Genomic DNA, 144,179 nt, shown 5'->3' with positions numbered 1-144,179 from the left:
GTCATACTCCCTTTTCTCTAACTTTTGGGAGTGAAGCAGTCCTCCCCGTGGAGATAAAGGTTCTCTCGCATAGAGTCCAATCTTACGACCAAGATCGAAACCACGAGCTCCTGTGCCATTCCCTCGACCTAGTTGATGAAAGGCGAGAAGATTTGCAACTCCAGCTCGCCCATTATCAGCAGAAAATCACCCGCTACTTCAACACCAAGGTCAAAAAACGCGCCTTTAGCGTGGGCGACTTAATCCTGAGGAGAGTTTTCCTCGCCGGAAAAGATCCCAAAGATGGAGTTTTGGGACCGAACTGGGAAGGACCATACCAGGTCATCGAAGTCATCAAGGAAGGAACTTACAAGTTAGCTCGACTTGATGGAGGGGCGGTCCCGCAGACTTGGAACGCCATCCACTTAAAGAAATATTATCAATGATCCACTTGTAAGGCCTGGAAGGCCACTTTTTATGTATCAATGAAAATCAGCTTTTTACGCATATTTGCAAGTGTAATCTTAAAGTAACCACGAAAGACCCTTTCCCAGTTACTTGGGGGGCATATGGTACCTGGATATAATCAGGTCTCCTTAACGACTTAGATGTTGATTCTTATCGATTGATCGTTGTTTTCTTAAAAATGTGAGATATTGATAAGGGTTAACGCTAACTAAGTCCTATCCTAGTTTTAACCGGGTCACAAAACTTAGAAGTTGATTTAAATTTATTGATCGTTGTTCTTCTTAAAGAGCTCGAGATATGGATAAGAGCTAACACGAACTAAGTTTTCAAATTAAGTTCCTAGTTCTAACCGGGTCATAAAACTTAGAAGTTGATTTAAATCTATTGATCGTTGTTCTTCTTAAAGATCTCGAGATATGGATAAGAGTTAACACGAAATAAGTTTTCAAATTAAGTTCCTGGTTCTAACCGGGTCATAAAACTTAGAAGTTGATTTAAATCTATTGATCGTTGTTCTTCTTAAAGAGCTCGAGACATAGATAAAAGTTAACACGAACTAAGTTTTCAAATTAAGTTCCTGGTTCTAACCGGGTCATAAAACTTAGAAGTTGATTTAAATCTATTGATCGTTGTTCTTCTTAAAGAGCTCGAAATATGGATAAGAGTTAACACGAACTAAGTTTTCAAATTAAGTTCCTGGTTCTAACCGGGTCATAAAACTTAGAAGTTGATTTAAATCTATTGATCGTTGTTCTTCCTAAAGAGCTCGAAATATGGGTTAAAGTTAACGCGAACTAGGTTTTTTAATAAATTATAACCGAAATGCTTAAAGGCGTAAATTAAAAACGTCAAAGCAAATTGTCTCGAGGTGAAAACACCTGCAAAGGTTACAAAAAAAAAAAAATACTTGAAAATATTCAAAGGCAACAGAGAAAAATGCCCTAAGCTCCACCAGACGGCCCCCGGGAAGTCGCTGTCTCACCCTGCTCCGCCGCGCCAGAGGCTTCCCCAGTCTCCGAAGGCGGTGCCTCTTTCTCAAGGCGAGCTTGGAACTTCACCAGCAAGCGCGCCCAAAGGCTCGGTGACATGAAGGAGAAGTCAGCCTCCGGATTGTAAGCCCAGCAGTGATAGAACAGATCTTGCATGGACTGCTCCGAAGTGGTCCGTTCGGCCTCCAGGGCGGCCTGGATCTCAGTCTTCGCAGCCTCGAGGTCTGTCCGTGAAGTGGCAAGGGAGGCCTCGAGCTCTTGGACCTTTGAGAGGGTTTTCTCCAGCTCGGCCTTCGCGGTCGCCAAGGCATCTTCAGTCGCCTTAGCCTCCTGAAGGGAGGCCTGGTGCTCGGCCCTCATGTCCTCGAGCTGAGTTTTGGCCCTGATGATGCTCTGGTGAAGAGCGACGACGCCCTGTGAGAAATGAAAGATAAATTGCCTTAGGAAAAATAGGGCAGAGTGTAAGGGTAAAAGCTTTAAAAAGAAAACAGGGCTACTTACCGTTAGGGTCATGCCCATTGAAGACTCCATTACCCCAACCGGGCTCATTGTCTCAATGGACCAAAGTTCCTTCTCGGTGAACTTATAAATATGGTTGACGGCGTAGTTTTCCGACTCGTACACCGTTCCCCGGAAGGCCTCTGGGATCTTCTCCAGGTCCTGGGGATTAACTGGGATGCGTACGTCGGAGGCCACCACAGTGGGAGTCCCGAGCTCCGTTCCCGCGTCCTGAGTGGCGGCTGGAGCTCGCGGAGGTGGTGGAGGCATTTGGCCTGCTCCTGCAGCAGGAAAAATTGCTCCTGTGTCCTGGGCTGCCGGGGTTTTCTCCTTCTCCTTTGCCAGAGACTTGGTGGAAGCCCCAGCGGCGCTCTTGGACCCCCGGAGCCTTTTCAGTCTTGGCCCGGCTGAGGGGTTTCCCCCGAAGACTGCGCCTCTCAAGCTATCCTCGGGCTGAGACATCCCTTCTGTCAAAAAAAAAACATGGTTAGTACAAGTTAGAAACCATACAGACAAGGACAAAGGGTTATATATAAAAAAAAATATGCAGATACTAAGGGAGTCCTACCCCCCGAGCTGGAGGAACCTAGGACGATTACTTCCCGAACTGGCGCAAGTTATGGGTCTGGTTCTGACTCAGGGCTAGATTCTCCTACAAACTGCCTAAGCCTCGGAGCTAAGGTACCCCTCTGGAGTGATGGCCATGTGCGGAGGTTGGTCCCATATTCCTCGAATAGGATCGACCTAAATGCTAGGGTGTTATCTACTACTACAGTACCCCTAGGTCGGCTCTCTTGGTGATCCAGCACGAGCCGATCGACACAATGGAGCAGGAGTGTGTTCAGGTCTGGATCGCTTCGGTGACGATGGACGAGCTGCCTAGGATTGAACCTAGCCAGCCGGGGGTCTGCGGTGGCCCTATCTAAATTCCTAAACAAGTAAGGGTTACCTTGGCCAGAAGGACCCGCGGCTGCTCCTGATTGGATCCTCTCCTCGCCCATCCCCTGGGCGACCTCCAAGGTCCTCTTCCTGTTCCTCATGAGCAGAACTTCGTCGCCCTCGTCCTCCTCATCCTATTCTCTCGCGACCTCCTCTACGATGATAGGTCTGGTGTCACGAGCTGGGGGCAGCCCCCGGGGCCTCTTTAGGTTCAGGGTCTGATTTGGAAAAATCAGCTTCCAGAACACCATCGTCTCGTCCGTCACGAGCACGCGATAATCCTTCTCACTGGGGGGCAAGCTCGCCAGCGTTTCATATTGAGCCCCGAGGGTCACAGATTTCTCTGTCCTCGCGAAAATGGCTGCAAGATTAGTCTGAGTTAAAATGGGGTACGGAGGAGCTAAAATGACACCTAAAGTACGATCTGAGGTCGGGGAAAACTTACGAGGACGATTGAAGTAGTGGTTCTCGCAGTTCCGGAACCCAGTTGACATGAAGAACTGGTCCTTAAAGTCATTGGGGTGGCTGGGCAGCTCGATGACCGACGCCGTATTGGGAAACCGGGTTAAATAGTAGAACCCGTCGCCTCGCCCCCACTGGTCCGGGCTGGCTTTGACGCAGAAGAAATATAAAATGTCTACAGGAGTGGGGACCTCCCACTCGTGCTTCTGGAACAAATACCTCAACCCTGCCAGCAGACGGTAGGAGTTGGGGGGGAGCTGAAATGGGGCCAACCCCACATAGTTAAGGAAATCAGCAAAATACTGATCCAGTGGAAGGAAGGCCCCTGCCTTAAAATGTTCACCGCTCCAGGCCGCGAACGACTCGTCGAGCGGCGCACAGCTCCACTCTCCTTCTGAAGCAGGTCGGGCCACTACGGATGCTTTCCCCAGGGCGATGTTGTGGGAAAGGAAGATTTTGTTAATCTTCGTTTGGTCGGTGATCTTTGAGACGATCCTCTCTGCCTCAAAGAATGCGTCAGGAGCCACCTCGACCTCCTTCTCCACCGCCGGCCCGAAGCGGGGGATCGGGGAGCTAGGCATCGCCGCCTTTCCTCTGTCCTGCTGGGAGGCCGAGCTGCTGACGTTCTTTTGTGGAGGATTCTTCTTGGGAGCCATCTGGTCGCCTAACGAACAAAAGAAAACATTTCAGAAAAGGCGACCCAAGCATGAGGAAAAGGCAATTATTATTTGCACGAGCTGAGGTAAGCCCAGCCCGTGGAGAGTGGGAACACGCGGTTCGATGAACACGCGCCTGTGCTCCCAACCGATCCCCGATTACTCAGGATTCATGTGTCAGGAGGGTCAGGATAGAATTTTCCTTGGGGGGAAAGTTTCAGTAGGCAGAAAATTGCAAAACCGCTTGTGAGACGTGTTCCCTAAGCTACCCGGTTTTGCATCCAAAATTCCCAAAACTGTAACGCCCTACTTCCTTAGAGCCGTTACTAAGTGAGTTTTTAAGACAAAACAGTGTGCAATGGACTCGCTAACCGAGGTTTTGAAACAAAAGTGTGACTAATTAAAAGTTAAGGCTGTAATCTTTGAAAATGGGTCATTTCATTAAAACTTCTATTATTAAACATTTGGGATCCCAAAATAAGGTTTGAAAACTATTTACATCTTGAAATAAGTTTACAGTCGATAAGTCATAAAATCGTAGATTATTACAGCCATTTTCAAATAAACCCCCAACCAAAGCAGTCGGGCAGGCCAAACATGTACACGTCGCTTCACGCTCTCCGTACTCATGGTTGGTTGACTCAGTCATTGCCCTTACCTGCAACACAGAGCACCCGTGAGCCGAAGCCCAGCAAGAAAACTCATGCAGAACATAACATATGCAATGTATACAGTTTTATCATAACAGATAATCCACAAATAAATAAGTCAACCATTTAGACTAAGCAAACACATGTATCCACCGGGCCCCGCCCTGATTATAGCATAACACATGAATCCACCGGGCCCCGCCCTGATTATAGCATAACACATGAATCCACCGGGCCCCGCCCTGATTATAGCATCCCATGTGCTAGGTGTTACTTTCGGCCCACGGCCGCCCCGGCTTACGCCGTACTCGGCCCTTGCCGCTCATTTCATCATAATCACACACATCATAATTCATTTAAGGTTTAAACATTTGCACATAATACAATCTGGGGCCATGCCCTAACCTCGGGTGTTATAGTTTTCTTACCTTTCCAATCAATAGCTTAGATCACCTGACTCCTTGAGCACGATCCCACCCGAGCCTTAGCGCACACCTAGGCACAAACATAGGTCAAAGTCAACACCGAACCCCAAGTCCGAATACCTAGCCTCGGGACCAATCCCGAGCCCCCGGGAAGTCCCAAATCCCCAAAACAAAGTGGCGGAAACAAGCCCCGAACCCTAGGTCAAAATCCATCATCAAAACTCAAAAATTCCCCTCTGTGAACAGTGCAGCGCTACAGCGCTCTAAAGAGGGCGCTGTAGCGCTACAAGCAGAATGCACCCCCCCAGAAACAGGGACTAGCGCTACAGCGCCCACTGACTAGCGCTGTAGCGCTAGTTGCAGCCCAGAAATCCCAAAATCGCATTTCTGCGATTTCTTTCACCCAATCTCAAACCAAACTTCCCCAAATCTTTACCAAACTCAAAAATCAATCTTATGATCACTCTCCATTCATCCCAAGCATCCCAAATCCTCAAATCCCAAGAACATTTATCCCAAATCTCAAAATCTACCATGAACAACCCTAAACCAGAAATTTATGCAAACCACAAAGATAGAGTCTTAGAAATCATACCATTGCTACAAATTTCGACCTTGATTCAACCCTAGGCCTCCTTAGCTTGCTCTCCCTCAAAGCTTGCCCAGAAATCCCTAAAATTCCCATTAACTCAGCTCAAAACACAGCTCAAACCATCAAAACCCTTAAAACCGAAAATCTCTAACACTTACCTCAAACATTGATGTGTTCTTGCCAAATCTTCAAGTCTAACCCAAGATCCTTGATGCTCAGCCTATCCTTTCTCTCCACTAAGCTTTGCCCCAAGAAATTTGAAGAGAAGAGGTGCTAGAACCCCAAACCGATCCCTTCAAAACCCATCTGTTTTTCTCTCTTTCTTTCTTTCTTTTCCTTCCTTTCTTTTCAGCCTATACCCTTTTCTACAAAACCCACTAAGTGTATAAAACCTCACTTAACCTATCTCAAAGCCAAATGACCAAAACGCCCTCCCTATAAATTCTAAATCCTTTTGTTCAAGTAGGGCCATTTTAGTCATTCACCCAATTCCCGCTAATCCTCAAGTGTCTCTAATATTTTCCCGTTGCTTCCCAATACCTGATAAATCACCAAATAATTATCCCCCATCATCAAAATAAATCTCAATCTATTTCTCTGAATTCCTGTTCATACCCCCAGGCTCGCCCCGAGCTGGGTATAAATTCCTGTCAACACTTTCCGCTAGCCTGCTCACTGGGATCGCCTCGAGTCACAAAGCACAGACACATCCACATACCACTGTGGCCTCAACAATCAACACATATCAATACAGTTACGCCCAATCATGGCCAAATTACAATTATGCCCTTCTAACACGATCCGAGCCTACATGCACACTAACTTACATAGTCATGCATCTCAGATAAACAAATAGTCATATAACATGCTTTAAATCATAACCATGCATTTAAATAATTGAAATCACACATAATCCCATCATGCCCTCCTGGCACGCTAATCAAGGCCCTTAAGCCTTATTAGCGAATTTGGGTCGTTACAAAAACTCCTACCCATAAATTTTCTCCAGAAAAAGCACCCTGAAACCCATACTCTAAAGCGATTTCCTACAACAAATATACCCTAACTTAAAAAGGATGTCACCCCCCGTATCCACAAAACCCAGTAAATCCTTGCATGCGGCTACAGTAAAAACTTTTACCTAAGCTACAGTGACATTCTCAAAACACACAGGGTCAAGAAACTTACAGTATGTGGCTGGGAGGTGGACGAAGGTGTTGCGTTGGTAAGAATTTCTTTGGTGTAGTAACTTCCAAAGCTTCGGAGAAATCCGTGCGCCTAAGCTTCTTGAACGCTGAAAGTGGCAGTAACAGAGTCGAGGGTTTCGTTCTTCTGAAATAAAGAGAGAAGAAGAAGAGGAATTTGAAGCTTGAAAATTTTTGAATGAAAGGGTGGCCCGTCGTAGGGTGGCCACCCCTTTTTATATGCATAAAGGATCACGTATGTATGGCCGTTGGATGACCCTGATGAGGGATCCGAGGCCCTCCACTCGAAATACGAAACGACAGCTGGGCATAGGCTAGGCCATTAAATGCGGTTCTCGTAAGACGTACCGTCACCACCCACGATGTTCCACGTATCAGGCACCTGCGTAAAAAGTGGAATACGAAGAGTTCATGGGGAAGTCTAAAAGCCCCTACTGTGGTCTTATATACGACGTGGTATACCACGAGCAGGAGCTTGGGGGGGCAGATGTACGCCCTGATTTTACCACGGGCTAATTAGCAAGCCGAGCTGCAGACTAATCGTGATTATCTCATGGATTCCCCTAAGACCGGAGCTTCTGTCGTTAGTTCGAGGAAGCCCCAAGGGCTCGCCTCCATTGTCCAAGACTGGAGGAGGCCCCCTGAAGGCCAACGGTCGAGTCCAGTGTGCAGCTCGTGATACGAGCTAGGTATGGAGCTATGACTCTTTGAGAAGTCAACACACGCAAGGTAAACGTGCATATATCAGGCATCACGTGTCTGATATCCCCCTGACTTCTCGGACACGCAGCAGGAACGTGCGTGTTCAGACACCCACGATTGGGTTGGGCCGTGTGGCCCATTACTTCCTTACCTATGATTTGACCACACTTATGTGTCAGGTTTAGGAATTAATCATGAATGCCACAGAATTGATACGACAAGTAAGAAGGTCACAGGATGACCTCCCTACCAACTTCCAGGTGCCTTCTCCTATAAATATGGAGACCCTGGGAGTTGATAGGGGTTGGGAAAAAAAAATAACCTCTTGTAAGAAATACTCTGTAACCAAATACTCAGTATAGATCAATAATATTGACTAGTGGAGTAGAAGGATTTTAACCTTCGAACCACTTAAAAAACGTGTCTTGAGTCACCTCTTTCATCCTCTAAGATCATATATCTGTTTCGGTTCTATATTTGGCACTAATCCCTTTCTCTTCTTCTCTTAATTACCTGTTGGCGAAGAACCGCGTCAACAGGTTGATTCTTGAAGGATGCAATATTTGTCAAGGGTGGAGAGTACATTATATCATGAGGTCCAAAGATAACCTAGGTAATAAGGTGGTTAAGCCTAAAATTTTTAACTTTGACATTATAGATTTTAAACATGCTAAATGTCTCATACTTACTTTTAAGCAAGTACACATATGTGAATCTAGAACAATCATCAATGAAGGTAATAAAATACCTATATCCACCTCTAGTAATTATTACATTCAATTCACATTAATCACTATGTATCAAATCTAACAAGTTAGGTTTCCTTTCAATCTTGGAAAAAGTTTCTTTACCATCTTAAACTTTCCACATAATTCATAATTGTCATGCTCAGCATCATTGCATATAATTAAACCACATTTGATAAATCTTTTAATTGTACTATATCCTATATTGGCAAGTCTATTATTCCACAGTGTAATAGAATCAAAGCCAAGTATATAACATTGGTAACTGGTTTACCATGTGCGCAGGGGAAAGCATGGGGTGTTGGACCCAGAGATTTCAAAAAAATTTATTTAAAAAAACTTTAAATAATCGAATCCATTAACATGCAATACATTAATCATAGACAAATAAAAGATGAGGATTTACCAGTTGAAGAACTATTAAGAATCCTTGCTATCTTTTTGTATCTCCAACTAACATCCAATGCAAAGCAGTTCTTCAAAATACTCAGACCAATATCTTCTGAGATGTATCTCTACACCTCAAGATGTGTGTGAGCATGTAGAGTAATGGTAAGGAAAATTTTTTGATTCACAAGATATTCTCAACTCATGATATCTTGGAATATTAGGTTTGAGATAGTTTTTCAGGGATAGAGAAAATACTATGATCACTTTTCTTTCTGTCAAAAAGTCTTATGTTAAAAAATTATTTCCATCTGATAAATTTATCATATAATTAATTAAAAATTTTAAATTCAAAATATAAATCAATTATTAAATAATTAAATAAATAAAAGAAATATCCAAGACCTATTTTGGACTCTGTTACACGCCAGTAGTTGGTGTGTAACACATCCCTGCTTTTAGGAATTTGTTCCAACCATTTTCTTTTAATTATTATTTAAGAATTATTTATTCAAAAATATATAAACCTGATAACTTATTTATCAGATTAATTAAAGAATAAATATCATTTTGAATTAAAATACAATTTGAATTATCAAAAATATATTTTTCACTTTATTTAAATAAATAAAGCTAATTAGTTCAATCCAATGACTCAACCCAGCATGGCATAACAAATGTCAGGTCTTGTACACAACATGGCGTACATTAGACTGCTTACTGCAAATGCGTAGGGATAGTGTCTCATATCCTCTTCTTCTTGAGGTGTTTTAGGACCTGCTCTTTAGAAATGATAATTCCATGACTAGTTGGTGTTGGGTTTTATGCCCTTATAAAACCATGTCGGACATGTAGCACAATTTCATATTATCAATAAAAGTAGTAGAAATCATTTAGTTTGACAACTGTGTTGCTTGCTTGTTTTATTACATGATTATTGAAAGAATACAAACATTTATAAAATCCCAAACATATGGATAGTTACAATTATAGTGACTAGGTCACAGTAGATTATAGTTGTAATTATATGTTCAAAAGAACGAGTCCTAATATTAGATCAGTGCATTGGATTTTCACTGATTAGGAAATCTATGATATGATCTACTTACACATTCAGGGTGTGATGTCTTGTCCAAGGCTTCGGCCAAGTAGATAAGATCGGATGTATTTAGTTACAACGAACTAGGACTGATATTGATTATTGATTGATAAATAAGTATCGATGTTATCAAATCTAATCAATGTCACAACGTTGACCATATATTAAGTCGATCTTAATTTTGAGTGATAATATTCTGCTAATTATATTATTTAAATCTTTTGACTTGTTCATTACCAGCTTACCCTACGGTCTAGCACATACTTACATCTTGGAGATTTATTAGTGTAATTGAGTGGGAGTATTATTCATAGATACGAAATCTATAACTTATGTATGAGAAGTGAAAAGATGATTTCCTTAATTGCTTTGTTCAAAAGGTTAAATGATTGAGATCTCATTTCTGTGATTAAGTTCACGGAAATATCATTTATAAGGAACTTAGTGGGAGTTAAGGATAAAATATTGGATAGCCAAGACTGCTACACTGTGTACTTATAGAGGTGCAAGACTTGCTAATCAAGTCATTATTTTAAAAACGTGTCACTAATCATGCAAGAGCTAGGGTTAAAAAGGTTTTGGTCTCAAAAGACTCATTTCATATATTTAAACTATTATAAAAATGGGATCCCATAAGAAAACAGAGTTAAAATAAGTTTACAGTCTCCCAAAAGTACATGAGTAATCACTAGCCATATTAAGGCAAAACAGACAGTTTCCAGGTCTCGCGTCCCTGCCTAAACCTCAACCGTGGCGGCCGGGCATCTGGCTATGTACATTCTGCTCGCTGAGCTCTCCAATCAAAGCTGGTCTAACTTGCCCTTGCCTTTACCTGCACCACGTAGCACCCATGAGCCAAGGCCCAGCAAGAAAACATCTTATACAACTCAATCAATGATAACAGACAATTAACTCATTAAGCATGTATTTCCCATCAGACAAACCACAAAAGATACATTCAGATTCAAGATATAATCAATCACATATTACACCCATATCACATAATATCCAGGGCCAACGACTTAGGTCGCACCCTCAGTTTAACCCACTGACTCTGGCCCGCTTAAACCGAGCTCAGTGCATAATAAGCTATCCTCGGCTACCAGTGGCCGAGCCGCGCCTTGTGCGCTAGTGAAACCCTTGGCACACTTAGGCCATTGGTTCACTAAATGGCTTGCATGGCATAATACCATCTTTTCAAGCATTTACAATAGGGAGCCCTTAGTCCCATCACATATATTCAACCAGGTGCAGTTTTCTTACCTTTAGTCTGTACAGTTATTGAATTGCGAGCAACGCCCCTCAAGCACGATCTGTTCCCGAGCCTAAGCCTTTATCACCTAGTCACAACCAAAGTATAGGGTTCCATTAATACTCAGATATAGGTTTCCGGTTACAAAACTAACTCCCGGGAATTCGAATTCCACCAAGCACGGTGGTGAAACCAATCCCGAGCACACTAGACCACTTTCCCGTGCCTAAAACCCTCAAAAACTCATGTGGGCAACCAAGGGCTGCGGCCCTTGAAGCTTAGCCGCGGCCCTAGCCTCAAAATAGAACCAAGCCCATGCTGAACAAGACACGCGCCGCGGCCCTTGCTTTGGGCGTCGCGGCGCCCTCCCATAGTCGAGCCTCCTTGGCCCTATTTCATCCTAGGGCCGCAGCGCTCTAGAACAGAGCCGCGGACCTTCCCTTCGTGCCCAGAAAACCCATCATTTTAAAGCCCAAAACCTCAACCAAAACCACCCCTAAGCTTCCTACTTCAACACCCAACATTTCCCCAACTCATGCTACACAATTTCAACAGAAATTCAGCTCAATAAACCATAGAAGATTCACCTCCAATCCTTGAGACTCTAAGAACACAAACACCCTGTTATAACCAGTCAAAACTCAAACTCAGATCATCAAACAAAGTTTACCTTCTTGATTGAACTCTTCCCTTAGCCAAAACCCAGTTGATTCCAAGGATTTCTCCAGCTCAATTCCACCCTAATCATCAATTGAGCAATACCCTCAATAATCCAGCTGAAGCTTAAGGTTGAATTTCAGGAAAACAAATGGATTAAACCCTTACCTTAGTCTTGATTCAGTCCTGGTTAATTCACTGAGCTAAGCCTCAAGATTACTCTTGAATCCCTCTAAACTTACAAAAATTCTTCAGCTCCAATCCCCAATCCCCTTGAGTGCTTCTAGTTAGTTCCCTTTGTTTTTTCTTAAGAGTGAGAGTAACCAGCTGAGTAGAATTTAGGTCGGTTTATTTTTTCCTAAAGGCTTCCTAACCTTTGTCTTACTTGTTAAGCTAATCCCAAAGCTCGGGGTGCCGGAATCGTCCCCGAGGCCAAAACGGTAAAATCCCCCAATATTCCCGCCTAGACATCCTAACCTCAAATATATCTCCATATATTTATTTTCATGACCCGATAGTCCAAATCGCTACCCACTATCTAAAAATACCCCCGACTTATCCAAAGTCATATCTTAAGCCCCGTTGTGACTTTTCCCGCTATCTGACCCTAGGATCGTCTTGAGTCGTGCCCTACAAACCTACCACATAATAATGTGGTTCTCACATATAACACATATTTATACATATCACATTACCACATAATATCATCAATTATCATATAAACATTACTAAACATATAATTACTCATTTAAATCACAATTATTCCATTAATGCCCTCCTAGCACACTAATCAAGGCCCTTAAGCCTTATTAGCGATTTTGGGTCGTTACAGATTGTGTCATCAAATCTCAGATTCCATGATCTCGAAGCTTCTTTGAGTCCATAAATGGACCTAAGAATCTTGCAAACTTTTTTCTCTTGAAATTTTACTATGAACCCTTCTGGTTGAGACATATAAATGGTTTCATCAAGATAGCCATTTAGAAAAGTTGTCTTAACATCCATTTGCCATATCTCTTAATCCATGAAAGCAGCTATGGACAAGAGTATGCTAATGGATTGAAGCACAACTATAGGAGAAAAAGCTTCTTCATAATCTACTCCTTTTCTTTGTGTGTAACCCTTGGCTACAAGCCTAGCTTTGAAAGTTTCCACTTTCCCATCTGCTCTGCTTTTTCTCTTGAATATCCATCTGCAACCAAAAGGTTTAATATTTTTAGGAAGATCTTCAAGAGTCCAAGCAGAATTGGAATACATCAATTCCATTTCCAAGTTCATGGCATCTTGCCATTTTTCTTTGTCAGAATCTTCCATTGCATCTCTGTATGTCAATGGATCATCTTTGTTTGTGTCAGACACAAGCATCTAAACTTCATGTTCATAGCGACTTTCCTGCCTAACAACCCTCCCACTACGACGAAGCTCTCTATTGTTCTGAATAGAACTTGTGGTTTCCTCTTGCCATTGTTCATTGGAAACATTTGGTGATATTATTACTTGATCTGATACTATCTCCTCCAATACAACCCTACTCCGAGGATTGTGATTGTTAATATATTCTTATTCAAGAAAAGTAGCATTTGTTGATACAAATATTTTGTTTTCTTTGGACTATAACATAGACCACCTGTAGTCTCTTTGGAATATCCCATAAACATGCACAGTTCAGTGTGAGATTTCAGTGTTCCAGTCTTTCCTTTCAGTACGTGTGCTAAACACTCCCAAATACAAAAATGGTGTAAACAAGGTTTAGCACCATTCCATAATTCCAATGTTTTCTTTTTGATAGACTTGGAAGGAACAAAATTCAATATTTACATTGCACATTGAATGGCATAGCCCCAGAATGAAAAAGGCAATGATGAATAACTCATCACTGATCTAACCATGTCTAATAACGTCATGTTCCTTCTTTCAGAAACAACATTATGTTGTGGCATTCCTGGTGCGGTGACTTGGGATTGAATTCCATGCTCACGCAAGTGGTCCTCAAATTCATAATGTAGGTACTCTCCTCCTCAATCAAATCGAAGAACTTTCAGTGAATCGCCTAATTTCTTTTCAGCTTTAGCATGGAATTCTTTAAACTTTCCAAAAGTTTCAGATTTCTTTCACATCAAATATAGGTAACCATATAAAGAATAATCATCAATGAAGGTGATGAAATACTCAAACACTCCTCTAGCTTGCATATTAAGTGGTCCACACACATCAGTGTGTACGATTTGGAGTGGTTCTATGGCTCTCGAACCCTTTGCAAAGAAAGGTCTTTTGGTCAACTTGCCTTCCAGACAGGATTCACATACTGGAAGAGAACGAACAGTTGATTCTCTTAAAGGTCCCTCCTTTGGTAGTCTATTAATTCTATCCAAACCAATATGCCCCAATCTCAAATTCCATAGATATGTTTCATTGTCGCAATCAGTTTTTAGACATTTAATAGATCTTGGGTTTGCAACTTTAAACATTTCAGAGGTGTATGTAGATTGCTCTTTTGTCTTAAGTTTATACACCCCTTCTTTGGATTTTGCATGACATATTTCAATACCAAATCTTGAGATAATAATCAAATTATTATAATTAAAAGAAATATTGAAACCTTGTTCATGCAACATAGAAACTGAAATTAAGTTCCTAGTAAATCTTGGAATAAAATAAACATGTCTAAAACAAGAAATTTATTTTTATCAAATTCAAGACGGGCTGTTCAAACTGCTTTGACAGAGACGACCTGACCACTGCCAACCCTCATAGTCACCTCCTCATCGGCAAGTTCCCTCGAAGAACTAAGAATCTGTAAAGAAAAGCAAACATTGTTAGTGGCACCAGAATCAACAATCAATGATGATGTATCATATTCCACTAAATAGGCTTCTAAAACAAATAAATCATATTTACCCTTTTTCTTTTCTTTTAGGTCTGAGAGATACTAAGGACAGTTTCTCTTCCAATGAACCTCAACTCCACAATGAAAGCATGTCCCTTTGGGTTACTTTTTCTTGGAAGTTTTGTTATATTTGTTCTCCTTGGCTTTGGATGGATTTTTAGGCTTCCTTTTCCTGTTTGTCATTTTCCTTGTCATTGGATTTCTTTCCCTTCTTATTTTTCCCTATTGAAGAGGAAGGTTTAGAATCAAGTACATTTACTTCTCCTACTTTTGAATCACTCTTATAGAGTGATTCAAAAGTCTGCAACTCATTTAACAGCTGGCTCATATTATACTCCAACTTGTTCATAACATAGTTGGTAGTAAATGTGGAAAAAGTTGGAGTGAGTGATTCAAGTATCAAACTAACTTGAGTTATGTCATCAATGGTTGCTCCATGAACTTCTTCATCATGCATTGTGTTGATCATGTTTAGAACATGTTCTCTGACAGAAACTCCTTTCTTCATTTTCATGTTCATGTAGGTTCTAGTAGCCTCATGTCTGCATTTATCGGACTTCTGTCCAAACATGGCTTGAAGAGACTCCCATATCTCATATGCAGTCTCCATGTCTTCGTGCTTTTTTCTGAGTACATCACTCATACAAGAAAGCATGTAACACTTAGCCTTGTTATTGGATAAAATCCAACCATCATATTTCTCCCTAGAATTTTTGGGAGCAGTGGCAGCAGGGACCTCAGAACATTCCTGTAACGACCCAAAATCACTAATAAGGCTTAAAGGCCTTGATTAGTGTGCCAGGAGGGCAGGTTGGGATTTATGTGTGATTTTAATGAGTTAAATGCATGGTTATGATTTAAAGCATGTTATATGACTAATTGAACATTCGAGATGCATGACTACGTGGTTAGTATGCATGTTAGGTGAAATAAATATGCATGTGGACCCCGTTTGCATGATAGGGGTAAATTGGTAATTTTAGCCCGCTGAGCGCATATATGTGATAATTGTATTCTGTGAATTGTACCACGTGAGTGTGGTGCTATTATTGTGATGCACGTGCCGAGACGGTCCTAGAGAGCAAATTAACTTAAAAGTCACAACGGGATTTCTATACCCGGCTCGGGAGGAGCCTAGGGGTACCTTGGGAATTCTATGGTTAAGTTGAGATGTAGCGGGTAATGGTTATTGGTGATTGAGTAACCTGGGTAACCATTAGTTACTGCTGTGAGTAACAAGTTTAGTTGGAAATGGTAGAATTGAAATATTAGTGAAAGGATTAGAGTGCCCTTGAGGACTTAGTTGGGAAAGGATTATTTGGAGGGGTAGCATGGTCATTTGGCAAGGGGTTTAGACAATTTTCAGCTGGGATTATAGGGTACACGGTTTGGGCATTTGGGTTATTTGATGGCTTTGCTAAAAAAAATAAAGAGAAGGAAAGTTAGGGCAATGAGAAGAAGAAGAGGAGAAAAAGGGGCTGAAGTGGGAGTTTAGGAGGAGATCAAGGAGGCTTTTGGGTGAATTCTCTACTTAAGGTAAGGATTTTATGCATATTTAAGAGTTGTTTCTATTTTGATTTGTGAAATTTAAAGCTTGAGTTAAGTTTTTAAAGTTTTAGTTTGTAGTTGCTGATTTTGCAATCTAAGGGTGGATTGTTGGGTATGTTTGTGTTTTGAGCTTGAATCTAGAGTTTTTGGGTTGTTAGATGGTTTATTTGATGTTTTAAATTGATCTTGGGGTTTAAGTATTTGTTTGGGATGATTTGGAGAGGTTTTAGTTCGGGAAAAACGCAAGAGAAAACCCAGAAATCTGGGTTCGCGAAGGAGCGCCACGGCCCTGTTCTTGGGCGCCGCGGCGCGAGGTTGATTCCAGGAAGGGTGAGGCTTCTGACTTGCTGGGCGCCGCGGCCCTCTAGGGCAGCGCCGCGGCGCTAGGCTATTTTCAGAATGGGAAATTTCGCAATTTTGAGCCTTTGCTTCGGGGGTTCGGGGGATGTTTCCAATGGATTGTTTTAGGAATTTGGGAGTCCCGAAAGTACGGGATTGGTCCCGAGGAATGATTTTGGGTTGGTTAGTATTAAAAGTCTTATATGTGTGTTGTGACTAGGATTTCGAGGAGGCTCGTGCTAGAGGACCGTGCTTGTGGCCTTGGTGCATCGGAAAGCTCGGAATACAGGTAAGAAAACTATAACACCCGTAGGATGGGGCATGGGCCCATAGTGTGATTGCGGGGCACGGCCCTATATTGCATGTTTCATGATGAGATGATTGCAGGGCACGGCCCTATATTGCATTACATGTTAGGGTGCAGATTTAAATGAATTGATATGTGTTTTAATGTTATTTTGAGATATACTATATGTGTGATTATAGTGAAATGAACGGCTATGGCCGAGGGCGGCAAGGCTGAGAACGGCAGCGGGGCCGGAAGTAACACTTAGCACATGGGATGCTTATGGTCAGGGTAGGACCCAGGGGATACGTGTGATATCCCTACGGTGAGGACCAAGACCCCAGGCTTCGGTAAGGCTTCTGGGGCGGCATGGCCGTGTTTGCTTAGTCTAATGGTTGACTTGTTTATCTGTGGATTATCTGATATGATAAACTGTATAAATTGCATATGTTATGTTCTGTATGAGTTTTCTTGCTGGGCTTCGGCTCACGGGTGCTCTGTGTTGCAGGTAAGGGCAATGACTGAGTCAACCAACCATGAGTACGGAGAGCGTGAAGCGACGCGTACATGTTTGGCCTGCCCGACTGCTTTGGTTGGGGGTTTATTCAAGAAATGGCTGTAATAATCTATGATTTTATAACTGATCAATTGTAAACTTATTTCAAGATGTAAATAGTTTTCAAACCTGATTTTGGGATCCCAAATGTTTAATACTAGAAGTTTTTAATGAAACGACGCATTTTCAAAGATTACAGCCTTAACTTTTAATTAGTCACACTTTTGTTTCAAAACCTCGGTTAGCGAGTTCATTGCACACTGTTTTGTCTTAAAACTCACTTAGTAACGGCTCTAAGGAAGTAGGGCGTTACAATTCCTCAATATAGACAAACGTGTGGTTCTCACAGATCAAAACAACGTTCATATTTGATTTCTACTTAATAAAATTATCACCAGTAAGTTTCTCATTTGCAAGTAAAGGAGTAATAAGGTTTGAATTCATCATTGCTGAAATAAATTAATAATATCACAAAATGAGTTTAGCATATATTATGAATATCAACAAGTTTTTGGAATAGTAAATATGATGCATGAATGCAACAAATTTAAATAACATTGAAAAAAAATTATTACTAATTCCCCGATAAATTAGTTTAAAAACTAATGGACCAACCTTAGGGTAGGTCAGACTAATCTTAAATTAATTTTGAGAAACTTCTCAAATTCATAAGTGAAAACTTAAAATCAACTGTTTTCTCTTTTGACTTATGAATTACCACTAGTTTGGTCAAGATTAACTAGTCTGCTCGAAAGCCTAGTTATGTTTTGTGAGTGCAACCCATTATTTTATATTAATGACTTAACTCAAGAGTGTGTCTTAGGGTCAGTCAAACTTGAAATACATTATCAATCCTATTCTATATAGAAGTTAACCTTGAATAATAACACAATCAGAAACCTTCCTTAGGGGACGCAGACAAAGCCTTCTCGAGGCTCATTCCATGAAGCATCGGTGTTAACTAATAATGGAGACCGTATGAGTTATTGTTATTACATCTTCTCCCACTCACTATTTTAGAATATGTGTTTTCTCAAAACATCCTATGCCTTTTAATTAATTAAATTTCCTTAACAAATGATATTCTAATAATTACTAATATCATTAAGCATTTAAATCATTATACAATATTTAATCATCTTCCTAAATAGACCCTTAAACTATCTAGTCAACAAATGCTCTAATTATTAAGAATATCTTTTGTCTATCTAATAAAATTAATTATGAAACAGGTCTTGAAATTAACACTTAAAATCAATTTACCGCTTTGTTCTAGATTAATCTACATTAATTATATGATTCATTTAATGCACATAATCAAATAGGACATTCCTAATTCAAACATTTTTCTACTCGTTATGAGATCTATACTTGAATTAGAAATATTGTGTGGGTAATATGAATGGCATGTTATAATGCATGACAATGTTATTAAACATTTTAAAACAATAAATAATTAAATGGATGAGAGTCGGGTATTTTGGGTATTTCTAGAAAAAATTACAACATTTGCAATAATTTACAAAATAAATAAAAATAAAACTAAGGCATCATGTAGAATCTCCATCTTCATCTTTTGGTCCTTCTATTATTTTTATGTCATCTAGCCCATTTTTGAATTATAAATGACTTCAATAATTTTAAACAATCTTTTAAAATATTGAACTTGGCTAATAAAAGTCTAATAGGTCATTTAGGTCCATTTTGATCTTGGGCCACTTAATTCAAAATTTAATTAGAATTTTAAAATTTTAATTAACAATTTGGGCCAAGCCCACAAATTCAAGGAAAGCAATAATCACTCTAGGGCTCGGGTAAGGAACTAAGTGAATTTTAGTTTTACAATTTTAGAGCTCTGCTTGGTGGGGCGGCTCAAAAAGCCACCAGCCACCAAGCTGCAAAGGCAAAGTGCGGCAAGGATGCGACTGGCATGTAGGAGAAAAGGCACAAGGGAGTGAGAGCTAGGACGCAGGGGCTCTTGACCCAGGGCGCAGTAAGGCTCAGGGAGCCAGGTGCGAAGGGGCACTAGAGCAAGGGCGTAGGGTCTTGGGAGCCAAGAGTGATAAGGATCGGATAGCCAGACGCGCAGGGGCACTACTTGATGCGGCAGGGGCGCTAGTGCGCCTGGTGCACCTTATGCGTCTGGGCAGCAGGCACGCAGGGGTGCCTGGTGCGCAAGTTTCGAGAAGGAACCTAGGGGCTCGTGGCTGGATTTACACTTTTGCAAATAATTTTAAATGCAGAAAATAAAATTACAGAAAATCCTAATGCCCCATATGGCTTGCAATTTTGTAGATCTAGAAAAATAAGAACAATTCCTAAACCCTAGACACCATGTAATTAACGACTCTTAAGAACATACATTCATCAAAATAAACATCCATAGATTCATCACATATCACAATAATATAAGAGTGCATATTATACCCACACCGTAATTAATGCATGCAGAGATTAATGACTGCTCTGGTACAAATTGTTGGTAACTTGTTTACCATGGGCCCAGAGATTTCAAACAAATTTATTTAAACAAACTTTAAATAATCAGATCCATTAACATGCAATACATTAATCATAGAGAAATAAAAGATGAGGATTTACCAGCTGAAGAACTATCAAGAATATTTGCTTTCTTTTTATATCTCCAACGAACATCCAATCCAAACAGTTCTTCAAAATACTCGGTCTAAGATCTTCCAAGATGTATATCTACACCTTAAGACATGTATGGGCACGTAGAATAATGGTAGGGAAAAATTTCTTATTCACAAGATATTCTCAACACATGAGTTCTTGGATACAGAAAATAATATGATCTCTTTCCTTTCTGTCAAAAGTCTTATATGAAAAACTATTTCTATCTAATAAATTTATAAAAGAATTAATTAAATTTTTGAAATTCAAAATACAAATTCAAATTATAAATCATTTATTAAATAATTAAATAAATAAAATAATTATTCAAGACCTATTCTGGGACTCTATTACATGTCAACTACAGTGCATGCACTGTAGTTGGCGTGTAAGATTTCCCTATTTTCAGGGATGTTCTCCAACTATTTTCTTTTAATTATTATATAATAATTATTTATTCAAAAATATTTAAACATGATAACTTATTTATCAGATTAATTAAATAATAAATATCATTTCAAATTAAAATCCAATTTGAATTATCATAAATAACTTTTTCACTTTATTTAAATAAATAATGCTAATTAATTCAAAATTAATTATCTTAATTATTTAAATGCTATTTTTAAAAAAATTAACTTTAATTAAAAAATAATTTTGAAAATTAATATATTAATTAATTAATTTGTCTCAATTACATATTTGACCTTGAAGAACAAATTTCTTCCAAATATGTCATTTTCTAGATTTTTCCCAATTTCAACTCTTACCTTAAATAGTGTTGATAGAGCCATCTCAGGGACCTATGGACCTATAATTTAATGCTCCAATAAATTTAGATTATTAATTAAAAATCTTTAATATAATAACCTTAATTAATTAATCTCAATATTATTCCACTAAATATATGGGATTGCACTCTTGTAATTATAGACATTTATTTATTGAGTACTTTTAAAACATAAAAATGTCCATCGATTTAATCACTACATACAATTCAATCCTCTATTAATGGTTCATGATTAAAGTAGGAATTAATTGTCGTTTAACCTCTTTAATTATATCTTGTTTCCTTAAGTTCCATTAACTTTACTAGTGAAGGTTAATTCATAAACTGATTTATGAATTTGAGCTCAATAACCTTTCAGTTCCAAAAGCCAACCCTTAAGAGAATTATTATTCAATTCCTCTCAGAAAGGTATAGATTCCATATCTGTATATTGTGTCACCAGCCATTTACATCAATGAGTTCCCAAAACAAAAGTTTTCAGCATGATCATTATGACAATCCATAACGAGTAAATCAAAGAACTCATATGACATAAATAGGAGTTCATAATAACTTTAGGATTAAGATCAATTTGTATATGATCACTTATTTACATGTTTAATTAATACTAATAAAGTAAATGATATTATTAAGTATTAATAACATATCGGTTCCTCTTCATGTATAACCACTATATACAAAGTACCTTCACTAAGATGTCTTGCTACATCAGTAATCCAGATCTAGATTACATGTATTTATAATAATAGTAAACCATACTTGTAGTATTTAATCCAAAGATTCCACATATCTTTGTTTTACTGCGAACTGTTTAAATTCGTTCCCTACAATCTTACTCCTCTCGTACCAATACAAGATTGTAGTCGCAACAACGAATTTGAGAATTTTCTGACATTCATATAATATTATTCTAATAATAATAATAATAAACAAACAATATATGCACAAAAAGCATTTCAATTATTTATTTCATAAAACATTGTTCAAAACATATGCTTTAAAGGGCACTAATCCCAACATATAATAGGAATAAGAGCATGCATTATTATTAAAACAATTGTCTTTTGTACACAATTTAATAATCACATCACAAACATACCATTTTCCCCACAATGTAATTCTTCTTGGATAGAATTAGCTTGTCGGACTCAAACACTGCTTTGATGCCTAGTTTGCTCAACAAATGCCCACTCACAAGATTCCTACTCATATTCGAAACATACAACACATTGGTCAGTAGAACCTTCTTTCCAGATGTAAAGTAAAGATCAACATTCCACTTGCCTAACACCTTGGATCTATGCTAATTTCCCATTTGGATCTCATGGCCATCTTTTGATTCTTCAAAGGTTTTGAAGAGCTCTTTATCATAAGTTACATGAATGGTTGCCCAAATATTATACTACCATGCTTCCACTTTCCCTTGGATGGCATTCACCTTACTCAAGGTAGAACCCAACTCCCTTTCAGTTGTGTTTACCTTGGATCCATGGTTATAGGGCTTTCGATACTTGCACTCCCTAGCAATGTGGCCACTCTTGCCAAAAACAAAGCAAAGGCCTCTCACACCCTTGAATTTCTTGGGGTCTTATGCCCTAATTAAAACCCAATTTATTTGTAATCTCATTTTATTATCAATAAAATAATATATATCATTTTTTTGACTTGGTCAATCACTTTGCTCACATGTTTTATATTCATGATTATTTGTTTAATATAAACTTCTAATAAATCCCAAGCATATAGCTAATCATATTTATAGTGACATAATCACATTGGAATATAAATATGATTATATGTTCAAAATAAGTTAGTCCTAAGATTAGTCAGTGCACAGGATTTACACTGACTTGCCAATCTACGATATGATCTACATACACATTGTAGTGTTATGTTCTTTCCAGAACATTAGTAAACTAGATAAGATCAGATGTATTTGTTACATCAGACTTGACCGATATTGAAAGTAGATAGGATAAGTAAACATACCGTTATTATCTATTCTAGTCATATCATATAGTTGACCATAGGTCAATTCAATCTCAATTCTGATTAGTTAGTATTCTAACTGATTGTATTATTTGAGTTCTTTTAGTTATTCATTACCAGCTTACCCTGCGAACTTGCCCATACTTACATCTTGGGAACTCGGTAGTATAATTGAGTGGGAGTGTTAATCATAGATATGAACATCTATAGCTTCTAATGAAGAAGTAAAACGATGGTTTCCTTGTAGTTTGGTTCAATGTTCTAAATGATAGAGATCTCATTTCAGTAATTAATATTTGTTTACTGAAATATCATTTACAAGGAACTATGTGTTTTAAGGATAAAATACAATGAGGGGTAAAACGATAGTTTAGTCCCATCTCATTGTAGATCTTCTATAGAGGATTGAGTGACAATTATGGTTGTAAAAATGGATAATTAATAATGTAACAATGGATAATAATGAGGTTGGGCTCGAGGAGAAATGTTGAGAAATGGTAGATTTTCTAGGTTTAGGGGCTCGGGTCGCGACCTTGTTCTTCAGGCGTCGCGACCCGCGTGTCTTTGGAGGTTGGGAGCTTCTGGTTCATCAGGCGCGCCACGACCTGGAGGGGTGCAAGTCGCGGCCCGTGCCCTCCAGTGGGGAGGGCTTTGCCTCTGTCTTAGGGGCGGGTCACGATCCTTAAGGGCAAGTTGTAGCCCTAAATGGGAAATTAAGGGAAAACATGGTTTTAGGCTCGAGGAGGCTTGAGGATTCAAACCTAGGCGCTCGGGATGAATTCTACTACCCGGTTTAGTTGAATTTGAGGTCCCAGAGGCTAATATTTGTTCCATGAGCATTTATTTGGATTAGAGATTGATGGTTACCCATTATCATTGTGACTAGGATTATTGCTAAGGCTCAGGATTGAGGATCGTGCTTGATGCCATTCTTTATTCTTCACTCGGGATTCGAGGTAAGAAAACTGCACCCTTGTGGATGTGAATGGGACTAAGGTTCCCAATAATTTAATATGTGTACTGTGTGATTGTACGATTGTTATGTGATATGAGAATGAACAACCTAAGGGTGTTGGGGCTGATGATAAGCATATTAAACGCAACTCGGCCTATGCGAGCTAGGTTCAGCTAGATAAACAGAGGGCTCGACCCAAGTGTGCCAACCCTGAATATTTGTGTAAATGGTTAAGATATGTACTTGTGAAAATATTTTTACCATTGATTAGTCTAATGCTTGTAATCTTTAAAATAATTGAACTGGTTGGATTAAAGTTGATTGAATGCTACTGCTGCTATATGTGTTTGTTGTTTATGGTTTCTTGATGGGCCTTGCTCATAGGTGCTACGTGGTGCAGGTAAAGGCAAAGGGAAACTGGACCAACAATATTTTGGAGAGCTTTGGGGGCAGAGTGTACATAGTCAGTTGCTCAACCGCCATGACCGAGGGATAGTTACAGGGACAGAGCTCTAAAATTTGTATTTTTCCATTAGAATGGATTTTATTGTATTAACTTTTGGAGATTGTATTTACCACTTATACCCTGTTTTTGGGATCCCATATATCAAACATATGTTTTAATGAAAATTAATAGTTTATGATCAAAATCCTTTAACCCTAACTTGATAGTTGACCTAAGGATCACATTATTGTTCAAACAACTTGATTAGTAAGTCTTGCACTATTTTAAAATACACGGTGTAACGGTCTTGGTTATCCAGTGTGTTACAGTCGTCATCAGCATGTCAGTCGGTCGGTCAAGAATACGACACCCAGCTCTATGCCTTCTTCACACATTCCCATAAATGCCCACAACAACCCGCAGGCAGGGGTTGGGACAAGCTCATAAAGGCAAAGTGCTCCAGCGAATCCTCCTGTGCCACGATCAGAACCCCAGGCATAGAGAACTAGGGACATTAGAGTGGAGTCGAGGCGGGCTAATTTAATTCGTCCTGATGGAACGAGGATAGCCTCGCCAATAAGGCATCCTCCGTCACCGGTAAGACATCCAACACCACCTTGCCCACAACGAGAGGCTCCAGCTCACGGGAACAGTAGGAGAAATCCTCCCCCGTCTGTAAATACTTACGCCCCATAGACGAATGTTGATAATCTAGGTCCTCAATCTCAACTGCAAGCCATAATTTTTTCAAATGGAAGTTACTAGACAGAGAGCCAGCGTGAAGGCATTTCCGGGAGCAACCTGGGAAACCACTTGAGCTCAACACAAAGTCCTTAGTATGATCCACAGTCCAACCTGCGCAATCATTTGAACTCACAAAGAAAGTATCCAACTTGTGATGCGGATGTTAGTTATACTCGGCATGAGGGAGGTCCGTCCATTGTACGCGACAATGGGAATGTCCCGCCTAACCATGCATGAACTTGGAGGGACAACAACCTGTCAAACATGTATAATAAGATGGGAGGTGTTGAACAACCCCCAGCTAACCTAGGGACCAAGGACCAAACCCTTGAGAGACTGGCTTTGATGGAAGAACAAATGAAAAGACTCTTATTTGGAAAGGGAAAGGATGATTGCAACTCAGATGAGGAGCTCGAACCTTTTGCTCCAAACATTGTAGCGTCTACATATCCTACTGACTTTAGGATGCCAAACATGCCAACATTTGATGGAAACACAGATCCATCCGATCACCTTGGGATGTTTAACACGATGATGATGACCCACAATGTTGGGCTCGATCTAAGGTGTATCTTGTTCCCTGCAATTATGGTCGGACCTACAATACAGTGGTTTAAACAAAACAAGAAGCATTCGATAAGCTCATTGAAGAAATTTTCTTTCGAGTTTAAAAGAGCATTTCGAGCTTCACAGGATGCTCGTGTTGAAGCTGATTCGGTGGCCAAAGTAAAGCAATAACCTGGTGAAACACTTAAAGCATACTTGAGCATATTCGCCAATGTTGCAGCGTGGGCTAGGGACGCTGATGATTGTTCCAAGCTCATGGTGATGAGAACAGGAATCCTGGTGGGAGGCGACCTGTGGCAAGAACTCCAGCAAAAAGGAGTTAAAAGCGTAGAAGAATTTTTGGCCTAGGCTCAAGAATGGATAAACCTGGAAGAGGCAAGAATTACTGTCGTAGGAATCAGACATGCCCCTATCCAATCAGTTACCCAAAATAACGAAGCGGGAAATAACAAGAGGAAGGAGAATGGTGAGGGCGGTCAGGATGGGATGAAGAAGAACAAGTCTATGGAGAAATTCAAGCCCAATTATGCCACCTACACCGACCTAACAGACACCTGAGAGCATATCTTCCTGACTAATTCTAATCACCTCCCATGGAAGAGCCAGAACATTTAAGGCATTAGAGGGTGAACAGAGATCCTTCAAAGTTTTTTTGATTCCCCAATGACATCGCTCATAACACTAATGATTGCCGACAGCTGAAGGATGAAATTGAGACTCTCATTCGAGCAGGACCATTAGCCCAGTATGCTAAAAATCGGGTAGTTCCCAATCAACCTGCTGGGCAGAATCCTTAGCAAGTTCCAAAAGCTCTGACAGGTCAACCTGGAGCTCAGACGAATTAGGTCGACCATCCCCCGATAGTAGGAGGAGATATAACAACTATTGCCGGAGGACCTCATTTGGCGGGCATGAGCAGTGGGGCCCAAAAGAGGTACATTAATGAGTTGAAAACTCATAACGGTTTGGAGTTTGTCCCGGAGCAACAGTTATTGAAACAACAACGGTTGGAAAAACAACCAATCATTTTCACAGAAGAGGATGCTAGCCACGTCCAATTCCCACACAATGACCCGCTGGTGTGTTGGGTTTTATGCCCTTATAAAACCATGTCAGACATGTAACACAATTTCATATTGTCAATAAAAGTAGTAGAAATCATTTAGTTTGACAACCGTGTTGCTTGCTTGTACGATTATTGAAATAATACAAACATTTATAAAATCTCGAACATATGGATAGTTACAATTATAGTGATTAGATCATAGTGGATTTTAATTGTAATTATATGTTCAAAAGAACAAGTCCTAAGATTAGATCAGTGCATTGGATTTTCACTGATTAGGCAATCTATGATATGATCTACTCACACATTCGGGGTGTGATATCTTGTCCAAGGCATTGACCAAGTTGTTTACCCAAAAATGACCCCTGATGACGTGGCAGGATTGACCTATACGTGGCAGGCACATGGAAGTTTTAAGTGGATGCATCCTAATCAGCCTTTGACCAGAAAGTTGTTGATTTGTCAAGCGTCATACTTATATGCGACCAGCCTGATCGCATACTTCCTTTTACTTCCTTTATTCATGCAAATCTATAATTATGCATTAATTGTAATTTCTTTTATTACCTAGATACGCAACTCTTAATGGTAATTAAGGCCCATCGGCCCATGTAATCTTCTTGACCCTATAAATAAGAATCAAAGGGCTCAAGGAAGGGAACTTTTGAATTTTTGGTCTTTGTACTCTGAGAGAAAAATATAGTGTGATTATTCACTGAAGTTGTAATCTTCCCAAGGCTGGTGAAACTCATAAACCCTAGTTCATTGATCACAGTATTGGAATTCTACATCAATAAGAACACTAAGTGGGCATAGGTCATTACCATCCAATTAAGGTCGAACCACTATAAATCGTTTGTGTTACTTATTTTTCCATTTGATTTTTCTTCTTGATTTCATCTCATTTCATATCGTTTATCTGACTCCGTGTCGTTGACCAATTTGACGGTCAACTTTTTGGTACTTTCATTGAGAGACGAATTCTAGACTTCAAGAAAATCAAATGGCTAAAACATCCAAGAAGACGGGGCAGACTTCTGGCGCTACATCCACCCAGCCTCCTCCACCAAATATGGCTGAAGATGAACCACAGTTGGATTTTGAAGAGGAGGAAATGGATTCTGAAACCCTAAGGACAACACTGAGTGTCTTGCAAGAGGAGTTGGCCAATCTAAGGGCCAATCAAGAGAATGTGGCTGAGACGTTGGCGTTGCAGCAGAGGGAAATCGAATGTCAACTCCAAGAGTTGAATGAGCGGCAGATGGACATGGACCGTTGGTAGAGAGATGCCACTGTCGCCCTAGAAGCATCCATTCAGTTGGCGCAGAGGCAAGCTACACTGACTTCTCAACCGGATCAGCCACCAAGTGCACCACCACAACAGGCACCAAAGCCAAGTTCTCCCCTTCCGCCGGCGAGCCCTCAAAGGCCAGAGCAACCACCTGTTGCTCATCATGATATCCCATTTTAGGATACTGAGTAGCAACAACCTTCTCGTGCTGGTCGAGATAATCCCCAGCGTCAAAGGCAGAATAGGGTTAGACAGCCTCCCCGAAGCCCTAGACACCTAACAGCAGAGGAACTAAATCCACCGAGCAGAGGGAAACATCCTTTTGCTAACAGAAGGTACGTCGAGTTAGGCTCTGCGGTCAAGAGCCCCCCACGGCATCATAATGCCCGGGGGCCCACCGACCAACACAGGCCTCCCCCTGATGCTCGGGAGATGCCGACAAGAGGATGGAACAGTGCAACCAGCCGGTCGCATCATAGTCGGTCGCATTTCAAGGACGATCATGACTATAATGAAGCTGATTCCGGCAGAGGGAATGCTGGTCGAGGGCAAGAAGAAAGAGGTGGAGAAAGGAATCCCCCACCAAGAGAAAATAGACCTGCTAGCCAAAACCCTGGGGGGAAACCTAGACAGACTAACGTTTTTGATCGGTTGGGCGCTAGCGAGCAAAGGCGCAGAGATGATGATTTTAGGGGCGTGCTCAACGACATGCGTGAAAGGCATGATTAGTATGCTCCTCCGGCATCAGTCACCCCAGCGGTCCCAGACGACGTGCAAGCCCAAATCGATGCATTAAACCAGGTTGTCCAGCAGCTGGTAGGGAATCGGATATCCCACATCGAGTATGATCAGAGAAGAGGCACTCCTTTCATACAGAGAATAGCAATGGCGGAGAACCCCAGTAAATTCAAGATGCCAGTACTACCCAATTTCGATGGATATGGGGACCCAGTATCTCACGTGAATAAGTTCGAGATACAGATGGACATCCAAAAGGTGTCAGATGATGCTCGTTGTAGGATCTTTCTAGCCACCCTATCTGACACCGCTCAGAAGTGGTTTTTTAAATTCCCTCCTACTAGCATAGTATCATGGGAAATGTTCGTGAAGGAATTCTATGGGCAATTCTATGCTGGTCGTGTTCACCCGACTGATGCAAACCAGCTGGTCGAGATACGCCAGAAGGAGGGAGAGTCCTTAAAGGAGTATGTCCAGCGTTTTATGCGAGCCACAGCCGGAGCTAAAACAGTTGGTGATGAAGGGAAAATGATGGTCCTTACTACTGTGGTGAGGCGCCATTCTCCCCTCTGGAACAGTTTAAGGAAGAATGGGGTAAAAATTACCCAAGAATTCCTTGATCGAGCAGACTGGTACATCAAGCTTGAAGAGGTGATTGCCAAAGAAGGGAAATCACCTGCAAAAGACAAGGGACCAAAGGAAGATCCCTCTAAATCTGCCAATGGGTCGGATAAACCCAATGGCGATGGCAAAGGCAACGGGAACGATAAAAATGATGGAAAGAGGGAAAACAATGAGCCATCGACCTTCGAGAATAAGCACCCTAAGGGCAACAGATATAAGCCAAGATTCACCAACTATACGGCCCTTGTCGAGAGCAGAGTGGAGGTGTACCAAGCGACCAGCTCTAATGTCCCTTACAAGCGACCAACACCGATAAGGAAGGATATCTCCAAGAGGGACACAATGAAATTTTGTCGTTTCCACAACAACTATGGTCATGACACCATTGAGTGTAACCAGCTGAAAGATGAGATTGAGTTCCTTATCAAACAGGGACACCTGAGGAGATACGTACGAGCCACGGGAGGTTCTCAACGAGAGGCTAGAAGAGGCAACGAGCAGGCGCCTGTACATCAATGCTCGCTACCTTTATAGCCAGCTCCTGTGGCATGTACGTTGTGGCGGCCCACACCTTGCAGGAGAGAGTGGGAAGGCAAGGGAGCAATACGCTCGTACCTTACGCCACAAGCAGGACATTGAGATGCTAAATGTGGAGGAGCGAACTCCCAAAAAGGCTCGAAGATAGGAAGAGCTAATAACTTTCTCTGAGCTTGACGCTCAGCATGTCCAATTTCCTCATTCGAACCCTCTGGTCATGGAAGTCCAGATAGCCAACATGATGGTCAAAAGGGTGTTAGTTGACACAGGGAGCTCAGTAAATATCTTGTACAAGTCTTCATTAAAGAGAATGAAGTTTTCAGTGAAGGACCTAGAGCCATGAAACCAAACCATTTATGGTTTTTCTGGTGAAGGGCTCGCGCCAACGGGGTCAATTAGGCTTCCGGTTATAGCAGGAACTACGCCTGCGCATAGGACATTACTCACTACTTTTATAGTAGTTGATTTTCCTTCAACATACAATGCTGTAATTGGAAGACCTATTCTGGTCGACCTGCGAGCAGTAACCTCAGTTTGGCACCTTGCCATGAAATCCCCAACTGACGCAGGGGTAGGATGCGTGTTGGGAAACCATTGAGAAGCGAGGGAATGCTATAATTCCTCAATTACTAAGGCAAAGAGAGGCAGATCGAGGGAAGTCACCAGAAAAGAGTTGCAGCTGACCGATGAAATACAAGCTCGATCAGGTGAGCGCGTCACCAAATAGGGTGTTGCCCAAAGTGAGGATAGGGATTTAGATCCTCGCTTTGGGGATTTTGATGAATAAGTAGGACCAATTGAGGACCTCAAAGAGGTCCAACTTGATGAGGCAGATCCGACCAGGGTTGTGAAAGTCGGTAAAAACTTGGAGACAACAATAAAACATAAGCTGGTGGAATTTTTGAAGAAGAACCAGGAAGTCTTTGCCTGGTCGCATAAAGACATGGTTGGAATTGACCTAGCAGTTATTAGCCATGTTCTGAACATAGATAAAAGCTTTCCACCAGTGTAACAAAAAAGAAGACTCCTCAACAAAGACAGATCGAAAGCTCTAAAAGAAGAAGTCGAGAAGCTAAAGGAGAACGGATTCATCAGGGTGGCGTTTTATCCATCGTGGGTCTCCAATCCCGTACTAGTACCCAAGTCGAATGGCAAATGGAGAACATGCATGGATTTCATAGACCTTAATAAAGCCTGCTCATAAGATTGTTTCCTATTCCCAAGGATCAACCAGCTGGTCGATGCCACTTCAGGGCACGAGATCCTATCATTTATGGATGCATATTATGGGTACAATCAGATCAGTATATGTTGATGCCACCTGATGCGGATCACACTAGCTTTTGGACTGATACAGGGCTTTACTGTTACAAAGTAATGCCCTTCGATTTGAAAAACGCTGGTGCGACTTACCAGCGATTAGTCAATCACATGTTCAAAGAACTGATAGGTACAAACATGGAAGTATATGTTGATGACATGCTGGTTAAGTCGAAGAAGGAAGAAGAACACATAGGGGACCTGCAAGAATGCTTCAACATCTTGAACAAATATCAGATGAAGTTGAATCCCCTCAAGTGTTCCTTTGGAGTTGGATCAAGGAAATTTTTTGGATTTATAGTGAACTCACGAGGTATTGAAGCTAATCACGAAAAAATCAAAGCCTCAGTCAATATGAAATCACAATCAAAGATAAAAGATGTTCAAATTTTAACTAAGAGGATCGCCTCTCTAAGTAGATTTATCTCCAAATCGATGGACAAGTGCGTCCCATTTTTTAATCTACTTAGGGGGAATAAGAAATTCGAGTGGATGGAAGAGTGCGAGCAGGCTTTCCTAGCTTTAAAGTCTCATATGTCGCAACCACCAATCCTATCTAAGCCAGTTGAAAAATAAACTTTATTCATTTATTTGGCGGTCACAGAATATGCTGCTAGTGCTGTCTTGGTAAGAGAGGAGGAAAATGTGCAAAAAGCTGTATAGGAGCAGAACTGCGATATCCGCCCATTGAAAAATTAGCCTGCTGCTTGATCATAGCCTCCAGAAAGATGTGTCCATACTTTCAAGCTCACCCCATCACAGTGATAACTGACCAGCCCCTGCGGCAAATTCTGCAAAAACCAGAAGTCACTGGTCGATTATTGAAATGGGCAATTGAACTTGGGCAGTTTGGAATTTCTTACTCACCACAAGCAGGAGTGAAAGGACAAGCTCTAGGAGACTTTTTCGTGGAGCTCACTGGGCTCCCAGACAGTAAAGAGCCTGAGCCTCAAAGCCAAACTCCCTCTTGGAAGTTGTTTACATACGGCTCTTCTAACGAGCACCACGCTGGAGCCGGAGTAATTTTGGTAACGCTTGAAGGACATCGATTCCACTGCGCAATCAGATTTGATTTCATAGCGTCCAATAACGAAGCCGAGTATGAAGCGCTGCTCGCAGGGTTAAGATTAGCCAATGACATGAACATAAAGTCACTTGAAATCTATAGTGACTCCCAATTGGTGGTTAATCAAATTACTAGAGAATATCAAGCCCGGGGTCTGAAGATGGTTGCTTACTTGAACAAAGTAAAGGATATGTTGGTGCAATTTGAAAAATATACTCTCCAGCAAGTACCTCGTGACCAGAACTCAAATCATGATGCTTTGGCCAAACTAGCAAGTGCAAGGGATGCTAACACGCTGAATGTAGTGCATGTTGAACGTCTGTCCGCACTAAGCATCAAAACACAAGAAGCCTCTCTGGTAATTTACGCAGCAGACACATGGATGGCACCTTTCATTGAGTACTTGATGCATGGAACACTGCCACCAGATGGAAACCAAGCAAGAACCCTTCAGAGGCAGGCTGCTCGGTTTATTCTAGTCGACAGAATTCTATACAGAAGAGGGTACTCAATGCCACTCCTATGGTGTGTTTCAAAAGAAAAAGGCCAAAGAGTTAATGCGAGACGTCCATGAAGGTTTTTGTGGGGATCATGCTGGGGGCAGAGTTTATTGAAAAAAATCCTAAGGCAAGGATACTTCTGGCCAACGATGAATGAAGACTCGTTGGACTTTGTTCGAAGATGCGACAAGTGTCAGTGATTCTCCAAGATTCCGCGAGCTGCCCCTAACGAGTTAAAGCAAATGCAAAGTCCGTGGAAATTCACAGTATGGGGAATAGATTTGATTGTATCTTTGCCCACAGGAAAAGGCAATGTCAAATATGTCGTGGTAGCTGTTGATTACTTTAGGAAGTGGGCTGAAGCTGAACCTCTTGCAACCATAACGACCAAGAAAGTGCTGGATTTTGTGGTAAAAAACATAGTGTGTCGCTATGGATTGCCAAGAAAAATTGCCTCAAACAACGACACGCAGTTTGATAGTGATCTGTTCAAGTATTTTTGCGAAAGGCATATGATTATCAAAAGCTTTTCTTCAGTAGTTCATCCGCGAGAAAACGGTCAAGCCGAGGCTGTCAACAAGACACTGAAGGATACTCTAAAAAAAAGGCTTGAGGAAGCAAAGTGGGGCTGGCCAGAACAGCTGCCTGAAGTCCTCTGGTTGTACAGAATGTCACATCGAACAACAACAAGTCATACTCCATTTTCCTTGGCATATGGATATGAAGCTATGTTTCCTGTCAAGTTGGATCCGCCATCGCATCGAAGGATGGCATACGATCAAGATGCCAATAGTCAATTATTGATGGCGTCTTTGGATTTGGTCGATGAATGGCGCGAGCAAGCCCAACTCCGAGTAGCAGCTTACCAACAAAAGGTCACCCGTTATTTCAACTCTAAAGTACGTGAAAGAAAATTTAATGTGGAAGATCTAGTACTTAGAAGAGTTTTTCTTAATACCCGCGATCAAGTTGTTGGAGTGCTTGGACCTAACTAGGAGGGACCATACCAAATCGAAGAAGTCCTCCATCCAGGAACCTATAAACTTGCTCGCTTATATGGAGATCTCATTCCTCGTTATTGGAATGGAGAACACCTACGCAAGTACTATCAATAAACAATTCTTCGTAAAGAAGTGCCTGGTATTAATTTTACTTTTTACAAGTTTATGAACAAGGGTTAGTCAATCATGTCACTGATCGCTTATAAGTGTAAGATCAAAATTTTGATCACTCATACAGACAAGATTGTCCATCTATTATGAGAAATAAAAGGGACTGTGCGCAACCAGTCAATCTTGCCAATTATTGTATTTATTACAAGTATTTGCTCATTATGTGTCTTGTTTTGCTATATTATTGTTTTTCATACATCTTTATTACGAGTAGTAATGTTCGAACAGGTCTTGGTCAAGGCAAGTGACCGAGGACCTAAAGCTCCTCAATCACTTGGGGGCATATAAGGTATCTAGTAACCAAAGTATATTGATAAGTATATGTAAACACACGAGCAAAATAAGTGAAAGCATGCTACGGTACTTAGAGTATTTTTCAAAATTTTGTTTAAATTTTGTTAAATCAAACCAAAGTGTTATGCTAAGTCTGGTCATGCTAACAGATGTTATAAAGTTAAAGTATTATAATATCAAAAGAGAAATCCTTTACACCGTGAGCAGTTACTGCTTTGATGTAATTGTCTGTTAAAAGGAAAAGCTGCACGTGCAACAATAAAAATATGAATTGTCTCGACACTATGAACCAAGGTCCGGGTGTCCCAAATTACAAAGTTAAATAAAAACATAAAAAAATTATGAAGCGGGAGGGTCTTGAGGAGTTTTTTGGTCAAAGGAGGCCCCAATTTCCTCTTCCACGCCATCAATGCTCGTAGCCAAGGAGATTTCGGGAGAGGCTGGGACTTTCGCTCTCTCCTCCTCTTCAAGGCAAGCAAGGCACCTGTTTATCTCATATTGCCTCATACGCTCTGAGAGATAGCTGAAGTCTGCCTCACGGTTATGGTTCCAGAATGCATAGAAGCATTTGAAAATGGCTCCCTTGTACCTCTCCAGATTGCTGGCATTGGTCTCCTCGAGCTCTTTGATGCGCTCCTCCAACCCCTCAATCTCCTTTCTTCTTATGACCAGATCATCTTGGAGCTTGGTGTCTTCCCTGAAGTTAAGTACAGAAGCCTCCTTATACTTCTCTTTTTCTCCAATGGCTTTGGTCAGGGCATCCTTGAACTGGTCCAGTTCTTCAGCCAACTTGGCCTTCTGCTCGAGCAGTTTGGTGTTTGTCTTCTCGACTCCTTTGAGTTGCTCGGTATATTTGGCCTCAGTCGTCTTGAGCTCCTCAGCATGTGTTAACCTCGAATGCATGAAGTTGAGCGATCAGGGCTCCCAAGCGGCGCCAGCTGGCGGTCATAGTTAGAACTCCCTGCGATAAAAAAAAAAAGATAAATTGTTAGTGGAAAATGACAAGATAAACAAATGAAGCTCAGCAAGAAATGGCAACTTTCACTGATGACTTCGTTCAGCGCACGATTAATTATCTGGTCAACCTCGATGGAGTCGGTACCGATGATGGCTTCTCGGTTATGTCGGTGCCGCAACAGTTTAATCATCCTATCTTTGGCCAAACTAAGCACGATGTTTGTCAAGACGTCTCCTGTTTGATCAGGAGGTGTCTGGTCAGGAGGTGCTGGAGGACGGGTTTGGTTGACGGGGGCTAGGGAGACGTCTGGTCGAGGGGAGCTGGAGGAGGTGTTATTTCCTTGGAAGGAATTGGCACTGGAGGATCCCCGGTCCAATCTTTTTCTGCCGCAGGGTTCTTGCTGCTTTCTCCGTGGTGTTGCCTACTCCATTTTTTCTTGCTCGAAGGAGCTGCGGGTTCAGGTTTGCTGTAAAGCTCGAACAAATCTTTAGTTGACATGACTGCAAAATAGAAGCGAATAGTCAGGTAATATAGATGGAAGTATCTACTAAATCAAGAAAATAAGATCAAGGAAATTATAATTAAAATACCCGAGCTACAACTACTAGTCGCTACACTATTTATTGTACTACACTGCCTTGAAGAAGTCTGAATTTAAATTAGGAGTGTATTTAAAGTTGTCGTCCCCGTCAAATAAATGGCAAGGAATGGACAAATTGTCTAAGAGTGGGAGGTCAGTACCGTTCTCATCTGAAGATTCAAGAATGGGTTCAGGGCACTCAGAAACCTTCTGTTTACCCTTTCCTGAAGGAGCAGGGGCAGCAGCTGCTCGTGGGGTGCTAGAGGGTTCCTTGATAGTCACTCTCATTGTCCTCCTCCTCGGAAGTTGTGACACATCGTGGTTGTAACGCCCCAACTCTAGGGACCGTTACGGTGTGCCTTGTAAACAGTGTTAAACTCGCTAATCGAGTCATTTGGCCAAAATCGTGTAACTAAGTATGATTAGCGGTTTAGGGATTAAAAATTTTGGTTAAGATGTAACGTTTCACTAGAACGTTTAATATATACATTGGGATCCCGAAAATATAGTTTCAGAGTCTATTACAAAAAATATTTTTAACAGGCCGTTCTAAGCGGCAAAACAGGGTTCAACCCTAGTTCCACTTTAAACCTCGGCCGTGGTGGACGAGCAGCTGCATATGTACACATCATCACCTAAGCTCTCCAACTCAAGGATGGTTCAGCTTCCTCTTGCCTTTACCTGCACCACATAGCACCCGTGAGCCGAAGCCCAGCAAGAAAACTTAATATGCTCATGAACAGTTATAACATGTTATCAGATTATAAGGCACACGCCTTGCAGAGATAGCCATATTCAGCAGGCAAATGAGTTCACGTAATGTTGAGTATAACACATCAACCAATGATCATAATAACCATCCAGGGCTTTTAGCCCCAATATAGAAGAGTGACAGTGGTACAGTCACTAAAGTGGGTTTCGCTCCCAACAGCCTTGTGACGTTAGGGTCACCGGGGCTTAAAGATAAGTGATCCTTTCACTAGCTTAGATAGGATAGGTGCATGATGATTAGTCACCAACATAACCTTCCTCATGACCATAGAGTCACAACCCTGGAACATCGTTCCCTAGCCATGTGACAAGCAGTCACCTAGGCCTTAGGCCTTGGCTCTCAGTAACTAGTCTTAGACTAGGCAAGCGCTTATAAGTTCATCGACCTTAGGGTCGGTCTAGCTTTAATGATGTAGAGCCATTCAATGCTGATATCGATTAGATCTAATCTCCCGACTCTAGAGTCGTAACTATGGACAGCGTCCCCTAGCCATGTGCCAAACAGTCACCGGGGCCATATGCCTTGGCTATAAACATCTGGTCTTAGACCAGGCAAGCGCTTATAAATTCTTCGACTTTAGGGTCGGTCCAGCATTAATTCCATAGAGCCATTCAATGCATGTTCATCAACTTTAGGGTCGGTCCAGCATTAATGCCATAGAGCCATTCAATGCATGTTCATCGACTTTAGGGTCGGTCCCTGACTAGTCAGTGCCATACATAGGTAAGCCATGCCACCAAACATATATCACATGTTCAATATCCATAAACAAGGTATTCAGCATGCTTACTAAGCAGGTACTAGTACAATTAGGATCATGCATAAACACAAAGGCTCAAGCTCCGAACGATAACATACTCAGTATACAAAGCATGTCCTAATCACATGTTTCTCATGCATCATATGCATAATATTCAACAATCCAACATGCACCAATGCATCAAGAAAAGTCATGCATGTCACGTTTAATAATCAACCAACATTCATCAAGAAAAGCCATACATGTCATACATATACACAGGGTGCAGTTTTCTTACCTTTGGTCCAAGCACAGGTTACCAACAAACGAGCAACAAGCACGATCCTGATTCCAAGCCTCTAGTGATAACCTAGTCACAACCACAAATGGTGATCCAATGAGTTCAAGTTCTAAAACCAACACCTAGCCTCCGAGACATCAAACGCCACCAATCCGGGTAGTAGGAATGATCCCGAGGCCTAAGGTTTAAGTTCCCATGACTAAAAACCCATCTTGGTCACTTTTCCTCTTTTGAGTCGCGGCCCCAACCCTTAGAGCCGCAGCCCCACTCAAGTCAGGCCCAAAAATCCTCTCTGACAGCAATTAGAGCCTCAGCTCTACCCCATAGAGCCGCAGCTCAAATAGCCCATCAGCACCAAACTAGCAACTTCTTCAAGCTTGAGCCGCAACGCCTAAGAACAGAGCCGCGGCTCAACCCCGAACCCAGTCAAAAATCCTCCATTTCTTCATCTAAAATCCTTTCATAAACATATCTAAACATCTCCAAACTCAAAAATCAAAGTTCCCAAACATCCCCATGATCCAAAACCCATAAAACCCAAGTCTCAAATCACCCAAAAACACATTAAAACACAAAATCCAATTCAAGCTTAAAAACTTTAAAAACTTAGAACTTAAAACTTGAATTACCTTCAATTGAGTTGTTTCCAACTAAATCCTCCGGCTAATAAGCTTCTAATCTTTCCTAGGATCGCTATGCCTCGATCCTCGCTTGAATCCGAGTCCTAGAACTCAAGTTTCCTTCGAAAATGCGATCGGGAGACGAAAGTGGAACTTAGAGGGAGAGAGAACGTACAGAACGTTCTTTTTATTCTTTTAAAAGGTTACTTCAAGCTTAAGTAGCCTCAACCAAATCCTAGTGCTCGGGGTCCCGAAAACACCCCCGGGGACAAAATAGTCAAAACCTCCATAATTTCCCCCTGATCTTACTAACTCCCAATTTATCACCAAATATTAATTCCCATTACCCAATAACCTGGTAATGCTCTAAATACCCCTTGACTTACTCCAAGTCAAGCTTAAATCCCGTTGTGACTTTCCCACTTGCTTACCTCCTAGGATCGTCTTGTGCTGGGTAACCCTAGCATAACCAAATAATAACAAAGCATCACGCCCATTTCACATATATGCCAAAAATGCCCGAAATTGCCAAAATATGAAAATCACCCAATTCATCACAAATGGGTTCACATGCATATTTAATACACCTAAACATGCATATTATCATTAAATAATACAATAAAGCAATTATGGCCCTCCCGGCCTCCTAATCAAGGTCCTAAACCTTATTAGGAAATTTGGGGCATTACAGTGGTGCTGCTCGGGAAATTCTCCTCCGGTAGCACTTTTCGCAGTTGACTCCCTCACATCCTGGTGAGGTGCCAAAAGGCCAACCAGCCTTAAATTGTTCTTCGTGACCAGCTCTTTGACGCTTTTTTTCTATATTGGTCATACTAGCCAGGGATGCTGCTCGTATCTCCATCTCTGGAGTAGGAGTTGGTCGATGCCATGGACCTGAATAACACCAAGGTTCTAAGGAGTGTGCAGAAAAGTTAAAGGAAATGAACGACCAGTGAATAAATAACTTACCTCCTTCAGTGAAGGCTAGATTGTTGGCGACCAGTTCCATTGTTAAAAAGTACTCTTGGAAGTACTTTCCCACGTTGGACTTGTGGGTAATATCACTAAGGAAAGTGCGAGCAGATTCTGGGTGATAGAAGTGAAAGAACCCCGTGTTGTTTTGGTTGGGTTTGGGCTTGAGATCAAACAGATAATTGATCTCGTGTGGCGTTAGAATGGGCCACTTCTTATGGTTGTAAAGAATATAGAGAGCAGAGAGCACTCTATATCCATTTGGGGTGATTTGAAAGGGAGCGACCTCAAAATAGTTAGCCACCCCCTGAAAAAGTGGATGAAGAGGCAAGGTTGCCCCTGCCTCAATATGATATCTCGACCAGGCGCTGAAGGCGCCCCCATGCAGGTTTTCCCGCTGGTTGATGGACGATTTGATTAGGGTTACCCCAGGAAGTTTGTACTTCTTGAGGTAATTCCCTACCATCCTAGCTGTAATATTGCTAGGAGGTGCAACGTACCATTCGAACTCTGGTCAAAGGACATCTCGAAGGTGGGCTTTTGTTTGGATTTCTGGCTAGGAAGTGTTTTCAGGCTGAGGGCTGGTCGATGGATTTTCAGCCCGGGGAGAAGGCTGTTTGGTAGAAGGAGTGGCTGTTTTCTTTATCTTTTGAGCAATGGATTTTACTCGACCCATGTTTGTTGGACTGGTCAAAGGTTTATTTGAAGGGTTATGAGAAAAAGGAATTTCCAGGATTAGCAGTGAAGGTTGTTCCTGACCTTCGAGTAACTACGCGAGCAAGTCATCGTCGATCAGCCTCTCACCTCCCCACGGGTTGTGCATGAAAATCTGTGAAAAGAGAAGGGGAAATGAGAATCTACGGCCAAAGGACCAAGAAAATGGAAAGTTTGGAATAATGTTGCTCGTGTGTAAAAGCTAAGCTTTTATACGACCAGCAACATTCTAACAAAAACACTAAATTCTATGCGAACAGTTTGGAAAACGAATTAAAAGGCAGAAGTGAAAAGTTTTTCAGGAAATACTTTTCGACTTTGACAGGGCGGGAAAAACCCAGTTTTTTCTATATGCTTAAAAATCGGATTTTTACTTCGATTTTATGTCCTAAATTAATAATCCTAACTCCCAAACCAATTTCTAAGCCTCATGTAGTGTGTTTTCCTTTTCTTATTGTCCTCATATCTACATACCCATTTACCCCAAAATGGTTATTTCCAAGAACATGAAAGAACTCAAAGGCCAATACAGATATGAAACGGATATGGTATTTCAGCGACTGAAAAGTTCGAGAAACTTACTTGAATAAAGATTGGAGCAAATTTCTGAGATGCTAAGTGGCTGGGCAGAAATTCCATGAGTCGTCAAGATCGTCTGAGTTTCTGGGTTTTTTACACTCTTTTCTTCAGTGTTCTTGAGGAGAAAGTGAAAAGTAAAAAAGTGATTTTGAGGGGTTATTTATATTGGTCGAATTGTAGTTACCGAGGTAATGATGAGAGGTTTTTTTTTAGGCATGGGAAAACATGATAGCCGTCCAACACCTTTTTGGGAAACTGCAGTGATATGATTGGTTGCCTTTTTCGAGAAGCATGGATGGCTCTGATAGATTGAACAAGGTATACAAAAAGTCAGTTGTCTAAGTTTACTTTATGCTGGTCGCAGTAAAATAAACTTGGGGGGGCAAATGTTTACCCAAAAATGACCTTTGATGACTTGGCAAGATTGACCTACACGTGGTAGGCACATGGCAGCTTTAAGTAGATGCATCATAATCGGCCCTCGACCAGAAAGTTGTTGATTTGTCAAGCGTCATACTTATATGCGACTAGCATGATCACATACTTCCTTTTACTTCCTTTATTCATGCAAATCTATAATTATGCATTAATTGTAATTTCTTTTATTACCTAGATACGCAAGTCTTAATTGTAATTAAGCCCCATCGGCCCATGTAATCTTCTTGAGCCTATAAATAAGAATCAAAGGGCTCAAGGAAGGGGACTTTTGAATGTTTTGGTCTTTGTACTCTAAGAGAAAAATATAGTGTGATTATTCACTGAAGTTGTAATCTTCCCAAGGCTGGTGAAACTCGTGAACCCTAGTTCATTGATCACAGTATTGGAATTCTACATCAATAAGAACACTAAGTGGACGTAGGTCATTACCATCCAATTGGGGCTGAATCACTATAAATTTTTTGTGTTACTTATTTTTCCATTTGATTTTTATTCTTGATTTCATCTCATTTCATATCGTTTATCTAACTCCGTGTCGTTGCCTGATTTGAGGGTCAACACAAGTAGATAAGATCAGATATATTTGGTTACATCGGACTAGGACCGATATTGATTATTGATTGACAAATAAGTATCGTTGTTATCAAATAAAATCAATGTCACAACGTTGACCATAGGTTAAGTCAATCTAAATTCTGAGTGATAACATTCTGCTAAATATATTATTTAAATCTTTTGAATTGTTCTTTACCAGCTTACCCTACGGTCTAGCCCATACTTACATCTTAGAGATTTAGTAGTGTAATTTACTGGGAGTATTATTAATAGATATAAAATCTATAACTTCTGTATGAGAAGTGGAAAGATGATTTCCTTAATTGCTTTGTTCAAAAGGTTAAATGATTGAGAACTCATTTCTGTGATTAAGTTCACGGAAATATCATTTATAAGGAACTTAGTGGGAGTTAAGAATAAAATATATGGCTCAAAGATTAAAAACGAACTTAATAAGAAACTTAAAGAATAGTTGCATAAAGAAAATGGTGAAAAGAACTTGTATTTCTTGTGGTATGATGCTACAGTGTTTTTTCCAACAACCCCCTTCCATGTGGAAGTGGGGTTCCTTTTATAGTGGGATCTAATGGCCCCTAATACATTGTGGTCCAGGGGACCAGATGGTACGCAAGTACACTGTCAGGAGAGTGGTCTCAAGGGTAGTGGTGTTGGCTCCAGTACGTGGTCAGATACCATGAGGATGTCTCCGAGTGGCACCGGGCGTAGTGGTGCTGGTGGTGGTGTCGACTCTGACATCTGGTTAGAAGCATACAGGCCATGTCCCCTCTCCTAGTACTCCACTACTTGTCTGGCATGAGTATTTTGATCAGACATACGGGGTCTTACAGGTCGTACCCCGTATGAGCTCCAAACTTATACGATCTTTTTGAATTATACTTGTTCTTTTACCTCTAAACATTGGAGTTTCGGCAGGTCCTCATAGGATACACCTCCTTGAGGTGCTAGGCACGAGGCCACCTGGGATGCCTTGGGCGCACGAGGCGCTGGCCTGGGCGAGGTGCGAGAGGGAGCCATTGGTTCGTTGGTGTGTGCCGCTTGTAGGCAAGGGCGAGACACCGTCTCGCAAGGCCCATGGCGCGGCTGATGCGTGGGGCGAGGCGAGGGCGAGGACAAGACATCGTCTCGCGAGGCCCATGGCGCGGGGCCTTGGGTGTACGGCCAAGGCTTGGTGAGGTGCGAGGTGCCTCCTTGCGTGGGGCTCCTCCTGGCGCGAGACGCTTGTGTGGGGGTCCTTCTGGTGCGAGGCGTTTCCTATCGCGAGACGCTTCTAGGCGCGAGGGCCTCCTTGCGTGGGGCTCCTCATGGCTCGAGTCGTCTCCTGGCGCGAGACGCTTGTGTGGGGCTCCTCCTGGCGCGAGGCGTCTCCTAGCGCAAGACACTCGTGGGCGAGGTGCATGGCGAGGCGCGGTGAAGTGATTCCTCGCGAGGCCCTGGTGGCATGGCCAAAGCTAGGCAAAGCCATCCCTCGCGAGGCCCTGGTGCACGGCTGAGGCTAGGCGAAGCCATCCCTCGCGAGGCCCTGGTGACACGGTCGAGGCTAGGCGAAGCCATCCCTCGGGAGGCCCTGGTGGCATGGTTGTGGCGAGGCGAGGCGAGGCGAGGCGCGAGACGGGGGGTCCTGGGTGGCACACTTGCTGGGGCTACGTTTGTCAAGATTTCCCAATACACATCTAGGGACATGGGTCTTAAGCACGTACTTTGAGTCTTTCATCAGCGTGGAATTTTGAGCATCTACACTTGCCCCCCAGTCTAGGAGAGGGCCTTTAGGCGTTCTAGTAGACCTTTCGATATGGTGTCTTGAAAACATGGGTGGTGTTAGTGGTGATCCTTGTGGTTTCTTGAGATTGATCGTGAGCCTATCGTCTTGCTTCGTGGATCTTAATCTAGATGCCAAGCTCCTGTGTTTGCCACTGGTCAGTCTTTAGGTTTGATGGTTGAGATGAGCATGTGGCTCCTATAAATAAGCCTTCACATCTAGCCTATTATTTACACTCCATCTCCTTAGCTTAGTTGTTTTTAGATCCTTGCTCATTTCCAGAGGTTAGGGGTTCAATCCCCCACAACCTCACTTTTGCTATCTTTTTTTTTTTTAATATATATTTGAGTTCATTTCTTGTATGTCTATATCCATGCAGGCATTTGAGGACTAAAACACCTTTTCCCTTTGTTTTTGAAGATGTGTACTTTCGACCACTTGCCTCTATTTGACCGTGACGGTGCTTTTGGCCCTCGATCTCCTTTTGACCACGACAGCGCCCAATTTTACTTGCTTGAGGTATACTTTCTTTCTCCCTTATGTTTATTGGGTCCAAATTAGCACCACTCGGGATGGGGTACTTTGGCCTGAACTCATCGTGAGTTAACCCAATTGCATGTCCTCATTTATACCCCGTAGTGGGTTATTTAGAGCTCTTGAGCCTAGAGTTTTTGAGCCCATTCCTTTGTGTTTTGTAGCAATCCTCTCATTTATTCGTGAACCCTTTTTGCTTTCGGGACGAGGTCTCATGGCATGTGAAGGTCCATTCGACGCTCCTCCGGGGGTCGAGTTTGTTGACTTGTCTTCAAACTCGGAGTCCCCCGAGGACAATCCTCACCATGACTACGACACCTTAAGGCAGGCCCGTATTCGTCATCTTGAGCATATGGCTGAACTTAGGCATAAAATTTGGGTGGTAAAGAGCGAATTAGACTTGATTTTGAGGGGAGACGGAGTACCTTTCCACCTTGACCTTAACGACCATGTAGCGAGCTTTAGGGTGACCCTTTTAGATTTGCAGATGGAGTTAGAGTTTATGGAGGGAAATCTCTCGCCTGAGCCTCCTACCCCATTTACCCCTAATGACTGTCATGGGGTCGTCCCGTCTTCTCCTCAACCCTTGTTCTCGATCTACCCTTGCTTAGCGCTTTCACATTCGGTGCTTCGATGGAAAACCCTTGCTAGGAAGAAAAAATGAAGGGTAAAGTGCCATGTTTCCACCTCACCTTTTTCTTTTGGTTTTGCAGATATGCCGAAGAGAGGACGACGACAGGTGACTGCTAATGATCAAGATACTAGCCCCCTGTTGGCATCCACTCTAGTGTCCCATGTGTCTGAAAATAAATTGTTGGAGATAATGGGGAGCTACCGTGTTGGCTTGGAATACACGTTATACATTCCTTCGAACAAGTACCGAACTGATTGCCCAAGTCTGGGCTACGTGGACATGAGCGAGCATATCTTGAAAGCGGGTGGCACAATCCCATTACACCTGTTTTTTCGTCACGGTTCTCAATTATTTTGACCTTGCTCTGCTCTAGCTGGCGCCCAACAGCTAGTTGACCTTGAGTTACCTCTTCATCGCGTATATGGAGCGTTTCGAGCGTGCTCCTACGGCCCAAGAGGTGCATTTCATGTACAACCTCATGCCCTCTCCTAAATCCAAGGGCTTTTATTTCCTAAAAAAATCCAATACTTCGGTCTCCTTGATAGAGGGCTCTGTATCCAATCCAGGGTCTTGGAAGTAGGACTTCTTCTTTGTGAAGGGTCCCCTCTCTGGTCGTGAACACTTTCGCTCAGCTCCTAGTAAGTACTTCAAGCCCCTTTTTTTGGAACTTATGTTTGTGTCGGCAACTGTGTTGATTGTGTAGAGCATTTCACCACGCCTGAAGTTGTTGGGTCGGAGGCCAATGCAGGGGATAAATTTCTCGAGGCTGACCCTGCTGAGAAAATGGTTGTACACCTCTTCACCGTGACAAAACTCAACTTTCACAAGCTGTCCCCGGTTTCGGAGCTCGGGTTGTTGTGGACTATTTCTGGAACAAATAAGAAGAAGGTTGTTTTGGCTGAACATCACTCGGACAGGGGTGAGGCTGAGCGTGTGCCAGAGGGGGTCTCCCCTGGACATGGGAAACGCCACCGACCGTCTTTGTCTCCCAGGGGGTGCCCTCCTTTAGCCCCTACAGACCATGACATGGCCTCCCACTCCCAGGATTAACAGGCCATGCCGAGGGGTTTCGTTTGTCCTTATACTGAGCACTTCGATGCTTTCCCTCAGGCTTCCCTTGATCCTGGTCCATCGGAGGTTCATTTTTCCGATCTCCCTGCGCCCCCTCCTCCTTCGGCGAACGGGTCATCTGTCCTTACCCAGCCAGGTACCCTGGGCTCGGAAGGGGTGCCCTGGGTGGGCTGCATGGCGGCCTATTATGGGCAACGATATGTCCAGCTCGCTACGGATCTTCCTGAGGCTGATTGGAGTGGTCTTTGGAATTTTTCCATGTCAGAGCTCGGGGAGACTCTTACGCGTTCCGCCGCTTGGGTGAGTTTATGCATCTTACGTCGACCTTATCCCTCTTCTCTCTTTTTTATATTGTTTCTTATCATTGTTATTGATATTTTTCTTGTGTATACTTATACAGTGGCTCAGTGATTTTCTGACTCGACTCAAGACCTCTCCACGTCGAATGCTGAGAGGGACCGTCTTACGGTCCAGGTCCAGGGCCTCGAGAGGGAACTTGCTGAAACCAGGCTTAAGCTAAAGGAGGCCCTGGCGAAGGCCTCTTCCTCATCAAAAAAGAAGAAGAGGGCGATTTCCAAGGCCACAATGCTGTAGGAAAAGGTCACTTCATTAGAGACCGAACTTGAGGGTGCCAAGGATACCATCTCAGCGTTGTAGGGGAGGGTCGCTTCCTTAGAGGTGGACAAGGCGGCTATTGAGTATAGATCCATAGAGCGCGCCCTCTACGGAGTATGGAGGCAGAATCCTAACTTCGATTTCTCCTCCTTCGGTGAGCATGTCGTTCCCTAGGCGGCTGAGTGGAACGCCCATGGCAGGAGGCCTTGAGATTATCATTCTGCGATTTTTGTCATGTAAATGCGGTTGTATGCTCATTTGAGCCCTATTTTGCTTGTAATTTCTCTGAGCCCTTTTATATTATCAAAACTCCATTTTTTTATATGCATATGTGATTGTTCATCTTTATTCCTCTGTGTTCAAGGTCCCTTTGAGCTCGCACAATGGGGTTCAATAGGTTCTCTTTTTTATTTATCAGGCTTGAGGCCCTTTGGAGCCCATGCGAAGGGGTTTAATAGGTCCATCTTTGGTGCATCTTGATTGTTCCTATAAGGATATATTGACCCCTTGGGTTCTAGTTATCCTTTTATATATTTTTGCGCGCGCTTATTATTTCTTGTGAGAAGCGTCCTTCTCGTCATTATTCATAGTACTATTTTTGCAAGGCTCTCTTTTAGGACCCTTTTTGGCTAGTCGGCTTAGTGGCCGCTCTAGGCTTATCGGAGGGTGTTTCCCCTGAGGCACTTCCTCTTGTGGAAGCATTTTCTCTTATTTAGATGCTTTTCTTGTAAGACCTTTTGGCCTTCTTGATGTTCATAAGGGTAGCTAATCCTTGTGAACTCAAGCAATACCTTACAAGGTCTTCTTCTTGATTTATAAGGGGCTTTTCCTCTTTTTTTTTTTTTTATATACATATATATGAGGGTCTCATTTAGGATCCTGAGAAAAGGGGTCCTTTTAGGGTCCTCCTGATAAGGGGGTCCTTTTAGGATCCTCCTGATAAGGGGTCCTTTTTAGGATCCCTCTGATATAAGGGGTCCTTTTAGGATCCTTTTGATATCAGGGGTCCTTTTAGGATCCTTTTGGTATAAGGGTCCCTTTTTTTATATATACATATATATGAGGGTCTTGTTTAGAATCCTAAGATAAGGGGTCCTTTTAGGGTCCTCCTGATAAGGGGGTACTTTTAGGATCCTCCTAATAGGGGGTCCTTTTAGGATCCCTCTGATATAAGATGTCCTTTTAGGATCCTTTTGATATCAGGGGTCATTTTAGGATCCTTTTGATATAAGGGTCCTTTTTGGATCCTCTTCTTTGCTATATATTTTGCCTCCTGTCCTACCCCCCCCCCCCCAAGTGCTTGGTGAAATTTATTTCAGCAGGCACTTGTGTGGATGCTATAGAGAAGAATAATAACACGTGAAGTTGCGATTGTATTTGTGGGGACAGCTAGTGAGTCGCGAATACCTATGATTTCAGCACTAAAGGCTAAAGACCTGATGCGGGAAGGTTGCATAGGATTCCTAGCGAATGTTGTGGATACCTCTAGGGTAATGTCGATTGGACAGGGTGAGACTAGATTGGTGTGTGAGTTTCCAGATTTATTTTCAGCATATCTGCCAGGATTACCGCCGCAGCGGGAGATTGATTTTGTTATAGAGTTGGTGCCAGGGGCGGAGCCAGTATCTAGAACACCTTACAGAATGGCTCCAGCGGAGTTAAAGGAGTTGAAGATTCAGTTGCAGGAGTTACTTGATTTGGAGTTCATTAGGCCAAGTTTCTCGCCATGGGGTGCTCCAGTGTTGTTCGTCAAGAAGAAAGATGGATCTCTTAGGATGTGTATTGACTACAGGGAGCTGAATAAGTTAACCATTAATAACAAATATCCACTACCTAGGATCGACGATTTATTTGATCAGTTAAAGGGGAGAACAGTGTTTTCCAAGATAGACCTCCGATCAGGTTATCATCAGTTAAGGATTAAAGAGGAGGACATACCAAAAACCTCTTTCCGAACAAGGTATGGACATTATGAATTCCTGGTTATGTCTTTTGGATTAACTAATGCCCCAACAGCTTTTATGGATATGATGAATAGGGTTTTCAAGGATTATTTGGATAAGTTTGTGATTGTGTTCATCGATGACATCTTGGTGTACTCTCAGTCAGAGACAGAGCATGAGCAGCATCTGCAGTTGGTATTGCAACGGTTAAGGGAGCATAGGTTATATGCTAAGTTCATCAAGTGTGAGTTCTGGTTACCGCAAGTTACATTTCTGGGCCATATCATCAGTAAGGAGGGGATTCTGGTTGACCCAAGTAAGATTGAGGCAGTAAGAGATTGGCCTAGACCGAGCAATGTTCCTGAAGTGAGGAGTTTTCTGGGATTGGCAGGATATTATCGGCGGTTTGTTGAGGGGTTCTCCAGAATAGCTACGACGTTGACAGAATTGACAAAGAAGAAGATGAAGTATGTCTGGACAGACAAATGTGAGAACAGTTTCAAAAAGTTGAAGCGGCGACTGATCACAGCGCCAGTGTTGAGTCTGCCGACAGATAATGAGAAGTTTTTGGTTTATTGTGATGCTTCCAGACAGGGTTTGGGGTGTGTGCTGATGCAAGCTGGTAAGGTGATAGCCTATGCATCGAGACACTTGAAAGAATATGAGCAGAGATATCCTACACACGATTTAGAGTTGGCAGCGGTGGTATTCGCACTCAAGATTTGGAGACATTATCTTTATGGTGAGAAATGCGAGATATACACCGACCATAAGAGCTTGAAGTATTTCTTTACTCAGAAGGATCTGAATATGCGCCAGAGATGGTGGCTAGAGTTGGTTAAGGATTATGATTGTGATATCCTATACCATCCTGGGAAGGCTAATGTAGTGGCTGATGCATTGAGTCGGAAAGGCCCAGGACAGTTGTTCAGTTCGAGACAGATATCTGATAAGCTAGCTGAGGAGATGACTAGAGCGGGTATAGAGTTGGTGGTTGGCTGGTTAGCTAACGTCACTCTTCAGTCTACACTCCTTGAAAGGATCAAGGAGGCGTAGGGCAAGGATTCCCAGTTTAGAGGTCACAAAGAGAACGCCTTAGTCGGAGCGACTAAGGACTTTTCTATTTCAGAGATGGGGTTACTAAAGTACAAGGGTCGGATTTGTGTTCCGATGGATTCTGATATCCGACGGGAGATTTTAGATGAATCGCATACCACTCCTTATTCCTTGCATCCGGGTACAATGAAAATGTACCAAGATCTAAGAGCTTTGTATTGGTGGTCGGGCATGAAGAGGGATGTGGTGGATTATGTGGCCAAGTGCTTAACTTGTCAGCATGTCAAGGCTGAGCATCAGAGGCCAGCAGAGTTGCTGCAACCTCTGGGGATTCCAGAATGGAAGTGGGAAGATATCACCATGGACTTCGTGGTTGGTTTGCCAAGGACCGTGGGACAGCATGACTCGGTGTGGGTGATTGTGGATAGGTATACCAAGTCCGCCCACTTTTTACCTGTTAGGACGACTTATACTGTGGAGCAGTATGCTGAGTTATATGTGAAGGAAATTGTTCGACTTCATGGGGCTCCAAGGTCGATAGTATCCGACAAAGACCCCACCTTCACTTCCAAGTTTTGGGAGAGTCTGCAGAAGGCTATGGGCACGCAGTTACGGTTTAGTACCGCTTATCATCCTCAGACAAATGGACAGTATGAGAGAACGATTCAGATATTGGAGGACATGTTGCGAGCCTGTGTGCTAGATTTTGGGGGATCTTGGAGTAAGTATCTCCCTTTGATTGAGTTCTCGTACAACAACAGTTATCAGGCGACTATTGGAGTGGCTCCGTATGAGATGCTTTATGGAAGGAAGTGTAGATCACCTATCCATTGGGATGAGACAGGTGATAGGAGTTATTTGGGTCCTGAGATGGTTGAGAGAACCAATGAGGCGATTGAGAAGATTAGAGCGTGAATGCTCGCCTCCCAGAGTCGCCAGAAGAGTTATTCAGACCTGAAACGTAGGAGTGTGGAATTTCAGGTTGGTGACCATGTGTTTCTTAGGGTTTCACCTTTGAGGGGAGTGAAACGGTTTGGTGTTCGGGGCAAGCTAAGCCCTAGGTTTTTTGGCCCCTTCGAGATTCTAGAATGGGTTGGAGAGGTAGCTTACAGACTAGCGATGCCTCCAACTTTATCAAGGGTTCATGATGTTTTTCATGTGTCCATGCTCCGGAAGTATGTGTCAGATTCGACGCGCGTTCTGAGTTATGAGAATTTGGAGCTGGATCAGGATTTTTCCTATGAGGAGAAGTCGATTCAGGTTCTTGACCAGAAGGATAAAGTCTTGCGAAGCAAGACCATCGCCTTGGTGAAAGTGCTGTGGAGAAACAGCAAGGTTGAGGAGGCGACGTGGGAACTGGAATCAGAGATGAGGGAGCGGTATCCCGAGTTGTTCAGGTAATTTCGAGGACGAAATTTCTGTAAGGAGGGGATAGTTGTAACGACCCAAATTTGCTAATAAGGCTTAGGGCCTTGATTAGTGTGCCTGGAGGGCAATAAGTGAATTATGATTTTAATATGTGAATTTATGTGAATATGTGATAGAGATGCATGTTTAGTTGAATTAAATATGCATGTGGGCCCCGTTTGGATATTAGGGGTATGTTTGTGATTTTTGCCCATTGAGGGCATAAATGTGATCAATGTGATATGTTTGTGATATATCTGTGTAGCACGATCCGAGACAGTCCTAGGGACCAGTTAGCTAGAAAGTCACAACGGGGTTGAATATCTGACTCAGGGCGAGTCAAGGGGTGTTTTGGGTATTAGATGTTTTATGGGGTTATCGGGTTATGGAAATAAATATTTGGAGATATATTTGAGGATAGAATGTTTAGAAAGGAATATGGGGGAAATTTACCATTTTGCCCTCGGGGACGTTTTTGGTACCCCGAGCCTTGAGATAACCTTAAAGCTTAAGTTAAATAAAACAAAAGAAAGGGAAACACTCATAAACTTGTAGAAACCGACCCAAGCATTTCCTCTTCTCTCTCTTTATTTCCTCTAAGGCATATCAAAGGAAAATTGTGGTGGAAGCTAATCAAAATAAGGAATTGGGCTGGGAAATCTTGGGAGCTAGAAGCTTGAGGCTTAAGGACCAAATTCAGAGACTTAACTCAGCTCAAGGTAACCTTTGATCTCGGTTTATCACACTAGTTTTAAGCTGAATATTAGAGTGTTGCATGTGTTTTGGGTGATGGATCATTCTATGAGTTTGATGAGGTTTTGAGCTAAGTTCTTGCTAGGTTTTGCTGCTGAAACTGTTTTAGGACTTCTATGATTAATGGTTTGTATTGTTGGGTTGATTTTGGGATAAATTGGTTGGGTTTTCGTGTCAAAAATGGAGGATTTGGGGTTGCTCTCTGTTTTGGGGGCGGGTTGTGGCATTGTTCTTGCTGAGTCGCGGCCCTCTGAAGCATGTTGGTGGCCTGGAAGAGGGGCGGGCCGCAACATGCGCTAGCTAGGTTCACGGCGTGCCTGCCCTGATTTGGGGTTGCTCTCTGTTTTGGGGGCGGGCCGCGGCATGGCCTTATGGGGTCGCGACTCTTAGTGCAATTTTGAGCTTTAAAGTGTGTTTAGGCTTGGGAACTGAAAGGTTAAGGCTCAGGATGGATTTTATCACCCGGATTGATAGAATTCAGGGTCCCGGAGATAAGAATTATGGCTCGAAGTTATTAAGTTGATTGGAACTTGATGGATGAATATTGTTAATGCATTGTGACTAGGGTTTCGGTGAGGCTCGGATTAAGGGACTGTGCTCGGGACATCGGTGCTTGGAAAGCTCGGGACACAGGTAAGAAAACCACTATTCCCATAGAGCTTGTATGCAGGGCAGAGCCCTATATGATTGTGTTGCAGGGCGTAGCCCTTTGATTGAGTTAATTCATGTCTAGTATTTGCTTTATTATGCTATGTATGCATATGTGTTAATGTTCGGCAAGAGCCGGGAACAGCGCAGGCCGAGGTCGGCAAGGGGCCAGGAACGACGTTAGGCACGTGGAGTGCAAGGCCGAGTGTGGCAAGGAGTCGGGAGCAGCGTTTAGCACGCGGAGTGCGAGTTTTCAAGGCGAGACCCTTAAGGATACCTGGGATATCCTCACGGTGTGGACTGCAAACCCAGGGCCTAGTAAAGCGCCTGGGACGGCATGGCCATATGTGTTTAGCCTATTGATGGCATGTTTATATGCTAAGTGTTTAATACGCATATGTTATCTGCTTTAGAGGGTTTTCTTGCTGGGCTTCGGCTCACGGGTGCTCTGTGGTGCAGGTAAGGGCAAGGAGAAGGTCGACCAACCATGAGTACGGAGAGCGTGAAGCGGCGCGTACATGTTTGGCCTACCTGGCTGCCACAGCCAGGGGTATTTTTGGGAAATGATTGTACTAAACTCAGATTTTGTCTTCTAGTCGACTTTGTTTGTATTTATGTGTTGTAAATATTTCTAAACAGTATTTTGGGATCCCAAATGCTAAACACTTAATGATTTTCAGTAAATGAAATTATTTTCAAAGCTTATAACTCTGTTTATGATTTAATTACAATTTTGTCCTAAAGCCTCGATTAGTGAGTTAAATGCACGTTTTGAACTCACTTAGTAACGGCTCTAAGGAAGTAGGGCATTACATGTCACCACTTAGGGGCTAGCCTCCGCCTCAGTCTAAGTCAAAGTAAACACCCTGGCAGGAGTGAGATTGTCGCCCTGCTTCGGCTCCTCCTTCCTGAATTGTGGGCAGTCTTTCTTCAGATGATTGGCACTCCCACAGACAAAGCAGGCCCTAATCTTGCACTCACCCTGATGTCGTCGTCTGCACCGAGGACACACTGGAAAACTCCTCCAGTTGTCACCTCCGCCCTGACGGCCATTAAAACCACCCCGTGCCCTCCTATCCGAGTTAGGAGAAACAAAAGAATCTGGGGCCTTCCTCTTCTGCTCGCTGGAGTCACTACCCCGACTGGATCCAATAAAAGGAGGCACCGTCCTCCTGGCATCGCGCCTAACAGCGCTCTCTTTCCAAATCTGGTCATCGGCCCCCTCAGCTGTAAGGGTCTTGTCTATAACTTGAGCGTAGGTAGTAGTCTCTGGATCCAAAGTGATCTTCACATCACAGGCGATCATAACGTTCAATCCTCGTACAAATCAGTCTCTTCTTGCCGCATCTATCGGCACTAAATCTGGCGCAAACTTCGTCAATCGGTCAAATTTCAGAGTATACTCTATCACGGTCAATCGATTCTAGGTCAGGTTAATAAACTCATCAACCTTTGCAGCTCGGACTGCAACACTATAATACTTCTCGTTGAAAATATTCCTGAACTCTTCCCAGGTCATAGTTGTCACATTTCTCCTCTGAACTACGACATTCCACCAGATGCGGACATCCTCTCTGAACATATAGCTTACACAAGCTACCCTCTCGTTCCCCTCAATCCTCATAAAATCAAGAATAGAGGAAATCATATTTATCCACTGTTATGCCCGCAGTGGGTCTGGTCCACCCTCAAAGGTGGGAGGATGTTGCTTTCTGAACCTCTCATATAAAGGTTCCCACTTGTTCTCCACAACAGTTTGAGCCAGCACTGGCGCCATAACCTGCTGAATTGGCAATCCAGTGACCTGCGGAGGGGCCTGTTGCCTCAACTATCGAAGTTCTTCTTCAGTTAGTTGCAATCTTGCTTCCATTTCAGCAAAAATCTGCTGCCAATTCTATGGGGCAGGTGGAGGGTCCTGACCCTAGTTGTCATCCTCGACCCTACTGTCGCGGAGTCTCGATGATTGTCGAGGCATCTCAACAACTATGCCTGTAATCAACGACGCCGCTCATCAGGCATGATAACAACATCCAAAACCACCTCCCAATCACATCATTCAACCACAAACATCAATTCACATAACATAGAGACAACACATAACACACAACAGGCCATGCCCTGACATCATGCATATGTTAACTCATTCATCATGCTTTATATGAAATAAGCAGGCAAACAGGGCATTTAAGCACATATTCAAGCATAATAGTCAATCATACCAACCAAACCTGAGTCGAGCTTGCCACTGACAGCGAGCGTACATGTTCGATCAATCTCCAGAAACCATAAACCTTGGCTCGCTTTGATACCAAGTTGTAACGCCCTACTACCTTAGATTCGTTACTAGGTGGGTTTAAATCGTGCAATTAACTCATTAATCGAGGTTTTAAGACAAAAGTGTAATTAAACCATAATCAGAGACATAAACTTTGAAAATAAACCATTCATTGAAAATTCTAAAGCGTTTAACATTTGGGATCCCAAAATTCTGTTTAGAAATATTTACAACTCAAAAATATAATCAGAGTCGGCTAAACGACAAAATAGAATTTGGTACAAAGCACCTCCCAAAAATATCCCTGGCCGTGGCAGCCAGGCAGACCAAACATGTACGTGTCACTCATCACGCTCACCATACTCAAGGTTGGTCGACTTTCCCCTTGCCTTTACCTGCACCATATAGCACCCTTGAGTCGAAGCCCAGCAAGAAAACTCTCACAAGCAAATAATATATGTATACCAAACACATAACATATAAACAAGCCATCATCAGGCTATACACATACGGACATGTCGTCTGAGGCACTTTACCAGGCCCTGGGTTCGCGGTCTATACCGTAAGGATATCCCACATATCCTTTAGGGTCTCGCCCTGGCAACTCGCACTCCGCGTGCTAAACGCTGCTCCCAGCCCCTTGCCGTTCTCGGCCTTCGCCATTCCCGGCCATCGCCATTCCTGGCTCTTGCCATTCATTCATTTATATGTACACATAATATAACTAAACAGATACCTAAACACATATAAATTCAATCAAAGGGCTACGCCCTGCAACACAATCATATAGGGCCGAGCCCTGCAACACAATCATATAGGGTCGTGCCCTGCAACTCAAGCTCTACGGGAATAGTAGTTTTCTTGCATGTATCCCAAGCTTTTCAAGCACCAATGTCCCGAGCAAAGTCCCCTAGTCCGAGCCTCGTAGAAACCCTAGTCACAACGCACCAACGATGTCCATCTATCAAGTTCTAATCCATTAAATAACTTTGGGTCATAATTCTAGTCTCCGGAACATTGAATTCTATCAATCCGGGTGATAAAATCCATCCCGAGCCTTAATTATTGAATTCCCGAGCCTAAAACCCTTTTAGAACCCAAAAATACACTAAGCGTCGCGGCCCCCAGCTCAACCCGAGGCCCTGCCTCAAATCAGCCTACACGCGTCGCGGCCCTTTCCGAAGGGCGCCGCGCCGCGCCTCCAATTCCAGACGCCCCTATGTTCTAAGGGGTTGCGGGTCAGCAAGAACAGCGTCGCGGCCCGACACCTCGAGCCTAGAAAAAATCACCATTTTTACCATAAAAACCAGTCCAATTAACCCCAAAATCACCCAACAACACAAGCTAATCATCACAGCAGTTATACTATGGATTCAACAACAAAACCCAACAGGAATTCAAGCTAAAAACCTCATCAAACTCAAAGTTAATTCTTCACTCAACACACATGCAATACTCAAGAATTTCAGCTTAAAAAACAGTATAATTCACTAAGATTAAAGCTTACCTTGAGCTGAGTTGAGTCTCTAAATTAGGTCCTTAAGCTTCAAGCTTCTAGCTCCCAAGATTCCCAGCCCAATTCCTTAGTTTTGATTAGTTTCCACCACAATTTCCCTTGCTAAGACTTAGAGAAAATAAAGAGAGATAAGAGTGTCTTTGGGTCGGTTTCTACAAGTTTCTAAGCACTCCTTTGGTTTTTGTTTTATTTACTTATGTTGACGCGGTTCTTCGCCAACAAATAATTAATAGAATAAAGAGTGAGATTAGTGCTAAGTAATGAACCATAATAGATGAATGATCTTAAAATAAAATGGTGACACGAATACTTTTTTAGGTGGTTCAAAGGTTAAAATCCTTCTAGTCCACCAGCTAATATTATTGCTATCTCTCTGATATTCTTTACAGGGTATTTCTTTACACAATAGAATCCAACCTCTTTCAACTCCCAGTGTCTCCATATTTATAGGGAGAGGGCACCTGGGGGTTGGCAAGGAGGGTCATCCCGTGACCTTCTTACCCATCATATCATTTATGTGACATTCATGATTAATTCCTAAAACTTGACAAATGAAGTGTGGTTTAATCAATAAGTAAGGGGGATAATGGGCCGCACGGCCCAACCCAGTCGTGGGTGCCTGAACACGCACGTTTATGCTGCGTGTCCGAGAATTCAGGGATATATCAGACATGTGATGTCTGATATATGCACATTTACATTGCGTGGTTGACTTTAAAAAGGGTCAGAGATGCCAACTCAAGCTCGTACCTCGAGCTTGTTGTATTCTTAGCCCGTGATGTCCATACCTCTGATCCGACTCCTTAGTAATCTTAGTAAGCCTTTGGCTACCTCGAGCTGGAGAGGTAGGACCTGGCAACAGAAGCTCCGGGTACGTGGCATCCACGTGGCTGATATAACTATGTCATTTCTCAGCTCGCTAATAGCCTGTGGATAATTAGGGCGTACATTTGCCCCCCAAGCCCCTGCTCGTGGCATATGACATCACCTGGGGCCACAATGGGGGCTTTTAGGCTTTTTTGTGGACACTTCATATTCCACCCATTACACTGGTATCGAATACGTGGAGCATCGTGGTTGGTGACAGTACGTCTTCCGAGAACCGCATTAAATGGCCTAGCCTATACTCGGACGTCGTTTCGCCTTTCGAGTAGTGATCCTCGTATCCTACATCAAGGCGATCCAACGACCCTGCTCCTTTGGCCTCTTACATATATAAAAGGGGTGGCCACCTTTCGCATGGGCTACCCATTCATTTGAAAATTTTCTCATTTCTCCATCTTCTTCTTTCTTCTCAGTCTCAAAAACCCTCTCTTTCTTCCGGTCACTGTTCCCAGCGTTCCAGAAATTCAGGCACGAGAACTCCTTCGAGACTTCAGCACCAGCAATCCCAGCAGGATTCCAACCCAGACGACCCTTTCCATCTTACTACAGCAAAACATTCCTGTAAGTCCTCCGTTTGTGCATGCTTTAAATTTTTTCTTCACTATTGCTTAGGTAAATTGTCTCTATAATAGCATGCAGTATTTTGCTGGTTTTTTGTTGGTATGATACGCGTAGGTTTTTATCCTAGGGCATCGACCATAGAAAAAACCATTTAGGAGCATGACTCATAGGGTACGCTTTCTGGGGAGACTTTCTGGGGTAAAATTTTTGTATGCCTGTTTGAAATAACCATTTTTTAGGGTGCAAAACCGGGTAGCTTAGGGGACACGCTTCACAGGCGGTTTTGCACTGTTTACCTACTGAAACTTTCCTTCCAAGGCAAACTTTTACTCTGACCCTCCTGACACACGGATTTCGAGTAATTGGGGACCCGTTGGGAGCAGAGGCGCGTGTTCATAGAACCGCGTGGTCTCACTCTCCACGGGCTTTAGAGAAAATCCCCGACGTCTTCAGGGGGACGGTCTACGAGACCGCAACCTACATGGTGGACCATTGTTACAATGCCTCCGCAAATGACCTGCGGGAGATTGAGACGAGGAGCCCGGAGAATGTGATGGAGTCTTCGTTGGGGATGACTCTCACGGTAAGTTGGCTTTGCCATTGGTACTCCTTGTTTGTATGCATCACATGCTTTTTTTTCTAAGGCAGTTGCCTTATTATCTTTTGGTCTTGCAGGGTGCTTTGGCCCTCCACCGGAGCATATCTCGCTCTAAGGCCAGGATTGAAGAGATCAGGGGCGAGCACCAGGCTGCTTAGCTCGCCCTTGCGACAGCTCAACAACAGGAAAAGGATGCCAAGGCAGCCCTGGAAACTGTGCGAACAGAGCTGAAGGCCTTCCGGACCAAGCTGCAGGAGGCCGAGGCCACCAAGGCCGCCCTAGCCATTGCGAAAACTGAGCTCGAGGAGGCCAGGGCTTCTTGAGCCACACTAGACGCCGTGAAATTTGAGGCCAAGGCTGCCCTAGCGGCGGAGAGGGCAGCTTCCAGCTCCTCCATGGAGGCTATGTTGTACCACTGCTGGATCTTCAACCCAGATGGTGACTTCTCCTTTCTGGGGTCGGACGCGTGGGAGTCCTTCCTGGAGAAGTTCAAAGTTCGCCTTCAGCAAGAGGCACCCTCCGAGACCGGGAAGACTTCCATAGCCGCTGAGCAGGAGGATGAGGTGGTGACCTCATCGGAGCAGCCTGGCGAGGCATAGGACTTCTCTCTTCTTTTTACCACTTACACAATTTTTTTTTGTAACTTTATATTATGAGGTTTTCTAACCTCGAGACAATTGATTTTATCAACTTTATTTTTAATTGATTTATATCCTTTTGCCTCTATCTTACGGTTATTTCTCCTTCATGCCTTTGGTAAAAGTCTTAGTTTTTGTTGGTGTTGTGATTGGCACCTTATGCTTTTCTAGGGAAAAACATGCTAATCAATTTTGAACCAACTTCTAAGACAAGTCCTGGTTGTATCCAGGACATTAATTTAAAAACTTAGTTCGCGTTAATTTTTTATTAATATCTCGTGCTTTTTAAGAAAAACAACAATCAATCAATTTGAATTAACTTCTAAGTTTTAGGACCTGGTTACATCCAGGACGTTAATTTGAAAACTTAGTTCGTGTTAATTCTTTATTAATGTCTCGTGCTTTTTAAGAAAAACAACGATCACTCAATTTGAATTAACTTCTAAGTTTTTTGGACCTGGTTACATCCAGGACATTAATTTGAAAACTTAGTTCGCATTAATTCTTTATTAATATCTCGTGCTTTTTAAGAAAAACATCGATCAATCAATTTGAATTAACTTCTAAGTTTTTGGACCTGGTTACATCCAGGACATTAATTTGAAAACTTAGTTCGCGTTAATTCTTTATTAATATCTCGTGCTTTTTAAGAAAAACATCGATCAATCAATTTGAATTAACTTCTAAGTTTTTGGACTTGGTTACATCCAGGACGTTAATTTGAAAACTTAGTTCCCGTTAATCCTTTATTAATATCTCGTGCTTTTTAAGAAAAACATCGATCAATCAATTTGAATCAACTTCTAAGTTTTTTAGGACGACATGGTTATATCCAGGATACGACTTAGTTCGCGTTAATCCTTTATCAATATCTCGTGCTTTTTAAGAAAAACATCAATCAATCGATTTGAATCAACTTCTAAGTCTTTAAGATGACCTGGTTGTATCCAGGCACCATATGCCCCCCAAGTAATTAGGAAAGGGTCTTTCGTGGTTACTTGAGATTACATCCACAAATATACACAATAATGAAAAAATATTTAATTCTCATTGCTTAATAAACAAAAGATGGCCTTTCTGATTAAGCCTTACAAGGGTATCATTGATAATATTTCTTCAAATGGATAGCGTTCCAAGTTCGTGGGACTGCTTCTCCATTAAGCCTAGCTAACTTGTAGGTTCCTTCTTTTACGACCTCGGTTATTTGATATGGCCCTTCCCAGTTCAGTCCTAATACTCCGTCTTTGAGATCTTTACTGGCTAAGAAGACTCTTCTGAGGACCAGGTCGCCAATGCTAAAGGCACATTTTCTGACCTTTGAGTTGAAATAACGAGTGATCTTTTGCTGATAATGCGCGAGCTGGAGCTGTGAATCTTCTCGTCTTTCATCAATCAGGTTGAGGGACGCGCAGAGCAATTCGTGATTGCAGTCCTGGTCATATGCCTGGACTCTATGCGAGGCTACCTTTGCTTCGACAGGAAGGACTGCCTCACTCCCGAACGCTAGGGAGAAAGGAGTATAACCTGTCGGCGTTCGATGTGAGGTATGGTATGCCCACAGTACCTGGGGGAGCTGTTCTGGCCAGACTCCCTTGGCTTCGTCCAGTCTCTTCTTAAGGCTCGCCTTTAGTGTCTTATTGACGGCCTTGACCTGCCCATTTTCCTAGGGATAGGCCACGGAGGAGAAGCTTTTTACAATGTCGTGCCTCTCATAGAATTCGGTGAAGAGGTCTCTGTTGAACTGCATTCCATTGTCTAATACGATCTTCTTGGCAGCCCGAAGCGGCAGATGATGCTTTTGACCACGAAGTCGAGGACTCTTTTTGAAGTGATTGTGGCCAAGGGTTCTGCCTCTGCCCACTTGGTGAAGTAGTCGATAGCCACCACCGCATAACGGACTCCTCCCTTTCCAGTAGGGAGGGAACCAACCAAAATGATTCCCCAAACCGCGAATGGCCACGGGGACGAGATCATCTTCAGCTCGACTGGGGGAGCTCGGGCAACTGTGGCGAAGCGCTGGCACTTGTCACATTTTTAACGTAAGAGATCGAGTCCTTCGACATAGTGGGCCAATAATATCCTTGCCTTAAGACCTTCAGGGCCAAGCTTTGCCCCCAGTGTGATCTCCGCAAAAACCCTCGTGCACTTCTTGCAAAATGGTCTTCGCTTCGCCCGGCAAAACACATCGTAGGAGGGGTAGAGAGTGCCCACGCCGATACAGTGTCCCATTCACCACTGTATACCATGGAGCCTAGTAAAGTACCCACCTTGCATCATTACGCTCTTCAGGTAACTTTCCTACTGTGAGATATTCGAGGATGGGGGTCATCCAGGTCGGTCTGGCGTCGATCATCTCGACCTCCGCCCCGACCTCTTCTATGCTTGGTTTCTCCAAGAACTCTACCGGTACTAACCCCAAAGTCTTTGTCTCCCCGGAGGTGGCGAGCTTTGCGAGGGCGTCCGCGTTGGCATTCTGCTCCCGAGGTATCTGTTCGATTGAGCCCTGTTCAAATGCAGACAGCTCGACTTTTACCTTGGCCAGGTAAGCAGCCATCTTGGTTCCTCGTGCTTGGTATTCACCTAGCACCTGGTTTACCACGAGCTGGGAATCGCTGTAACACTGAACGGAGCTGGCCTTTAGCTCCTGGGCCACCCTTAGCTCGGCCAGTAAAGCTTCGTATTCAGCCTCATTGTTGGATGCCTTGAATCAGAATCTCAACGCCGAGTGGAATCTATGTCCCTCTGGGGATATCAAAATGATTCCAGCCCCGGAGCCATTCTCGTTAGATGAGCCATCTACGAAGACCTTCCATGAGGCCTGGACTAAGGAGGCCTGGGGTGAATCTTCCACAGGATCTTCTCGAAATCCTGTGCATTCTGCCACAAAATCAGCCAGGCCCTGGCTTTTTATTGCAGTTCGCGGAGTGTACAAAATCTCAAACTAGCTGAGCTCAATAGCCCACTTCAACAGACGTCCCGATGCTTCAGGTTTTTGCAAAACCTACCTTAAAGGTTGATCGGTTATGACATGTATTGAGTGGGACTGGAAATACGGCCTGAGCTTTCAGGAGGCCGTAATGAGACAGAAAGCCGTCTTATCCATCAACGGATACCGGGACTCAGCTCCGAGAAGCCTCTTGCTGATGTAATAGACTGGTTTCTGAACCCGGTCTTCTTCTCAGACCAATACGGCACTAGTTGCGTCTTCTATGACAGCTAGGTAAAGGAAAAGAGGCTCTCTTGCCGTTGGTTTGGACAATATGGGCGGCTCGGCTAGATGTGCTTTCAGGTCGAGGAAGGCACGTTCACACTCCTCGGTCCATTCAAACTTCTTGTTCCCCCGGAGCAGGTTGTAGAATGGCAGGCACTTGTCGGTAGATTTGGAAATAAACCGATTGAGGGCCGCCACCCTTCTTGTCAGGCCTTGAACGTCCTTTTGCGACCGAGGTGAGGGCAGCTCGAGAAACGACCTGATCTTATTGGGGTTTGCCTCGATTCCTCTGGTATTGACAATGAAACCCAGGAACTTCCTTGAGGCGACTCCGAACGTGCACTTCTGCGGGTTAAGCCTCATGCCGTATTCTCTCAGTATCTTGAAGCATTCCTCCAGGTCGGAAACATGGTTGCCGGCAGTTTTTGACTTGACCAGCATGTCGTCAACGTACACTTCCATCTTCTTTCTGATCTGGTTGGCAAACATTCTGTTTACTAATCTGTGGTATGTAGCTCCGGCGTTCTTCAGCCCGAACGGAATGACCTTGTAACAATAAACGTTAGTTGGGGTCATGAAGCTAGTGTGCTCCTGGTCCGCTGGATTCATGGCAATCTGATTATAGCCTGAGTACGCATCCATAAAGGACATGAGCTCGTGCCCCGCCATGGCGTCTACCAATTGGTCGATCCTTGGCAAGGGGAAACAGTCTTTGGGGCAAGCTTTGTTCAGATTGGAGAAGTCGATGCAGGTCCGCCATTTTCCGTTGGGCTTCGGGACCAACACAGGATTGGCGACCCAGGCCGGGAACTTAGCTTCGCGGATAACGCCGCACTTTTTGAGTCGGGCTACTTCCTCTTCTAGGGCTTCAGCTCGGGTTGTTCCTAGGCCCCTCTGTTTCTGGGATTTCGCAGGCACACTCTTATCCAAATGGAGGGTGTGCATGATGATGCTCGGACTGATCCCCACCATATCCTCATGAGACCATGCGAACACGTCCAAGTTCTCCTGCAGGAACTTAATCAGCTCCGCCTTCCTCTCGCCACAGAGATTTTTCCCGAGCTTTACCATCCGTGAGGGATTCTGCGGATCGATATTTACCTCCTCGAGTTCTTCGATAGCTTGGAGCTCGGATTTATCCTCGCCTATTCTGGGGTCAATATCATCACTTAAGACGATATTTTTCCCTTCGGCACTCTGAGGTTTTTCAATCTCAGGATTAGGCAAAGGTTCCTGAGATTCCTCATTTCCACCTTGGACGGTCATCGTTAACTGCCCGGGTTTTCATTTTCCCTTCATGGAGATGTTGTAGCATTCCCTGGTAGCAAGTTGATCGCCACAGACCGTGCATATCCCCGTGGAAGAGGGGAATTTCAGCGCGAGGTGGCGGATGGAGGTAACGGCTTCAAACGCTATTAGTGTAGGTCGGCCCAAAATGGCATTGTACGCGGCGGGACAATCGATGACCACAAACTCGAGGAGTTTCGAGACTGTCTGAGGTCCCTCTCCCAAGGTGATCACTAGCTCGATCGTTCCTATTGTCGCCGATCCTTCTCCAGAGAATTCGTAAAGCATCATGGAGGTGGCTTTCAGCTCGGTGACAGACAAACCCATCTTTTCCAGCGTGGACCGAACAATAGGTTTACCGAGCTCCTATTATCGACCAGTACTCTCCTAACCCTCCGATTAGCGAGCTGCACTAATACGACCAAAGGGTCGTTATGAGGGAACTTGACGTGGCTGGCATCTTCTTCAGTAAATATGATTGGTTGCCTTTCCAATCGCTGCTGCTTTGGTAGATGATGTTCGGGGACGAACTCCACTCCATTATGAGCCTTAAGTTTGTTTACGTATCTCTTTTGGGCACCTCTGCTCGTGCCATCCAGATGGGGACCTCCAAAGATAGTGGAGATCTCTCCTCCTATAACGGGAGGAGGGACGTCCTGATCTACCCGACACCCGGGCTGACTGACCGGGATTTCCGGAGCTGGATGGCCTGCGGGAACTCTATTCCGCGCATACTGAGCCAAGGGTTCGGCTCTGATGAGAGTTTCGATCTCATCCTTCAGGTGTCTACAGTCATCGGTATTGTGGCCAATGTCGTTGTGGAACCGACAAAACTTGGAAGGGTCTCGCTTACCCTTCTGGTGCTTTAGCGACTCCGGCTTCTTCCAGGGGAGGCGAGCAGAATTTGCTAGGAAGATGTTCCCCCTAGAGTGGGTGAGCTCTGTATAAGTCGCATAGACCGGCTTAAATTTTTCTATGGACTTGTTCTTCTCTGGGCCGTGTTGGTTGCCCTCGCTGCTTCCCTTTCTCTTGCCTCCACCAAATTGGTTATTCTGTGTAACGGTTTGGGTCGCTGTCACGACCTCCGTTCCCACTCCAGCGGGTTGTTCAGGGGCCTGGCTGGTTCCCGCAGCTGAGGGTTGTGCCTCCTCCAGGTTGATCCATCCCTGGGCCCTATTTAGGAATTCATTTACGGTGCTGACTCCCTTCCTTTGTATCTCTTTCCAGAGTCCCCCTCCGACGAGGATCCCAGTCCTCAAAGCCATGAGCTTGGAGCTGTCATCTGCGTCTCTGGCCCGAGCAGCGACGTTCGCAAATCTGCTCAGGTAAGCCTTCAGAGGCTCGTCGGGTTGCTTCCTTACGTTTGCCAGGGTGTTGGCCTTGACGTGGGCAGCCTGGGAAGCTCGGAATGCTCTCTCGAAGTCAGTAGAGAAATTTTTCGACGAGCTAATTGACTGCTTCTTACTCTGTTTGAACCATTGTCTGGCCGGCCCAGTCAAGGTGGAAGGAAATATTAGACACCTCAGCTCGGGGCCGATGTTGTGGGCCATCATCAGGGTATTGAACATACCCAGATGATCTGACGGATCTCCGTCTCCGTTGAATTTGGACAAGTGCGGCATACGGAAACCAGGTGGATATGTCGTTGCTGCTATGCTGGGGGCAAAGAGCTCAAGTTCGTCCCCTAAATCATATTCGTCTTTTTCTTTTTCTGACAGGAGCTTCCTCATCAAATCCTCCATCTGAGCCTGACGCTCAAGGGTTTTGTCCTGATTCCCTTGGTTGTTCCGGGGCTGTTCAACAGCTCCGGATCCATTGTACACGTTTGGCGGGTTATTGTCTCTCCTATCTTGAGATAGGTTATATGGGGCGTTCCCCTTGTCGCGTACTTCGGACAGGTCTTCCCTTTGGCGAGTGCGGCTGTCGTTTCCCACCGGATCTCCCCTTTGAGAGTTTAGACGATCTCAAAGGTCGCCCCTCGGGGTGGCCTAAGGACTTTGCACCGAGCTCAAGCGTTGGCGCAGGTCTCCGCCGCAGAGGTCACTTCGACGGCTTCCAGTCCAATAGCTCCCATTTGAGAAGCTTGGAGCCCGCCTCGGGGGGTGAGCATCCGGGACTTCTCTGGATGCCCGGCTACGATGGGAGGGTCCGACGGAAGGAGGATTTCTCCTACTGCTCCAATGAGCTGGAATATCTCGGACTGGCCGAGGAGGAGACGGGTATCTTATCGGTGAAGGAGGATGCCTGACTGGGGATGCGATCCTGGTCCCGTCAGGGCGGATCAGGTTAGGTCGGGGCCGCTCGGCTCTACCAACCTCCGGGTCCTGTGCTCGGTGGTCTGAGCGGGGCGCAGGATGGCTGGCCAGGGCGAGCTGTCACTGTGAGCCCTCCCCGGATCTCCTTCGCGAATTCCCTCGAGCCCTCCTGGGCGCGCTCGAGGGCGGAAGTGAGCTGGGAGTTGAGGTCCGAACCGATCGACTGTACTGTTGCTCGGCCCTGGGTAGTTCTTCAAAAGTGGTATCCCGATGGTGCGATGTGGGAGTAGAGTTTGATGTCGGGGGTCTGACCGACCGGCTAGGCCTGGACCGATTACCCCGGCAGGACTTATGAGTCTCGCCTTGCCTCTTTCCGACGTTAGCGTCGGTTGTAAGAGGGGCTAGTCGGGCCAAAACCTCTTGAATCGGCTGGTTAGCTTTCGCCAGCTGGCTCCTCAGCTGTGCATTCTCCATTTCCACCGCCGTGTAGAAATCTGGGTTCGAATTAGGTTGTCGAAGAGCCGAACTTCCAGTGTCATCTTGGCCTATTGGCTGCTTGCCCGGCCGCTGCTGAACCTCAGGGTTCTGATCATCGGAGATGGCGGCATGATGGGCCTCCTGCCCATCACGTTGGTCCGCCTCATTACCATGTCTTGAGCGAGTGACTACCATGGTTGGGTATTTGCGATAGCACCAATCTAACAGGCTCTCAACGAAAGCACCAAACTGTTGACGCGGTTCTTCGCCAACAGATAATTAATAGAATAAAGAGTGGGATTAATGCTAAGTAATGAACCGTAATAGATGAATGATCTTAAAATAAAATGGTGGCACGAATACTTTTTTAGGTGGTTCAAAGGTTAAAATCCTTCTAGTCCACCAGCCAATATTATTGCTATCTCTCTGATATTCTTTACAGGGTATTTCTTTACACAATAGAATCCAACCTCTTGCAACTCCCAGGGTCTCCATATTTATAGGGAGAGGGCACCTAGGGGTTGGCAAGGGGGGTCATCCCGTGACCTTCTTACCCATCATGTCATTTCTGTGACATTCATGATTAATTCCTAAAACCTGATAAATGAAGTGTGGTCCAATCAATAGGTAAGGGGGATAATGGGCCGCACGGCCCAACCTAGTCGTGGGTGCCTGAACACGCACGTTTATGCTGCGTGTCCGAGAATTCAGGGATATATCAGACACATGATGTCCGATATATGCACGTTTACATTGCGCGGTTGACTTTATAAGGGGTCAGAGATGCCAACTCAAGCTCGTACCTCAAGCTTGTTGTATTCTTAGCCCGTGATGTCCATACCTCTAACCCGACTCCTTAGTAATCTTAGTAAGTGTAACGACCCAAAATCGCTAATAAGGCTTAAGAGCCTTGATTAGTGTGCCTGGAGGGCATAATGGGATTTATGTGTGATTTTCATGAGTAAATGCGTGATTATGATTTAAAGCATGTTATATGACTAATTGAACATTCGAGAAGCATGACTACGTGGTTAGTATGTATGTTAGGTGAAATAAATATGCATATGGACCCCGTTTGCATGATAGGGGTAAATTGGTAATTTTAGCCCGCTGAGGGCATATATGTGATAATTGTATTATGTGATTTGTACCACGTGAGTGTGGTGTTATTATTGTGATGCACGTGCCGAGACGATCCTGGAGAGCTAGTTAACTCAAAAGTCACAACGGGATTTTATACCCGGCTCGGGAGGAGCCTAGGGGTACCTTAGGAATTTTATGGCTAAGTTGAGATTTAGCAGTTAATGGTTATTGGTGATTGAGTAACCTGGGTAACCATTAGTTACTGCTGAGAGTAACAAGTTTAGGTGAAAGAATGGTAGAATTGCAATATAGGAGAAAGGACTAAAGTGCCCTTGAGGTTTAGTTAGCAAAAGGGTTTTGATGAAGGGGTAAAATGGTCATTTGGCTGGGGATTAGATAAGTTTCAGCTGGGAAAAGGGGTACACGGTTTTGGCTTAGCCATTTGATGGTTTTGTGAAAATTGAGAGGAGAAAATCTAGAAGAGAAGGAGAGGAAGAAAGGAGCTGAAAATTTGGCAATTTAGGAGAAGAATCAAGAGGTTTTGGCTTGAAGCTGGATTTGGAGAGGGCTCAAAGTTGAATTCTTGATTGAGGTAAGAGTTTTAAACATCCTTGGGTTTTCATATATGTTGTGGTTTAAGATTTTGGAGGCATGGTTTAGGTTTTTCAAGCTTGGGTTGTGTTTTGGCCTATGGGTTTGAGTTTTCTGAAATTAGAAATCAAAGGTGTGGATTTTTGAGTGTAATTATGTTTTGATCTTGATACTAGTGTTTATGGGTTGTTAGATGGTTCATTTGAAGTTTTAAATTGATCTTGGGGTTTAGGTAATGGTTTGGGATGATTTGGAGGGGTTTTAGCTCGGGAAAAACGCAAGAGAAAACCCAGAAATCTGGGTTCGCGAAGGAGCGCCGCAGCGCGAGGTTGCATCAGGAGAAGGGCAAGCCGCTGGGCGCCGCGGCCCTAGGCCATTTTGGCAGGCAAAAATTCTGGTTTTTAGGGCTTTTGCCCGGGGACTCGGGGGATGGTTCCAATGTATTGTTTTAAGAAATTAGAGGTCCCGAGAGTGCTGGATTGGTCCCGGGAAGTGGTTTTGGGTTGGTTAGTATTAAAAAGGTGTTTTATGTGTGTTGTGACTAGGATTTCGGAGAGGCTCGTGCTAGAGGACCGTGCTTGTGGCCTTGGTGCATCGGAAAGCTCGGGATACAGGTAAGAAAACTATAGCACCCGTAGGATAGGGCATGGGCCCATAGTGTGATTGTGGGGCACGGCCCTATATTGCATTACATGTTAGGGTGCAGACTTGATTGAATTGATATATGTTCAAATGTTATTTTGAGATATACTATATGTGTGATTATAGTGAAATGAACGGCTATGGCCGAGGGCGGCAAGGCCGAGAACGGCAGCGGGGCCAGAAGTAACACTTAGCACATGGGATGCTTATAGTCAGGGTAGGACCCAGTGGATAAATGTGATATCCTTACGGTGAGGACCGAGACCCCAGGCTTTGGTAAGGCTTCTGGGGCGGCATGGCCGTGTTTGCTTAGTCTAATGGTTGACCTGTTTACCTATGGACTATCTGATATGATTAACTGTAAAATTTACATATGTATGAGCTGTATGAGTTTTCTTGCTGGGCTTCAGCTCACGGGTGCTCTGTGTTCCAGGTAAGGGCATAGTTTGAGTCAACCATCCATGAGTACGGAGAGCGTGAAGCGACGCGTACATGTTTGGCCTGCCCGACTGCTTTGGTTGGGGGTTTATTCGAGAAATGGTTGTAATAATCTATGATTTTTATAATTAATCAACTGTAAACTTACTTCAAGATGTAAATAGTTTTCAAACCTTATTTTGGGATCCCAAATGTTTAATACTAGAAGTTTTTATTGAAACAACGTATTTTCAAAGATTACAGCCTTAACTTTTGATTAGTCACACTTTCATTTTAAAAACATCGGTTAGCGAGTTCTTTGCACACTATTTTGTCTTAAAACTCACTTGGTAACGGCTCTAAGGAAGTAGGGCGTTACAGTAAGCCTTTGGCTACCTCGAGCTAGAGAGGTACGACCTGGCAACAGCAGCTCCGGGTACGTGGCATCCACGTGGCTGATATAACGATGCCATTTCTCAGCTCGCTAATAGCCCGTGGATAATTAGGGCGTACAACTTAGCCTCTAAGGTTACCTCAAGGCTCGGGGTGCCAAAAACGTCCCCGAGGGCAAAATGGTAAATTTCTCCAATATTCCCTCCTAAACATTCTATCTTTAAATATATCTCCAAATATTTATTTCCATAATCTGATAACCCCGTAGAACGTCCATTACCCGATATACCCCTCGACTCGTCCGGAGTCGGATTTTTGACCCCATTGTGACTTTCTAGTTAACTGCTCCCTAGGACTATCTCTGTAACGCCCTACTACCTTAGGGCCGCTACTTAGTGCAGTTTAAGATAGAAATCGTGCTATTGACTGACTCTAGGTGGTTTCTAAAACCAAAAGTGTGAATAAATCAAAGTTTAAGGCTGTACTCTTTTAAAATGTTTAACTTCATTGAAAGTGTTAAGTATAAAACATCTGGGATCCCAAAATAAGGTTTACAAAATATTTCCAATTCAAAAATAGATTTACACTTGATCAACTATCAAAAGAATGGTAAACACAGCCATATACAAAATGCCCCCAACCAAAGCAGTCGGGCAGGCCGAACATGTACGCGCCGCCCCCACGCTCTCCATACTCATGGCCGGTTGACTGACTCCTTGCTTTTACCTGCCACACGGAGCACCCGTGAGCCGAAGCCCAGCAAGAAAACCCAAATAGTACATAACATATGCAAATAATATAGCTGGCATAATTTACTGATAAATAGGAAAACCATCAGATTAAACAAGCACGGCCATGCCGCCCCAGAGGCCTTCCCAAAGCTTGGGGTCTCGGTCCTCACCGTGGGATAACTCATGTATCCCTTGGGTCCCACCCTGGCTATAGCATCCCATGTGCTGAGCGTTACTTCCGGCCCCACTGTCGTACCCGGCCTTCGCCGCTCTCGGCCTTGCCGTTCATTCCATTATAAGCACACACATATAATACATTATGAAATAACCATTCAAACATACAATAGTTCATCTAAGATTACACATTTGCACACAATACAACCTAGGGCCGTGCCCTGCAATCACACAGTGGGCCCATGCCCTATTCTCGGGAGTTACGGTTTTCTTACCTGTATTCCAAGCTTTCCAATGCACCACGGTCACGAGCACGGTCCTCTAGCACGAGCCCCTCCGAAATCCTAGTCACAACACACATAAAACACTTTTAATACTAACCAAGCCCAAAACCACTTCCCGGGACCAATCCCGTACTCCCGGGACTTCTAAATCCATAAAACGAAGCATCGGAACCATCCTCCGTGTCCCCGGGCAAAAGCCCTAAAAACTCAAATTTTGGGCTGCCAAAATGGCCTAGGGCCGCGGCACTCCCATCAAGGGCCGCGGCGCCCAAGAACAGGGCCGCGGTGCTCCTTCGCGAACCCAGATTTTCTGGGTTTTCCATGCGTTTTTCCCGAGCTTCAATGTAACGACCCCAAATTCAGTATTAAGGCTTAAGGGCCTGGAGTAGTGTGCCTGGAGGGCATGATGGGATTTGGTGTGTGTTTTATTGAGTTTTATGCATGATTATCATTTAATGCACGTTATATGACTAATTGATTATTTGAGATGCATGACTATGTGAGTTAGTATGCATGTAGACCTGATTGTCTTAGAATGAGCATGATTGTAATCTGGCCATGTTAGAGCATAACTGTGATAATTGTACTATGTGAATTGTGCCATGTGAGGTGGTGTTTTTATCAGGATGCACGCATCGAGACGGTCCTAGTGAGCCATTTAGTCTAAAAGTCACAACGGGATGTTGTACCCGGCTCGGGAGGAGCCTAGGGGTACTTCGGGAATCTTATAAGATGAGTTGAGAATGAGTGGCTAGTTACTGGTAATTGGGTAACCTGGGTAACCGTTTGTAACTGCTGTAGGTAACAAGTTTTAAGATAGAAAGTGGTAGAATTGAAATGAAAGTGTAAAGACTTAAGTGCCCTTGAAGGTTTAGCTAAGGAGGGATTATTAGGAAGGGGTAAATTGGTCTTTTGGCAAGGCAAATAGGCAAGTTTCAGCTGGGTATATGGGGTATACGGTTTGGGCATTGGATCATTTAGTGTTTTGATAAAATTAGAAGAGAAGGAAAAGAAGAGGAGAGAAAGGCTAGGGCAAGCAAAAAGAAAAGAAGAAGAAGAGAAGGAGAAGTGGGAGCCTAGGAGGAAATCAAGGAAGCTTTGTGTGGATTCTCCATTTGAGGTAAGGGTTTTATACATATTTAAGTTTGGGTTTTGTTTTGATTTGAGGAATTTAAATGCCTAAGCTAAGCATTGTTGAGTTTTGGGTTAGTTGCTGAAATTTAAGATCAAAGGTGTGGATCTTGGGTGTGTTGATGTTTTGATCTTGTCTCTAGTGTCTATAGGTTGTTAGATTGTTCATATGAGGCTTGGAATTGAGTTTTGGGGTTGAGATATGTGTTTGGGTTGGTTTGGAGTTATTTTGGATGAAGGAATTGAAGGTGAAAAACCCAGAAATTCTGGGTTCGCGATGGGGCGCCGCGGCCCTGTTCTTGGGCGTCGCGGCGTGAGGCTGTGTCCAGGCGAGGGTGGTTCTCTGACTCGCTGGGCGCCGCGGCGCTATAGGGAAGCGCCGCGGCACTAGGCCATTTTCAGGACACCAAAATTTCCATTTTTGAGCTTTTGCTCCAGGGGTTCGGGGGATGTTTCCAATGACTTATTTTAGGATTTTGGGAGTCCCGAGAGTGCGGGATTGGTCCCGGGAAGTGGTTTTGGGTTTGGTTAGTATTAAAAGTGTTTTGTGTGTGTTATAACTAGGATTTCGGAGGGGCTCGTGCTAGAGGACCGTGCTCGTGACCGTGGTGCATCGGAGAGCACGGAATACAGGTAAGAAAACCGTGACACCCGAGAATAGGGCATGGCCCCCACTGTGTGAATGCAGGGCATGGCCCGAGATTGTATTATGTGCAAATGTTTAATCTTAAATGAATCATGATGTGTGTGAATGATTATTTCGAATGTGCTATATGTGTGATTATAATGTAATGAACGGCATGGGCCGAGAGCGGCATAGGCCGGGTATGGCCGTGGGGCCGGAAGTAACACTCAAGCACATGGGATGCTTATAGTCAGGGTGGGACCCAAAGGATACATGAGTTATCCTCGCGGTGAGAACCGAAACCCCAGGCTTTGGTAAGGCCTCTGGGGCGGCATGGCCGTACTTGTTTAATATGATGGTTTTTCCTATTTATCAGTGAATCATGCCAGCTATATTATTTGCGTATGTTATGTGTTATTTGGATTTTCTTGCTGGGCTTCGGCTCACGGGTGGTCCGTGTGGCAGGTAAAAGCAAGGAGTCAGTCAACCGGCCATGAGTATGGAGAGCGTGGGGGCGGCGCGTACATGTTCGGCCTGCCCGACTGCTTTGGTTGGGGGCATTTTGTATATGGTTGTATTTAACCATTCTTTTGATAGCTGATCAAGTGTAAATCTATTTTTGAGTTGTAAATATTTTGTAAACCTTATTTTGGGATCCCAGATGTTTTATAATTAACGCTTTTAATGAAACTAAACATTTTCTAAGAATACAGCCTTAAACTCTGGTTTATTCACAGTTTCGGTTTTAGAAACCACTTAGAGTCAATTAAATGCACAAATTCTGTTTTAAACTCACTTAGTAACGGCTCTAAGGTGGTAGGGCGTTACATTCAACCTCTCCAAATCACCCCAAACAAATATCTAGACCCCAAAACCAAATCAAGACTTCATATGGACTATCTAACAACCTATAGACACTAGAATCAAGGTCAAAACATCATTACACCCAAAATCCACACCTTAGATTTCTAATTTCAGCAACTAACCCAAAACTTTAAAATGCTTAGCTTAGGCTTTAAATTCTTCAAATCAAAACAGAACTCAAACTTAAATGTGTATAAAACCCTTACCTCAAATGGAGAATCCACACAAAGCTTCATTGATCTCCTCCTAGACTCCCACTTCTCCTTCTCTTCTTCTTCTTGCCCTAACCTTTCTTTCTTCTTCTTTTTCTTCTCTTCTAATTTTATCAAAACACCCAAATGCCCAATGCCCAAACCGTGCCCCCCTATATCCCAGCTGCAATTTGTCTATTACCCTTGCCAAAAGACCATTTTACCCCTTCTTAATAATCCTTCCTAACTAAACCTTCAAGGGCACTTAAGTCTTTACACTTCTATTTCAATTCTATCATTTTCTATCTTAAAACTTGTTACCCAAAGCAGTTACAAATGGTTACCCAGGTTACTCAATTGCCAGTAACTATAACCCCTCATTCACAACTCAACCTATAAGATTCCCAGAGTACCCCTAGGCTCCCCCCGAGCCGAGTACAAAATCCCGTTGTGACTTCTAGACTAATTGGCTCACTAGGACCGTCTCGATGCGTGCATCCTGATAAAAACACCACATTCACATGGCACAATTCACATAATACAATTATCACAGTTATGCCCTAACATGGCCAGATTACAATCATGCTCATTCTAAGACAATCGGGTCTACATGCATACTAATTCACATAGTCATGCATCTCAAATGATCAAATAGTCATATAACGTGCATTAAATCATAATCATGCATAAAACTCGTTAAAGACACACACAGAATCCCATTATGCCCTCCAGGCACACTACTCCAGGCCCTTAAGCCTAAATAATGAATTTGGGGTCGTTACAATCTCTGATCGTGCAACACAGATATATCACAAGTATAACACAATTATTACAACTATCACATTTATGCCCTCAATGGGCTAGAATTACAAACATGCCCTTAACAACCAAACGGGGCCCACATGCATATTTAATTCACCTAAACATGCATCACCAATCACATATTCACACAAATTCACATATTATAACAATAATTCACTTATTGCCTTCCAGGCACGCTAATCAAGTCCCTAAGCCTTATTAGCTACTTTGAGTCGTTACAAAAGGATACCACCAAACTAAAGGTTTGGATTACTTTGAGACATTCAGTCCTGTTGTCAAGGCTACCACTACCAAAGTTGTGCTTCATTTAGTCGTGAGTAAGGATTGGCCTATTCGTCAACTTGATGTATCCAATGCCTTCCTTCATGGTTATCTTCTTGAAGATGTGTATATGCAGCAGCCTCCTGGCTTTTTTGACTCCTCTAGACCCACTCATGTTTGCAAGTTGATGAAGTCCCTTTATGGCCTCAAACAGTCCCCTCGTGCTTGGTTTTCTAAGCTCTTCTGCTCTTTTATCATTGGGGTATTCAGCCTCTAAAGCAGATTCTAGTATGTACATGTTTTGGTCATCAAACTGTGTGATTATAATCCAGATTTATGTTGATGACATTCTTATGACCAGGAACAAATCACTCTACTTGCAGCGCCTCTTAGTTCAACTTCAGTCGCAATTTTCCATTAAAGATCTTGGGGATCTTCATTATTTTCTTGGGTTGGAGGTCACTCGGTCTTCTACAGGCCTTCATCTTTGTCAAACCAAGTATATTTCAGATCCTCTCCACCATACATCTCTTCTTGATTCCAAACCAGTAGCTACGCCAATGGCCATTGGTTCAGTGTTGTCTATTCATGATGGCGCCCCTTTGGTTAATGGTTCGGAATATCGCAGTGTAGTTGGGGCTCTTCAGTATTGTACTCTTACTCGTCCTGATATATCTTTTTCAGTCAACAAGTTATGCCAGTTTATGCTTCAGCCTACCGATCTTCATTGGTTAGCAGTCAAGCGCCTTCTTCGGTATCTTAAGGGTACCCCGTACTTTGGTCTTCATTTTCTGTGCTCTGTTGATTATTCACTCCATTGTTACACTGATGCCAATTGGGCTTCTTGCCCGGATAATCATCGAAGCACTAGTGATTATTGTATATTCCTTGGGGGCAATCTTTTTTCATGGTCTTCCTCCAAACAAAAAGTGGTTTCACGCTCAACTACAGAGGTTGAATATAAGAGCATCGCACATGGTACTACTGAACTTGGTTGGAATCAATTCTTACTGATTTGGGCATTTCTTCCTCTGTTCCACCTACTGTTTTGTGTGATAATATCACTGCCACTTACTTGACTGCCAACCCAATTCTTCACTCTCGCACTAAGCATGTCGAGATTGATTTTCATTTTGTCAAAGAGCGTGTTGCTACCAAGACTTTGATTGTTCAATTTGTTCCCTCTGCTGAGCAACTTGTCGACTACCTTACTAAGCCCTTGCCAACTCAACTTTTTCAGTCACTACAAACCAAGTTAAACATTCTTACTTGCCCGTTGCGCTTGAGGGGGGATGTTAAGTAATATTGTAGTATATTTCTTTATGTGTATTCAACTGTGGTACATACCACGTGTACAACTATTCTTTTATTCTTCTTGTACAGTTCATGTAAACCCCTTTCTACAGTTTTATCATTATAGAGAATATACACAAATTTCCCAAACTTTCTATCTCTACAAGGACATACGGTAGTCTTTCCCTATATAAAATTTTTATCTTAGAAAAATCTCTTACCGATCAAATATCAATTAAGAACTTCCCATAAAAAGATTTGCAATTTGAAGATTCCCTAAAAAAACGGAAGATTTTCCCATATATATTTTAAATTTCCCTTGTACAAATATAGTTGAATTTTAGCCCATACAAATTTTTCGGCAAAAATAGGTAAACACTTTTAAAATTTAGGGTTGCAATAATACACTACCACTCTTTGATTATGAAGCTGCTTGTAGAGGGAATGAAGTTGCACACATTTTGTCTAGCGTGTACATCATAGGTAGAATATACACCTGCCTATGTTTAGGGGAAAAGGACTAAAGAAATAAGAAATAAAACAAATGGAAATAATATACATAACCTACTACAAGGAGGAAAAGGCCTAGTGATTCTAGGTACACATGTTGCCAAAACTTTGTTTGAACATACATGTCTTTTCTCCAGTATGCTTTATGAAATATTCATCCACAAATACCTAATTTACCCTCATAATTTCGCATTTCTCATCCTGGTTATACTTCTACTTGTACGCTAAAGGTCCAGATCTTGACACTGCAAACCTTGGCAATGGACTAGGACCACTGCTCCCAGAGGCTGAGCCTTCCACAAACTTTGTCTTCCGGCTTGAGCTGTAATCCAAGGGCCCAGAACGGCGAACATTCCGGTGTCTATTTTCAACACTCCTTATGCTTCCACTGTCAGTATCACAAATCTGATCGGGACCGTGTGATGACGATCCTCTGAAAAACCCAGAATCATTACCCCCATATTGAGGAGTTGAGTCACCGCGTGCCTGCCGTACTACAGGAGACCCATGTGAAAGTGATAGAGCAGGTGAATTCCGGGGTGAAGCGCCGAGTAACAATGCTTGTGGTGTGGAAGGAGAATTTGAGTAATACTGACTATATATTGAACGGAGAATGGCGTACGGAACATGGGATTCAAGAGAGCTTCTTGGAAGATAAGGAGAAATCTCACATAGTTGGTCTAGGAAAATAAGCTGCGCAATAAGATGAGATCTGTGCAGAAAAGCTAAAATGGTTATATACTATTCTATGCAGTCATGAAGAATAATATAGCAATCTGTAGAGAAAATAAATTGTCATAATTGTTTAGGTTCTAATATTTAACATGAATATTTCAAAAAGAAATCCACACTAGTGTGTTATCACATACCTATTAGTTTCACTCCAAGAATCTAGTATGATGCTTGCGGAGAATTTGATGAAGAGCTGCATAGTGGACTTTATGCTTGTTTCAGCTGACAAACGGCTTTGTACTTCAGAATCCACTGACTCGCCAACATGTCCATTGGAGAAAGACTGTCTCTGCTGATGTTCACGTTCCAATCTAACAAACTCACTTCCGGCAATGACAGCACTGATGCACCTGCAGTATTTGATGAAAAATGTAATGGCTAGTAAGAAAACAATAACTGTACATATGCAGATAATCCAGTTTGGCTTCTAATTACTTGTTCATTGGAGTGCCAAGAAATCACAATTGAGATATTTTACCAAATTTAACTAAAAAAGTACAGAGGAGAGGATGTTCTTTTGTTTAAGAAACCCAAATGAGATATTTGAAGTATAAATTCTAGTTCTGGAAACTTAGCAGGCAGTATTGAAGTTCATCATGAATTCACAACCATATGCCTTCTAATAACTTTAAAGAAAATGTTTCCATTTCAATAATAATAATAATATAGAAAACCAAAATCCACCTTGCCAAACAATAAATATTGTTGTTGAAGCCCCCAGTATCAACATTAAAGGCAGTGGTGTTCCAGATACTAGAAGTCATGAAGCTAGCGAATAAATATGATAACAAGCTCCATGAACCATCATTTGCTCCCCCAACCTCTTCCAAGATCAATCTCACCCATTGAGAATCATGATCACTGACTATACCAACATTGTTTGCCACCCCTTTCATTCTTCTAATTTCCTTTTTCTCAGGTATTTCTTCAGGAATATGCTTAACTATTCCAGCTAATAATGAGTGTATCAAGGGTGCACCTTCTTCAAGCACAACTCCTGCAGCTTCAGATAATACTCTATCAAAAGCCAGAGCTAGCCCAGCCTGAACACAGAATCCAATTACTGTATCCATATCAACAATCTGCTTCATAGATGCTTCTCTTTCTATTCTGTCACCAGAATGCAGGCTGCCAGCAACAGCCTCTAACATTTCACGATTTGATCGCAGTGATGTGTCAATGCAATTTAAAAGAGCTGCTGTGTGTTCTTTCAACATTCTGTCTAGCCTGTCAACTCCATAGCCACCAAATATACGAACAAAGGCTTTTAACTCTCTGAGATCAGTTACTGAGTCAGCAAAGTATCCACCAACAGGTCTTGAGCTCTTGAAGCATTTGTGTATGGGAGCGAAAAGAACTCCAGCACTTGATATATCTTTAATGATGTTTTCTATGTACCAATTACAAACAACTTCAGTAGCTGATCCTGTATGATGCTCTTCTGCTTTTTCAAACAAATGCAGAGAAGAAACTGGTCCAGAGAATGCCTCTGTGAGAAAAACTTCTCGAATACCCTGAGTTAGATCCATGCTGATGTGCTGTTCTGCTAAATGGATGATACTGATATGTCTGCGTATCAGTGACTCCAAAACCGAGGGGCGTTGCAGATCATTATCAGTTTTCAGGACCGAAAGCATTCTCCTCCTGAAGTTCCCAATGATGCATTCTCTCATGTACTGCACATAATGATTGAGAACTTTTTATATGGAAAATTACAATTTAAGGAAAGATAAATGCTAAACAAGAAAATAGGCAAGGAACAGAGTTAGAATAAGTTATACATAATTTATTTAAAATTAAAGGTGAAAGTGCAATAAGAAACTTGCAGAAAATTTAGGAGTCAATTCAAAAATTTACTGGAGGTGTGATAACTCTAGGAATTAGAGTTATTTTTATGCTTTTAAACTTATATTTTTTTATCAATGAAGAGTGATTTGATTTGTGATGTTTTGTAGTAGTTTTATTGTGTTTTCATTAAATATTAATTACAGTAGGATAATATTAAATAGTATAGTAATGCTGGGAAAATCTTTAAAAAAATGTTGATTCATTATCTTGATAGGTGGTCTTTGAGTTTGGAGCAATTTGAGAAAGAATTGAAGTGTGAAGTGGAATCAGAATTTGAGGAATGCTGTGGCATTGCTGCAACATCGCATCCTAGCAAATGCTCTATTTTGAGGGTCCACGTGTGAAGTTTCAAATTTATGGTCTTTAACTTATTTTGTTGTAATTATCTTAATTAACTTATTTTGTTGTAATTATCTTAATTGGGCTGAAAGTAACTGATACAAGGATATTTGGGCTTTTATTGTACTTGGTCCATTTGTGGTAAAGAAGACAAATAAATTAAAAGATAAAGCAAAAAAAAAGGCCCACGTGACCCAAGGGAGGGGTATGAACTAAATGTATTGATAGTCTTCTCTCTAGGGGGAGGATATACGACCAGGCAGAGAAGAACACACCCAGCCGCCTGGTGAAATGAATATACCCATTTTTTGGCAGCCAGCCATTAATGTCAAGGAAGAGGAGGGAGGAAGGAGAAAAGAGGGAAAAGCAAGAGGACAAAGTTACTTGAGACATCACTTTGGCTTGATTTCTTACCTTTATTTCTACTTCCTTTTAGTTTATTATCTAAATTTTCAGATTATGGATTGCATTTATTTGGATATTTTTGAGATTATGAGTATGAGCTAAACTTTAAATAGTTAGGATAATTAGAACCCTAATATGTGATTGTATTGATTTTTATATTGATGTTTATGCAACTTGATGTTTATTCATTCAAATATTTATCATGTTTAATGCTTGCTATTAATTGATCACCTTTAGTAGATAATTGGGTTAATTTTTAATTATGAAAAGGTTGAAATTAATGGACACATAATTTGAATGGTGCATGCTTGAACTCTTTGAATTCAAGATTGTAGTGATACAGACATATATTATTACCATGCATAGCCTTATGGAATTGGTGCTTAAATTAAGTCTTTGAAATTGAATTAGCATATATATATGAGATTTAATTAAAAGATTAGAGTCATAGTTCTTTGACAAAAGCCTATGAAAATAAACTAAAATTCTGGGCTAATAGACTTCCAGTTGCTGCAGTATCAGTCCAGCATCAGTGTCAGAATTGCATATTAGGGGGATAATTATCTTAGTTGTTGGTATACAATTTGTACTCCTTGAATCAATTTCCCTGAGTTGTTTATTTTATTTTTCTGCATTTAATTAGTATTTAATTACTTAGTTCTTAGACCACAATCTTTTTAATTAATCTTAGTGCCTTTATATCATTTTGTTAGAACTTAGTTTCACAATTCAAAACTTCAAGAAACAATCCTTGTGGATACGATATTTGGTACTTATTACTATATTACTTGTTGTTGACAGTGTACACTTGCACTCACATTAATTTTTGCACAACAAGTTTTTGGCGCCGTTGCCGGGGACTGTTTAAAGTCATTTATTGTGAAATTAAGTATCTCGCAATTTGGTTTAAATTCTTTTGTGCTAACTTGGGTGATTCTCGTGCAATTTCAGATTATATAGTTTATGAACGAAAATCAAGACCCTGAACTACTTCCCATTGATTTAGAAATCGAGCGTACCTTTAGAAGAAGGCGAAAGATACAAAAATCAAAAAGGGAAGTAGTAGTGATGGATGCTGAGCAAGGGGCTCAACAGGGAACCACTCAAAGGGCAGCAAATCTATCAGGAGTTGCTCAAAGGGTGGCAAATCTAGCCGGAGTCGCTCATGATCCACCAGTAAATCTAGCAGGAGCTGCTCAAGATCAAGTAGCAAGGGGGAGTAGCTGCCAACAATGGGAAAAATGCAGTTATTGTGGCTGATGACAGAGATCGTGCTATCAGGCAATATGCTCTCCCCCTCTTCAATGAGCTCAATCCGGGCATCATTAGTCCAGAAATTCAGGCACCACAGTTTGAATTGAAGCCAGTCATGTTCCAGATGCTTCAAACTGTGGGCTAGTTCATTGGGATGCCAACAGAGGATCCTCACCTTCATCTTCAATTGTTCATTGAAGTGAGTGATTCATTCAAGCTGCTCAGAGTGACAGAGGATGCACTAAGACTAAAGTTGTTCCCATACTCCTTGAGAGACAGAGCTAGAGCTTGGTTGAACTCTTTGCCATCTGATTCTGTGAGTACTTGGCAAGAATTGGCTTGAGCGGTTTTTGATGAAGTATTTTCCTCCCACTAAAAATGCCAAGCTCCGCAATGAGATTATTTCATTTCAACAACTTGAAGAATCTTTATACGAGGCATGGGAGCGGTTTAAGGAGTTGTGCAAATGCTCTCACCACGGCATTCCACATTGTATCCAGATGGAGACCTATAACGGTCTCAACGCTCATACTAGAGTGGTGGTTGATGCTTCAGCGAACGGGGCTCTTCTTGCTAAGTCCCATAATGAGGCATATGAAATCCTTGAGAGGATATCCAACAACTATCAGTGGCCCACTTCTAGATTGTCTACAGGTAGAAAGGTGGCTGGTATTCATGATGTAGATGCCATCACTTCTTTGGCAGCCCAAGTGTCCTCTATTTCTAATATGCTCAAGACAATGAATATGGGGATGAATCAATCAATGGGACAGCCTATGGGGACACAAATGGGGCAAATGGAGAACATTTCTTGTGTGTATTGTGGTGAGGGTCATACTTTTGAGAACTGTCATTCCAATCCAGCTGTGTGTTACATGAAGAACCAAAATAGGAATGGTCCTTATTCTAATTCCTACACCTCATCATGGAGGCAACACCCCAATTTTTCATGGAGTAATCAAGGAGCTGGCCCAAGCAATTCTTTCTTTGCCTCCAAGACCAAATTTCCCATCGGGTTAACCCCCACAAGCACCACAACAACAAGCAATTCAATCTAGCTCTCTTGAGGACATGTTGAAGGAGTATACAGTGAAGAATGAAGCCATGATCCAAAGCCAAGCAACATCATTGAGAAACTTGGAGATTCAAGTTGGACAACTTGCTAATGAGATGCGTAGCCGACCCCAAGGTTCATTGCCAAGTGACACCATAAATCCAAGACGAGAAGGTAAAGAGAAGTGCAAAGCAATCACTTTGAGAAGTGGGAAGGAGTTGGAGAATTCCAAAGACAAATTTTGGGCACGAGGGTGAGCCCTCTTCAATCCAAATAAATGAGGAAATTCAAAAAGATGCTGAAATTCCTAGTGTACAAAAATCTGCCTCTGCCCAGAATGCTGCAGGAAAGCCGCAGCATCAGCACCCAGACAGCTCAGTTTCAAAGCAGCCACCTCCATTTCCCCCAACGGTTTGAGAAGCAAAAGCAAGATGCTCAATTCAAGAAATTTCTAAATGTTTTAAAGCAGTTGCGTATTAACATCCCACTTGTGGAAGCCCTTGAACAAAAGCCCAACTATGCGAAATTTTTTAAAGATATTCTTACAAAGAAGAGAAGGTTGGGGAAGTTTGAAACTGTAGCTCTAACCAAGGAGTTTAGCTCATTCTTGCAGAACAAGTTGCCTCCTAAAATGAAAGATCCAGGAAGTTTCACCATTCCATGTACTAGTGGAGACTCTTATAGTGGGATGGCTGTGTGATTTGGGTGCTAGCATAAACTTGATGCCAATATCTGTGTTCAAGCGGTTAGGGATTGGAGAGGTTAGACCTACAACAGTTACCCTTCAACTAGCTGATAGATCCATCGCTCACCCTGATGGAAAAATTGAATGTGTTGGTAAGAGTTGACAAATTCATTTTTCCCGCTGACTTTATTGTTTGTGGAAATTATGATTATATTTAATTAATATTTTTAATATTTTAGGGAATTATGTTAATGTTTGTCTGACTTCTTCTTTGTCCGACTATTTCTTAGTATTTTATCAATTTTCAAGCTTTCCTAGGTTTTAGCTAATTAGTTGTAACAGCTTCAAGTCTGAAAAGGCTATATATATTTGTACGTTTTCTTTAAGTGAAAAAAAAGAAAAGAAAAAAAAAAGAATTATTTTTATTCCAAATATTCTTTATGGTATCAGAGCCGAATCTCTAAATATCTATCGCCTCTTCTCAATCATATTCAATCGTTCACCATGACTAAATATGGTTCAGCATCTCAAACCACTTCTTCCTCAGCCAGCGAAATCTCTTCAACCAATACCGATCCCTCAGCCACAAATCCACAAGGAGGATCTGAAGGACTACACACGATTGTTACTGGTCACCGACTCAATGGACAGAATTTTCTCCAGTGGTCGCAATCGGTACTGATGTTCATCTGCGGCAAAGGAAAAGAAGACTACCTCACCGGCAATACAGCACCAGCAAAGGAGGATCCCAAGTACCGAACATGGAAGATTGAAAATCAATTAGTCATGTCATGGTTAATTAACTCCATGAACAATGATATAGGTGAAAATTTCCTTCTCTATGGGACAGCCAAGGAAATCTGGGATGCTAAAAGGGAGACTTACTCCAGTTCTAAAAACACCTCAGAATTATTCCAGGTCGAGGCATATCTCCATGATCTTCGACAAGGATCTCTATCTGTAACACAATACTTCAACTCTCTCTCGACATTGGCAACAGCTTGACATGTTTGAAGCATTTTCATGGCACTGTCCAAAAGATGCCACATCATTTAATCGTATCATTGAGCAGAAGAGGACATTCAAGTTTTTACTCGGCCTCAACAAGTCTTTAGATGAAGTCAGAGGAAGATTAATGGGAATGAAGCCCTTCCCAAATATCAGAGAAGCTTTCTTAGTAGTTCGACACGAAGAAAGCAGAAGAAAAGTGATGATGGGGCCACAAGAAGAACCAGTCGAAGAAGGATCAGCACTTGCTGCCCGAGGTTTACAGAATAACGAAAACAAAACTCGGAAGGGAAGACCATGGTGTGATCATTGCCGAAAGCCTGGACATTTCAGAGAAACTTGCTGGAAAATACATGGAAAACCAGCTAATTTGAAGCCTCGAAACTTAGAGGATCGTGGTAATGCTGCAGCCGTGACAAAAGAAACACCACAACCTGAAGCCCCATTCACCAAGGAGCAAATTGAGGTCTTGCAACAACTCTTCAGCCAACAACACGTGACTTCTGCATCATCCTCAACAGCCTGTACAGTGGGAAAAATAGCTCCTGGACCATGGATCGTCGACTCCGAAGCATCAGATCACATGTCAGGAGATGGCACTTTGTTCAGCTCCTACAGCCCAAGTAACTCTAATTCCACAGTTCGAGTTGCTGATGGATCATTGACTAAAGTCATGGGAACAGGTTCAATTATTTTGTCAAGGGACATCATTCTCAAATCAGTTCTCCATGTTCCATCTCTCAAGTGCAATTTAATTTCAATTAGTAAATTAAGCCGTGATCTTCACCGTGAAACTAAATTTTTTCCAAACTTGTGTGTGTTTCAGGGACTAGATTCAAGGAAGATGATTGGTAGTGCTAGCTTGTGCTCGAGCCTTTACATCCTCAACTCTCCCAACCTGGACTCAAAGTGTTCAGCTTCAATTTCCCTGTCTTATCAATCTTTTAATTCCAATATCAATAAAGATAGTGAGATTATGTTATGGCACTATCGGTTAGGTCATCTCAATTTTGTGTATCTCGAAAAAATGTTCCATCTCTATTCATTAATAAAAATCCTAGTTCATTCACATGTGAAATTTGCCAAATAGCACTAGAAGCACATTCAAACCACTTCCATATAATCCCTCTAAACCATTTTCACTCCTTCATAGTGATGTATGGGGACCATCTAGGGTTCAAAACATTTCTGGTTCTAGATGGTTTGTATCATTCATAGATGACCATACACGGCTAACCTGACTGTTTTTAATGAAAGACAAATCAGAGGTAGAAAACATATTCAAACACTTTCATTTGATGATCCAAACACAATTCCAAGCCAAAATTCAGATTCTTAAAACTGACAATGCTTTAGAATACTTCAAATCTACACTTGGATCTTATCTCTTAGATCAAGGAATTATTCATATAAGCTCATGTGTCCACACACCTCAACAAAATGGGGTTGCCGAAAGAAAGAATAGACATTTATTAGAAGTAGCTCGATCCTTAATGTTCTCTTCTAATGTGTCTAAACATTTTTGGGGAGATGCTATACTTACCGCTGCCTATCTAATCAATAGAATGCCATCTAGAGTTTTAAAATTTCACAATCCTCATCAAAGTCTCCTTCATCATTTTCCACATTGTAGACTACTCTCATCATCTCTTCCCACAAAAATATTTGGTTGCACGGCATTTGTCCATATACCCCAACAGTTTAGGAGTAAATTAGAACCCCGTTCCACGAAATGTATCTTTCTTGGGTATTCTTCGCACCAAAAAGGGTACAAGTGTTATTCTCCTACTACAAAGAAAGTGTACAATTCCATGGATGTTACCTTCTTTGAATCTCAGCCTTTTTACTCCAAAACTACCATTCAGGGGGAGAATGGATAGGAATCCCAGTTTTGGCAAAACATAATCGCTGTTCAAACAGCCCCCTCATCACTCACTGACCAACAGCCCTCGGAAACTCATTCTCAACCTCACACACACTCCGAATCCAGCTCTAATCATCAGCCAGAAAATCCAACCACAAACACTGACCAGCAGCCATTGATGACAGATCAGTCCCTACTCCCAATTCGTGTTTATACTCGAAGGAATAAACTACCTGCACACCAATCATCAGTGGAACCTAATCCAGCCCCTACAGAAACAAACTCAGGTAAGGACATTATTTTACATGAAAATATTCCTCTTATTGACAACGCTGATCTTCCAATTGCTCAAAGAAAAGGGGTTAGATCATGTACAAAATATCCAATCAGCAAACATATATCCTACAATGGATTGTCTCAATCCTACCAAGCCTTCATCTCTGCTCATGACAGCATTCAAATTCCAACTACTATTGCTGATGCTCTCAAGCATAAGGGCTGGACACAGGCAGTAACTGATGAAGTACTTGCTCTTGAGAAGAACAATACTTAGAGGATTACAGAGCTGCCACCAAGAAAGAAACCAGTAGGTTGCAGGTGGATTTTCACTATAAAACACAAAGCAGATGGGAGCATTGAAAGATTAAAAGCTCGATTGGTCGCAAAGGGATACACGCAATCTTATGGTATTGATTACCAAGAAACTTTTGCACCCGTAGCCAAATTAAATACGATCAGAATTCTACTCTCTATTGCTGCAAACTGTGATTGGAACTTGCATCAACTTGACATAAAAAATGTCTTCCTAAATGGTGATCTTGAAGAGGAAGTATACATGGAGATACCACCAGGACTCGAGAATCCACAAAACAACAACAAAGTATGTAGGCTGCAGAAAGCACTATATGGACTTAAACAGTCTCCTCGTGCATGGTTTGGAAGATTCACCAAGTTCATCATAAAGCTCGTTTACACAGTGTCAATCTGACCACACACTGTTTGTAAAATTTCGTTCAGAAGGAAAGATTGCTGTCCTAATAGTGTATGTGGATGATATAATCTTGACAGGAAATGATGAGAAAGAATTAACAGCATTGAAGGACCATCTTGCAGAGGAATTCGAGATTAAAGACCTAGGATCTCTCAAATACTTCCTTGGTATGGAAGTGCTTCGTTCTAGGAATGGCATAGTAATCTCACAAAGGAAATATGTTCTTGATCGGCTAGAAGAGACTGGAATGACGGACTGTAAACCGGCCGATACTCCCATGGGCGCATACAAAAAGATTGGAATCGACAAAGAAAGTGGACCAGTTGAATGGGGGAGATACCAAAGACTTGTTGGTCGACTCATCTACCTTGCTCACACACAGCCAGATATTGCATTCTCCGTAAGTGTTGTCAGCCAATACATGAACAACCCAAATGAAGAACACTTCAACGCTGTGATGAGAATTTTGAGATACTTAAAGATGAATCCTGGAAGTGGTCTGCTATTCAAAAGAAATGACAACAGAGACATTGAAATGTACACTGATGCAGATTGGGCAGGAGACAATAAAGACAGGAGATCCACTTCCAGCTACTGCTCTTATGTTTGGGGAAATCTAGTTACATGGAGAAGCAAGAAGCAAGCCGTGGTTGCCAGAAGTAGTGCAGAAGCAGAATTCTGATCACTCTCTCTAGGTATTTGCGAAGGCATGTGGATCCAAAGAGTACTAGCTGATTTAAAACTCAGCAATCTGAAGCCTATTAGATTGTACTGTGACAACCATGCAGCCATCAGCATTGCTAAGAATCCAGTACAACATGACAGAACTAAACATATTGAGATTGATCGACACTTCATTTCAGATATTGAAAACTCGATTGTTCAGCTGAACTATACTCGTACTCGTCAACAAATAGCTGATATCCTCACCAAAGCACTTCCAAGAGTTAACTTTGAAGAATTGAGTTGCAAGTTAGGAATGTACAATTTGTACAACCCAACTTGAGGGGGAGTGTGGAAATTATGATTATATTTAATTAATATTTTTAATATTTTAGGGAATTATGTTAATGTGTGTCTGACTATTTCTTAGTATTTTATCTATTTTCAAGCTTTCCTAGTTTTTAGCTAATTAGTTGTAACAGCTTCAAGTCTGAAAAGGCTATATATATTTGTACGTTTTCTTTCAGTGAAAAAAAAAAGAAAAGAAAAAAAAAATAATTATTTTTATTCCAAATATTCTTTATTGTTCTAGACTATGAGGTGGATATAGAGGTGCCTATTATTTTGGGGAGGTCATTTCTTGCTACAGGTAGAACTTTGATCGACGTGGAAAAAGGGGAGCTCACAATGCGAGCTCAAGATGAGCAAGTAACGTTCAAGGTATTCAATCCTATACGTTCTCCAGATGAGTTGGGGGAGTGTTTGGTCATTCATGTCATTGACTCTACTATGGAGGAAGGAGTACCCACAACGTATAGCAAGAGAGTGAGGATGAGGCTACCTCTTGAAGAATTTGAAAGCAACAATGAGCTAGGGGCAAGTATAAAGAAGGCATCGTCTCATTTGCAAGAGCCACATACAAAGAAGAAAAAGAAAAAGAAGTGTGGTAGGAAAGCTCATTCCCAAAGGTTCGAAGTGGGGCAGCGAGTGTGTTTCTCTAATCCTCAGATGAAAGGAAACTCCAAACATCTAAAATCAAGCTTTGCCAATTCATTCTCTGTAATCAAAGCCTATCCTTGTGGTGCATTCAGGAAGAAAGTTTAAGGTGAATGGGAAAGAATATAAGTTTGGGGGTAATGAGGTTAAGCAACACAAGACCTCGGCCACCTCACTTCATCTTTGAAAAGTCATGTGTTGAGCTGCTGTGCTTGACATTAAAGACATACTTGGAGAGCAGCAAATTTATTATATATATAAATAGTATACATTGTTTTTGTTCGTATTTTTCACCTCCCTCCTTCATTGTCTATGTTGTGGAATTGAATAAGTTAATGTTATAGGGTGGTTGTGAGGATTCTTGTATTTTTATGGGTCAATTGAAGCAATTTTGGGCAGGTTTCAAGTCAAGCCATGGGTGTATTTATGGCTGGTTTCCTGATAATTTGAATTCTGGAAAGACTGGGGGTGATGCTGCGGCTATGCTCTTAGGCTCTTTATTAATGCTGCAGCATTGAAACCGGGCGAAAAAAAATATATAAAAAAAATTTGGAGCTCAATCAGGGAGCTATCCGCAAGAGCGGGGGTTTTAGCCGTTCAGCAGCCACCAGTGATGTAGCGGGAGCTTTTCTTTGCCTTTTTGTCTTGTTTATTTTATATTCTTTTGATTTGATGATGCTTTGTTTCTAGTTTCTTTCTTAATTCTTGTGGTTACTATTGTGTGTTGTGTAGCAATGAAGACATTGCTCTCTCTTAAGTTTGGGAGGAGAGTTGTTTTTATTTGCTATTGTGTCGCTTTACTTTCTTGCAATTTCTTGTCTTAAGTTTTAGATGTTGTTTAGGGGTGTTTTATGTAGAGTCTAGAGTCTAGGTTGTTTTGGAATCAATTTTTGTAATGGTTTTGCTTAAGTTTGGGGGAGGGCTTGATGATAAAATTTCAAAGATAGTGATAAAAAATGATAGCTTTTGTGTATGAATGAGCCTTTAGTACTTAAAGTTTTTGGTGCTAACAGAACTTTAGTAAAAGTGTGAATCCAAATCAATAGACATAGTTCAACCTTGAAAATTCTGAAGTCCTAGGAAAAGTTGAGCCTGCATGAAGGTTCAAGTTTTTAGAATTGGTTCAATAATTCCCTTGAGGCAAAATCCTAGGAGACTTAGCAATTTAGAAAGGATTTAGGCAATTTTGTTGGACTGTTTGAGCCTTTGCCTACCGTGTTGAATATTATCCCTAGTTAACCCATCTTGAACTTAATGGCCTATTTTTTTATCACCCATGAAATTAAATAGCCCACTCCTTTGTGAATATCTCTTTTTTCTTCTCTACCAAACCTTAGGCTTAGTTTGTCTTGGACACAACCTTGTGTAAGTTTGGGGGAGTGAAAATTGGGGCATCAATTTCTTGATTATCATTGTTATTCATATACATGCATATGCTCAAATTTAATTTAGTTAAGATTATGTCATTGTTAATTTATTTTCATTACTAATTAAAAAAAAAAAATCAAAAAAAAAAAAGAAAAAGAAAATGTGTGTTGTAAATAAATAAGTTGTTTTTATATAGTTTGTATTTGTAATAATTGAGCATATGTTTTGTATTCAAAGAAGTGGAAAAATTGGAATTATTGGGTGAGTTTGAGGGTTCATTTTATTGAAAAAAAAAAAAAGGGCAATATGTTTGTGAGGTCCAAGGCAAACTAGGTTGAGGTTTTAGCTTACAAATGTCCATTTCATCCATACCTTTAGCCTAGCTTACATTACAACCAAAAATAAAGACCTATTGATCTAGATTACTAAGCAAACTACATTAGTGGAGAGGGGTTACCGAGTTCAACATATGAAAGCATGAATTGAACCTTAAGATTGTTGCTTAACTTGATCTAAGGATTTGGGATTGATTGGAAAGGACTATTCACACACTCACCGGAATAACATTCAAATCTTGGTTTTGTTAGCATTTTAACACTTGAGGAATTTGGTTTGTGAGCACATTTGAGTTATCATTTGCATAATTGATTTGAGAGCATTATCCCCACTTTTGCATATCCTTTGTAGATTGATTCCAAATTGTATGTTTTGATTTTGTGTCTTTGTTGTGTTGAGTTGTTTTATTTAGTTTGTCTTTTGTGGATTGTCTTTTGTGTTTTGTTTGTGTCATCACTCAGGACAAGCAATGAGATAAGTTTGGGGGTGTGATAACTCTAGGAATTAGAGTTATTTTTATGCTTTTAAACTTATATTTTTTTATCAAGGAAGAGTAATTTGTGATGTTTTGTAATAGTTTTATTGTGTTTTCATTAAATATTAATTAAAGTAGGATAATATTAAATAGTATAGTAATGTTGGGAAAATCTTTAAAAAAATGTTGGTTCATTATCTTGATAGGTGGTCTTTGAGTTTGGAGCAATTTGAGAAAGAATTTAAGTGTGAAGTGGAATCAGAATTTGAGGAATGATGTGGCATTGCTGCAGCATCGCATCCTGGCAAATGCTCTATTTTGAGAGTCCACGTGTGAAGTTTCAAATTTATGGTCTTTAACTTATTTTGTTGTAATTATCTTAATTGGGCTGAAAGTAATTGATACAAGGATATTTGGGCTTTTATTGTACTTGGTCCATTTGTGGTAAAGAAGACAAATAAATTAAAAGATAAAGCAAAGAAAAGGCCCACGTGACCCAAGGGAGGGGTATAAACTAAATGTATTGATAGTCTTCTTTCTAGGGGGAGGATATACGACCAGGCAGAGAAGAACACACCCAGCCGCCTGGTGAAATGAATATACCCATTTTTTGGCAGCCATTAATGTAAAGGAAGAGGAGAGAGGAAGGAGAAAAGAGGGAAAAGCAAGAGGACAAAGCCACTTGAGACATCACTTTGGCTTGATTTCTTACCTTTATTTCTATTTCCTTTTAGTTTATTATCTAAATTTTCAGATTATGGATTGCATTTATTTGGGTATTTTTGAGATTATGAGTATGAGCTAAACTTTAAATAGCTAGGATAATTAGAACCCTAATATGTGATTGTATTGATTTTTATATTGATGTTTATGCAACTTGATGTTTATTCATTCAAATATTTATCATGTTTAATGCTTACTATTGATTGATCACCTTTAGTAGGTAATTGGGTTAATTTTTAATTCTGAAAAGGTTGAAATTAATGGACACATAATTTGAATGGTGCATGCTTGAACTCTTTGAATTCAAGATTGTAGTGATATAGATATATATTATTACCATGCATAGCCTTATGGAATTAGTGCTTAAATTAAGTCTTTAAAATTGAATTAGCATAGACATATGTGATTTAATTAAAAGATTAGTGTCATAGTTCTTTGATGAAAGCCTATGAAAATAAACTAAAATTCTACGCTAATAGACTTCCAGTTGCTGCAGCATCAGTGTCAGAATTGCATATTTGGGAGATAATTATCTTAGTTGTTGTTATACCATTTGTACTCCTTGAATCAATTTCCCTGAGTTGTTTATTTTATTTTTCTGCATTTAATTAGTATTTAATTACTTAGTTCTTAGACCACAATCTTTTTAATTAATCTTAGTGTCTTTAAATCATTTTGTTAGAACTTAGTTTCACAATTAAAAACTTAAAGAAACAGTCCTTGTGGATACGATATCTGGTACTTATTACTATATTACTTGTTGTTGACAGAGTACACTTGCACTCACATTAATTTTTGCACAACAAGGTGCCAGAACTAATCATTCAAAATATGGTATACTTTACAGTTTCTCATGATCCAATGTCTGTTTCTTATCTTTATTTTTTTCTACTTGTATTATTACTTGGGGAAACTACAATTACGGATGGAAAGACCCATCCATAGCCTGTTTCTTATCAAAATCCCTAACTCATATTGCATGGTGTTATATGATATCACATAAAGCAATTTCTATTTGGTAACTTAGATCATGGCAGAGCACTTACAGTCAAACCTTTGATTATTTATGATGGAATATTGTTATGCACCCACCCAGTGAAAACCCAAAACAGAGAAACAATGAAGGTTTCTATTACAGGCTGTGGAATAAAATACAAATAGAAAAGATTTCACAGGTACTTCAAGGGACCTGGAACCTCCCAAGAGCTAATCTCCAATTCTACTTGTACATTTCCTACCCTCCGCTCAGCCCTTACACTGGTTATGTATCCAGCTGTCTCCATTGCCCATACTAACAAACTATTCTATAATCTTACACCTGTCCTCTCTAACAAAGCTCCTAACACCTGTCCTAAGAGCCCTCTAAAAATCCAATCCTAACAAATATTCAAATGTCATTTGAGCAGGTAAGGCTAGTATAGCGCATTGCTTATCATGAAATAGAGAAAAAATTGTATTATTAATGTCTTTGTAAATTACTTCTTGATTAAATTCGAAGCTAGTGTGAAAGAAAGACATTCCATAACAAATAAACTTCCTATGACAGACAATTTCATTAAAAAACAAAGAAAACAAGAATACGAGGCTGGTGAAAAAAAAATACATAGAAAAGAGAAGTTATTATAGACACTAGTCACCAGACATGACTACATCAAAGTTTTGCAATTATTCAGGTAAAAAAATTTATAAGAAAATCGAGAAATGATACTAATTGAAGTAAGCTAACCTCTCTTAAGACAAATACGTGATTTAAAACACATATGGGCTCCATATCATTCAAAATTGAGCATAAATTGGTAAGCCTCTGCATTGCAGCTTCTAACCTGGAATCGTAAATGAAAAAGATAGAATTACCCACTTGTGAAAAAACAAATAATTTACATTGATGTATGGCCAGTTTGGACTGCTTTTACAGCTCACCATCTCAATTAATAAAATAATTTTAGCTTTAACTGGTGTCTGGTAAATCTACTTGATATCAAAGTGTATGGAAAATGATTTTAGAAGTAATGATGGGTATAGACTCAACACTTTTCATAGTTGTTTAAAGAAGCTAAAATATCTAAGACCTAACTTCTAGCTTCTGCTTCCAACATAATTTGAATCAGAAATACCAAACTAGTGCATACTATAGAACATAAGTTATAGGAGGATCAATGGCTTACATTTTAATAGAACTATTACTTTCAGGATGACTTTCATGGCCAGGTAAAGGAAAGCCACCTGCTCCTCTTGGAGATTTAGTTGAACCCATTGAAAGTCTTGATGCATAATTCATATAAGAAGCTGCTTGCTCTGGAAGAAGCTGAAATTCTCACAAAACCCTTGTAAGTTAAAGTTATAAATATAGGCTTCATCAGCTATTTCGTGTTTTACTAGTTACAAAATATGAACTGCAGATAATTACCTGGATCTCTAGTGCTCCAAATCCTCCTTCAGAATCAAGGATATTGATTAAGCCCTCGAGTCCTCCCATTATAGATTCAATTAGAGATTCAACATAAAGGACTGCATCCCGTCCAATCTTCGTTACCTGTACAGAAAGGAGAAAAGTAGCAGTCATTCCCTTTCCCATTGTCCAGTAATGTGAACCAAAATATATTTAGCTATCTAAATAATAATTTAACTAAGTATAATGTAGAACTTTGTACAAAGATTTGACAAAGCCATCAGCAAGAAAATGTCGAAGTTCCATTAGTGACAAAGTAATGGGTCACTCAGAAGTATTGTCAAGTTGCTACTAATCTTAAAAACTTAAGTTGATTAAAGAATGTCCAGCAGTGTCTAGGATTAGGCAAGGAGGCCAATTATTTTTTCCCAAGAAAAATAAAATAAAAATCTCCAACAATGCATACCAAGATGACATAGCAAATACCTGCAAGCCTCAAACAACTAGCCAAGTGAGCATATACTAACAGCAAGAAAGTAACACATACAATAAGTTTCATACTTTCATTTAGCATAACTGTATAAGATGTAGAGAATGATGGCTTAATTGTAACATATATAAATAGCAATTAAAACATCTCTAACCACCCTAGATCCTTTAAAGCAATCAAACTTATTAGAAACATAGATGACCCCTTTGATAATACATCTATTCTATCAACTAAGGAACTAATGGCTTATTTGGAATTTTTGTATTCTAGAAATGGGAATCTCTCTCGTATATATGAGGTTTGCAAAGCGTTTAATCGTGTGGAAAAACAAGATCAGTCCCTTATAAACTACTTTATGACATTTAAAAAGACATACGTATGAGGAGTTTAATATGTTGCTGCACATTAGTCCTAATGTGAAAGTTCAACAACGCCAGAGGGAGCACATGGCTATCATGAGCTTTCAAGCAGGACTCTCACCTGAATTTGATTCTATTAAGGCACAAGTTCTTTCTGGGTCTGATATCTTCTGACAAAACGTCTTTAGTCATGTTCTCTGCACAGAAATTACTGTCCTCTCCGCTTAATGGTGCTTTGGTAAGTCATAATAATAATTATGCGCATTGGAGATCTTCTACTCCAAGTGGACACAAAGAAGGTAGTTTTCAAGGATTTGAAACTCGAACACCAGCATCTGGAGGCATTATTTGCAACTACTATAAAAAAAATCAAGCCACACCAAATTTGAGCATAAAAGCTCCAGTTCAAAAATCAGCAAAAACACTCGGCTACTGTTGTGTTTACTAATGATGCTCCTGACAAATTGATCCTTATTTTTGCCGATAAATTTTCCAAGTTCTCACAGTAACAAGAATAACTCAAGCCTTCATCTTCTTCTGACACTGCTATTGCTAACTTTGGTAAATTCAATGCGTGTCTTCTTTCCTCATCCTCCAAATGGGTCATTGATTCTGGTGCCACAGATCATATGACAGGTAATTCTCATCTCTTTTCAACTTTTCAATTACACACTTCCACTCATAGTGTAACTTTAGCATATGGATCGTCATCTTGTGTTCGTGGGTCTGGCACTATTAATCCTACCCCCTTGCCTCCTTTGTCTTCACCTACCTAATTTATCTTTTAATTTGCTCTCGGTCAGTCAACTCACTCGTAATCTTAATTGTTGCATCTCATTTTTTCCCAATCATTGTTTATTTTAGGATCTTATGACGAAGCAGATTATTGATAACGAACATGAGTTTGGAGGCCTCTATGTTCTTGATACACTACAATAACCTTCTATTGCTTGTTCGAGTGTCACTTCCGCTTTCAACGCTCATTGTCGGTTGGGATACCCATCTCTTCCTTTGCTCTAAAAGTTTTGTCCACAATATAGTAAGGTGTCTTCATTAGATTGTGAGTCGTGTCAATTTGCCAAACACCATCATTTTAGTTGAGTCCTAGAGTCAATAAACGTGTTGGTGTTTATTTTGAATTAGTTCATTCTGATGTTTCGGGTCTTTCACCTATTGTGTCTAAACCTGGATTTAGGTAATTTGTTACTTTTGTGGACGATTATTCTCGTTAATTTGGCTATTTTTAATGAAAAATCATTCTAAGTAGTTTTTTATATTTTGTGCATTTCGTGTTTAGATTAAAAATCAATTTAATATTTCAATTCAAACTTTGCAGAGTGATAATGCCAAAGAATATAGATCTACTTTATTTCACTCGTATATGATTCAACATGGCACTCTTCATGAAACTTCTTGTGTATATCAACTGCATCCCAAAATAATGTATCGGAACGTAAAAACAAACATCCTCCTCAAATTGCATGAGCCCTTTTATTTCAAATGAATGTTCTTAAACCTTTTTGGGCTGATGTCATTTTTACAACATGTTTCCTCATTAATCGGATGTCATCATCTGTTCTTTATGGTGAGCTCCCTTACAAAATCATTTTTTCCAACAAGTCATTGTTTCATGATAATCCTATGATATTTGGTAGTACTTGTTTTGTTCGGGATGTTCATCCGCATGTCACTAAATTGGATCCTAAGTCATTGAAGTGTGTCTTCCTTGGTCATTCTCGTCTTCGGAAATATTATAGATGTTATTGTCCTAGTCTTAACAAATATTTTGTCTCAACTGATGTTACCTTCATGGAAGACATCTTATTTTCCATCTACACCCATTCCTACTCGTCAGGGGGAGGATGATGATTTGTTGGTATATTCTATCACATCTTTCGACCCTCTCTCGAAAAAAGCTCCTGACAAGCCTCCTATAACTAAAGTTTATTCCAAACGTCCACCTCCCGATTCATGTCCTGCACCTGCTCCTTCGTCATCAAATCCGAACGATGATCTTCCTATTGCATTGCGCAAAGGTTAGCGTCAGTGTACTATCCTATTTTTTCTTTTGTTTCATATAACGCTTGTCGTCTTCCTCTTGTTAATTTATTGCTTCCCTTGATTCTATTTTTATTCCTAAAACTGTTCATGAAGTCATATCTCATCCTAGTTGGCATTATGCAATGATAAAGGAGATGAATGCTTCAGATGACAATGGTACTAGGGACTTGGCGGATTTACCTTCAGAGAAACGGGCTATAGGATGCAAATGGGTGTTCACAATTAAAGTCAATCCAGATGGATTCGTTGCTCGATTGAAGGCTCGTCTTGTCGCCAAGGGCTATGCTCAAACCTATAAAGGGGGATATTCAAATACTTTTTCACATGTTGCGAAATTGACATATGCTCGGTTGTTTATCTCGATAGCAACTACTCATAACTGGCATCTACATCAACTTGACATTAAGAATGCTTTTCTTTATGGTGATCTTCCGGAGGTGTATATGAAGCAACCTCCTGGTTTAGTTGCTCAAGGTGAGTATGGATGGCTTTGTCGTCTTCAAAAATCTTTATATGGTTTGAAACAAAGTCCTCGTGCTTGGTTTGGAAAATTTAGTTAGACGGTAGAAAAATTTGGTATGATGAAAAGCAAGTCTGACCATTCGGTGTTCTACAAACAATCAAAGGTTGATATCATTTTGTTAGTTGTGTATGTGGATGACATTTTTATTATTAGAAGTGATAAGGTATGAATTTCATCTCTCAAGTCATTCATTCATACTCCGTTTCACACAAAGGATTTGGGAGTGCTAAAGCATTTCTAGGGTGTTGAAGTTACAAGGAGTAACAAAGGTATCTTTCTATCTCAAAGAAAATGTCATTGAATTTTTAACTGAGACGGAAAAATTGGGAGCAAAGCCCTGTAGTACTCTCCAATGACTCTTGTTGAAGATTTTCGAATTAGTTGCCAAATCTTAAGATTTGGTCAAATATCAAATATGCTTAAATCTCTCTAGATTTGATTGTATAATCTTTTATTTTTGGTAGTAAATATTTTAGTGTAAATATAAAATATACCGTGTAAATATAGGTCGACTTTTCTACATTAAAACCAGATTATTCTTTCTATTTTTATTCTCTCTGTAAATGCTCTAAAGCCACAATTGTATCAAATATTTTTTTTATATATGAGAATCATAAAACTTTGATTCCTATAGTTTTTCATGGTATCAGAGCCAAATTCCATTTTCCTCTAGATCATTCAATCCTTAACCCTAAACCTAGTTGCCAACTATCACCATGTCAGACAATACTTCTGAAACTACCATTGACCGAAACACTATCCAAACAACCACCAAACTGCATGTTGCTGCCTAGAAAATGACACATTCTGATTCACACTCCATTTAAATTACCAATATCCGACTGAATGAACATAATTTTCTGCGTTGGTCTCAATTTGTTTGCATGTATATTCGAGGAAAATGGAAGATCAGTTATCTCACAAGTGATACCAAAGCACCTGACACCATCGATCCCAATTATGTTGTGTGGGATGCTGAAAATTCCATGATTATAGCTTGGCTCGTTAACTCCATGGATGAGGAGATAAGTGTCAATTACATGTGTTATTCCACTGTGAAAGAACTTTGAGATAATGTGTGTCAAATATATTCTAATTTTGGAAATCAATCTCAAATTTATGAATTACAACTCCTTGGGCGAATCCAACAAGGAGAAGATAGTATTACTAAATATTTTAATAATCTGAAAAGGGTTTGGCAGGATCTAGATTTATTTAGTGATTATGAGTGGAAAAGTACCGAGGACTTTAACCACCACAAAAAAACTGTTGAAAGTGACAGAATTTTTAAGTTTTTGGTAAGACTTAATGTTGAGTTTGATGAAGTTAGGCAGAATTATTGGCCGACAGCCCCTGCCTTCTATTGAAGAAGTTTATTCTGAGGCCCGAAGGGAGGAAAGTCGTCGTGTCGTGGAGTTATGTTGGGAAAGAAGACCGACTGGATCTATTGAAAATTCTGCTCTTATTGCTGAAGCTAATGCTGCCAGATTCCATCACCAAGTACAAAAGCCTTGTGTCTGGTGTGATTACTGCAACAAGCCTCACCATACTCGAGAAACCTAGTGGAAACTCCATGGAAAACCTGCCAACTAGAAGAGCAGCAAGCCAAATAAGAAGGATAATAGCTATCATGGAATAGCTTCAACAAATGAAGTAGAAAGTGTTGATAAATTTCTAAACAAAGAGCAGATGGATCGTCCTCTCAAGCTACTGGTTGTCAATCCATCCTCATCTGGTATTCCTAATGGTTCTATGGTTCAGTCAGGTAGTAATTCTTCACCATGGATCATAGATTCTGGTGCTTCCGATCATATGACTGGTGCCTCTAATTTTTTCCAATCCTACTGTATCTGTTCTAGTGATAAAAAGGTTAGAATTTCTGATGGAAGTTTGTCTCCTATAGCTGGTAAAGGAACTATAAAAATTTCTAAGAAAATATAACTAAAATCTATCTTACATGTTCCTAAACTTTCTTGCAATTTGTTGTCTGTTAGCAAACTCACTAAAGATTCCAACTATTTTGTCATCTTTTTTGAATCCCATTGTGAATTTCAGGACAAGACCTTGGGGACGATGATTGGCAGTGCTAGGTTGGTGGATGGTCTCTACTATTTTGATGATAATATCCTAGAGAATAAACAAGCTCAAGGTCTGAGTAGTAGTATTAGTTCAATTTATATTCGTGAGCAAATAATGCTTTGGCATCATAGACTAGGTCATTCTAGTTTTCCTTATCTAAAGCACCTATGTCCTAGTTTGTTTAAAAACATTGATTGTTCATCTTTTCATTGTGAAAGTTGTTTTCTATCTAAAAGTCATCGAATTTCTTATAAATCACGTGGATATCATGCTTCTAAACCATTCTATTTAATATATAGTGATGTTTGGGGCGCTTCAAATATAACCACAATAATCGGGAAGAAATGGTTTATAACATTTATAGATGATCACACATGCTTATGTTGGGTTTATCTAATGAAGGAAAAATCTGAAGTTCAAGAACTTTTCAAAGATTTTTATAAAATGGTTGAAAACCAATTTCAAACCAAAATAAGTGTGCTTCACGGTGACAATGGGACTGAGTATTTTAATAAATGTCTAGGAGATTTTTTTAAAAAAAAGGCATTATTCACACTTCTACATGTCGTGATAAACCTGAACAAAACAGTATTGCTGAAAGAAAAAACCGTCATTTACTTGAGGTTGCACGTGCCTTATGTTTTCTATGAATATTCCTAAAAATTTATGGGGTGATGCTATTTTAACATGTTATTTAATAAATCGTATGCCTACTCGTGTTTTAAAACACCAAACACCTTTACAAAGTTTACGAACTGTTTTCCCCTTTATTGGAATTTCTACTAATATGGATTTAAAGGTCTTTGGTTGTATAGTGTTTGTTCATATTCCTACGCATCTTCGTTCTAAGCTTGATCCTAGAGCTGAAAAATGTGTTTTTCTTGGATATGCACCCAATAAGAAAGGGTAAAAATGTTTTAATCCTACTACAAAAAGACATGTTACCATGGATGTTATTTTCTTGGAACATGAATCTTTTTTCTGCAAAATTCATTTTCAGGGGGAGAATAACGTTAGTGAATATCAATTTTGGCATACATCTATACCTATGCCTAATCCATATTTTGTAGATATCAATAATGAGAACATAACTCAGGAAATTGGTATTTTACCTAATGAAAACTCTGACAATCTGGATCTAAGACACCAAATTATTAATGCATCACAAGCAGGGGGAGAAATACTACATTCTAATGTTCCTCCACTAGAGCTTCGTGTCTATACTCGAAGGAAACACCCTCAAAATAGTAAGGAAACATCAGAACCTCTTGTATAGCCACAATCATCGATTCCAAGTTCTGACTCCATGGAATCACAAGGTAATCCTATCATCCCTACTCAAGTTATTCCTAGCAATATTACTTCAGATTTGGACCTGCCTATGGCCCTTAGAAAAGGAACTAGGACTTGTACCAAACATCCTATTGCTAAATATTTATCTTACCACAAATTATCCAATAAACGCTTTTACTTCTAATATTTCTCACTTGTCTGTACCAAGAACTATTCAGGAAGCATTAGATGACCCAGATTGGAAGTCAGCAGTTTTAGACTAGATGAATACTCTACGAAAGATTGACACTTGGGATGTTATTGACCTTCCAAAAGACAAACACAATAGGTTGCAGATGGGTGTTCACAATCAAATGTAAAGCTGATGGCAACGTGGAAAGATACAAGGCTAGACTCGTAGCGAAAGGGTTCACACAAACATACGGCATCGACTGTCAGGAAACATTTGCACCAGCGGCTAAGATAAATTCTATTCGTATACCGCACTCTTTGGCTGTACATTATGATTGGTCGCTACAACAGTTAGATGTGTTTACAGTCTCTCCACCAGGTGTTAAGGAAAACATTGGGAGTAATAAAGTGTGCAAACTGAAAAAAATTCCTTTATGGACTCAAACAGTCTCCTAGGGTCAAGTTTGAACGTTTTGGGAATACAATCAAGAGTCATGGTTATACTCAAAGTCAGGTTGATCATACTATGTTCTTCAAATCAGTTGATGGTAAAGTTTCTATACTTATAGTATATGTTGATAATATAATTTTGACTGGAAGTGATCAAGTTGAACTCAATAGATTAAAGCAATTACTTCCTAAAGAATTTAAAGTCTTGGGTACTCTAAAATATTTTTTGGGAATGGAGTTTGCAAGGTCATCAAAAGGAATTGTTGTCTCTCAACGCAAATATGTTCTTGATGTACTCAAAGAAAATGGTCTACTTGGTAGTAAGAAAGCGGAGACACCTATAGACCGTAATGTGAAGCTACTTCTTGCAAAATCTTGTGATATTATTAATTTGGACCAATATCAGCATCTTGTGGGGAGGCTAATCTATCTCACACATACACGTCCCGACATTGCCTTTGCAGGTGCTGTGAGTCAATTTATGCATGCTCCCAATCAAAAACATTTTGAAGCAATTAACAGAATTCTGAGGTATCTAAACAGCACTCCAAGAAAAGGGCTACTATTCGAAAAACATGATCATATGCAAGTAGAGGCATACATTGATGTTGATTGGGCTGGTAACATAATTGATAGAAGGTTTACTTCTGGGTATTGCACATTTGTTGGGAGGAAATTTAGTCACATGGCATAGCAAGAAACAAAGTGTGGTAGCAAGAAGTAGTGCAGAAGTTGAGTACAGGGAAGTTTCACTTGGTATCTGTGAACTCATATGGATAAAGCGAATTCTAGAAGAACTAGATGTGAAGAATGAACGTTGATGAGAGTATATTGTGATAACAAAGCTGCGATTTCAATTGCTCATAATCCAGCCCTTCATGACAGAACTAAAAATGTTGAAGTTGATAAGCATTTCATAAAGGAAAAATTGGATGATGGTCTTATTTGTATGCCCTATGTCCCTACGGATGAACAAGTTGCCGATATCCTTACTAAAGGATTACCAAAAAGTCAATTCGAAAGATTAAGTTGCAAGTTGTCCATGAAAGACATTTTCAAACCAGCTTGAGGGGTAGTGATGAAGATTTTCGAATTAGTTGCCAAATCTTAAGATTTGGTCAAAAATCAATTATGCTTAAATCTCTCCATATTTGATCGTAAAATCTATTATTTTTGGTAGTATATATTTTAGTGTAAATATAAAATATACCATGTAAATATAGGCTGACTTTTCTACATTAAAATTAGATTATTCTTTCTATTTTTATTCTCTGTAAATGCTATAAGGCCACAATTGTATCGATTATTTTTTTATAATGAGAATCATACAAGTTTGTAGTTTTTCAACTCCGAACATGCACCTTACAAAAAATGGGGAACTATTTGAAGATCCTGAGAGATATCAAAGATTAGTTGGGAAGTTGGATTACTTTATCATGACTCGTCCAGATATTGCATATTCATTCAGTGTTGTGAGTCAGTTTATGTCATCTCCAACAGTTCATCATTGGGCAGCATTAAAGCAAATTTTGTGTTACTTGGAAGGAGCACCTGGACGTGGTATCGTGTATATGAATCACGGGCACACTCATATTGAATGTTTTTCATATGCAGATTGGGCAGGTTCCAAAATAAAAAGAAGATCTACTTCGGGTTATTGTGTCTTTGTTGGATGGAATTTGGTCTCATGGAAGAGTAAGAAGCAAAACGTTGTGTCATGATCTAGTGCAGAGCCAAAATTTCAAGCTATGGCACAGTCTGTGTATGAGATAATGTGGATACATCTTAAAACTTCAGTACCAGCAAAATTGTATTGTGATAACCAAGCTGCTCTTTATATTGCCTCTAATTATGTGTTTCATAAGCGACCTAAGCATATCGAAATTGATTGTCATTTTGTTCGTGAGAAAATTCAACAAGGTCGCATTTCTACAGGATATGTGAAAACTGGAGAACAACTAGGGGACATTCACGAAAGCTTTAAATGGAGTTCAGGTTGATTATCTATGTAACAAGTTGTGCATGATTAATATCTATGCTCCAACTCGATGGGGAGTGTTAGTTGTCTATTAGTTGTCTAATTAGCTTAATTCTAGTTTCTCAATTGTATAGTTTCCTAAAATAGATTCCTAGTTGTGTATATATATGTGTATTACTTTTCAATTAGAATGAATTCATTTTTCACCATAGATAACAATAATTTCCTTAATTCTCTTCTAGTGGCTTAAAAAAATATTATTGCATATGTATATGTATAATTGGACTCCATTTCAATAATGATGTTAGCTAGATCCAATTTTATTTTTCATCTGTCCAATTTAAAGAGAAACAATACTTAAATATGAGATGTAAATTTCTTCTGCAACTTTTGAGATGTAGATGGATGGAAAGGCAAAGAGTTAAAAGATTTCATGTATCACCTCTTCTGGAACAATGGGGGAGGCACACTCTGGAAAACTACTAGCAACACCAAGCCAAGCACAGCAATGCTGAGGACGTCCTTCTGCACCAAACATAGTGTTCCTAAAGACCTGTTAACAATTAAATTTATGTCAAAAAGGCGTTCTGAAAACAACATAACAATTCAGATTTTAAGTTTAAAGAATTGGCATTCAGAAGGAATCAAGGAAATGATAACATAAAAAAGAACATGAACTCACTGCTGTTAGTTGCTGATGGTAGAAGTACAAATTTTTTAGACTGCCATGCCTTGATAATTGAGACTCTAATTCATCAACACATCTGCGTTGAAAGTAATTTCCCAATTTAATGCTATTATCAGCTCCTCATTCAACTATTTATATATATATATATATAAATATATATATGCAATTTGGAGACCACGCGTTCACATAACATTCACAAAACAAATAGTAACAACAAAGAACACTAGCATAAAGACATATATGACCTTCAAATTTCAAGACCAAGAGGCACGCAACAAAAGCTCTTGGTTGTTTTTCCTGTTCTAACAGTTATTGTGATGACACAAGATGAGAAACTATTAGATTGGGTTTGGGATGAACAAAGTCAACTATTGATAAAACCTAATACATACTGATAGGACCTTGTCTACCTGAATTGGAACCAAACAGAGCCAATAGGCAAGATAGAAAACCAGAAAGAAGAAGTAAAATTGTATTTTAGTAGTAACCAGGAAATTAGAGAGCCTGGACCCTCCTTACAGAGATGGTTCTTACTTAAAAGCTAGCTGAATACCAAAAAGAAAATAATCCTCTTATTTATACTTAGCCTCTATGGTAAACGGTGCACCTAGGTACTACCCAAACAAAACCCACATAACAGATTTAGAGTGTATTATCCCCTACAGCCCTCTCTACGTGTGCCTTCTTGTGCCTCCTAGCATAGACATACGTTAAGGGAGGTCTATCAATACCGCCGGCCTGAAGTTTCACCTTGTCCTCAAGGTGAAATTGGGGAAATTGCTCCTGAATGACAGCGAAATCTTCCCAAGTTGTTTCAAATTCTGGTAAGTGATCCCATTTGATGAGGGCCTGTGGCTTGGTGTTGTGTGTTCCAGGGCGAACCGCAAGAAAGGATTCTGGCTCCAAAAGCCACTCTAAGTCAGCAGTGAGGCCTGGAGGAAGGCATGTAGCCTGCTGGTGCTGTCCAAGTGCTGCCCGCAAGCAAGAGACGTGGAAGACGGGATGAATGGAAGCATGAGATGGCAATTGAAGGCAGTAAGCTGCTGTGCCCACACGAGCCAACACCGAGAAGGGGCCAAAGAACTGAGTGGACAGTTTTTCATTTGGCCGTTTCGCTAAGGTGCGCTGCCTGTAAGGACGGAGTTTCACATACACCATGTCGCCCACCTGAAACTGTACATCACGACGCTTGCGATCAGCTTGGGCTTTCATTTTCTGTTGAGCATGGAGCAAATTTTGCTTTAACATTTGGAGGATCTCATCTCAGTCACGCAACTCTTGGTCCACAACAGAAACCTTGGTACTTGCCGGCTCAAATCAAAGCAACGGGGGTGGGTCGCAGTGGTAGACAGCACGAAACGGGGTCATCCCAATGGAGGAGGTATGATGCGAGGTATTGTACCAATATTCGGACCACGGTAACCACTTCGCCCACTGAGTCGGTTTGGTGCTGGCAAAACATCGTAAATAGGTCTCAAGGCAGCGATTGACCACTTCTGTTTGACCGTCGGATTGAGGGTGGTAGGCCATGCTGTGTTGTAGTGACGTCCCCTGCAACCGAAACAGCTCTTTCCAAAACAAGCTGATAAAGATCTTGTCCCTATCCGAAACAATGGAACGGGGTATCCCATGGAGCTTCACAATCTCACGGACAAAGACTTCAGCCACCGTGAAGGCCGAGAAAGGATGACGGAGAGGAATGAAGTGGCTGTATTTCGAAAGGCGATCCACGACCACTAAAATAGAATCAAAGCCTTTAGAGACGGGGAGGCCTTCGATGAAATCCATTGAGATATCCTCCCAAATTTGCTCGGGGATCGGTAATGGCTGCAATAGGCCCGCTGGAGATTGCGCCAAATACTTATTCTGTTGGCACACCGAACACTCAGCCACAAATTTCTCTACATCCCGGCGCATACCCCGCCAATAAAAATCTGACCCCAACCGCTGGAATGTTTTAAAAACCCCTGAATGTCCACCCACAGTACTGCCATGGTATTCCTGCAGAAGCAACGTAATAAATGGAGAAGATGCGGGAAACACCAAACGGCCTCTGAACTTGAGACACCCATGAACCAAGGAATATCCTCCACAATCAGCACCCTTGGACAGCTCATGTAGTACCTTAGAAGAGCTGGGTCTGTCGCTATGTGATTCTGCAAGTCTGGAAGGGAAAGGATGTTGGGTACTGTAATGGCAGCGAGGGCGACAGTTGGTTCAACCCGCGATAGCGCATCAGCTGCACGATTCTCACCCCCTGGTTTATATTGGATATCAAAGTCATAACCCAAAATTTTGGTCAGCCACTTTTGATGATCCATGGCCACCAAACGCTGCTCAAGGAGGTACTTCAAACTGCGTTGATCAGTACGAACGACAAACCTCCTGCTCAGAAGATAAGGACGCCACTTCTGAATGGCCAACACGATGGCCATTAGTTCTCGCTCATAAATAGATTTCAGGCGTGCCCGGGGTGACAGAACACGACTGAAATAAGCCACCGGGCGACCAGCTTGCATTAAAACTACCCCGAGCCCCATGCCTGATGCATCAGCCTCTAGAGTGAAAGGAACGGTGAAGTCGGGCAGGGCCAATACAAGAATGGAACACATGGCTGCCTTCAATCTTTCAAACCCTGCCTGAGCATCAGGAGACCAATGGAAGGCATCTTTCTTTAACTGATCCGTAAGTGGGCGGGCAATACTCCCATAGTTCTTGATAAATTTCCGGTAGTATCCGGTGAGACCCAAAAAACCTCTCAAGTCCTTGAGATTGCGAGGGACGGGCCAGTTCAGCATGGCTTGAATCTTGGAGTGGTCGGCAGCGACCCCTTCTTCTGAGATCACATGACCGAGGTACTCTATTTGCGGCTGGGCAAAAATACACTTCTTGCGGTTGGCATACATTCTGTGGTCTTGCAGGCGCTGTAAAACTAATCCCAAATGAGTCAAATGAGTATCCATAGACGGGCTGTACACCAGAATATCATCAAAAAATACCAGCACAAAGTCTCGCAGAAAATCTCGGAATACATCATTCATAAGAGCCTGAAAAGTGGCTGGCACGTTTGTGAGGCCGAAGGGCATAACTAAGAACTCGTAGTGGCCCTCGTGAGTGCGGAAGGCCGTTTTCGGGACATCACAACGAGCCATGCGTATCTAATGGTACCCAGATTTTAGGTCCAGCTTCGAAAAAACCTTAGCGCCATGGAGCTCATCCAAAAGTTCATCAATCACGGGGATGGGGAATTTGTCAGCCACTGTCTCGCGATTTAAGGCTCGATAATCCACACAGAACCGCCAGCTGCCGTCCTTCTTCTTGACCAACAACACTGGACTCGAGAAAGGGCTCGTACTTGGCTGAATAATACCTGCCTGGAACATGTCTCGCACCATCTGCTCAATAGCATTTTTCTGAATGTGAGCGTATCTGTATGGCCTGACTGAAATGGACTATGTGCCTGGCTTCAGTGGAATAGAGTGCTCCCTAGCGCGCACGGGAGGAAGACCGGGAGGCATCTCAAACACATCTGTGTATTGAGCAAGTAACTGTGCCACGGGTGGGGTTCAGGAGTAAGTGTCGGGTTCTGTACCAGCTGCCAAGGCGCCTAATTGGGCCCAGTAACCTTCAGCTCCTTTTTCCACCGCTAAAACCATAGCCTTCAAGGATATTGGCGATTTACAAAGGCTGGGGTCTCCTTGCAACGTCACCCAAGAACCATCCACTTCGAATTTCATCACCAAGGTACGCCAATTTACTTGCATATTCCCTAGAGTTTCCAGCCATTTGATGCCCAATATGACATCGGCCCCCCCGAGTTCGAGAGGGAGAAAGTCAGTCACCACCCGAATGGCTCCCAAATCAAGTTCCACTTGCGCGCAAATGCCTTCCGTTCGGACCTTACCCCCGGTACCCAATAACACCCCATAACAAGTTGTAGCCGTAATAGGGAGTCCCGCTGCATGTACGACTACTGTGGAGACAAAATTATGGGTGGCCCCACTGTCGATGAGAACCGTAACCTGTTGTTGCCCAATCTGTCCTGCCAATTTCATCGTATGTGCGGACGTAATCCCAATGAGAGAATTCAGCGACAAAGTGGCTAAAGTTTCATCTGAAACAATGGTGTCCCCCGACTCCGGCGACAGGGGAGGGGTTTCCTCGGGTGGCTCAGTTTCTTCGCTATCTGGGACAAGCTCGATTTTGGAGGAGCTTCTGCTGACAATCATGGCCTGGGTGGAATTTCTTATCGCATTTAAAATAGAGCCCCCGTGCTCGTTTTTCCTGGTATTCCGTCTCGGACGGTCGGCGGTAAGACGAGGAGCTCGAAGGACGAACGCTGCCTGCCTTTGAGACCGTTGGACCCATTGATGCGGAGGAGGAACCCCCTGGTTTAGGCAGCGATACAAGGGGAAGAGATCGAGCAAGATAAGACCCATAAGTCGATCGCGTGGGAATGATGGGGCTCAAGTGTGGTTTGTAGTGAGTGGGCCTAGTGAGGGGGCCCAAGGTCAGTAAGTGATGGCCCTCTTCTACCCGCTACGCCGTTTCCATCACTTGGGCTAGTCCTTTGGACTGAAGGATATGTAGAGCAGCCTTCACTTCTTCCTTAAGGCCCTTCACAAATGACCCTTCTAAGATATGGTCCGGCACGTCTGGGACACGGGAAGCCAGCACCTCCCATCGGACTCGGTAGTCCTTCACATCGCCGGTCTGAACGACGGACAAGAACTCCTCATACAACGACCCAACCGGGACTGCTCGGAATCGAAGAAGAACCAATTGTTTCAGCATACTCCACGACATGATCGGCCTCCGTTGGTTCTCCCACTGGAACCAAGACAGAGCGTCGCCGTCAAGACCCACGATAGCCGTCTCTAACATCATTGCCTCGGTCATCTTCGAGAGAAGAAAATATCGCTCGGCACGGTAGATCCACCCATCGGGGTTCTCCCCATTAAACACTGGAATTTCCATCCGCGGTGGACGAAAATCTTGGCTGGGCGACGGACCCGAATAGAACGAGCCCAATTGAACCGAAGGTGTAGTCGTGGGAATACCCTGGGGCACGGAATGGGGGGTCGGCGGTCGCGGAGGCACGGGTGAGTGGTGGGTAGCTGGTGGTGGTGCCCCGATCGAGCTGGGTTCGCCAATTGACGAGGCATGGCCCTCAATCGCACGTCGTTGGCGGTCGACACTAGTCGCAACTGCCTCTGGCGGAATCCGAGCAGGAAGACTGAGCATCTGTGAGAGCTGGGCCTCCATGTGCTTGGACAGGGCTGTGTCCAAATGCTTGGCCACCGATTGTTCAATGGAAGATTGAAGTTCCTGCTGCAGTTTGGTGAATCCTTCATTGAGCTTGACCACATCCGAACAGAGATCGGAGACTTCGGCACCCACCCTCTCGTCATTAAGTTCGGCTACCGTGTCCTTCTTAGGTCCCATGAACGAGGGCTCTGATACCAATTGATAGGACCTTGTCTACCTGAATTGGAACCAAACAGAGCCAATAGGCAAGATAGAAAACCAGAAAGAAGAAGTAAAATTGTATTTTAGTAGTAACCAGGAAATTAGAGAGCCTGGACCCTCCTTACAGAGATGGTTCTTACTTAAAAGCTAGCTGAATACCAAAAAGAAAATAATCCTCTTATTTATACTTAGCCTCTATGGTAAACGGTGCACCTAGGTACTACCCAAACAAAACCCACATAACAGATTTAGAGTGTATTATCCCCTACAGCCCTCTCTACGTGTGCCTTCTTGTGCCTCCTAGCATAGACATACTTTAAGGGAGGTCTATCACATACCAGAAGTCAAGCTAGTTCACCCCTGATCAGTTACTCATGTGTTACTTCTTTATAAGTTGTCACCGAAATTTGGATATGACTAAAATCCAATAATTAATTAATCTGATAAAATAATGAGATTCAATAATTCTTCAATGTAACTTCAACGCATAAGGAATTTGTTAAGACCTGAAAAAAATAAGCAAGAACAAACCAGAAACCAAGCACAACACTAGCAAGACAGTAAGTAATTGAAGCACAAAAGTTCTGGAATTTCTATTAAGAGGAATAGGCAAATACACTCTCACAGCCACTGGTGGTATTCGAGAGACCACCAACTCTCCACACATTCAACAACTCACTCTAGGATACCCTTACAAACCAAGCCCTTACCTATTTATAAAATAAACCATAACTTATTCCCATTCCAAAACTGACAGCAATAACACAACTTAAATAACATAATAGTAATTAATAGCAACCCATTACAATTCTATAACCCCAGAATATGAATTAGCACCCATTATAATTCTATAACCCCAGAATATGAATCAGCACCTCTGTTTCTTACGTCTAACATAAGTGATGTGAGTTGGAGGCCTAACATTACCCACCGCCCAAACTCGAACCTTGTCCTCAAGATTGAAATGGGGAAATTGCTCTGTAAGCACCTCAAAGCACTCCCAAGAATCCTCAAAAGCTGGCAGCCCCTTCCACCTGATGAGAATCTCAGTACCCATATAGTTGGGATGTGTGGAGGATCGCACACTAACCACCTCCAATGGTTCCACCAAAAGCTCCATGTCAGAAGAGAGATGAATAGGAAGAGCAAGAAAAGTTGCATGCTTACCCACTGCTAGCTTAGGGGTTAACTTAAGCTAATATGCGACCTTTCCAATGCGGCGAAGTATCTCAAAGGGGCCATAAAATCTGGGAGCTAGTTTTTCATTGATTTTGCGAGCAAGGGACTGTTGTCGATAAGGCCTGAGTTTAACATAAACAAAGGTCCCGACCTCATAATTCACATCACAACGTTTCGAATCAGCAAAGGATTGCATCTTTTGTTGGGCTCGAGAAAGGTGAGACTTTAACTCCGTCAAAATCACATCACGTTGAATCAGTTGTTGCTCTACTTCAGCATTGGCAGCAGAACCTAACTCATTACGGATCAAGGGCGGAGGGTCGCGACCATAAAGAGCTTTAAAAGGTGTCATGCCCGCCGAAGAGTGGAAAGAGGTGTTGTAGCTATATTCAGCCCAAGATAGCCATGCAGACCAACAAGAGGGTTTATCCAAAGCAAAACAACGCAAATAGGTTTCTAAACCCCAGTTGACCACCTCGGATTGGCCATCAGTTTGTGGATGATAGGAGGAGCTTCATCTGAGTTCAAAGCCTTGCAAAGAGAACAACTCTCGCCAAAAAAGACTCATAAATATCTTATCCTGATCAAAAATAATACTCCGAGGTACGCCATGTAAGCGAACCGCACCTTGAATGAAAAACTCCGCCACAGAAGGGGTAGAAAATGGATGCTTCAAAGGAATAAAGTGTCCATATTTGGAAAGTCGATCGACAACTACTAGAATAAAATCATACCCTTTTGATTTAGGTAAGCCCTCAATGAAATCCATAGTAATATCATCCCAAACTTCTTGTGGAATTGGCAAGGGTTGAAGAAGTCCAGCTGGAGACATGGCTTCGTACTTGCTACGTTGACAAACATCACATGCAGCAACAAAATTCTAGACAGATCTTTTAATGCCTTTCCAATGAAACTCAACTGCCAAACGATGATAAGTACGACGTATTCCAGCATGCCCTCCGACCGCCCCGCAATGGAATTCGTGAAGCAATATTGGAATATAAGGAGATTCTGCTGGTAAAACGAGTTTCCCATTGTATCTCAAATGGCCCCCAACAAGTGAATATGCAGAATAAGAAGCGGGATCTTGCTGCACGCAGTGCTTGATATTAGAAAGAAAGGCATCAGCATCAACTTGCTCCTTGAGTTCCTCAAAATCTTAAACGATTATGGCAGAAAGTGTACCCAACGAGACTTCAACCGGTAATCGTGAAAGGGCATCAGCAGCAGTATTGGCACTTCCTGGCTTGTATTGAATGTCTAAATCATAGGTCATAAGCTTTAATAACCATTTATGATGCTCGCCATCGACAACTCATTGATCTAATAAAAATTTTAAGCTGCGTTGGTCCGTACGAACTATGAACTTTTGACCAAGAAGATATGGGTGCCACTTCTTAATAGCAAAAACAATTGCCATTAGTTCCCTCTCATAAACAGATTTAACGCGAGAAAGAGAGCTGAGCTTGTGACTGTAAAAAGCAATGGGACGATCTTCTTGCATAAAGACAGCTCCCAACCCAAAACCAGATGCATCTGATTCAATCACAAATTGCTTAGAAAAATCAGGTAACGCAAGCACTGGTACACTGATCATGGCTTCTTTAAGTTGGCGGAAAGCTGCCTCTGCTTCCGCATTCCACCCAAAAGCGTCTTTCTTCAGTTGCTGAGTTAATGGCCATGCGATCTTGGTGTAATCTCGCACAAAACGACGATAATAGCCAGTAAGGCCTAGAAAACCTCGTAAGGAACGAAGACTGGTTGGTTGAGGCCAGTCCACCATGGCTTGTACTTTTGCTGGATTAGCTGAGACTCTGGTATCATCAATGATATGCCCTAAATACTCAATCCTCGTTTGAGCAAAAACACATTTCTTAGAATTAGCATACAATAGTTTTGCACGCAATAAAGAAAAAACACACCGTAAGTGATAAAGATGACTTTCTTCAGATGAACTATATATCAGAATATCATCAAAGAAAACAAAAACAAATTTTCGAAGATATTCACGAAAAACCTCATTCATCAAGGATTGGAAAGTGGCGGGGGCATTGGTAAGCCCAAACGGCATGACAAGAAACTCGTAATGCCCTTCATGAGTGCGAAAAGCAGTCTTCGCAACGTCTTCTCCACGGACACGAATCTGATGATATCCAGATTTAAGATCGATCTTGCTAAATACTTGGGCTCCATGTAATTCATCCAATAATTCCTCAATAACAGGGATAGGAAATTTATCGGGAACTGTTGCTCGATTTAAAGCACGATAGTCAACACAAAAACGTCAACTCCCATCTTTTTTCTTGACCAATAAAACTGGGCTAGAATACGGACTTGAACTGGGTTGGATAATCCCAGCCGCTAGCATCTCAGCAACCAACCGTTCAATTTCATCTTTTTGAAACTGAGGATATCGATAAGGACGAACCGAAATTGATGAGGTGCCTCCTTGAGAATAATGGCATGGTCCTTGACTCTAGTTAGGGGCAAGCAAGAAGGCATGTTGAAGACATCACTGAAATTAGTTAAGAGAGTGGCCGCCGTTGGCGACGATATAACCGGCGAAGCCGAGTTATCCAAATTAGGTGCCAATAAAGTCATGTGCTCAAGTTCCAACAGCAAATCCTGCCCCTCATGAGTGATCATTCGCATCATGGCGTTTAAGGAAACTTGAGCTTTGCTCAAAGAAGGATCCCCCTGAAGCTTAACCCTCGAGCCTCCCACTGAAAACCTCATACACATGGTACCCCAGTTCATGTAAGATTCCCCAAGAGTAGACAACCATTGGTACCCCAAAATTACTTCCGAACTGCCCAAACGCAGAGGAAAGAAATCTGCAATCACATCAAATTGTTCCAGGTGTAAGCAAACTTGTCAGCATACCCCCATAGTATGAACCTCATCACCATTGCCCATAGCGACTCCGAACTCTCGTGTATGGCTAATAGGCAATTTTATCTCTTCAACTAGGCTTGCCGAAATAAAATTATGGAAGGCTCCAGAATCAATTAAAATCACAACCTCTCGTTCGCCAATCAGCCCACGCACCTTCATAGTGTGTGGAGAGCATAGACCCACTAAGGAAGAAAGGGATAACACCGGAGATTCTGGTTCATCCCCCACCACTGAGTTGTCGGTAGTGGCTTTCGCGATCAGTTCATCATCACCTGAATCTTCTGGTTCCTCATTGACCCATAAAACTTGAAGTTCCTTCTTCTTACAGCGGTGTCCTGGACTAAATTTTTCATCACAGCGAAAACAAAGTCCCTTCTCTCGTCTGGCTTGCATCTCTGTATCAGTTAATCTACGAAAAGAAGATTGGTTAGGGGGTTTTGAAACTGATATATTAGAGGAAGCTGGTCGATTAACAAGTATGGTGGATGCGTGAGAAGATCGGTGAGTGAAAGTAGCACCAAAAGGAGTACGCTGCCCCATTGATAAATTGGGTCCAGATCGGTACGACAAAAGGGCCTGATTTTTGTCTTCAATTTTCTAGGCTAATTTCATTTTCCTGACAAGGCCCATGGGCTCCAAAATTTTGAGTTTAGCCCTAATGTCATCACGTAGCCCTTTTATAAAAATACTTTCCAATACTTGTTCCGATAAATCACGGAGAAGGGCTGAAAGTATTTCAAACTGCTTTATATACGTCTGAACTGTGGTGAGTTGCCGAAGAGAAAAAAGTTGCTCGTGAAGTGACCCTTCTTGAGATGACCGGAAACGTTCGAGAAGCATGTCACGGAATTCGTTCCAACCGCGAAAAGGTCATCTTCCATCCTCCCAATAACACCACGAAAGAGCATCACCCTCAAGACACACCACTGCTGCGCGAAGCTTCTCTGAAGGAAGCATGTGGTTGATGTCGAAATACCGCTCAGCCCGAAACAACCATCCATCTGGATTAACCCCATCGAAAATGGGCAGCTCCAACTTCTTGGGTAACAAGTCAGACGAGTTTCTAGGCGTAAGTAACTCCGCAAAATTCTCGACGTCCATACTCTTCTCCTTATCACTACTAGAAGTTGTCGCTGGGTTCGGACTCGCACCAGATCCAACAGAAGGTTGAGGACCCAAGTTGAGCCTTTGATGAATAAAGTCATCGAACTGCCTAACAAGGGCGCAAATACTTGACTCCAGGTCTGGAATTTTATCGATTCCGTTGTGCAGTTTTTCAATTTCGAGTCCCTGGAACTCAGATCGCAGCTGGCCAAATTCAGTTTGAATGGCTCCAATTTTTCCTCCAAATCATCGACTCGATTATCCACCCGTTTCACGCCCGCCATAGCCCAGGAAGGAGACTGCTTTGATACCACTGTTAAGACCTGAAAAAAAATAAGCAAGAACAAACCAGAAACCAAGCACAACACTAGCAAGACACTAAGTAATTGAAGCACAAAAGTTCTGGAATTTCTATTAAGAGGAATAGGCAAATACACTCTCACAGCCACTAGTGGTATTCGAGAGACCACCAACTCTCCACACATTCAACAACTCTCTAGGATACCCTTACAAACCAAGCCCTTGCCTATTTATAAAATAAACCACAACCTATCCCCATTCCAAAACTGACAGCAATAACACACAACTTAAATAACATAATAGTAATTAATAGCAACCCATTACAATTCTATAGCCTCAGAATATGAATCAGCACCCATTACAATTTTATAACCCAGAATATGAATTAGCACCTCTGTTTCTTATGTCTAACATAAATGATGTGAGTTGGAGGCCTAACAGAATTTTGATGAAAAATATGAAAGGCACCCGCAGTTAAATTGAAATAAAATTCAGGCTCGCCAGCAAACAACCTAAACTGAACCGTTATGTTCAATAACTAAGACACTACAGATTTAGGATCGAAAAAAAAAACTAGCTTTGACAATCCCTGAAAAAGGTTTCTCTGTTTTGTGAAAGGGTAGTTCTTTCTTCAATTAGGTCATGCCTCAAAGACCCTAGTGTATAAACAACAATCTCATCTTACCACAATAAGTAAACTACAATGGTAATCAATGATTTTGCAAGTGCAGCTCAATTCAATTGACAGATCATGGTGATAACATAATTTAATGCCTGTTAGAGTTTGCATGAAATAATATGATAATATTTATGTGGCTGAGTGTGTATATGAATATCTATATCTGTATATATTTTTACATATATATATATATATATAAATATATAGAAGCAAGGAATACCTAGACCAATTGTATGCAGAATTTCCCTCCGACAGTAATCCTTCCTTCCCTGTGGATACTGTAGCTTTCTCCAAATGTCTTATGTTTATTGATGACCGCGAGGATGTGACTATCATCAATATTGATAACCAGTCTTTTCGAAATTCCTGTTCAATAAAGAAGCATGATTTGTACATCTTGTGAACAAGAATGGTGAGAAATGCTAAAGCTACAAGAAAGTTATATTTTACAATCCCCAGAAAAAGTCAAATTTAAAGACCTAGATTTCCTCATATTTACTCGATGTAAAATAAATTATAGTGCACGGATTCTTACAGATAAGTCACATGTGATTGCAGAAATATGTTCACCCTGCAGTTTTGGAATATTTTCAAGGTGATGAACGATCCTCTGAAATAGTCCTTTCATGCTTGCATCCAAATCAAGAGCCACCATTCCTGGAGTACAGAGCAAAAACCGAATTCTACCAGCACAGGAAGAAAGATATGATAATGCATAACCTCGAATTGCTGCATATAATTATCAAAAACAAAATTAAAAAATAAAGCAAAACAAAACAAAATGACATCAAGAATCTTTATGCTCAGGAAATATTTTCAAGAAAACATGTATAGTCAGTAAAATCAACATCCGCAAAAAACAAACCTGCAATATATTTGCGCACTAAACAGCATAGCCGGTCCATTCCATCTAATAAAAACCCAATAGTTGGATCATTTAATTCCTGCAACCATTACCATACCAGTGCTTGTAAGGCTCAGATTGAGTAGTTTCAAGAAAACCAAAACAAACAAAAAAAGAGTTTAGAAACTTTTGCGAAAGCTGATTGACAGATCTAGCCAGTGTGGGGAAGAAGGGTGACTTACTATCTCAACTGGTGTCATTCGACCAGTTTTAGATTTTGATGATGCAATTCCCACATGTTGGAAATACCAGATGACCTCATACTGAGCAAAAGCCAAGGCAGAGAACACCATCTGTAGGATATTTTACATAAATGATATATCTTGGGAAAAATTAAAAACCTTCCTTTTATAAATTTTAACATAAAACAGACAAAAAGAGAGGCTTGATCAATTTACCTGTATATTAGGAGCCAATAAACTGGGCTGATCAGTGAAAAAAAGCACCATTCTTCCAATCTCTTGCTTCAGTAAAATTCTCCTTTCACGATGGATGCCATCACATGAAAGTAGTGCTTGTTCATGCACTTCACTGCAATCAATACCCAATTGATTATTTAACCATTGTGATAGGTGCGACAAATGATATGTGATTTCACAAAAAGGCATATCAGTGATATTTATCAACTATCTCCCTTCATAGTTCTATGATTATGCAAAAGCTAAATTACAAAACAAAGCTATTTTTTGTTTGAGTAATGACCTTTGAAAGTTCTAAATAAATCATACAAGACAACTTAGCAAAACTCTACGAAGAAGTTCTGTATTGCAATTGTGGATGACCAGCGTGTATAGACCATAAGACATATTGAAATAAGATACATATTGATATTGTCGAAGTCAAAATTTGAAGCCCCTCTCAAAACTAAAAAAAGAAAATGAAGAAGAATTCTGACCACACACTTGATGGGAACTTTCACTAAAAAAAGAAAACGATGAAGAAATCTGACCAACACTTGAGAGGAACTTTCCCTGCAAAATGAGATTAGAGCAGAAATAGAAGAACAAAGAAATGAAAAGTCACGGTAATATTGCTCCCCTAGAATTCGAGAGCCAGGAATCTCTCCCACTGCTGGTTACATCTTATGAAACTCTCCACACCCGCACTACAATAACTACAATAATTTCTACTCTTATTTACTAACTCTCGATACACCAAAAACCCCTGCACCCTCATCCCACACAACCCTTTCCCACATAACTAACTCTCATCCACGTGTAGCCCTCTCTCCCTTGCCTCTCCTTGTGTACACGTATGTGATAGGTCTATCAATACCCCTGCCCAAAGTCTCACCCTGTCCTCAAGGTGAAAATTGGGAAACTGTTGTTGGATGACATCAAAGTTTCCCACATAACTAACTCTCATCCACGTGTAGCCCTCTCTCCCTTGCCTCTCCTTGTGTACACGTATGTGATAGGTCTATCAATACCCCTGCCCAAAGTCTCACCCTGTCCTCAAGGTGAAAATTGGGAAACTGTTGTTGGATGACATCAAAGTTTCCCAAGTGGCTTCAAAGGCTGGTATGTTGACCCATTTAATGAGAGCTTGCGACTACTGCTTATGACTACCAGGGCGTACATCCAAGACCTATTCTAGTTCCAAGACCCACTCTAATTCCTCTGTCAAGTCTTTGGGAAGAGCAGTAGCAATATGCTGGTGTCCAAGCGCTGCCCGTAAGAGTGACACATGAAAAACGGGGTGTATTTTGGAATCAGGAGGCAGTTGTAACTTGTATGTTGCTGCCCCTACCTTTGCTAAGACCTAAAATGGACCAAATAACCTTGGAGCTAACTTCTCATTCATGTGTTCAGCCAATGACCGCTATCTGTAGGGCGGAGCTTAACATACACCAACTCTCCTACTGCAAACTGCAAATCGCACCTCCTTCGATCCGCTTGCACCTTCATTTTTTGTTGCGAACGTTGGAGGTTCATTTTGAGCAGGTCAAGCACCTCATCTCTTGATTGCAAATTGTTTTCAACAACTGAAACTCTAGTGCTTGCTGGTTCATAGCAAATCAAGGGTGGTGGCTCTCGATTGCAGACAGCCTTAAATGGAGTCATTCCAGTTGAAGAGTGATAAGAAGTGTTGTACCAATATTCTGCCCAAGGGAGCCATTTAGCCCACTACTCTGGTTTGGAGCTGACAAAACAGCGCAAATAAGCCTCTAAGAAGCCGTTAACAACCTCGGCTTGGCCATCAGACTGTGGGTGATGGGCGAAACTATGCTTCATGCTTGTACCTTGTAAGAGAAAGAGCTCTTTCAAAAACAAGCCGAGAAAAATTTTGTCACTGTTTGAAACACTAGATTGGGGAATCCCACGAAGTCGAACAAATGTGGCAGCCCATGTGGTTGCTGAAAAAGGATGGCGAAGCGGAATAAAGTGCCCATACTTAGAGAGGCGATCTATCACAACAAAAATCGAGTCAAACCCATTAGAATGAGGAAGACCTTCGATGAAATCCATGGAGATATCTTCCCAAATCTGATTTGGAATGGGAAGAGGTTGTAGCAACCAGGCTGGAGACTCTGCTAGATACTTGTTTTGTTGACAAATGGCACATTCGGCTACAAACTTCTGAACATCTTCTCATTCCTTGCCAATAAAGATCACTAGCCAGCCTTTGGAATGTTTTAAAGACTCCCGAGTGGTCCCGTTACTACTGTGGTACTCTTGCAAAATAATAAGGATAAATGGCGAAGAAGAGGGCAACACTAACCTACCACGATACTTTAAACAATCCTGAATGTAAGTATGCCCTTCGCTGGCTTGACCAAGACTGCACATCTTTGATAACTTTTGACAAAAAAGGGTCAACCAATACATGAGCTTGCAAATCAGGCATGGAAATCACTGTAGGAGCTGATATGGCAGCCAATTCTCCTTCCTGCGGTATTTGTGACAAAGCATCAGCTACTTTGTTCTCTAGGCCAGGACGGTAGTGGATATCGAAGTCATATCTTAAGAGTTTAGTGAGCCACTTTTGGTGTTCCAAAGCCACCAACCGCTGCTCTAGGAGGTACTTCAAACTTCGCTGATCCATTCACACCACAAAGTTCTATCCCAACAAGTATGGGCGCCATTTTTGGATAGCCAACACAATGGCAATTAATTCAGTTTTGTAGACGGACTTGGCGCGGGCCCTTAGTGACAACACCTAGCTGTAATAGGCGATTGATCGCTGTTGCTGCATTAGGACAGCACCTAAACCCGACCCCGAGGCATCAGCCCCTAACAAAAAAGGAGCTGAAAAATCCAGCAATGCCAAAACAGGAACCGAGTACATGGTGACCTTGAGTTGGTCAAAAGCTTCTTGTGCCTCCAAATTCCACCCAAAAGCATCCTTGCAAAGTTGATCCGTTAATGGTCTTGCAATAGCACCGTATCCTTCGACGAATTTGCAGTAATATCTTGTCAACCCCAAAAAACCCCTCAACTCCTTAAGTGACTTAGGAGTAGGCCAATCTTGCATGGCCTTAATCTTACTAGGGTCAATTGAAACTCCTGCAGAAATAATATGCCCAAGATAATCCACACTTGGCTGCCCAAACAAACATTTCTTCCAATTCGCATAAAACTTGTGCTGCTGAAGGCGATTGAGCACTAACTCCAAATGAACAATATGAGCTTCCATCGTAGAGCTGTAGACAGGTATATCATCAAAGAAAACGAGGACTAATTTTCGCAAAAAAATCATGAAATACCTCATTCATAAGCACTTGAAAAGTAGCGGGAGCATTGGTGAGGTCAAATGGCATAACAAGAAATAATGAATGTCATGAGTCCGAGAAACCGTTTTTCCACATCTTTCACTGCCACTCTAATCTAATGGTAGCACGATTTGAGGTCCAATTTCGAAAAGACGGTGGCCCCATGCAACTCATCCAATAGCTCATCAACTACTGGTATGGGAAATTTGTCAGCCACTGTTTCTCTATTCAAAGCTCAATAATCCACGCAAAACCTCCAGCTCCCATCCTTCTTCTTTACCAAGAGAACCGGACTCGAAAATGGGCCAGTACTAGGCTGCACAATGTCGGACTGTAGCATCTCTATCATCAAATGCTTAATTTCATCTTTTTGAACTTGTGCGCAACGATAAGGGCGCACCGATATTGGACCAGCCCCTTCTCTAAGTGCAATAGTGTGCTCTCGAACTCGTCTTGGCGGTAATCCGAAAGGCATGTTGAAGACCCCTTCATGTTGCACCAAAACCCTCAACACTGCTTGTGAAACCACCCCCTCTGTGACTATATCATCCCGAACTAAGGAACTCTGACTATGTACCCAATAGCCGTAACCCTCTTGTTGGACTGTTCATGTCATTACATTGAGCAAAATTTGGGACTTGCAAAGACTTGGGTCACCTTGTAATGTGACTAAGGCACCAGCCACCTCATATCGCATCATCATGGTCCGCCAATTCACCTGCATTCCCCCAGGGTTCCAGGCACTTAATGCCAAGAATGACATCTGCTCCTCCCAAATCAAGTGGCAGAAAGTCAGTTACAACTCCCAAATCCAAACTAACTAGAGAGCAAATCCCCTCAGCCCGCACTTTGCTCCTTGTTCCTAGCAGTATTCCATAGCAAGTAGTCTCCGTTAAAGGCAATTTGGTTGCCCGAATGACTTCTGTGGAGATGAAATTATGTGTGGCACCACTATCTATGAGCCCTGTGACTCGTTGCTGACCAATTTTCCAAGCCAACTTCATTGTATGAGCTGAAGAAATCTCCACTAAAGAATTGAGAGAAAGCGTGGTCAATGTTTCCTCTGGGATATCCTCGGATGACGAATCTGGGGTTTGTGTGGGAGAGTCAAAACTAAGAGATGCTTGTTCCTCATCCATCATCAACAGCACTTATAAAAAATTTTGCTCACATTCATGTCCCCTGTGGAACTTTGTCACATTTGAAACAAACTCCCCGAGCTATTTTGTCTTGATGCTATGCTTCTATTAGCCAGCAAATGAGTGGCGGTTTGGTCGACGTCGCCGTTTTGGCCTAAGCTGCAGAAAGCGGGGCCGCCGTCGACGAGCTGAACAAGGGGGCAGTCAATGAGCTCCTGGAAGAAATCGATGGTAGAGATCGTGGGATCGACAGTGAACTAGGAGTGGGCTTCATATAGGGTGTCTTCACACTAGGGCCCGAAGTTAATAACTGGTGCCCTTCCTCTATGCGTTGGGCTGTTTCCATGATTTGGGCTAGGCCCACTGGTAGCACAATGTGTAAAGGCCCCTTGATCTCTTCCTTCAACCCTTTGACAAAACTCCCTTCCAGAATGTGTTCAGGTACCCCAGTGACCCAAGATGCTAATGCCTCCCACTTCACATGATAATCTTTGACAGTGGTATCTTGAACCACCAACAACCACTCCTTCGCCGTGGACCCAACCAGCACCGTACGAAATCTCAAAAGCAACAGGGTTTTCAACGCCACCCACGAAGTGATCGACCTCCTTTGGTTCTCCCACTGGAACCACGAAAGTGCATCCCCTTCCAACCCAATGATAGACGCCTCTAACATATGTGCTTCAGACAATCTATTCAGCAAAAAATACCGCTCAACCCTGAAAATCCACCCATCAGAATTGTCGTCTGCGAACAGTGGCAGCTCCATTTAAGGTGATCGGTAATCCCGACCATATTGATGATCGGAATAAGGCCATGGGTCGACCCTCTGTGACTGCAGCTGCGGGTGGTCCCGACGTCGACGAGATCTCCGCCTCCACTGTCTTCCGCTGTCGGTCGTTACTACTAGCAGTGATTGCTTCTGTTCTTGGTTGCCCGGAAGCTTGGAGTAACCGAGTCATGTGACCCACGAGGAAGTCCATTTTCTTTTGCATTGAAGCAAACTCGGATTTCAGAGTGTCCATTTCCTGCGATAAGTGTTGGAAGTCAGACCGAACCCCTATGAGCTCCAATCAAAAACCCAGCTGTAAGCTCTCCAACCTCTCTTTGATGACCTCCATCGGCATATCCTTCTTTGGTCCCATCAGATGTAGGGCTCTGGTATCAATTTGATAGGAACTTTCCCTGCAAAATGAGATTAGAGCAGAAATAGAAGAACAAAGAAATGAATAGTCACAGTAATATTGCTCCCTCGAGAGCCAGGAATCTCTCCCACTGCTGGTTACCACTTACCAAATTCTCCACACCCTGACTACAATAATTCCTCTTATTTACTAACTCTCGGTACACCAAAAAACCCTGCACCCTCATCCCACACAACCCTTTCCCACATAACTAACTCTCAGCCACGTGTAGCCCTCTCCCCCTTGCCTCTCCTTGTGTACACATGTGATAGGAGGTCTATCAATACTATAACTTTAGCATGGTAGAACCCAAAAAAAAATTGGGCATTTAATTTGGTTTGGCATACTACAGCGAATCAGAGAAGGTGAAAATTGTGACATGAATAACGTCACGAGAACAGTATGCTTTTTCTAGTTCCTACTCACTATTTTGCAAACATTCCAATTACAGTTTTATGTTAGACATAACTGCTTAAAGAAGAAGAATAAAAGGGTCATACCTAATCATTTTTTCAACCTGCTTTGCAACACTATATTCCAAATCTGCTTCTTTTTGCTTGGTGCGTCCAGATTTTGCCATCCTCTTTGATTCCAAAATTCTGGGTAGAACATAGAGCTGATATTCCTCATGCAGAAGTATATACTGCATATTTTAAAGTCAAGAAAACAGTCAACTTCTTCAATTTGAAAACATGTTTCATTAGACAAATATAAATGGCAAGTCTCACCTCATCCCTAAATAATGTTAGAACTAGATTTTCTTTCAGTACCACCTGAAATAATCAACAAAAAAGAAAGAGGTGAGAAAAACAAGCAATACAATATTCCATTGAATAAATCAATCATGTTTTTAATGTTGTACTCTTCAACCAGATCATTCTATTCCACATCTTACAACGAAAAGAATTTCAATACAAATACTTAGCATGGCGATTACATTTATACAAAACTTCTACCATTTAACATGGGTACATACCATTGGCACAATTACAAAAGTTTTACAAATCACTTATGGCATTTATTTTATATGAAACAACCTTGTATTACAAATCACTTATGGCATATTAAGAAAATACTTATTGCATATATGGAATATATTTGAATAAAAAGCAAAATCCCATTTGTGTTCATAGTTGAAAGATTCATGAAGCGACTAAAAACAGAGAACAATAATTAAAGACCCATTGACTGAAATCAGTGTGCATTATAGTAGTCATGCTCATGATTGTTTTTCTTTTTTTCTTGCATCAATGGGGATTTGAACCCCCCTCCTCCCACACACACCAAACCACCAGAGCTACTCAAGTGGCAACTATGCTCATGATTGTGAATGATAAAATAATACATTTTTTTGTAAAATTAGCTAGAAGTTTATCAACGAATCACCAAATTTATTTTTACAATCAAAAAATGTAATATATTAAGGTTTACCATAGCAATATCGATGCTAGTAACACGAAGTAGCTCATCTGCACAAACAAGATACCCAAATAACACCCATTCTCGATAAGAAGTAACATTTGCAAGATCCTGGGCTCTCTGCAAGGAGCAAATAAAATGAAGCAGTTAGCTAACAATTACAGTTGAAATTTTGGGGGGTGGGGGGACAATTGAAAATAATACAGCTAAAGATCACGCAGAAGAAGTGTCTACCATTGGATGAGCAGAATTTGTAAGAATATCTGGATATCGAGGATGATATGGGCTTAAAAAGCCTTCATTTCTAAGTTTTCTTGTATCTGTCGATAAAAAAATAATAGGACCTACTGCCTCTAGTACCTGAAAATAATTCAAATAGATATTATATGTTTCAAATTGTAATAGTTGCTGAAATTACTAAATCATGTAGAAGATGTTTCTATAAGATGTAAAACTATACATTTTTCTTGGAGGAGAGAGAGAGAGAAGCTTTTGACTTTTTTCTTCACTTTTATAGAACACATTTATGAAACTTGAACTGGACTACTCACACACAACCCAACCACTAGAGATAACCTTGAGTGGCCCATAGTATTTGAGTTTATAATAAGATTTTATGCATATCAAAGAAAAATTTCATCAATATTTTTGCATATCAGGTAATATTGCTATAGTATCTATAATATTATAAAAACTCAGTCCTGATTTAAACCATATATAATGAATGGGATTAACCTCTCCAATACGCGGGCTCACAAAATTTAGGTCTTCTTGCAACCCTTTTAATGGTGGATCATAAGAGTCTATAAATTGAACCAGCCTGTAATCAAAAAAAGAAAGCAAAAAAAAACTAAGGCTCACGATTCATAAGTGGGAAAAAGATACCAGAACAAACTGTACTGATGCAACTGATTTGTAAATGCTAGTATAAGCATAGTCCATGAAACACCACCATATCTAAACTATATTGTTGCAATGACAAAGACCTTGGGCAAAACAGGCTTACTCATTCAGCAGTGCACCTACACCAGTAAGAGTGTTTTCATTCATATATATTCGCAACTGTCTTCACTTTTATTAATAAGAAACAACACTCTAAATCGTGTTGGAAACATTATTGCACATATAAATATAATAAGAAGACAAAGAAACTTGTCATCACCCATCATATTAAGAACATCAATGTATAGTTGTGTCAATTTGTAAAAACATGTGCTCTTCATTTTTAAGCATAAGAAATAAAGTTTATATTCTAGTAGAAAAAGATCATTGAGCTTTCATATCACAAGAAAGCTTAAAAGAATTATACATAACTGATAGGCCACCCTTGACGTATGTGTATGCTAGGGGGTAAGAAGGGATGACAGGTCAGCAAGTAGTTAGATGGGCTGGGGTACAATGTATTGGGGTACAGAATAGAGCTGTGAGCTTGAGTATTAAAGGGGTGTATTACGTATTATGTTCTTTGTGCTGTAAGAATTGTGTTGTATTTGGAGAGAATCCCAGCTCTCGAATTCTGGGTATTTTTTAATGAAAAGGCAGCAAGGGAATTCAAGCTTATGAATCCCTGATTTTATTCGATTCTGAGTTAATTTCTATTAAGTTTTACTGTGATACATACCAAGTGGTATCAGAGACACAGATCCAAGATGGGACCGAAACCAAATTTTCAGATCGAGCTGGTGGAAGAGAAGATCGAAGAGGTGCAGTCTGAACTGAGGCAGGAAGTTGCGGCAATTCGATCGCAGATCGAACACCTGCCGCAGGAGCTGGACGCGTTACGAACGGACACACAACGAATTCCAGAATTGGAAAAGAAGCTGGAATTCTTGGTTGCACATATCACGCAGCTGCTCCAGTCAACTCAGCGACCGGGAATGGCAAGTACAAGTGCGGCGGATGATCGACAGAAGAAGGCAGTTGACGGCGACAGCTCTTCCTCTCATCCAGCAACCGAAGCTCCTTCGGCGATGCACCCACCTCCAATACCGTCGACGGGGCAGCCGTTTACACATCCTGACTTACAGCAATCTCGCGATTTCCGACCACCACGCATCGAGCTGCCATTGTTTGCTGGCGAGAACCCAGAGGGTTGGGTCTTCCGTGTGGAGAGATTCTTTCTTCTTAATCGATTGAGCGAACCAGAAATGTTGGAGGCAGCTATAATCGGCCTGGATGGAGACGCTCTTACTTGGTTCCAATGGGAGAATTCCCGTCGCCAGATTACTTCATGGGCATTGTTGAAGCACCTTCTCATGGTGCGATTCCGATCTACTCCCGTGGGGTCGTCGACGGAAGAGCTACTGTCCGTCAAGCAAGAATCTACAGTCAGAGCATATCGGCTTCAATGGGAGGCTCTGGCATCTAGAGTAGTCGGTGTTCCTGAACACGTCTTGGAGGGAAGTTTCATCAAGGGGTTGAAGGAGGAGATCCGTGGACCGTTGCACGTGTTACAACCGTCGGGCCTGGCCCAAATCATGGAGACGGCCCAGCGCATTGAAGAGGGCCATTTCCTATCTGGGTTGGGTTTCCACCACCGAACTGGATCGGCTAGGGCACAGGCCGGCCCAATTTCGTTGCCCAGATTTTCACAGCAGCATCCCAGCACGAGATCGACTACGGCGTTTTTGGCCAGCTCCCCGCATCCATCGTCGACCAGCACTGGGCCGCCGTCAGCAACGCCAGTCACCCCCCCTCCCTTACGACGGCTAACGGAGCAGGAGTACCAAAATAAGAAGAGTCGTGGGGTCTGTTTTCGCTGCGATAAGAAGTTCCATCGGGGGCACGTTTGTGAACAGAAATCTTTGCATGTGATGTTGATTGCAGATGAGATCGAAGGTTCAGAGAGCCAAGAGTCAGCACCCTCTAGTCCAGATTCGGGGGAGGACACAGTACAGGAAGAACAATTAGCGATGCTGTCTCTTAACTCATTAGTGGGCATATCATCAGCTCACACAATGAAAATATTGGGGTCAATAGCCGAACACCCAGTGACTGTGCTTATCGACAGTGGAGCAACGCACAATTTTGTATCGAAGGACCTCGTTAGTGCGGTTAAGTTGCCCGTTACAGAGACTACAGCTTATGGGGTTTTGCTGGGCACCGGGGGACGAGTACGAACGGAGGGGCTTTGCAAGAATGTGGAGTTAGACCTGGGGTCGCTACGGGTGGTGACGGATTTTTTACCGTTAGAACTGGGGGGAGCCGATGCTATCTTGGGTATACAGTGGCTGAGTACTTTGGGGAATATGCAAGTGAACTGGCGCACCATGGTCATGAAATTCGAAATTGGGGGTACATGGATTACATTGCAAGGGGACCCTAGTTTATGCAAGTCGCAGATCTCCTTGAAGGCTTTGATTCATTCAGTTCAGCATGAAGGACAGGGCTATTGGATTCAATGTGGTGCACTTACTGCCGAAGTTGAAAGTAGGCCGACTGAAAATGGAGCTGAAATACAAAGATTACTGCAGAAACATGAAGCTGTATTTGACATGCCAAAAGGACTGCCACCCCACCGTTCTCATGAGCACAAAATCACCTTGAGAGAAGGAGCTGGCCCCATTTCAGTGCGCCCTTACCGGTACGCGCAGATACAAAAAAATGAGATAGAAAAATTGTTGACGGAGATGTTACAGGCGGGGATAGTTCAGCCCAGTACCAGACCCTTTTCGAGCCCCGTACTGCTAGTAAAAAAAAAAGATGGGAGTTGGAGGTTTTGTGTCGATTATAGAGCATTAAACCGTGAAACAGTTGCTGATAAATTCCCCATTCCAGTCATTGAGGAGCTGTTGGACGAACTACATGGGGCAAGGGTCTTTTCAAAACTCGACCTCAAGGCGGGTTATCACCAAATAAGAGTGGCAGCAAAGGATGTTGAGAAGACGGCTTTCCGTACCCATGACGGACATTACGAATTTTTGGTTATGCCATTCGGCCTAACCAACGCTCCAGCCACTTTTCAAGCCTTAATGAACGATGTTTTTCGTGAGTTTTTGAGAAAGTTTGTCTTAGTTTTTTTTGATGATATACTTGTTTACAGCGCTTCCTTGGAGCTTCACTTGCAGCACTTAGATTTGGTGTTATCTCGCCTCCGCCAGCATCAGTTGTATGCAAATAAAAAGAAGTGCTTATTTGGGCAGTCACAACTGGAATATTTGGGGCATATTGTTTCAGCAGCAGGTGTTTCGGCAGACCCACTAAAACTGGCAGCGATGGAAGAATGGCCAGCACCCAGAAATTTAAAGGAGCTAAGAGTATTCTTGGGACTCACCGGCTACTATCGAAAATTTGTAAGAGGTTATGGGTATTTGGCAAGACCGTTAACGGACCAGCTCAAGAAGGATGCATTTGGCTGGAATGAAGAGGCTCAGGCGGCATTTTTGGCACTTAAGAAAGCAATGTGTGAGGTCCCTGTTTTAGCCTTACCAAATTTTGCTGCCCCATTTATAGTGGAGACGGACGCATCGGGGACGGGGATTGGGGCTGTTTTGATGCAGGAACAACGTCCAATAGCTTATTTCAGCAAGGCGTTATCACCTAGAGATCGCTGCAAATCAGTTTATGAACGAGAGCTTCTGGCTATGGTTTTAGCTATACAAAAATGGCGTCCTTACCTTTTGGGCCGCCAGTTTATAGTTCGAACGGACCAGCAGAGCTTAAGGTACTTGCTTGAGCAAAGAATGGTAGCAACGGAGCATCAAAAGTGGCTTACGAAGCTGCTGGGGTATGATTTTCAGGTCCAATACAAACCAGGTTTTCAAAACAAAGCCGCTGATGCTCTCTCACGGGTACCAAAGATTGGAGCTTGCAATGCTTTATCCATTCCTAATCTGATTTCTGTTTTAGATTTAAAGAATCATGTAGCTACAGACCCAACTTTGGCTGCCATTGTTCAGCAACTTCAGCAGGGCAAAGAGGTACTGGGATACTCTTTTTCGAAGGGGTGTTTGAAGTTCAAAGGGCGGCTGGTAGTTCCCTCTTCTTCGCCGTTTATATCGCTGATATTACAGGAGTATCACTGTAGTAACATGGGGGGTCACACAGGGGCATTCCGCACATTTCAGCGCATCGCCGCTGATTTTTATTGGCAAGGAATGAGACGATATATCCAAAAGTTTGTTGCTGAATGTCATACTTGTCAACAAAGCAAGTATTTAGCGCAGTCTCCAGCTGGTTTGTTACAGCCATTACCTATACCGGACCAAGTTTGGGACGATATATCGATGGATTTCATTGAGGGGTTACCGTGTTCCAATGGGTTCGATTCAATCTTAGTGGTGGTTGACCGTTTGTCTAAATATGGCCATTTTGTACCTCTTCGACACCCTTATACAGCTGCTACTGTTGCTGCCGTTTTTGTCAAAGAGATCGTCAAATTACATGGCATTCCTAAGTCCATTGTTTCCGATAGGGACAAAGTATTTCTCAGCCTTTTTTGGAAGGAGCTGTTTAAGTTGCAAGGAACTTCGCTGAAATATAGTTCAACTTATCACCCACAGACAGATGGCCAAACCGAGGTACTCAATAGGTGTTTGGAGACCTACTTAAGGTGTTTTGTGAGCTCTCGGCCCTCACAATGGGTCAAATGGCTGGCATGGGCAGAGTATTGGTACAATACAGCGTACCATTCAGCAGCGGGAATGACGCCTTTTAAGGCTCTTTACCACAGAGACCCCCCGCCGTTGATAAGGATTGAAGGCAATCATACTATTGTTTCTGCTGTGGAGAACAATTTGAAGGACCGTGACGCTATTTTGGATCTGTTAAAGATGAAATTACAGCGAGCTCAACAAAAGATGAAAGCTCAAGCTGATAAAAAGAGGCGCGATGTTCAGTTTGCAGTTGGGGACAATGTTTATGTGAAGCTGAAACCATATAGGCAGCAGACTTTGGCAAAAAGAAAAAATCAGAAGCTTGGACCTTTATTTTTTGGACCTTTTCCAGTTCTGGCCAGAGTGGGATCGACAGCCTACAAGTTGCTACTGCCACCTCAAACGAAAATTCACCCAGTTTTCCATGTTTCGCTGTTGAGACCCGCTTTAGGCCCACATCAAACAGCCATTCCTTTACCATCCAACTTGACTGAAGAGCTGGAGTGGCTTCTTGAGCCTGAAGCGATGTTGGCCTTGCGTCCCGGTACTCAATTTCAGCAGCCACAGGTGTTGATCAAATGGCTACATCTACCGGAGTTTGAGGCGACTTGGGAGGATTTGGGCACAATCCAGCAGCAATTCCCAGATTTCCACCTTGAGGACAAGGTGCGTCTTTGGGCCGGGGGTAATGATAGGCCACCCTTGACGTATGTGTATGCTAGGGGGGTAAGAAGGGATGACAGGTCAGCAAGTAGTTAGATGGGCTGGGGTACAATGTATTGGGGTACAGAATAGAGCTGTGAGCTTGAGTATTAAAGGGGAGTATTACGTATTATGTTCTTTGTGCTATAAGAATTGTGTTGTATTTGGAGAGAATCCCAGCTCTCGAATTCTGGGTATTTTTTTAATGAAAAGGCAGCAAGGGAATTCAAGCTTATGAATCCCTGATTTTATTCGATTCTGAGTTAATTTCTATTAAGTTTTACTGTGATACATACCAATAACCTATAGGATTGTCATTATTATATATGAGTATATCTCATTCGGCAGATTAACACGAGCTCAACCAATTCCCACAAACCATCAAGCATTTGTAAACAATGATGATAATGATAATAAATGTAATTGTAAAAATAAAAAATTACCGATGATAAAAATCACAATCTCGATCATCTCTTGACATGGCATGCAAAAGGTTGTACATTTGTAGCATCATCTTCCTCGGCAGCTATCATAAACATATTGTCAGTAAAGTGAAAGCACATTTATCCTGAGATAATTTCAACTACATGCATATATATGAATAAGCAATGAAAAAATTATTAAAGGATAGAGAGAGAGAGAAAAAAAAATTTCAAATTCAATTACCTTCTCTGAGAAAAGATTAACACGAACAAACGAACAAAAGAGATCCATAAATGCATGTAGAATAAGTGCATTTTGATGGGGCTGCAAAATACTGTGCCAAGTTATTAGAGATATCATGTATAAAATACAATTAGTTTAATTTCCCAATAATTCACAACCAAAAACAAGGTAATGATTTATCTTTCTAATATTCCTGATGCATATGACCATCAAACTATCTTTATGGAACACAATAATCAAAAGGCCATGGAATGAAGCATATAGATATTGATCTCTACAGATTAAATTTAAAAGGACAAATTAATAAGTTTCTTTTATCTATTTAAAAGTAAACTATTAACACATTCAAAAGGCTGTGTCCTTTCATTATTGTTAAGGCCCTTCAATTAACCTTTAACAAACTTTCCACCTTTGCCATGATGTGCATCACTATTTTTTACTCCCATGACTTGCATGCATGACCAGAGGTAACTCTCTTGAGCTATAAAACATTTGAGACTTCAGTCTGTTAAAGAACTACCACCTGGGTCAAGTTTGAACATCCTAATTATAACATCAAACTACCAAAAGGTAAAAGAAATTGAGACTCACCAACAAAGTAATAACAGTACTGCTTAAATCCAATATAAGCCTCAAAGCTTGTTCTCGAAAAGCCATCAGGTCAAGAAGCAGCTGATTCATTATAAAATATACACATATTAATCATAGTTAATTTGATGTCAAAATATTATAAAATAAGCTGAATAAAAATTTTCAACAATAAATAGGAGAAATCTAATGGATTTTCATAGTTCAAAACTCCAAATAGTAAAGTTCACTTGAAACCTTGGAAAAGATTAGAACTCCTGGAATAATCACAGCCATTTGTACCAATTCAATAACATTTCCAAACCAATGAACATAACATTAAAGGGTTCATAAAACAAAACAAAAATCTATCACGCATGTGTGAGTGTGACAATGCATGTGCACAATGCAAGAGAAAGTTGGTGTTGAGATGGAGAACGAGAAAGAGAAAGACAATCAGCAATCCTCTCTTTTCTAATTTTGTCCAAACCATCTTAATCATCACTAAAACACTATGACTAAAACTCCATAAACGTAAGACCACACAGAATTCTAAGTTAGCCCGAGCTTATTTGAATAATAAATTAACAATAGAAGTTCTCCGTGAGCTAAGTAAACTATAAATAACATTAGACTTACAAATTGATAGTAGGTAAAAAATCTAGTGTAAAATATGAAAAAAGAAAAGAATGGAAGTAACCCATGTAGTACCTGAATCCACGGCTCCAAAGACTGCAAATGAAGTTCCGCATTATCATGTAAAGCATCCAAAGCAAACTTGTCAACCTGGAACCAGTATTCTCACTAGTTAATAAAATTCCGAAAACCCCACTTTGCGTTCTGCCAAACAAAATATCCAGCATTCAAGTGAAAAATAAACAATTCTTACACGTTCAAGTTGTAATTTGCTAAAATGTTCAGGAAACTTCTTTGAGAGTAATACACCAAGTCTTGGATGGTTTGGAAACACGCCTGCTTTCCAAAATGCTTCTGAAAACACATGGCCAACGGGATCTGGGTAGTCCAATATTTGATTTAGCCTATACATTTTAGCCATAAGACCTTTAGCAACTTCAGTAAGTTGAACTACCCATTGCATATTCAAACCCTTATGCGACCCGACCGAACTCTGGACCTGGGCATCATGACCAGCACTCCTAGAGCTCTTGGGTGTCATTTCGGGACCCAAATATTCAGTCCATCTTGCTGGACCCTCCCATTCCCTCGATCTTACAGAAGTAGGCGACAATGATGAATCTTGACTTGAAAAATGTGTTCTTGATTTAGCCATTGCTTAACTAATCTCTACAAAACTCTGCATTTAAAGTTTCAAGAGGAGTCAACATCTTCTGTGATCAATAATCTAGACATTTGCATATGTTTAAATCAATTATTTGAATTAATCTCACTGACATATACAGAATATCAAAACCCAAGTATACAATTTCCTTATTTTCGGTTAAATAAGAAAAAAAAGGTCAAACTAAAGACTCGAAACAACGAAGACGAATTCTCAAGCTGAGCATTCGCTACTAGAAAAATAAGCACGGCAATATTTATATTTTTTTCATTTAATAGTTATTCGGCCACTAAAGTAGAAAAGACCTCAGAAAAATTACTACAAAATTTGGAAATTCTAGTCATGCTAAATAAGAAATTTGAGAAAGAAAAAAAAAACTTACTTTAAGTGAGCCAATAACATAAAATACAGAAAAAAATGAAAAGCTCCGTTTGGTTGCCGAGAAAAAGAAGAAAACTAATAATCGAAGCCCAAAAAAACCACACAAAAAAAGTAACCTGAGTGACACAGTTTCACTTCCAGACCCGAAAACTACGCAATTTATAATATCCAAAAAAAAAAAATTATAATCTCAATCAGCCACATTTTCTCGGCAACCAAAAGAAACAATAACGAAAACAGCGGGAGCAGTAAAGAGAGAAAGGAAGGAAGAGAAGGACACAGACAATTGAGAGAGGTCCAACTTGAGAAAAGAGCAGATTGTTAGTAACAGAGAAGATAAAGCTCAGATCTGAGTCTTAGCCATTGCTAGAAAGATTGGAAAGATTTCGATGGTTGAGAGCGGAGTTGGTGGTGTAGTGGGAGAGCTGAAATCTCATATATCAAAGAGAATTGAAAAAATATTAATATATATTTATCATATTAAAAGTAATGAGAATTAGTTATAAAATTAATTAATTAATTAATTAAGCCAGTCCACTCCTGGGACCCCTTAATTTCTTTTCTTTTTCTTTTACATTTTTTAGTTTACATTATTACAGGGACATTTAAATCATGTCGAGACGCGAGTTACTACGCGACGAATTAAATGTCAACTGTTTTAGTTCTATTTAATGTTAATTTAAGTAAGAGAATTAAAAAAATTGGTAATTTAGAATTTTTGTACTCCCAATTATGAACATTACATTATCGGAAATTTCACTATTTATGCATAATAGTGGGTATAATTACTAAATAATACTAGCCTAAATAAATTTTTCAAATTAGTGCTAAACTTTCACCAAGTACCAAAAATACTCCTCTCATTTTTTTTCCACTCAAATTTTTTCTCACACAAACTCTCTCATTCTCGCAGTCTCTCAATCCCGAAACCCAAACCCAATCCGAAGGCTATCTCTTTCTCTTCTCCGGTATTCTCTCAAGCTCTCTCTTTCTCTTATCCGGCATCGGCCTGTCAAACCCGTCGAGCCATCAGTGACAAAGAAGCTCGAGCCTATTATCATCGAACCCATCAATCAAACCCATTTCTCATTAAGGTATATTCTTGAACCCTCGTAATTATTTTTGTTGTTTTGATTCCTTTGAATCTGGTGGTGTGGAATGGGTATGGTAGTTCTTTGGTCGGGGTTTTTCTATGATTTTTTCTGGGTTTGAACCAGTAGCTCGATAGGTTCGATAGAAGCTCGATGTTATCCATGGTAATATATGAAACTAGCTCGATAGGCTCGATTATGGTTCGATAGTAGGCTCGATAGGGTAGTATGAATGGTTCGATGGTGGATCGATAAGTGCTCGATGGATATGTGGTATTAGGTTAAAAGGGCTCGATAGGTTTGATAAGGTTCAATAGAAGCTCGATGTTATCCATGGGTAATATGAAACTAGCTCGATAGGCTCGATTATGGTTCGATAGTGGGCTCGATAGGGTAGTTTGAATGGTTCGATGGTGGATCGATAAGAGCTCGATGGATCTGTGGTATTAGTTTAAAAGGGCTCGATAGGTTCGATAAGGGTTTGACAGTAGGCTCAATGGATCTGTGGTATTAATAAATAGGGCTCGACAGGTTCGATAATGGTTCGATAATAGGCTCGATGATTATTTATGTAGACATATTTTGCTTAGCTCGATAGGCTCGACATTGGCTTGATAGTGTATGTTTCAGCTCGATTATAGCTCGATGTCAGCTTATTTCAGTTTTTTTATGAAATTATTTTGAATTTTTTCCTGATTATGTTTAACATTCTGTTTTCTTACCAAAAAAAATGTTATGTGTTGTTGCAGATGCCTAAGTTGCTTGTTCCGTTTAGTGATCACTTTCCTGGTCGAGTGACATATCAGGGTAGTAGTACTTTAAATCACATTAAGACCAGGTTTTTGGAGCTCGGGCTGCTTGAAAGGGCTAAGGAATCCCCTTTCAAGCAGTTCTTTTTGGCTTCGGAGTTTAATTTCTCCAGAGTCTTGGTGCATCAACTGTTGCTGAGGAAAATCGCCAGCAACAACGAAGATGAGGTGCATTTTTTGTTGGAGTCGAAGTCTTGTAGATTCGGCATGGGAGAGTTTGCCCTAGTGACGGGGTTGGATTTCAGCACCTTCCCGTCACCAGAAGAGTTGGAAGGGCGTAATCTCAGCGACCGGTTGATAAAGGAGTATTTCAACGATGCTGAGAAAGTAAAGCTCTCACAGGTGGACCATGCTTTCAAGACTTGTACGGTTGTGGAAGATGTGTACAAGCTTGGTCTATGTCTATTTGTTGAGGGGGTTCTGAATGCCATTGAGGGCAAGTTGCACATTTGGCGAGATATTCTAAAAATTGTTGAGAATGTAGAGTACTTCTTCAGCTATCCATGGGGGAAGTACTCTTATAGGAGGCTATTGCATTCTTGTAAGAAGGACATGGTGAAGCAAAAGGCCAACTATGATGCCAAGAAGGATGCCAAGGTGCAGCAAGAGTCCAAGTACAGTATGTATGGTAATGCCCCGGCCTTACAGTACTGGGCATATGAGGTTATCTAGCAGCTTGCAGTGGAGCTTGTTGTGAGCTCGGGAAACATGTTCCCGAGGATGCTTAGTTGGTCGCATCGGAGGAACAAGGATTTCACCAAGTCCGTCATCGCACCGATATTATTGAAGAAGAATCTAAGTTATGTTTTTTTTTTATCTATATGCTTATCTTTTATCATTATTTGAGTTAACCAAATGTTTTATGTTGTTTGTAGTTAATTGTTCTTCCGATGTTGAAGCCTCGGCCAGCAGAAAAAGACTATTACTTGTCTTTGACTGAGGGAGATCTTCCCCTTTATCCTGGGCTTGGCCAGGATCCCTCGGAGACTGATGAGGAGGAGGATGCGACTTTTGAGAAAATCGCGGTGATAGTTTCTCAGGCAGCCAAGATATTTGTTGATGCTGCCCCGGGGGAGGAGGTTGCAGGTCCCACCCCTCCTATTGCCCCAGCCTCAGCCTTTGCCCCAACATTAGCCCCAGCCTCAGCGTCAGCCCCAACACCAACCCCAACACCAGTCTCAACCTCAGCCCCTGAGCTCGCCGACTTGATTGAGCGGTTGGACAAAGTCGAGGGTCGACAGGAGACCCTCCTGAAGAACCAGTCAGTGATCTTGGACGTAGTTAGTCAGATCCTGACATTTATTAAGGAGAAACTGAGGGGCTCCAATGAAGATTCAAACTCAGAGTCATTGGATATTCCTCTAGATTATGTTGATGATCCAACCACGCCTCCTACCATCATTGTGACACCTGATGCTGGGACTCCGGGAGTCGTTATTGTCAACCCTGAGGATGTTGCTGGGGTTCAGTTTCAGAGGGCTAGACGCTAAAGACGCAAGACAGATTGGTTTGAGGACTACACAGATCCCACGAGGAAAAGACCTCGCACTGATGCAGCTGCACCAGTAGAGGAGGCTACACAGGTGCTGGACCCTCTCAAGAAGCCAGATCCCAAACAATATAGGACAATGTGCAAGTGGCTACTTGGCGACATGCCCAACAAAACCCCGCGGGATGTAAAGACTGGGAGTCACGGTCCAACGTGGTTTCTGACGTTGAAGACTCCCCAGTCGTGGCTCAATGATGGGGTAAGCCATTTATACCTAATTATGGATCATTTAATTCAATTTTACATGTTTTGTTTTTACTGACTTGATATGAGCTCGATGATAGCTCGATATGAGTTCGATAGGAGTTTGATGGGAGTTTACAGGATCAATGTGAGCTCGATGGAGCTCGATAGGAGTTCGATAGGGATGTTAAAATAGGGTTGTTCTTTACTATTTCAGATTGGCTCGATTTGAGCTCAATAGTAGTTCGATAGGAGTTCAATAGTGATGTTAAAATAGGGTTGTTCTTTACTGTTTCAGATTGACTCGATGTGAGCTCGATGGAGCTCGATAGGAGTTTGATAGGGATGTTAAAATAGGGTTGTTCTTTACTGTTTCAGATTGACTCGATGGAGCTCGATGGAGCTCGATAGGAGTTCGATAGGGATGTTAAAATAGGGTTGTTCTTTAATGTTTCAGATTGGCTTGATGTGAGCTCGATAGGAGTTCGATAGGGATGTTAAAATAGGGTTGTTCTTTACTGTTTCAGATTGGCTCGATGTGAGCTCGATAGTAGTTTGATGTGAGCTCGATGGAGCTCGACAGCAACAATTTATGATGGTCTTTGCTAATTTTTTTATCGTACTCTATTTGCAGCATATTGATGCGGCAGAACACATACTTCGTATGCGTCGCAAGTATTTTCCCAATATATATCGATAGAATGCAGTTGTGATGAACAGTTATTTCTCACAAGTGATATCTGCCCGATATGATCAGTACAAGAAAACAGTCGACAAAACAAAGTATACTTGGGATGCTGACGTTATGTCCATGTTGACCGGCATCGAGCAGCAGTTTCTGGCATCTTGGGGAGGAGTTGAGGATGTATATTGGTGCCAGAACTATGGACAACAACATTGGTTTGCCATTGAGGCTTCCATTTCTAGTTGGACTCTGACTGTTTACGATTCGAACAACTCGGTGATTAGTGACGCAAAGCTTGAGGATATTATGAGTCCATGGTGCTTTTTGCTTCCTTCTCTGTTAATGCAGAGTAAACTGTTCACTGATAGCTTGATGTTGAAGATTCCATCAGCAGGAAAGAGGCCGCATCAGTTCACATGGTGTCGCAAACAGAAACACGAGCTCCCTTAGTCAAAGAGAAGGTAACAAACATCATCTTCATACTAATTTTGTTTCTAACTAAAATTATAGTAATGTGCACTTAATATTTACTTTTTTTTTACAGTGGGGATTGTGGTGTGTATGCTGTCAAGCATATTGAGCATCTAATGGTCGGTCTTCCATTGGAAACTATCTGTGATGAAAATATGGAGGTGTTCAGGAACAAGTGGACCACAGACTTGTGGTATCAAAATTTGTTACCTTGATGATTGTATATATACAGGGTCTTTACATGTACCGTTTCTTGTTCACATTTTTTTATAACTTTCATGGGCTGTTATCGAGCTAATATCAAGCTATATCGAACTGTTATCGAATTATCAAAATTTGTTACCTTCATGATAATCTTGTATACGGGGTCTTTACATGTACAATTTCGAACTGTTATCATTTTTTTATAACTTTCATGGGCTAATATCAAGCTATATCGAACTATTATCGAATTGTTATTGAGCAATATCATTTTCATATCGAACCATTAACATAACTTTTAAGAAAAATCAAATGAAAAGAGTTTATTAATACAACAAGTTCAAATGGGAAAAAAGAGTTTAAAGCCTAGCTTTGCATGTAGCCCTGTTGTGGCCAAGACTACCACACATGCTATACTTGCGCTCTTTGCGAATGATTTCTCCATTCGATGGAGTGTTGTTTGTCTTCCTTCTTCCCACCTTATTCTTCTTCGGTCGACCAACTGGTTGTTTTTCAACGGGAACCCCAACTTGCATTTTCTCTATGTTCTCGAGAACTTCCCAATCATCCTCGTTGCCAGTTGGGTAAATTGTTTCTTTGTAAGACTCCCTCCACATCTCAGTAGTGTAATATGGTGAACACAGTGAGTAAATGTTGACACTGCGCAACATGGCCGCAGCCACACCATGAACACAAGGGTAACCCATTATTTGAAACTGACCATAAGAGCTTGATTTGGTCATCAAATTCACCTCACCATCACCTTCTAGGTCTACCACATGAAATTTAAACTATCCAAGATGATGGACTTTCAAGTACCTTGCATCATCCGCAATGCCTGAGACATCTTTCTCATATATTGTTGCTAATTTGGATGTGCACTTCCCTACCTCCTCACGACGCGCGACAAACCATGACTGAATTGTGAAACGAATGAATTCCACAAAAGTAGTGACTGGGAAGGTTCTTGCGTCTCTGGTTTTGTTGTTGAAACTTTCAGCATAGTTTCTTGTCATTACATTGTATCGATTCCCAGGAAAGTAAGCATGAGTCCACTTATCGAAGCCAATACCCTCGAGATATTGAGCTATGGCAGGATCCATTTTCTTTATATTGTTGAAGAACCTGTGAAATTTTGACTTCCGAAATGCATATGCCGCATTCCACATCTTCTTGTAACAGTGGTCGGTCTTGAACTTAGCGATTACATTCATACTTATGTGATGGTAGCATGCGTCATGGTAGGCATCAGGGAAGACCAACTCAAGAGCATGAATAATGCTAGCATGCCTGTCTGATACAAAAGACAGATTATCAACAACTCCAATGGCTTCCTTCAATTTCATCATGAAATACTTCCAAGAAGCATGATTCTCACTGTCAACAATCGCGAATGCAATTAGATAAATGTGGTTATTCGCATCCAATGCGACAGCACACAACATGTGGCCACCGTACCTTGACTTCAAGAAAGTGTCATCCACACATATAACAGGACGACATGATGTAAATCCCCTTCTACAAACTCCGAGTGAGAAGAAACAGTAAAGAAAGCGACCGTCATCTGTGACAAAATCAGTTATTGTACCTGGATTATTTTGCTGCAGCATGTACAGGTAAGAAGGTATACTTGGAGTACGATTCTTCAGGTGTCCCTCTGACATAACCGAGTGCCTTCTCTCTGCATCTCCAAGCCTTCATATAACTCATATCGATCCCAAAATTATTCTTCATATCCTCCTTTATGCTATTTGGTGGATAGCTAATGCCATCAGTAGCATATTTGTTCTTGATAAGGTGCCCAATGACAGAAGGTGTTGCTTGACAGTGGTCTTTTTGTCGCAATTCTAGTGAGCAAGTATGTACACTATTATAAACAGTGATCTCAAACATCTCCGATCGCGCTACTTTTTCCCCTCTTATTCTCCAACCACAATCAAGATCCTTGCAGGTGATATACAACACATCAGTACCAGACTTCTTAACCATAAACTCAAAATTATTCTTCATTGCAAAGAGAGTCGCTTTGGTTTTCAATTCCATCTTGTTCTCAAATGTCTTCCCAAGATGTAATTCCCCCAACGCTACACCAGATGAGGGTGATTCAGAACGACTACAAGCCATGATATCTTCTTTTGTAAACATGGGAGCACTCCATTTTCTGTGATCTTCTGTTGAACATATTGAAATGTTCCCTGTATAGTTATATTCTGTTCCACCAGGATGACTAGAGCTGGTGCCAGGTGTTCGACGTCCTTGGCTTGGTGGGTTCGTCCGTGCAGTATGACATATTGGTTGTTCTTGTGCTTGTTCTACTTGCAAATGTCCAGCTACTAGATCATCATCCACTGAATTGTATCCTAAGTCCTCATTGTGTTCAGCTGCTGGATCGTCATTCACATAGGGGTTGTACTAATACTGGTTGTCCCTCAGGTCACCAATAGGAAATCCTAAAGTACTGGTTGGTCCCTCAGGTCCGGGAGTGGAATATGGGTCTGCAATGACAATCTTTTTAACAGGAGTGACACACAAGGCCAACCTTTCTTTAGATGTTACTCCTAAGAATGCACAGACACCAAGATCACTTTCAACATGAACGGGTGTAAATGGTTGGTTGCCGCAAGTGTAAGGAACCTTCAATTTCAACTCATACATCTGTTTATCAACTTTAAGTTCCTTGAGCAATATGTCAAGAAGTTGCAAGTACGTTACAGTATCCTCCATCAGTATCACCATGCATTGAGGGTCCTTAAAAATCCACTTATTCCCTTGTAATTCCCAAACACCATTGTAGGATACAAAAACGTAGACAATAGAGCCTGTGTTGGAAAAAAAAAATTAACATTGTCAGGAAAACTGTCATTTTTTCAGAAATACATTAAAAAAGAACATTATCGAGCTTTATCGAGTTAGCATCGAGATCTTATCGAGTTAGCATCGCGCTACCATTTCTTAAACTGAACATAAAACCTAACCAAACCCTCCATCGAACCCTATCGAGCTCCTATCGAGCACATATCGAGAAAACCTAAACTGATCGAGCTCAAACATTGTAGGGTCTAATCGAACCCTTATCGAGTTTCCATCGAGCACAATCGAGCACTAAAAACCAAACCTACCGAGCTATAATCGAGCTCATACAAGACCTTCTTCTACATATCATCGAGCTCATATCGAACTGTTATCGAGCTGCTATCGAGCAAAAAAGTTGCAGAAAACCCAAAAAACATAGATCGCGGAATCTCTCTAAAAATCCCGAAAAATACACCAATACAGGCTCAGATCTGTTCAAAATAGCCAAAAAATGTAAACAAATAATACCCAACACATAAAATGTAAAATCTTATTACCCATGGTTTTTCTCCTCCAAAAACTCTCAAAATAAATGTTGCCTTTGATATTAACGACTTCATAGAGACAATGGAGATGGCTAACAATGATTTTGACAAGAAAATTATACAAATCTGTAGGTTTTATGGATGATTTCGTGAGAATGAGAGAGAGAGAGGGAGGAGAGAGGGAAGAGAGAGGAAGAGAAGGTTTTAGATTTTTTGATATAATGGGAGGGGTATTTTGGGTATGAGAGGAATGTTTAGCATCAAATTGAAAATATTATTAGTGTCCGGATTTTTTGGTAATTAATGGCATCATTAAGTATTAAAAGTGAAATTTCCCTACATTATTCAGCCCTTTAATTTTTTCAAGCCGCTAAAAATTACCATCGGACTATTGACAATGTTATAAAGTAGGACTTATGTTAATTTTTATGTTATGTAGCTAATGGATTAGTCACTTGGCTACGTCAGCATAAGGAATCTTCGAGTCTTTTGGGATCCTTTACTATGCGTCATGACCAGGTTTCCGCGAGCTAAACACTTCCTTTTAGATGAATGTCGAAGAACTAACCTAACCTGAGACGGGTCAAGTTCAGAGTTTCTAAAAGGCAATCTGACCATCGCGCATCTCAAACTAAGTTATTGACACAAGAGGCGATCTGGAGACTATCCAATTCTCGTAAGCTGTCGAGTTTAACTCGAGTTGCTCATTCCAGAGTTAGCTAGATGTTCTATATGTATGCTTTCTTCATATGCTTGTCTGCCAACTGTATCTCGTGCTGAGTAATTCAGTTTGTATTAATTTTGGGGTACAATATTTGTCACCCAAGCTTTTGCTCGTGCATGACGTCACTTCTGGCACGCACAGTAGGGGCTTTTAGGCTTTTGTTATGTGAAAGCGTGCCTACCCACTCACTTGAGTGTGAGACACGTGTTGGTCTGTAATAGGTGCCGGTTCGGGTTTTAAGTATTGTGACATCTGTCTTGTCAACTTTTTGCCACTGCATGGTTTATTTAACCCAGGCCCTTGGATCTTGAGCTGATCTAATCATGTAACCTAGACTAGTTCCCAAAGTTTACGTATCGAAGTTTATGTATAAATAGGAGAACCAGACATGAACCTCACCACCTTTGCATTAAAAAAAATTCATTTTTCTTCTCAAAATACTTTCAGAGGCTTCTATGTTCCCTCACTTTCCAAAAGCTTTCAGGCTATTACCTTCGGTGTTGTCATCACTTCCTCGACCGAAAAATCAAACTATAAGTATCTTTATATCCTATTTAATTTTCATCTTCTTATTTTTCAATAAATTTTATGAAATTTCCCAGTATAATCTCTTACTTCGGTTATGCTTGACTTTAGTACGGGTTTTTGTTAGGCCAAAAATAATAGCACTAGGTCTGATTAGAAATAATGTAAAAAAATAGAAACGAGTGATTTTCTGGGTTTGAAAGAGGATCGTCTGAGTATATGAATGTATAGATTTGAGGGTTTTTAGGTTCAGTTTTGGGTAGCTTAAGGATTATAGTTTCTCAAGAGGTTTTGCATTAAACTGCTTTCCAAAAAAGGTATTGGGTCTGACACGCAGATCCCGAAGTATCAGGGGTTTCCCGAGGCTACAGTGCGTGGTCACTGACCGCGCGTGCGCACTCGCGTTGGTGCTAAGGGGAATCTTAGCTCATATACATCTTAGGTTGAATAGATCAAATCCAAACCCTCGGGTTGCCATACCTTTACCATCATAGCGAGCTTTTATCTTAGTTCGCTTCTAACAGGCCGCTTTGTCGCCAGGCGAGCTAAATTATGGCCAACCAGAATAAGTCAGTGGGGAGTTCTTCTTCCCAAAGTAAGAATAAGGGTAAGCAGATTGCGTCTGAGACCCCTATTCCCCACTTTGGCCTAGTAGTGGATAGGGAGATCATAGTTGACCCCAACGCCTTCTTTGAGGCCGAGCATATTGAATCCCGGATAAAGACTCAGAGCAAGGTGAATAAAATTTTACTGAGTCGCAGGATTGAGATGGGGTCCGAGGGTCTTGTTGACGGAGCTACGCTCTACTTCAGGACAACTTCGGGGCTTAGAGTGATGAGCACTTGAAGGCATGTGCCTTTCTCCCCTTGGACCAGTATTTCGTAGATTTTTTTAACCACATCAAACTGGCACCATTCCAGCTCCCCCTAAATTCGTACTGACTTTTGGTAAGGCTAAAATATCTATTTTTGAAGCACAAGTGGGAGGTTCTCACTCCTGTCAACATCATGTACTACTTTAGCCTCAAAGCCAATCTAGAATCAAAGGGACGAGGTGATGGCTTCTACTACCTCACTAGATTCCCTAGTACGACCTCCATCATTGACCTCTCCAACCACCCGAATGACTACAAGGATTAATTCTTCATGTCAAACGGGTTCAAGAACTGCACCCATCGATATTTCAATCGTCCTCGTAAGTTTCTCAGCTCCTTGAATTTTGTACTTGAATTCCTTCTCAACCAAGTTTAAATGGGTTCAAGCATATTTTGATCGAGTTGTTACTTTGTGCAGCTATATATAAGAGAACGGGGCGGTCAGAGACCCTCAGAGGTCAATATGAGACTCTGGCTCATATTCCTGCCAAGGAGAAAGAGTTCCGGATGGTGGTGAATGATGCCACCATGGTAGCCTACAAGTTGATTCAGAAAGATCAGACACTGGCCATCAAAGCTTGAGGCCCTCCCCCTGAGCTCCCTCCTCCCCAGGAACTCATCTCTGCGCGTTTAAGAGGTTGATGAAAAGAAGGAGGTCACGTAGTTAGTGCGCAAAAGAAAGGTTTCTGAAGATAGACAAAATCCTGACTAAGGCCGAGCTGAATTGGGGGCAACAGTCGGCACCTCCGGCCAAGGTAACCCATATGGAGAATTGAAAATGAGTTGCTGCCAGTTTTAGGCTAGTCTGATTCAACCCAAGGTTTCTCGTGACTCGACACCCGGTTGATCTGGACCTGAACGTGACCTTCCTTCAGTGTGTGGATCACTTGGTCATACGCCACGACCATAGCTACCCCAGATGTACCGTAGTGGTAGATAACACCCTTCACTTTAGGTCCACTGTTTTTTAGGAATACGGTACACACCTTTTGTCGTGGTCTTCCCTTTCTCATGGTGTTTTTACCTCGGGTATTAGGCATGTCATTCACGAGTCTAGTCTAGATGAGGAGCCTGAACCCTGTAGGTCCCAAAATGTAATAACATTAAAGTCTCCCCTATTATGATAGTTCAAGAGTTAGAGGTTTTACCTAGCCCAGTTCGTAATCCAGAGCCGATCATAGTAGTTTCCTCCTCTAGCTCAGAGGGTAGGGTTCTTGTTCTATCATTTGCCTTGTATTATCCTTACTAATTATTTCTTGGATCTGACTTTTCTGCTCACCCTTTTGTAGGCGAAAGATATGGACTTGAAGTGTGCCTTCAAATCTGGTGGGGCCGGAACTGGACCCGTCATCAAGAAGGCGAGAATATCAAAGAAAAGTACCTCTAGAGTCGGAGCTTCCACTGGATCCCCTGTAAAGGATAAATGTGCCAGCTCCACTCAAAAACAGCAGCAAAAAGAACTGCCAGCTCAGGTAACTGCAGTTACCATTCATGAAGTTCCTCAACCTCGCCCTCACTAACCTGCTCCGATTCCTCAAATTATTCAAGGCGAGGCCCCATCTGCTTAGTTCCCAAACACGCAGCTCCCAGACTTACACCTCTCAATCATGTCGCTCGAGGTCGCAAGGATCCCGAAAGCACTTCGTGGACCCCTTCACAACATGGCAAATCACATGGTGGGTCATGCCAACCAGGTGAACGTCAAGGACCTGAAGGCCATAGAGGAGCATTCCCCAGGGAACGTCCTAGAGTCATCCTTGGGAATGAATATGACTGTGAGTTATCCTCTGTCTCGCTACATTCCTTTTTTTTGCGAGCTGATCCAGCTATGTATATTTCTTTTGTAGTCTTGTTTAGCTCAAATTCGCGACCTCACCC

The 144,179-nt window shown here is 41.7% G+C and overlaps 3 protein-coding genes, 1 long non-coding RNA gene and 1 pseudogene across 5 annotated transcripts; 1 reads left to right on the top strand and 4 right to left on the bottom strand.

Moving 5' to 3' along the window:
• Positions 1 to 34,153: 34,153 nt before the first annotated feature.
• On the bottom strand, positions 34,154 to 35,496 carry LOC133801846 (uncharacterized). Its single transcript, XM_062240082.1, has 2 exons — positions 35,140 to 35,496; positions 34,154 to 35,015 (listed from the first exon to the last, which is right to left on the bottom strand). Exon 2 carries the CDS (start codon positions 34,955 to 34,957, stop codon positions 34,394 to 34,396), a length of 564 nt encoding a protein of 187 aa, XP_062096066.1. The 5' UTR covers positions 34,958 to 35,015; positions 35,140 to 35,496; the 3' UTR covers positions 34,154 to 34,393.
• Positions 35,497 to 73,832: 38,336 nt separating this feature from the next.
• On the top strand, positions 73,833 to 74,711 carry LOC133799839 (uncharacterized mitochondrial protein AtMg00810-like). Its single transcript, XM_062237829.1, has one exon. It carries the CDS (start codon positions 73,833 to 73,835, stop codon positions 74,709 to 74,711), a length of 879 nt encoding a protein of 292 aa, XP_062093813.1.
• Positions 74,712 to 75,279: 568 nt separating this feature from the next.
• LOC133802343 (protein NAP1) lies at positions 75,280 to 132,293 on the bottom strand. 2 transcript variants are annotated; one of them, XM_062240643.1, is made up of 24 exons: positions 132,136 to 132,293; positions 131,060 to 131,485; positions 130,882 to 130,956; positions 130,195 to 130,275; positions 129,604 to 129,684; positions 129,381 to 129,463; positions 123,377 to 123,461; positions 122,876 to 123,001; positions 122,654 to 122,761; positions 121,951 to 121,995; positions 121,723 to 121,865; positions 115,586 to 115,718; positions 115,370 to 115,480; positions 115,149 to 115,227; positions 114,819 to 115,012; positions 114,504 to 114,649; positions 102,652 to 102,733; positions 102,412 to 102,522; positions 92,584 to 92,709; positions 92,342 to 92,481; positions 91,903 to 91,999; positions 76,852 to 77,843; positions 76,305 to 76,517; positions 75,280 to 76,147 (listed from the first exon to the last, which is right to left on the bottom strand). In XM_062240643.1, exons 2-24 carry the CDS (start codon positions 131,459 to 131,461, stop codon positions 75,649 to 75,651), a joined length of 4,152 nt encoding a protein of 1,383 aa, XP_062096627.1. In that variant the 5' UTR covers positions 131,462 to 131,485; positions 132,136 to 132,293; the 3' UTR covers positions 75,280 to 75,648. The 2 variants fall into 2 exon arrangements, with proteins under 2 accessions (XP_062096627.1, XP_062096628.1); XM_062240644.1 differs by lacking the exons at positions 130,882 to 130,956; positions 131,060 to 131,485; positions 132,136 to 132,293 and having other exon boundaries at positions 129,604 to 129,694.
• On the bottom strand, positions 80,397 to 80,497 carry LOC133802775 (small nucleolar RNA R71; annotated as a pseudogene).
• LOC133802345 (uncharacterized) lies at positions 117,186 to 121,716 on the bottom strand. The gene is made up of 2 exons (XR_009877250.1): positions 121,140 to 121,716; positions 117,186 to 121,066 (listed from the first exon to the last, which is right to left on the bottom strand). It is a non-coding gene; the product is annotated as an uncharacterized LOC133802345 (long non-coding RNA).
• Positions 132,294 to 144,179: the final 11,886 nt, after the last annotated feature.

This window comes from Humulus lupulus, chromosome 9 (genome assembly GCF_963169125.1).
Source record: "Humulus lupulus chromosome 9, drHumLupu1.1, whole genome shotgun sequence".
Classification (NCBI taxonomy): Eukaryota; Viridiplantae; Streptophyta; class Magnoliopsida; order Rosales; family Cannabaceae; genus Humulus; species Humulus lupulus.
This window is presented reverse-complemented; position numbering and strand designations above follow the sequence as displayed.

What these genes read in the sequence shown, in the direction of transcription:
- LOC133801846 (XM_062240082.1), bottom strand. Translation starts at nt 34,957, where the DNA reads ATGCATTCGAGGTTAACACATGCTGAGGAGCTCAAGACGACTGAGGCC.
- LOC133799839 (XM_062237829.1), top strand. Translation starts at nt 73,833, where the DNA reads ATGGCCTCAAACAGTCCCCTCGTGCTTGGTTTTCTAAGCTCTTCTGCT.
- LOC133802343 (XM_062240643.1), bottom strand. Translation starts at nt 131,461, where the DNA reads ATGGCTAAATCAAGAACACATTTTTCAAGTCAAGATTCATCATTGTCG. An exon ending in CAATCACATGTGACTTATCT is followed by an intron (nt 114,650 to 114,818) that starts GTAAGAATCCGT and finishes TTTATTGAACAG; the next exon opens with GAATTTCGAAAAGACTGGTT. An exon ending in AGTAATAGTTCTATTAAAAT is followed by an intron (nt 92,000 to 92,341) that starts GTAAGCCATTGA and finishes TTACGATTCCAG; the next exon opens with GTTAGAAGCTGCAATGCAGA.